Source organism: Vulpes lagopus, chromosome 11, assembly GCF_018345385.1.
Source record: "Vulpes lagopus strain Blue_001 chromosome 11, ASM1834538v1, whole genome shotgun sequence".
Lineage (NCBI taxonomy): Eukaryota > Metazoa > Chordata > Mammalia > Carnivora > Canidae > Vulpes > Vulpes lagopus.
In genome coordinates this window covers 55,861,014-56,003,093 of record NC_054834.1, presented here as the reverse complement: position 1 = coordinate 56,003,093, position 142,080 = coordinate 55,861,014, and the positions used below count along the sequence as shown (strand labels likewise).

At 52.3% G+C, this 142,080-nt stretch overlaps 1 protein-coding gene and 1 long non-coding RNA gene across 7 annotated transcripts; one reads left to right on the top strand and one right to left on the bottom strand.

Annotated features, from left to right (window-relative positions):
* Nucleotides 1–13,278: 13,278 nt before the first annotated feature.
* LOC121501762 lies at nt 13,279–19,781 on the bottom strand. The gene is made up of 4 exons (XR_005990679.1): nt 19,639–19,781; nt 19,365–19,506; nt 15,552–15,652; nt 13,279–13,389 (listed from the first exon to the last, which is right to left on the bottom strand). It is a non-coding gene; the product is annotated as an uncharacterized LOC121501762 (long non-coding RNA).
* A 39,003-nt stretch (nt 19,782–58,784) lies between these two features.
* PRR5L (proline rich 5 like) lies at nt 58,785–129,523 on the top strand. Of its 6 annotated transcripts, none has more exons than XM_041774137.1 (9): nt 58,785–58,971; nt 78,617–78,904; nt 81,146–81,226; nt 95,370–95,418; nt 107,820–107,877; nt 112,341–112,432; nt 115,307–115,447; nt 119,046–119,172; nt 126,774–129,523. In XM_041774137.1, exons 2-9 carry the CDS (start codon nt 78,741–78,743, stop codon nt 127,166–127,168), a joined length of 1,107 nt encoding a protein of 368 aa, XP_041630071.1. In that variant the 5' UTR covers nt 58,785–58,971; nt 78,617–78,740; the 3' UTR covers nt 127,169–129,523. The 6 variants fall into 6 exon arrangements, with proteins under 6 accessions (XP_041630071.1, XP_041630077.1, XP_041630075.1 ...); XM_041774141.1 differs by having other exon boundaries at nt 58,967–59,054; XM_041774138.1 differs by lacking the exon at nt 58,785–58,971 and adding an exon at nt 59,940–60,059.
* The last annotated feature ends 12,557 nt before the right edge of the window (nt 129,524–142,080 follow it).

Here is a 142,080-nt window from a genome sequence, read left to right as displayed (position 1 = left end):
ATCCAGACCTCCACCCTCGAAAGATCTGAGCCTTGGGTTGCTGTGTCTTGGGCAAACTGTGGTTACTCTAGCCGACCATTCCTAGTTACCGCTGCACATGGAAGCCCCAGGTGCCCCAGAGCTTCTCGGAACTGCAGACGCACTCCTCCCTGCCTTCATTAGGTTCCTTACGGTGACCGAGCCTGGCATCTTTGCCCGGATAGTAACTCCTTTCTTTGCACCCTGGTTTACTAGCAGTTAGGTACCCAAAATGACCAGGCATCCGTTCTCGTTTTAGGTTTAGTGTGGCTCTTGTTATGTCTCTGGTAGAAGCAATCTCTTCCCTTTGCACCAGGAGCTAGCAGATCCTGGAGTTGGAGAATGAGAGGTACAGAGTCTCTAAGTGGGTCACTGGGAGCGATGGCAGGAGGAGCCACTCCTACTTAAACTCCTTGGTATCCAAACCCATGTAGCCCAGCTATTGGAGACACAGCACCATAGAGGGACTGAGGGTTAAAAGGATGTACTGCGTCTTAAAGCACCTCACCCCACAAAGTGCCTTCTCCAAGTTGCACCTTACCTGCATTTCTATGACGTCATTCTAATCATACCTTCGGCAAACAGCTCTGGGGGATATGGTATGAAGCGGAACCAGGAGGTCCTGTGGCTATTATAGTGCCTTCTTTGCTATGAAATGAGTTCTTTGGCAAGGCAAGGTTATGCAGATCCCATACAATAAACCAGACATTCTGTGAGCCCTCAGACAGTAGTGCTAGCTGAGTCACCACCGCCAGGAAAGGCAAATCCATACCTGGAATACATGGCCAATTCCAGCCCCCCTGTCCTATCAGGACAGTTCAGGATATCACTTTTTCTCTGGGCTGAAAAGAAATGGAATATTTGGGAAAAGAGACCTGGAAGTCTCTTCTGGCATAGGAAGATCTTCTTACAGTAGGGCTTTTGCTGAGTGTGTTTTGCTTCTTTGCTCTGATAGATTGTAGTGGTGGATAGGGATGGAATCTGGGGATGCCCATCAACCTCCCTCCTCACTGAGACCTAACCAATGGAGATATAGACACAGGGATCCAAGTACCAACTTATTAATAGCAATATATTAGAGATAATCTAAATGTTCATTAATAGGTGGAAGGGTAGGTAAATATGGTGTAACCATAAAATGGAATACTATGCAGCTACAAAAAGGAATGAAGATGCTCTGGGTATTCACACGGAAAGAGCTCTCAGAAGAATGGGAAGGAATAAGGGAGGGTAACATAAACGTGTAGCATCCTAGGTATTTATAAGGTTTGGAGGGCATCACAAGAAAATACTAATAGGTAGAGCTTTGGGATGGGCACGGGGTAGGTAGGAGCCTGGGTGAGAGGGAGACTGTTCGCAGGATACCATTTTATTACCTGTATAGAGCTAGAGACCTAGAAAATGACTGAGGGAGTGGGCGGGGAGACATAGCTGGGATGGGTTGACATGGTCATTGCCGCTTCTCATAAATCAGCTGGCTGTCTCTTGTCATGACTCTGGGAAAGGGAGAAGGAAAGAGTGTAGGTGGGAAAATACGGTAAGGTACCAGTGAGGACCTGAGGATGGGGTGGGTGCTCTGCACCTGCTGACCGTGCCAGTGGTGTGCTCCCCACATGTCGGCGTGCTGGGCATGCCTTACACTGAGTAGGTGCCCAGAAATACAACTGCTGGGACCTGAGCTCACCAGGATTCTGAATAAGCTGTTGGCACAGCTCTTTGTTGCCACCCACATGGGAGGCGGTATAGGGCGATGGTAAAGAGCATGGGATCCAGCATCAAAATAAAACTGTGTTCCTGGCTCTGCCACTAACTAGACGTGCGGGTGTGAGTGTCTAACTTATCCCCTCCTCATGTGTAAAACAGGAAAAATACTAGCACCCGCCTCAGTGTCCTGGAGAGTCGCACACAGAGGGCATGGCCAGCACCGGCCCATTCGAGATGCTCAAGAGCTTTCGGTATTTAAGTCTGCCAGCTTAGTCACTTATTTGTGTGATCTGTAGCCCAGATCCTGACCCTTCGATGAACACAGAACAGAGGTGGCCCTTTCTTGCCCGGGCAGGGCAACCTGCCCCTTCCCGACATCACCGGCTGATGCAGCAGCTGTGCATCCCCTCCAGCCTCCCAGGGCCTGGTGTGGGGCTCTCTGGAGGAGCTTCTGTGCTGGCAGATGTTTCCTCTAGGATTCCAGCGGCAGTGCCAGATGTCGGCATGCCGCCGTGCTCACAGAGCACCCTGTCCATGTCTATTCCCTGCATAATTGCAAAGTAAATGGCTTCATGTTATTGTGGAAATGACTCTAAAAGTTAATGGTTCCTCTAATAGCAGAAACCCTCTCCCTCCTCCCTCCTCCCTCCTCCCTCCTCCCGCCTCCTCCCTCCCAACGGCACTGGATCCTTGGTTCTCAGCCTTTGTTTCTGTCCCCGGGGAAGGAGCGATGGACAGACGGGAAGGCACGGACACGCTGGGTGCGAAGCTTACTTAGAGCTCTGTTGCAGCGACTGGACCTTAGTTGGGGCAAAGGAAAAGTAAAGCAGGTGTTGGCCGTGTTATTGGGGAGCTCCCTCTATTAATTCCGTTATGCTCCTGACTCCGCCTGGTGCAAGGAGCAGTAAGCCACAGCGAAGTCCAAGGCTCGAAGGGTTAAAGGGCGTTTCAGGTCCTAAAACCGTTTTGATACATCAAAGATGGTTTTGTCCTGGCGACTGTGTTCTGGTCGGAGACAAGCTTTGCTGTGTTGTGTTGCCAAACTTTTATATCTCAATTTGAAGCAGCAGGTGGGCCGAGGGCAGACAAGCCTGCCCTGGGGTGCAGTGAGGCAGAGGAGGCTGTGCTCAGGGCCATCCGTGCTTGGGGACCAGGCCTCCGGCTCGGCAGCCCCACCTCTGCGCCCATGTCCTTCCCATAGGACAAAGCCAAACACGGCAACAGAGGGGCCCAGCCGTAGCCCGGGGCCACGGACCTTTCCTACAATGCCTGGAGGACAAATACCAGAGAGCTGGTTAGCTGTACTCTAACACTGGAGGTTAGAGCCGCCATCCTCCCGGGTGCAGGGCGCGCTCCCGGCTGCGAGCGCTGCTCCAGATCATGGGCCCTGAAACGGGTCTGCGGAGTTCAAGTCCCAAAGTCCCAGCTGTCTGCCGACCAGCAGAGTGGTTTTGACCCAGTCACTTAACACCTCTGTGCCTCGATTTCTCTTATGTAAAAGTGGCAAATCATAATAGCGCCTCCTCCATAGGGTCGCGGCGCAGGTAAAGGAGTTAACATAGGCCAAGCAGCTGCTTCATAGTAAGTGATGGAGGAGTTTGGTCTCAAACACCCTGTGATGAGTCCTCCCCCTCCATTTAGAACCTGCCACTAATGAATACTTAATTCAGTTGAAGCATGTGCTTGGCAAGAAGGAACTAAAATAAGGTCCCCGTAAATGACTAATGGATGGACGTCAGCGGGGCCCTTGGACTTGGGCTTTCAGGTCCACGGGAGCGGTCTGTTTTGGCCTTGCAGCAATCCAGACCTTGGCCCCCCACAGACTCACCCTGCGAGAACCTCCTTACACTGGGGTGAGCAAGGCGGGCTTTCCTGACAGCAGTCTGGTGAGGGGTGAGGAGGGGCTGAGCGGAGAGCAGGGATATTGCCTTGCCGTGCAGGCCACACGCGCACACGGGCGCACACACGAGCAGGTGCTCACGCCACTCCAACTCTCACACCTCCCTTAGAGCTTCCCTCTTTTCGGTGGCTTCCTTTGGTGCCACTTCCCCCACGCCAGCCTCCAATGCTGTTCTCCTCCCTCTGCCTCTCCGGAACTCAGAATCCCTCACTCTTTGAAGTAAGCGGGGCCTTCTGGCCCTGTCCCAGCTCCTGCGCACACTTACCCTATCAAACGCACCATGGCCCCACCTCTCCAGCTTGATTCAGTTGATGTATCAAGGTGGTGCATCAAAGCACTTTGCAGACATCCAAGTGCCCAGGCCCGTGTGGAGTCCCTGCTGCGCTCTTATTTACTAACTGTGGCGGTGGGCTAGTTCCTCAGCGTCTCTGAGCCCCCAGGTCAGGCCTAGAGGGGCTGTTGTGAACACAAAGTGAAATCGTGCCTGCGAAACACAGAGCAGTGCCTGGTGGTTCACAGCAGCGTAGTCTATGCTTTTTGAATAAATAATAGCCTCATTTCTCACCAAACATAAATGGGATTTCTCCCAGCAGAAAATGGGCATCCATAACTTTTTATGAGATGTGTATAAGGCACTATGGGACATAAAAGAATGAACATTTAGGTCTATCTAGATGATGCTGGGAACTTTTGTGGGTTACTTAATCACTCTGCACATTAGCGTCCTCCATTGTAAAATGCGGATAATAACAGGACCTATTTATATGGCTGTGGGGAGGATTAACGAGATACTACATGTAAAAACAGAGCCTGGTCCAATTTAAAAGTTTAGAAAACTGTAACTATTATTATTAAAAGCTTATGCCTTGAATTGAACTGGTAGGAGAGGGAAGTGCATTTGCCTCTTTTCCGGGCATGAAATTCAAATCTGCCAAGTTCAGATGCATTTAGGAAATCCCACTGCTATTTAACTGACTGCGTTAGTCAAGACAGAAATTGATTAATTTAAGCCGATAGCTTCGGCTTTAGAATTTTGAAATCGCCACGCAATTCATAAACTTACTAATGGTTCTCTCTTGATATTTCATTTTGGAAATCTTAAATTCTTTTTTGGGCCGTTAGCTTTGTAGTAGTTTCCTTTCATCAGCTACACATTAAGAATTAATCTGGGGTACGAGCTAATAGCTCAGCCCTCCTGACCAGTGTTCCCTTTGATTTTGTGTAAACTGTGAGCAATTGGCCATATTCCACGAGCAACTAGTTATGAAGATGGAATATGCATGAGCAGAGTTTAGCGTTGGGATCAAGTAAGGCTTGCAACAAACTTAATGCGATGTTGTAAAGGATATGCAAAGTCAATATTGTGCTGTGAGGTAATTGGACACAAATGCAGTTCACACAGATGACTGTAGTTACCTTGCTCCCAGACAGGTCCTTCCAGGATTAGCTACCAGAGGAAGAGGGAGGGGGTGTGTGCAGCAGAAAGCAACTTTGGGGCCTCTGAGAATTCTTCCGAACTCAGAGTGTCCAGATGTCTCTCCTTTGGGACGGGGCCTGGATGATTAGGAAGCCTGTTGTTTGGAAACACGGGATGATGAAAGCAACCTCCTCCTGGTCCTTATGGGGATCTGGCTGCAAAGAAAGCCTATTAGGCTAGGCCAGGGGTCAGCAAACTTTTTCTGTAAAGAGCCAGATAATAAATACCGTAGTCCCTGAAGGCCATATGGTGTGTGTGTTGCAATGACTCAACTCTGCCATTATAGGGCAAAAGCAATGATCATCTACTCGGAGACTCATGGATCTGGCTATGTTTTTATAAAACTTTCAAGAAACAGCTGGGGACCCTGGGGGGTTTGGTCAGTTAAGCCTCTGACTCTGGGTTTCGGCTCAGGTCATGATCTCAGGGTCACAAGATCGAGCCCAGCAAGGGGATCTGTGTTCAGCGTGGAGTCTGCTTGTCCCTCTCCCTCTGCTCCTCCTCTGCTCATGCTCTCTCACTCTCTCAAATAAATAAATAAAATCTTTAGAAGGAAGGAAGGAAGGAAAGAAAGAAAGAAGGAAGGAAGGAAGGAAGGAAGGAAGGAAGGAAGGAAGGAAGGAAGGACTGGATTTAACCCATAGGCTGTAGTTCATGGTCTGATCTAGGTTAAGGCTCTCAGTGGGAAACAAGAGAAGAAAATCCAAAGCCTCACTTTCTTGGGGCAGGCTAGCATTTGGGTTGACAGATGAAACAGGGGTATGGGAAGTTGGGGCAGGGGGATACCTGAGAACCCATTTCCTCTTCCCCTCCTTTCTAGGGCTTGCCTACCCTGATGAAGCCAACAGCCTAGAAAGATGGTACAGAATGGATAAGAGTGTGGGGACCGACTGCAATCAGGTTGAAACCCTAGCACTGTCCTCATTTGTCTGTGTGACCTTGGGTGACTTATTTGACCCCTCGGAGCCCACCTGTAAAATCCAGGTGCCAGAACTTGTCTCACGGGGTTATGAGGATTCAATAAACTGGATTTTGTAAAGCGTTTATCACACAATAAGTGGCAGACGTAAAATGTGTCTTTATACTGTGTTTTACGGGCAATTTGAGGAAGCATCAAGAGTAATTTTGCCTTTGGGGGATTTTTCCCTCCACCTTTCATACAGACTTTAGAATACAACTCCCCATGACTTGTGTTCAGAGCTATTTTATTCATTCCATGATATACCCAGGAGGGAAACTGTTGGGTCATAGGTTGTCCATGTTCCACTTTAGTAGCTATCAAACTGCTTAGTTGACACTAAGTAGTTTTCCAAAATGCCTATACCTATTTATATTCCCGAGGGCCTTGTTGTAAGAGCTCCAATTGTTTATCATTCTGGTTTCCGGTGGTTTTTATTGGCGTCTGCCAAGCAAATAACAAGTTTGTGCACTTGTCATATACTTATTAGTCATTTTAATATCCTCTTCCGTGAAGTGCCTGTTTGAGCGCCAAGTTTTCTTATTGATTTGCAGCAGTTCTTTCTATAGTCTGGATCTACAAACGTCAACTGTTTTAGATGTTTTTGGACAAGCAGAAATCTCCGATTTGAATATATAGTGCTCTTTATCAAACTTTGTTTTCCTGTCTTACGTTCAATGACTTAAGTAAATTACCGGGTACGGTTTATTTATTTTTTTTTTAATTTTTTATTTATTTATGATAGTCACAGAGAGAGAGAGAGAGGCAGAGACACAGGCGGAGGGAGAAGCAGGCTCCATGCACCGGGAGCCTGATGTGGGATTCGATCCCGGGTCTCCAGGATCGCGCCCTGGGCCAAAGGCAGGCGCCAAACCGCTGCGCCACCCAGGGATCCCCCGGGTACGGTTTATAGGCTGTTGCTTGTCATGCTTCACACAGCTGATCAACACACACCCGTTAGAACCATTAGATGAGCTAGCTAATTTCTTTTTAGTCTTGAGATTTGATGAATCCATGAAACCCAGCCAGTTGGTATTCACTGGGTTCATTTTCAACGCACCTTGAAAGGGTGGGTATGGATGTGTGGAGCTACTGTCAGCTCTGAATCATTATGTACAAGGAGGATGGGAACCTGCACTAGGGCGGGATTTCAGCGGTGAGGTGAAGTGATATAGTGAAATAGCAGTTTGGGCACCCGTGCAGGGTAGCCAGGGGAATGTCCTGGATATCTGGAAAATTGCAAAGGAATTAAGATGGGGGTGAGTCACGGGATAGATGAGAGAGAAGAGAGATGAAGGGAAAAGACAGAAATTTGGTAGTGAATATCAGAGACTCAAATAGAGCAAAAGAAGGTATTCATGGGAGGTGGTTTTCTTAAATTTTCCTGTTTTTTTTTTTTTTTTTTTTTACTAGGAGGTCCTAAAAGTACAAATCACACAGTATTTCTCTTTCTTTCTTTCTTTCTTTCTTTCTTTCTTTCTTTCTTTCTTTCTTTCTTCTTTCTTTTTTCCTTCTCTCTCTCTCTTTCCTTCCTTCCTTCCTTCCTTCCTTCCTTCCTTCCTTCCTTCCTTCTTTCCTTCCTTCCATCCTTCCTTATACTGGAGGCACTTCGTACCCACCACTTTGTTTTCTTTTCTGATGGGAAATAAAATGGCCTATTAACTGTTAAATAGGTGCTATAAAATAAAAGTTATTGGGGGATTTGTAAGTGGAAGCCAGTACCGTGAAGAATATATATCCCATATCAAGATTATAGAACTAGTCCAGCCTAAATCCTTCCTTTTCTTTTGATGGTTCTGTGTAGATTGTATTGGGAGCCCCAGTCTATCAGAAATAACTTGTTTGCAAGTATGTTACTGAAAACCCAACATGAACAATAAAAGGAAAATGTTAACTCTCATATTGGAAAAGTCTAGAGTGGCTGCTGGGCCTCCAAGTGAGGCTTTATCCAGCAGCTCAAATGACATCACCAAGGACTGGGATTTTCTCCATAACTTCACTCTGTGTTCACTACTGTTGACTTCATCCTTTTTCTTATACTCCCAGTTCTGAGTACCCTCTCACTCCCTCCTCATAAGAGCAAAATAAGTAAGGTCTTATTTTAGTAAGCAAAGAAGTAAGTAAGCGAAGAAGAGCCATGTGACTTAGGAGCCAAAAAGTAAACAAGGTAAAGCTTCCCAAAATAACTGGTGGGATTATGACTCTGATGCTTAATAGCTAGGTTTCTGAGTCTCAGATTCCTTATCTGTCCAGTGTGAAAAGGACTCTACTCCTCTTGTTGGAGGAGTAAATGAGAATATTTTCAGAAGGGCTTTGAACAATGTAAAAAAAACCCCCAAAAACATAAAACAAACCAACACAGCTATGGGGCACCTGTGTGGCTCAGTGGTTGAGCATCTGCCTCTGGCTCAGGTCGTGATCCCAGGGTCCTGGGATCTAATCCCGCATTAGGCTCCCTGCAGGGAGCCTGCTTTTCCCTCTGCCTATGTCTCTCATGAAAAATAAATAAAATCTTAAAAAAACACATGGCTATGAACGTACAGTGTTTCTACTACTAGAAGACCCTAGCAGGAATAAACAAATCCCAAATGCAGCGTTTCCATCTAAAATTGGACTTGTGAAGCTAATATTCGTACAAAGTAAAATTTTGGTCAGACCATCATTAATAATGATCAGGGTCATCATGTTAATTATGATGAAAGCACTAACCACCAACATCTATCAAGGGCTTGCTATGTGTCAGGCTCTGTTTTAAGCATTTTTCATTTATGATTTCATTTAATCGTCAAACAACCTTATGAGTTAAGCACTATTATTTTTTTTAGGAGTACAGCGTTTTATGTTAAGCACTATTATTATCCCCATTTTACAGGTGAGGAAAATAAGCTGCAGAGAGATTAAGCGACTTGCCCAACATTCCTAGCGAGCAATGGTGGAGCTGGGATTCAGACCCATATCCCTGGAATCTGAATTCAGAACCAATCTCTTATCCACAGCTGAGGGTGTTGAAATCTATCACTTAGTGGAGCCAAATTTACCAACACCTTTCTGTGCACTAACATACCTAGTTAATACGAAATGCATGAATAGGCTCATTAGCCTGTGAAAATAAAACCTAAATAGAAGTATTTATTAGTGGGTATTTTTTTCTTGCGGTAACGTGGTTCTTAAGCTTTGACCTGCAGGTGTGTGGACACATCCCGAGGTGGAAGCATGTTATTTGTGGGATTACAGCTTGTAGAGTAGAAAGAGTTAGGAATTAAAAGACTAGAATGAGAGGCACAGCTCAGTTTCCAGCTATAACCCCTTCACATTTCTTACTTTCTCATTTATAATAAAGCAGAGATGATGTCTACTCCAGAGAGTGAGCATGGGGCCAAAATCAGGGAGTGCAGAGGACTGTCCTTTGGAAGCTGTCAAGCATTATATTTAAGGCGTTTATTACTTTTCTTAATAATGCTTCCAGAGACCACTTGGGCTATCCATGAATTGTGTTCCATGGGAACAGCATTTAATATTTATCAGTTTTTCCATGGTATTGTGCCTTTAAATTTCCTTGGAGCCTGGCCCTTGAGGGATGATGGGCAGCCTGTAGAAACACACATCTAGCCCTTCGGGGTCCAACTTTTGCTTAGCACCACTATTGGATTCGCCTGCTGGTATAAAAGTTTTGTTTCCTTAAAACCACATGCTATTTCCCATCTTACCCAGTTTATCAGTTAGTGTTCCATAGTGGAACTTGTGTCGGGTTTCGTTCATTTGTTTTGTTTACCATCAGTTATCTATTTTTTTTTTTAATTCCGGTAAAAGAAGTCCTCATAATGGTTTGGGTAAATTTAACCCAATGCCGTGGCAGGGCTGGTGAATAAGAGCTGACTGTTAAGTATAATAAACTAGTTGTCAAATATGGCCATTCTTAAAAATTAAATTATATAAATGCGCACTTGAACAGCATACAGAGAGCAAAAGGAACAAATGCTCCAAGTTTATCACTTCCTAATGATTTTGCTACATTTTAAAAATTATCTATGCCCTTGGGAACGTTGGTCTATGGTATCTATGGTGGAAATACTACATAACCGTGTACTACTCTGCATCTCTTCCCAACGTTGCATTTAGTGACATGTGATGACTTGAAGTCAGCCATGGTAAGCCAGCAAGGGTAGCAAATCAGGGCATTCCCCCCCCCCCGCCCCCGCCAGATTCCTGGTTTACCCCACTCTCAGCTCCAGGGGATGAATCCTGATTGACTTAAACCAATCACATCTCTCTGACCACAGTGCAAGGCTGATAGAGGCTGTTGAGTGTCTGACCAAAGACTTTGATTAGCCTGTGGAGGGGGTGAAGCTGTTGTCCCCACATGGGCTGTAACCACAAGGGGAGAGTCAGCCCAAGAATCCTGCCCCCCACACGTGAAGGAAAGCAGTTGGAAGTTGAGATGGAAGGCCTGGGTTTTGAATATGTCATTGAGCCCCACACCTGATTTGCTTCTAAGTCAGGGATCTGCAGACTTTTCCTATAAAGGGACGGACAGTAAAGGTTTGGGGCTTTGTTTCTGTCACAGCTATTCGTCTGTCACTGGTATTGCAGCATAAAAGCCACAGACAATAACAAGCCAGTGGGCGTAGCTGTGTCCCAATTAAACTATTACAAAGGCAGGTGGTGGGCAGATTTTGGCCCAAGAATGATAGTTTGCAGATCTCTCATCTAAGGCGCTAAATCCTTTTTTTTTTTTTTTTTTTTTTGCTTTAATGTATTTGGCTTGGGTTTTCTTTTTTTTTCTATAAATTTATTTTTTATTGGTGTTCAATTTGCCAACATATAGAATAACATCCAGTACTCATCCCATCAAGTGCCCATCTCAGTGCCCATCACCCAGTCACCCCCAACCCCCGCCCGCCTCTCCTTCCACCACCCCTAGTTCGTTTCCCAGAGTTAGGGTCTCTCATGTTCTGTCTCCCTTTCTGATATTTCCCACTCATTTTTTCTCCTTTCTCCTTTATTCCCTTTCACTATTTTTTATATTCCGCAAATGAATGAGACCATATAATGATTGTCCTTCTCCGATTGATTTACTTCACTCAGCATCATACCCTCTAGTTCCATCCACGTCGAAGAAAATGGTGGGTATTTGTGGTTTCTAATGGCTGAGGAATATTCCATTGTATACATAGACCACATCTTCTTTATCCATCATCTTTCGATGGACACCGAGGCTCCCTCCACAGTTTGGCTATTGTGGACATTGCTGCTAGAAACATCGGGGTGCAGGTGTCCCGGCGTTTCACTGCATCTGTATCTTTGGGGTAAATCCCCAGCAGTGCAATTGCTGGGTCATAGGGCAGATCTATTGTTAACTCTTTGAGGAACCTGCACACAGTTTTCCAGAGTGGCTGCACCAGGTCACATTCCCACCAACAATGCAAGAGGGTTCCCCTTTCTCCACATGGCTTGGGTTTTCTAATTCTTGTAACTAAAAAAACCTTAACCGATCCAGGTTCTTGGGGTGCAGACACTAGAAACTGACTCTGAACTCCTTAAAGATAGAAGGAATTATTATTTAAAAAAAAAAAAAGCGTAGCCAAAATTCAAATTCCCAGGAGACAGATTCCTGTTGTTCAGTTCAGGTCACAGGATCAGGGGAAGATTTACTCGTCCTTCAAGGCCACATGCAGCAGAGAGGGAGTGTTTCTGTAAATAATCAGAAGAACCAGCACCAGGGCTTGCATTTACTCCATTAAGACAGGTAAAGAGGGGGCGCCTGGGTGGCTCCATCAGTTAAGCATCTGCCTTTGGCACAGGTCAGGATCTCAAGGCCCTGGGATGGACCCTGCATCAGGCTCCCTGCTCAGTGGGGAGTCTGCTTCCCCCTTTCCCTTTGCCCCCCCCCCCCACTGTCTCCCTCTATCTTTCTCAAATAAAAATCTTAAAAAAAAAAAAAGACAGGAAAAGATTCCAAAATCAAGCATATTTAGCAAGCACCCCATACACGAAACTCATCAAAGGCAGTTTTGTGTGCTAGAAAAAGAGCTCTCCTTGACAGAAGACCTGGGTCTAGTTGTACCTGTGCCACTAACATGTGTGTTCCCTTGAGCAAGATATGAAACTTCTCTGGGCCTTAATTCTTCAAGTACAAAAAGAAGGTGATGAAATGAAGATCTTTAAGTCCCCTTTGGTGCTAAGTTTTGGTTTTATTAATTATCTTGCCTGTTGGTCTCTAAGGTTTAATACTCCTTGCCCTGTGGGCCGCCTGTTTGCATGATCACTGGCTGGCAGAGCTCCCTCGTGTTACTGAACTTCTGTGAGTACGAATTTCCTCATCTGTTATTGGTTCCACCTTGGAAGGGGTGTGAGGATTAGAATTATGTATGTCACATGCTTAGAGAAGTAGTGTGTGTGTCCTGGTTCAGAGCAGGGGCTTTGGAGTTAGATTAGCAGGACTCAATCCTCGCTTAGCCTTTTTCTTGCTAAAACATTGAGCAGATTATTATATTTTTTTATAAAAATTTATTTATTTATTCATGAGATACACCAAGGGGGGGGGGGAGGCAGAGACACAGGCAGAAGGAGAAGCAGGCTCCATGCAGGGAGCCTGATGTGGGACTCGATCCCAGGACCCTGGGGTCACGCCCTGGGTGGAAGGCAGGCGCTAAACCACTGAGCCACCCAGGGATACCCCCCTTTTTAAAAAAGATTTTATTTATTTATTCATGAGAGACAGAGTGAGAGAGAGCATTGAGCAGATTATTGAAACCTTTGGAGGCTTTGTTTTGTCATCTGTAAAATGGGGATACTTACAGGACCCTCCTCGTTGGATTGTTGTATAGATTAAGCAGGATACTGCACACGGTGTGCTTAGCATACAGTAGATAACATGGAAAGAGTAATTATTTATTATAGTTGCTTGTAACAATTTTATTTGGTTTTTAGAAATAGGTTCCTGCTAACAAGCTCCTTCTGGTTTGTTTACTGTTCTTATTATGCAATTTTTCAGAAGTAATGGAGTTTCAGTGCTGTTGATTGCTTTTTTTTTTCTTTAAAATTGTAAAGGTAAAACATGCCTACTTTAAAGAAACATATTTGATTTTCTAACCTTTGGGGTAGGATGCTTTCACTTAAAGTAACAAATTTATATAAGAGAGGGCATTTATTGTCCCGTGTCATCATCTATGGCTTAACACAGGACTCAAAAATGTCCTCAAAGATTATCTTCTTCTTCCTGTCTCTACACTCTGCCTTCTTTGGGGATCATGAAATGGTAAAACAATCTCAATTCATGACCATAGATGGGTACCAATAGGTCCAGGGGCTCCTTGCTTCCTCTTCCACATCCTAGAGAAAGAGAAAAGGTCTTTCCAAGTGGCTCTCAGAAGGGCAAGAAAGTTTCTTTCCCATAAGTCTCTAACCAAAGTCCTTTCAAGCCTCATTTTCCCAGAGGAGGTCATGAACTCATTCTGGAAAGAAATTGTGCCCATTGAGGTTGGGCATCACTAATGTGCTTAACCTAGTCCAGACGCACCTGTGGAGCTGCCTGACTGCCCACATGTCACCCCCGGGGACGCAGGAGGGGCATGCAGGGAGGACCTCCACCATGACCGTGACCGAGTGCTAAGAAGAGCGGATCATCCACTGGGTCCACCACCTGTTTTAATCCTCTGTGTGGTTTGTAAGTCCCCGTATTAGTCTGCTAGGGCTGTCATAACAAAATGCCACAGACTGGGTGTGGCTTAAACAATAGGAATGGATTTCTTAGCAGTTCTGGAAGCTAAAAATCTGAGAGCAAGGTGTTGGCAGGGTTGGTTTCTTCTGAGGCCTCCCTCTTTGGCTTGCAGAAGCCTGCCTACTTGCTTTGTCTTCACCTGCTCTTCCCTCTGGGTGTGTTTGGTCCTAATCTCCTCTTCCTATAAGGACACCATTCATACTGGATTGGGGCCCATCCTAAAAACCTCATTTACTTTAATAACCTTTTGAAGGCTCTATCTCCCAATTTAGTCACATGCTGAGGCGATAGGGGTTAGGACCTCAGCACATGAGTGTTGGGGGACACAGTTCAGCCCATAGCAGTTCACAACCTCCTAGACTATTCCTCAGAATAAATTTCTTAATGGTTTGGAACATATCTGCACTTTATAATTGTTCCAAAAACGTTCTTTGCAATGACCTACTACACTGACATTGCCTCTGAAAGTAAGGCAACCATTTTACCCAAGAGATTCTCTCAGCAGTCAGGAAATCTTTGACTTGCCTAAGAGTTTCACCTTAGAAAAGTTTTAAGGCAGGTGTTACCAGTAATTCAAGTACCCATTTTTAAAAAGTATCTCAGTAAAATGCCCACACCAATATACTCGGCATAAATGCTTGGTGAACCTCTCAAAATGAATTGGTAATACATATAACCCTAGGAAATGGAATGATTTGACCTAACGGCTTAGAGTGAACTGTGGTGGCTATTTGTTTCATCTGCCTGGCACACTTTGGGTCATACCCTTTCTTCTGGGTTCTTTGGGGGGAATTCCTTCTCTACTCCAAGTGACCTTTGGGTATTAAGCTGTCAAATCATTGCCACTACCACTACTACTCTGGCCTCATCACAGGCGTAACCACGTGGTTGTATCCTTGGGACATGGTGATGAGTCGAAGGACTGAAAACATGGCCTGGGTCGGGATTTACCTGAATGTTAAGAATTGGAGAGGGAGAACAGCTTTCCTGCTGTGGGTTGAATTGTATGCCCCTCAAAAGGTATGTTGAGGTTGGTCTGGAGATGGAGCCCCACATCGGGTACCATGGTCAGCATGGAGTCTGCTTGTCCCTCTCCCTCTGCTCCTTCTCCCGCTGTCTCTCAAGTAAGTAGACAAAAATCTTTTTTAAAAAAGATATGTTGAAGTCTTAATCCCAGCTACTTGTGAATGAGACTCTATTTGGAAATAGGGGCTTGGCAGATAAAATCAAATTAATATGAAATCCTACTTGGCAAGGGTGGGCCCTAATCCAATGTGACTGGGGTCCTCAAGAAGAGCAGAAATGGCACATGAGGAGAACACCAGGTGAGGATGGGAGCAAAGGCTGGAGAGCTATTGTAGCCAAGTGGCGTCTACAAGCCGAGAAACAGCAAGGATTGCTGGTAGTACCAGAACCTAAGAGAAAGACATGGGACAGATTCTCCTCTGAGCTTTCAGAGAGAGCATGTCCTTGTGGCACCTTGGTTTTAGTCTTCTAACCTCCAGAACTGTGAAAAATGAAACTTCTGTCCTTTGAAGTGATCTAGTTTGCAGCACTTTGTCACAGTGGCCCTAGGAAACCAATGCACCTCTCATTCTCTTGAATAGCAAGCCGAAGCTGAAGAATCTGGGTGGCCACTATCCCCAGCCTCTGGAGAACGAGTTAGACCAAAATAAAGAGATAAACAGAGATGACAGATGGCCCTGGAGGGAGTGAATTTAATCTCTTGGCCTTGTTCCCACAGCCATTCTTTATTGAGCTACATGCGACCTACCTCAGAGCTTCTCAACCAGGGCACCAAGGGCAGCAGGGTTCTAGGTGTCCTGAGAAGCTGGTCTCTTCAGCTTCTTGGGTGGCCAGCTTGGATGAGGTGAGCTGCGACCAGAGTCAATTCAAATTATTTTTACCCCTAGGTGTTCTACACGTATTGTCATTGTCTAGCTATACCTTGGCATGAAAACATTAGGAAGCAATAACCTACTCCTTAGCCTTCCCAGGGACACGAACCAGTAGGTTTTTGCTGACCCAGTTTGCCCTGGATTTCTATCACGGGCACTTAAAACAGTCCCAGGTAGTCCAGCATCATCAGCTATAAATCTGCTTTGCACTTGGAGAATGTCTACCAAAAAATATTTGGGTTAAAATTTAATAAGCTGATAATACCACAGCGTGGCAAAGATACGGAGCACCTGAAGGTCCTTGTACCGTTGCTGGTGGGATGTTAAATGGTACAATGGTAAATGGGAAACTGCTTGGCAGTTATTTCACTGGTTAGCCACTTAAATAACTTAAAAGTTACAAAAAGTTAGCCAGTTATTTCACTCCTAGGTATATACCCAAGAGAAATGACTATATATGCCTAGAAAAAGACTCCAACAACAAAGTCCATAAAAGAATTATTCCTTGGTGGTCAATAACAGCCCCAATGCCCCAGAAACAAGATGATAAATACATAAATTATGGCATATTTATATAATGGAATTTTGTCACGTTAGTAGGAAAGACTGGACCCCTGGAGCACCTAAGAATGTAGATGAGTCACAAAAATTGTGTTGCGTTACAGAAGCCAGACACAAAAGACTACCTACTGCATAATTTCATTTACATGATGTTAAATATGAGCATACTAGCTGGGTGATGGGCATTAAGGAGGCACGTGATGTGGTGAGCACTGGGTGTTTATGCAACAGATGAATCACTGAACTCTACCTCGGAGGGTAATGATAACTAATCGAATTTAAATAAAATAAGTAAAAAAAAAAGAACAGTACAAACTTGTCAATGTTTATAAAAGTTAAAACAATGGTTACTTCGAAGGGAGGGTTAGCGACAGACTAGAAGGGTGCATGAGGGAACCTCATGGGGTGCCAGAAATGTTCTCTATCCTGATCTGGATAATGGTTATATGGGTGTGTACATTTGTGTAAAAAAAAGAAAATCATCAAGTTGAGCACTTGAAATTAGTGTGCTCTACTTCAGCTATGTTATAATTTCAAAACTTCTAAGAAAAATACACTGATTTATGAATCTATAAAACATGGTTATTTAACATTAGAAGTCTCTTTAACATATTCTTTTCTTGATTTACCTGAAAACAAATACATATTTCTTGTTAGAATTTTAGAAAATACAGAGAAGCAGAAAATAAGTCATTCGCATTCCCACTACTTATAAAATATCATTGTTGACTTTTGAGATATATCTTTTCTTTCTAAGTCAAGGAAAAATCTGATTATAGGGGACCATTTGTTTCATTACTTTTTTTTTTTAATCTGTTGTGAACATTTTTTATGTCGGTAAGTATTCTCCAGCAGCACCATTTTTCAAGAAGGCATAATACACCAACACATACCTTTGCCATGAGTTCTTTGGCTCATTTTTAATTTATTATTTTTACTTTTTTAACTTGTTTTTTTTTTTAACTTGTTTTTTTTACTGATGGTCATTATGACTGTTTTCCTTGTTCTGACACTATAACCCCTGCAGGAACAAACATCCTCTTTGTGATCTTTACACATATCTGAGATTATTTCCTTAGGATGCATGCCCATGAGTCCATTGTTGAAGTTTGCAAAAATACTGAGGCTCTAAGAGGTAAACATCTTTAGTACTTTTGATGTGAATTCCAAATTGCTTTCCAAAACATTTGTATTAATTTACACTATCAGCAATGATGTGTGCTGTCTTATTTTACTTTTACTTATTTGAAATCACAAAGATGAAAAATTAGGAGAGTCCTGTAAACCCCCAGCCCCTTTGCCCCATTTCACTAATCATCATTTGGCTATTCTTATTTAATCGCTTATGCTCTTCTCCACCCATCTTAATCCCAACAGACCCTTCTTTATAATCCTTCTGCTTTGGAAGTGACGGTTCCAAAACACAGGAAGCATCACTTCTTACAAGCTGTGTGACCCTGGGCAAGTTACTTAATCTCTCTGAGTCTTAGTTTCCCTTATCTGTAAAGTACAGAAAAACACAGGATTATTATAAGAATGAAATAAAAATGATCCACCCAAAGCTCTTAGTTTAGTTTCTGGCCTCAAACTAAACTAAGGGATTATACTTATTTAAGTTCTTTGATTTCTTGCCACCGTGGAATTGGACTTAAAAGAGGAAATACACGCAGGAATCAATATTAATAATAATAGTTTTATAAGTATTAACAAAAGCAGTAATGATATTACTGACGATCTTCATGAATGCCAACATCAGCATTTTTATACCCTCCTCCCTCCTGTCCAAAACATTCTCCTCTGCACCAAAACAAAGACACAAACGACTCAACCAGCCAAAACCAGAGATTGGCCAGAGTGGAAGCTGGAGCAGTTGCTGGTTCTCCTCCATATGACTTTGACATCTAGAGGACAAAGAGAGAGGTGGGTGGGAATATCCTCTGGCATTAAACGAACCTGGATCTGAGACCCAAGTGATTTTCTTAACCCTCTGCATCTAATCCATACCTAATTTTCCAATCCTAAACCCACTTTCTCCTAATTACCTTGTCAATCATACATTTCTCTTCACCCCCACTCCCTTCCCCTACTTGGATCCACCATTCCCGTTTTATCTAAACCACAGGAGTCTCCTAACTGGTCTTGCCCCTTCCATTCTTGCTTTCTGCATTCCATAGCTGTAGCTTTGGCTGGGAGTAACAGAAAATCCAAAATAACATGGCTTAAACACAACTAAGATGGTAATTTTCGTTCTCATATAAAAATCTAGGTAGCCTACTGCACACCCATTAGAATAACTAAAATTTCAGAGCCTGGCAATATCAAGTAGTGGCAAGGATGTAGAGCAACCAGCCTCCCCATTCACTGCTAATAAGAACGTAAAATGCTATACCCACTTTGAAAAACGGGCTGTTTCTCATATTGTTAAACCGACCTCTACCATAGGATGCAGCCATTCCACTCCTAGGTATTTACCCAGAGAAACGAATCATATGTCTACACAAAGATTTTATATGTAGCTGTTCATAGCAGCTCTGTTTGCAATAGCCCCAAACAGTAAACAACCCAAATGTCTATCAGGTGGTGAATTGATTAAACAACCTATTACATTCATTCGCTAGAATATGACTCAGCAGTAAAGAGGAAGGGATTATTGATACAACACGGATAAATCTCAAAATAATCATGCTGATTATTATGATTCCACTACATATGGTAGTGGATTCCACTACATATGGAATGGTATGATTCCACTACATAAAGTTCTAGAAGATGAAAACTAGTCTATAGTGGCAGAAGGCAGATCAGTGGTTGTCTCCAGCTGGGAGTAGAGGGAGGGGTGAATTACAAAGGGGCATTAAAAAAAATTTTTTTTCCGGCGGGGTGCGGGGGCTGTGCCTGGCTGGCTCGGTAGAGCAGGAGATTCTTGACCTAGGGGTTGTAGGTTCGAGCCCCGTGTTGGGTGTAGAGATTACTTAAAAATATAAAAAAATATATATTTTAGGGATGATAGAAATGCTTTCTATCTTGGTCATTACATGGATGTACACAACTGTCAGAAATACCAAATTATATGCTTCAAATGGATTCAGGGGTAGGAGGGTTGTATAAAAACTGTATATGAGTTCTACCTCAATAAGTTAAAAAGCTGAAGGAGCAGCCTGGGGCTGGTAAGCTCTCCACAATGTCAGGATCCCCGCATCTTTTATCTCGTTTCTCTTCCCTGTGTGGCTTCTTCCTCATAGTCCAGGATGGCAGCATCTGGTCTCCAAGCTGCAGGAGGGAGGAAGGGAAGAGGAGGCCAAAGAGCACATGCATTCGCCTCCTAAAAGGGTCTTAGAAGCCCCTCCCACCTGACGATTCTGCTTACATGCCATTGGCCATAATGCAGTCACATGCACATACCCAGTTGCATTTCCCAGGAGCCCGGAGATGTAGTCTTTCTCTCAAATGGTCACACGGAGGAAGGGGCGACTAGAACTGGAGGGGCCGTTAGCTGACTTAGTTTTTTACACGGTTATTTGTATCTTGTCTTCAAAATGTGCGTGTGATCATAGTATCCTCTCTGCTTAACGCTCTTTCGGTGCCTTTCCCCTGATCTCAGAACAAAGGCCAACCTCCTTGCCCAGCTTCCCCAAACCTGCCACATCCGGTCCCTGACTCCACCTGTACCTTACTCTCTTCAGGGTGAGGAGCTGCAGCCAGTATTTACTGCCTTTAGCCGCTCTCGCACATCAGCAGGGCTTCCCTCCTGTGTCCCTCTGCTCGGAGCACCTGCCCCTCTGCCTTGATAACCAGCCAGTCCTTCAGCTCTGGGTTCATCCCCACTCCTCCGCTTAGGGCAAATTCCTGGTTTGTCTTACACTTACCCTTCCTATATGGTGCTTCTCACGGCTTGTAATTTTATATTTGTGTGACAGTAGGATCACTGTCTTTCTCACACACTAGGCTGTAAGCTCCTTTCTTTCTTTCTTTCTTTCTTTCTTTCTTTCTTTCTTTCTTTCTTCTTTCTTTCTTTCTTTTTTTTTTTGTAAATTTTTCATTGGTGTTCAATTTGCCAACATATAGAATAACACCCAGTGCTCATCCCATCAAGTGCCCCCCTCAGTGCCCGTCACCCAGTCACCCCCAAACCCCGCCCACCTCCCTTTCCACCACCCCTAGTTCGTTTCCCAGAGTTAGGAGTCTCTCATGTTCTGTCTCCCTTTCTGATATTTCGCACTCATTTTTTCTCCTTTCCCCTTTATTCCCTTTCACTATTTTTTATATTTCCCAAATGAATGAGACCATATAATGTTTGTCCTCCGATTGACTTATTTCACTCAGCATAATACCCTCCAGTTCCATCCACGTCGAAGCTCCTTTCTGCTGGCCTCTGTATGCCAGTGTTAAGCCAGTACCTACTGAGGCAGAGGAGCTAAGTACACTTGTACTGAGTGAGCATGTGAATGAATGAATGAAAAATGAATGCACTTTATCCAGGACTGTCGATGGAAGTGAGGTGACTAAGGAGAAGTTTTGTAGTTCCCCTGAGCTCTGCTTATTATTATTATTTTAGGTGTCAGTTTTGAAAGGCTTAATAGTATTTTCTTTGGTCACTTGCTCTGTACCTCCACCCCATTTGGTCATTGTAGGTACCATCTAGGTTTTGAGGTTTTGGGGTGATCTTCCCATAAATATATTTATCCTCTGCTTGGGTGGCAGGGTGTATGTGTATGTTGGGGGAGGGAGGTGATGTGAGATGAATAAAGTTTTTGGAAATAAAAATTACTGAACAGTTCATTACCTGCCATCTCCCTGAGGGTAATTGGAATTATTGAGTGTGGGAACGGGACTGGTGTGCAGAAGGCTTGGGGGAGGGCAGCAACATGCTGTCACATATTTATGTTGTTCACTTAATGGGGGAAGTGAGGCTCTGTTCACCTACTTGAGGGACAAATTATTCTCAAGTACATGGTATTTATTTAGAATGTGGATACGGTATGGTCTGCTTAAGTGGGAGCTTTGACGGGATAATTATAGGATATTAATAGATTCAGAAAAACAGGTTCTTTGTGGTACAACTCATAGTTAGCCAAACTATATAATAAGCAAAGATGAAAATCACTTTTCTTAATAAATATTTTCTTAGTCGACATTTCCTTGCTTTACAAAGTTTTGCCACGGTTAATCCAATTATTGGGTTTTCTTATGATTTAGAAGTGGAAATACTCTGATTTACTCTTGCATACACACCCCAAAACATAGTCAAAGAAATAAAGAGAAGACTTGAGATATAGACAGAGGATGAGGAGGAAGCTGGGGTTTGGGGATGTGGCCATGCGCTTCTCGGTGTGAGCACCGGTCTGGAAACTCCTTCCAATAGGTGCTAACTGACCTATGTTGGGCCCAGCGCATCCCAGGCCTGGCTCATCATGTACCACTGTCACCATTTTTTGCTGTATCTGTGTACCAACAAGGCATTGTTTACTTAATAAGATAGATCCTATTTTCCAAACTTAAATTTACTTAGAAAGGACAACTAAATTCATTGTAAACAAAATGAATAACGTCAGCTTGGGCAGGTCAGGGATTCTTCTGTTTTGCTCTTCACTGTATCCCCTCATTGGCAACCATGGTGCCTGGTAGGTTTTCAAAGAGTGTTTGTTGAATGAAGACATACCATCATCCATAAAACAAACAAGCAAACAAAAACAAGTATTTCTCTAAGATATGTTACCAGTATTTGGCTATTACAAATATTGGCTTCCCGTGTAAAACCCTCATGCATGTTGCTAGTAGTGTACACTATGCCCCACAAAGTGATCTCATTTCATCATTTGCTTACAATCTTACTCACTAGCTTCTTCTCAATGGTCTTGTCCCTCTCTGTATGCCCAGCGCCGTGTGAGGCACGTACCAGGTATAATTAAACACACAGCTGTGAATGAACAAGTGACTTACCTGACTGAATTCTTAGAGCCACCCTAGCACATAAGCTGTTATCCCTACTGTGTTACAGAAGAAGAAAGCGAGGCACAGAGGTGTTCAGGGACTTGCCTGGGGGTACAGAGCTGGTAATTGATGGAGCGAGGGTTTGATGTCAGGTGGTTAAATCAGGAGCCCTTCTTTTTAAATAGAACACTAGATTATTTGATTTTCTCTGGTCCAGCCTGAGCCACCAAGCCTGTTGATTTTAGTTAGGCCAATGAAGAAGGACGTGTACTTCTTATTTTTTTTTAATCCCAGTTCTTAGGATGACTTTCCCTCTAGTTTTTAGCACATATTCATTTGTGATGGTTAATGTTACGCATCAGCTTGACTGGGCCACTGAGGTCCCAGACATTTGGTCAAACACTGTGTGTTTGTGTGTGTCTGTGTGGGTGTTTTTCGGATGAGATTAACATTTGAATTGGTAGACTGAGTAAAGCAGATTGCTCTTCCAAATGTGGGCGGGCCTCGTCCTATTAGTCAAAGGCCTGCATATCCAAAAAGAGCCGAATAAGAGAGAATTCACTGTCTCTACCTGACTGTCATCAAGCTAGGACATTGGTCTCCTCTTTTTTTCTTTTGAAAGAGAGAGAGAGCTCTCATGCATGAGAACACGTGGTGGGGGAGAAGCATAGGGAGAGGGAGAGAGAGAATCTTAAGCAGGCTCCCCACCCAGTGGCAGAGCCTGACCCGGGGCTGGGTCTCACAACCCTGAGGTCATGACATGTGCCGAAATCAAGAGTCGTACATTTAACCGATTGAGCCACGCAGGCTCCCAGTCTTTTTTTATTCTGGACCCACACTGTAACTGTACCATAGGCTCTCCTGGGTCTCTAGCTTGTAGATTATAGATACTGAGATTTCTCAACCTCCATAAGTGCATGAGACAATTCCTATATATACATATGTGTGTGTATGTATGTATATGAATATATAAATATGAATAAATATATGGACAATATAATATATATGTACACATTCATCTTGTTATTTGCCAGTTCATAAACTTTCAATGTTTGCCTTCTATCCCAGGATAAAGTGTGAAGTCTTTAGCTTGTGGGTCAGTTAGAATTAGGTTTGCCTACATGTTAGAATAGACACCAAAAAACAGTGGTTCAGACAGTACAGTTTATTCCTCTCTTCTGTGACCATTATGTCTGAAACTGCTAGAGTCATCAGGGACCTTGGCTCCTTTCTTCCTCTTCCATCCACCTTAGCAATCTGCCTCATGATCTAAGATGACTGCTAAAGCTCCAGCCATTGTGTCCACCTTCCAGAATTTGCGTGTAGGACTTTCCCTTAGGTTTGAACTAAAGCAGAACTTAGTCGCGCGGTTGCATCCAGCTACCAGTGAGGCTACGGAGTAGAGTGCGTTCTGGGCCAATAAATGTAAATGTTCTATTAAAAAAGGAAGGAGGGGAAGATATTCCGTAATCTCTACCTCGGTTTAGCATTGAAAGCCTTTTCAACTCAGTTTTCCAGATTTCCTCCACCTCCCAGCTCTTCTGAACATTCTGTCCCCATCAAATTCCTTTGCTCACAGTGAAACACACCTAGTACTTTGTCACCCTGTCTCTGTTTACTCAGCCCTCTTGGAATGCTTTTTGTTTCAAATCCAAGCCACACCTTTGTCACTGTGAGGCTTGCCCCTTCCTGCTTGAATCTGAGATGATTTCTTTTGAAGCTGAGCTCTTCCAGCAATGAGTATGTATTTAAATTGTTCAAATGCCCACACTCTTCTACTCCAGACTGCTCTTCTTTTGATGACTTGAACAGTGTAAATTTTTCATTGTTAATTTTTTACATGTTTAGGTCTCGTCTGCTGCCCCCATCCCTCATTCTAGATTCCTTGAGAATGGGAGCCCGTTACTCAATGAACTCTCATTGGCCTCCTACCTCACATTCAGTGTTGTGCTCAGCATTGGGGATTTAGGAAAGAATAAAGCATGGGGCCCGTCTTCCAAGTCCTAATATCGCTCATGGAGTCTTATTAAAAACTTAACAAATGTAGGGGCGCCTGGGTGGCTCAGTTGGTTGGGCATCCGACTCTTGATTTCAACTCAGGTCTTGATCTCAGGGTGTTGAGTTCAAGCCCTGTGTTGGGCATGGAGCCTACGTATAAAAACCAAACCAAAACCAAACAAAACTTGCAAATATTGGGGTGCCTGGCCGGCTCAATGAGAAGAGCATGCGTCTCTTAATCTCCAGGTCATGAGTTCAAGCCCCACATTGGTGTGGAGATTACTAAAAAATATATTAAAACATAAACTTTAAAAAATAAAAGCTTGCACGCGTTAAGTACTTCACAAGTTTCCTTTGCGTTGTTGAGCAGTAAGGGCTGACATGTGTTTAAATGAGTATTACTTATGCTCAAAGTAATATTTATTGATTAATTACTACAAGCTAGGCCTTTCACATTCACTTCATTTCTTAATTACAACAGCTATGAGATAGACACTACTCCCCTTCGGAGTCTCAGCTGCCCGCCCGTCCCCCCTCTTCCCTTTCGATGATCAAATCCTACTTTGCACACAATAAAAACATCCCCTTTGTATTTCGGGGTCCCTCTCATAGCTTTGCTCTCACCTATCCTGCCTCGACGGGATGTGGGTGACAGGGGCTGTGGTCTGGAAGCCTCTAGCTGGGTCGGGCCCCCGATTCCCTTCGTTTCATGCAGCCTAGTGGCTAATAATGCTTTCTAAACCTGTTGTCAATATTTATGAATTAGAGGATGTCATGCAAAACTCTGGATTTTTGCCTTCTTTTGAATAACTGGGAGCTTTCTGCAACCGTGGGTCCGTATGCCCACGGGCCCGGGTCGCCAGGTTTGTGGAGCCCGTTCCTTCTAAACGGCCACAGCGTCCTCGTCCCCGTCATCCGGACACCTGCGGCCGCACTCACGTGTCTCAGCAGTCCGCGGCGGATACCGCTGAGCATACAAAGTGTGTGTGTCTACACGGCCCGCGGCGGGTCTGTGCCTCAGTCACCTTGGGAAGAGGAACTGCCCCCACTTTGTAGATGAGGAGGTGAAGGGCCCAGGCTGGGTCTTCAGCCCTCCATGGCTACCGCTCCCTGGAGCACTGGCATTTGTCACCCTGTGCTGAAGGGAGAGGAAGGGAAGAGGAGACCTGTTCCTGTCCTTCGTGCTGCCCAAGGCAGACGCAGCAGAAACCCACACCCAAACCCACAGCTGTACTGTAGGAATAGCGGCCCGTGCCAGAGGCAGCAGGGCCCTGAAGGAGGCCGGGTGAGCACCGAGGGTCCTTGGGGCCGTCTCGGAGCCAGCTGTCCTGGGGGGCTTTCCTTTATCTCCGTTTCTGTCCCTCTTAGAAAAGAGAATTAATTGATTCTATTAAGTCTCCATCCAACTGTCACTTGAAATGTTAGCCTGTAAACCAGAGTAATCCATCTCAGTCCCGTTAGGTCCCCTCGGCAGGTACCTTGGCCCTCCCGCTAGTGTCCCCCCATGGCCCCTGGCCTGCCCGAGCCCCCCTGGGTCTAAGCAGGTGCCTTGGCCCTCCCACCAGTGTCCCCCGTGGCCCCCGGCCTGCCCAAGCCTCCCTGGGCTGGGGAGCAGGTCTGAGCAGGTGCTTGGGCCCTCCTGCTACTGTCCCACATGGCCCCCGGTCTGCCCGAGCCCCCCTGGGCTGGGGAGTGGGTCTGAGCAGGTGCCTAGGCCCTCCTGCTAGTGTCCCCCTGTGGCTCCCGGCCTGCCCGAGGCCCCCTGGGCTGGGGAGGGATTACCTGGGTTAGGTTACCTGCCTGTCAGCCTCTGAAAACGCAGCCCTCTTCGAGTGCTCTAAGGCGGGGGGTTTGGGGGGGGGATGTACGGCCAGTCAGGTGACGGCTGTCCCGAGACCCACCAGGGACGAGCACCTCTGAAGCTGTTCTGCGTGTGGGTGCTGCGGATGCAGAGACAGGTGAGCCCTGTGGCACAGTCAGGGTGCTCATGAGACTCTAGAGCAGGGCCCCTGGAGGGAGAAGAGCGCGGGTTTACCGTGGGCGTGTCGGGGCCACCTGGGCAGGGGGTCACGGGAACAGGGAGCCTTCAGACGGCTCGCGGCTCTGGACAACTGATACGGGCAAGCCCACCTGGAGCCTGTTACTGGCTGTGTCAATGGGGTCATAACAGTCCGGACTTCCTACTTTTCTAGAACGTGGCGAGGATTATATCACCTCCCGAGGTTGGGATGAGCCGAGAGAACCCCTCCCCACGAGGAAAAGCTTGAGGCCGAGTCATTGGGCCTGGGGACTGGGTGGCTTTGCAGCTGAGATGCCAGGGGGCTTTGCAAGGTGAGCCCCGTGCTTAGTGGTTCTGGAGAATCAAGGGCCTCGTAGAGGCTGAGGGTGGGGGAGAGAAAGAGGAGAAAGAAAGAGACGGCTGGAAGAGGAAAGAAATTTGGGTGCAGGGGCGGGAGGAGGCGGCGAGTGGAAGATTGTCTAAGTCCCACCGTGCAACGTGCCCTGTGAGGCGAGCCCGCGTGCCCGTCTCTGGTGGGGAGCCCTGGGGAGGCAAGCTGGGTGGGTGGTGAGGTCTGAGACCCCCTCGTGTGAGGCCGACCACCCCGGAGGTGCCATAAATGTTAGCTCCCGCTCCTATTACTGGGGTTGTTCCTGTGTGGGCCGGGCTCAGCCTATGGACACCAGCCCGGAAATATAACGCTGGAGACCGGGGAGGCGGGTGGACAGGAGGACAAAACTGGCCCACGAGGACGAAGGCCCACACCACTCCTAGAAAAGCCTAGTGTGCGGCAGAGCCAACCCCCCCCCGCCGCCCGCCAGCCTTGGGTGGCTCCAAGACGGCCCCAGTCCTCTACCTCAGTAAGACCTGAGTGCGCTCTGCCCAGATGAGTGGTTTGCAGAATGAGAAGAATGTTCATTAATCCTGTTATCTGAGCTGAGAGCTTTCTGGTTTAATTTCTCTGATAAAACCACCCTGAATGGGGAGCTCTCAGAATGCCAAAGGAGGCCTCTTTATGGGATTCCTGAGGTGCAGTGAGACCTGGAAGGGGTGAGCGTGGGGGTGGGGGACTCACCTCTCTGCCCTGGGAACCTTGGGTTCGGCACTGACTCGTTCAGTCTTCTGACCGGAGACCCTCACTGTACCTCCCCATCAAACACGGCCGCACTTTAGAAAGGAATGTGGAAAAAAAATAATTCATTGGAAGAAAAGAGAAATAAAGAGAGAAAGAGAGAGAGAGGGAGGGAGGGAGGGAGGAAAGAATCCGTAGTTGGGAATCTGTAAGGGAATAGCAGGTATGAAATGCAAAATTCAGAATATAGAGTTACCTTGAATTTTTGCACCGGGCTTGATAATCACTGAAGCTGACGCACGTCAGGGACCGGGAATGTCGCAGGTGCTGTGTCTGTCATTCATCTGCATCGTGTCGGCACGGGCAGCGTGATACTTATGTCTATTATCTAAAGTGACACTTGGGGCAGCTACCGCGCCGATCAGGTGTCCATGCTCCCCACCGTCGGCTAGCATTATGTCGGAAAACTCTAATTCCAGAAGGGGCCTGCTTTAAGTGCTTCAGCTCTCTTTACGTCTGAGATTGGCCCAATTTACGTCGTAAATTGGCCCAAATGGTTGGCCAATTCACTGGCTAAGTGTCAGAAATGGGTTTTCACTGGTGAAATCAGCCACATGTTGATGGGTGTAATGGGGGGTAAGAAGGGGCTCTCGGTGGTCACCAGGGAGTGTTTGTTGCTCAAGCTCTGAGACTGGCTAAAATATTATATTGCTGATACCCCCACCTTCGTGTGAAAAGTATGTAGGAACTCAAGTCTTGACCCCCAAATAGCCCTCCAGCTGAGTATTTTGAGAATTTCTTGGTCCCCAGAGGTTGACTATAAAAGTTCCATGATCCACCTCTGCAATACTGAAGCCACTTTCCCAAATTGGAGTTCCTCATGCCACCTCCTTCCCCCCTTCACCAAACCGATACTTGGCTCCATTACAGTTTCAGATTTCCCAGAAATGAGATCCTGAACGGGTCAGTCAGGAATCTCCTGGTCCACACCAAGGCTCTTCCCCGGAGGCCCCTGCCACCCCAGAAGGAAAGCAACCTCGCAGGAGCCCAGCCACTTCTTTCCCCCTACTGTAATTTCCTTCTTCCCACTTCCCTCTGATAGAGCATTTCATACCTGCTATTCCCTTACAGATTCCCAACTATGGGTTCTTTCCTCCCTCCTCCCTCTCTCTCTTTCTCTCTTTATTTCTCTTTTCTTCTGATGAATTTTTTTTCCACATTCCTTTATACAAGTTTTCATTTCATAGAGCTCCATGGAACCCTTATCTTCCTCCTGGATTAGATGCTGCTTGGTTTGAGGTTTGAGTTGATTTTGCTCAAAATAAATTTAATGTTTTTAGTATGCTTCACTTGACCTTTTAACACATGCAAGGTGGTGGTTGGTCCGCACAGCCAAAAATGACAAGAAGGGACATCAGGACATCCCTGGGTGGCCCAGCAGTTTGGCGCCTGCCTTTGGCTCAGGTCGTGACCCTGGAGACCCCGGGATCCAGTCCCATGTTGGGCTCCCTGCAGGGAGCCTGCTTCTCCCTCTGCCTGTGTCTCTGCCTCTCTCTCTCTCTCTCTCTCTCTCTGTGTGTGTCTCTCATGAATAAATAAATAAAATCTTAAAAAAAAAATAAAAGAAGGGACTGCGACTGAGCACATAGGGCGGGTTGGAGGAACTGCATTATTCCTGCTCCCTTCTAAGGGTTCAGCATACGTGGGTAGTGTAGGGGAGGAAGACGTTTTCTTCTATCTTAATTAGGTTTAGATTCTGAGGACTGTGAATTAAACTGACAAAAGACAGATGAACGGGAATAAAGGTTTATTTTGTATGGGGGTGGGCTCACAGAAAAGAAGTGAAAGCCCCCCAAAGTGGTTAAGCCTGGCAGTTTATATGCCATTTTTTAAAAAGAGTTTTATTTATTTATTCATGAGACACAGAGAGAGGCAGAGACACAGGCAGAGGGAGAAGCAGGCTCCATGTGGGGAGCCTAATGTGGGACTCCATCCCAGGATCCAGGGATCATGACTTGGGCTGAAGGCAGACTCTCAACCCCTGAGCTACCTGGGTGTCCCATTTATATATCATTTTTTTAAAAGGTGATAAACTGTGGGAAAATGATAAAGACAAAGGGAAGAGGGCTTGAGCTTCTAGAGGCAGCAGGTGGTGCAGAGGTGAATATACGGGGGGAACGAAGGGAGGACAGGGATTGTTTGGGAAGTTTTGCGGTGCACCTTCTAGTCTCTCTCACAGCAGGTCTGTGATGAAGGCATATCACCACCTCCACTTACCTTGAGGAAACAGGTCTGTGGGGTTTGAGTCACTCAGCCAGCGACACAGGGTCAGGATATACAAATCAGGGTCATTTGATTCTCAATGTGCTTGATGATTCCCGGTGTACTTCCCGCCATGTGAAAATACGATTTATGATTTTTTCCTTGATTTTGCAAATATCACATGCTCACAGGAAAACTGGGAAACATGGGAGTGTCTAAGACAGCCTAACTGCACTACTTAGGCACAGTGAGTCGAGGTGGTGCAGGGCTCGTGGTTTTGTGTCCTGATTATTTCCCATAAATAATTCTTTGTACCATTAGTGATTATTCACTGGCATCATTTTAAAGGCAAATGTAATAGTCCATCCTGTGACTGTGTCATGTCACCTGTCGTCCGACCTTTAACTTCCTTCTGGTTCTTTCTACCAATGACAAGTTGGCCATCTTTGGAGGTAATAATCTCTTGCTTGCGTTTCTTACTAAGTCTTGGGGGCAGATTCTTGGAAAAGGAATTCCTGGGCCTATGGGCAAAGACGGAGACTGGACATCACGAGGCCTTAAAATAGACCCCAGGGGACTCCTCCTTTGTAAATAAGGAAGGATCAGCATTACTTTCTAAGACTCCGTTTAAAACTCAAGATAAACCTGTGAGCATTTTGACCAAGAATGGACCGACCCACCCAAGTTTATTTGGTGCTACTTTTCTTAACCAGTAGGGGGCAGCACAAACAAATACCAGTGGGGCGCCTCCTTGGCCATTGAATTTGACATTTCTGTAGTTGTGTGGTGTTTTGTTTTGTTTTGTTTTGTTTTGTTTTGTTTTGTTTTTCCAAACTTCCTTTGTTAAAATTAGGAACCACAAAGCCACCAAATTTACAGGCGAGAGCCAGAAAGGAAAATCGAGTTTACTTGGAAGATTTACAGCTTTCAGGAATGTTCCGGAAGACTGATCCAGATGGCAAAGGGCTGGAGGGAAAGGGCTCTCTCCTACCGAGCCTTGCTCCAGAGGCTAGAGGAGCGGGTCAGGGTGAGAGGAGCAGGGGTTGGTCAGTGGGCATTTCGTGCTGGGCAAGAGGTGCTTGAGGGCTGGGAAGCGCGTTTATCTTGCCCAACAGGATGGTGGCCAGAGGAAGAAGGAGGCACGTGACGGCCAGCCTTTGGAACAGCAGGCACAAGGTCAGTGATGCAAGGAAGGAAGAGTTAATGAATCACAGAGAAATTTGCTGCGTCAAATTGATGACAAGGGGTGGGTAGGCCCCAGGGAGGAATGTGGCTGCAGTGTACCTGGGGCACCGGGGTTGTTGAGCTAAGGGTCGTACGCCCCGGACGGCGTCTCCAGGACCCCTGTGCATGCTCTGCGTTTATGCTGAAGTCATACAGAAAAATCCACAGGTTTTCCTGGGGCGAAGAGGTGGGGGTAGATTTATAGCTTTCAGGCGTCTACAACCACGGAAAGATTAGGAACAAGTGATCCAGGTGTATTCCCGCCACCTCTAGCATCAAAGGCACTCTCTCCCCAGAGCCAAACTCCTTCTGCCGGGTTCGAAGGCACAAATACCCCGCCTGGATGGAGTGGGGGGTCGCCCCACCCCAACACCTGGGTTGCGTGGAGGGCTCAGCAGGAGGTGAGTACATCAGGCAACGGGAACCGATGCTCAGAGGAAAGCTCCAGGGCACAGCAGAGAGCTCAGAGAGCATCCAGGTGACTCTATCAGGGCCATCGTTCTGTTTGGAGACATTCTCTCTTTTCTAAAAGCTTAATTCCTCCTCCAGGAGCCTGGTCAGACGTGCCAGCTGCCTACACGTGCTGCTCCAAGAGGCTTACTGGCACAGTAGGAGCTTCATCCTTGAGCCCCATGATCTCTTTATCATATCCAGATTCTTCTGGAGGGTTGAAAAAGCAGATGTTTATTATGGCATTGTCCATAGTGGCAGAAATCTGACCGCAATCTGAGGGGCCCATCAATGGTACGAGGGCCATGATCTATTTTTACCCACGTTTTGCTTCAGACAAATGTGTGGATTATGCACACCAAGCAATTCTCTAGTGCCCTCTGGACACCCACTGGGGGTCCTCCAAGTCAATGGGATGATGACACTAATTACCCAGTTAGCCCAGACCCCACAGGTTAAGGCCCCAATCCCCACAAGTAGTGGGTTCTCAGGTTACTCACACCTCTGCCTGACCTGGCTAAACCTTGGGGGTTCCCATGACACCCTCCTCAGCTTCGATAATTTTCTATAAGGGCTCACAGAGTTCAGGGAAATGCTTTACTTGCTATTGCCGGTTTATCGTAAACCATATTGTAAAGGTTACAAATGAACAGACAGACAGAGAGGTATATGGGGCAAGGGCTGGAGGGATCCTGAATACAGGGGTTTCCATCCCTGTGGACGTTGGGGTGTACCGCCCTCTCAGCGTATGGACACACTTACCGACTCAGTCTCCGAACTCCTCCACGTAGGGTGTTTCATCACACAGGCACGATGCATTAACTCATTGGCCCTTGGTGATCCCATTCCATTTCCAGCCCCCCTCCCCTCCCTGGATGCTGGGAGGTCTATGGGAGCAGAGCGGGGTTGGAAATCCAATCGCATGGTTGGATCCTCAGGCAACCAGCCCCCCATCTTGAAATTATCTAGGGGCCCACCAAAGGTGCCCTCAGTAGCATACACTCAGAAATCGTGATGAATAATAAAAATGCTCCTCCCAGCCCATGACTCAGGAAACTCCAAGGGTTTTAGAAGCTCGGTGCCAGGAAGCAGAGAGGAAGACAAAATACGTATTTCTTATTGTATCACAAGATCACAGATAGTGAAGTTGTAGAATTAACTGTAGTTCATTCGTTTTGTGAAATATGAGCTTTTAAAGCGAATGTTAGATCCATATGCAGTGACCCAAGAGGTGTTCATGGTGTTGTCTTAAGCGAAAGTTTGGAGTGTAAGTACGTGGGGCAGAGATGGGCAAACATTTTCAGTCAAGGGCCAAATGGCAAGCATTTCAGGCTCCGCCCCTGCAGGTGCAAAAGCAGCTAAAGACCCTCTGTAAACAAATAGGCCTGGCTGTGTTTCAATAAAACTTTATTTATAAAAGCAGGCAGTGGGCCACATTAGTCTGCAGGTCATGGTTCTTTGCCCGTAGACTTTTGGAAAAGTTTTGACTTGGTTTAAAGAGGTTTGAGGTGACCACGAGCTCCAGACAAATCAGCAGTGTCTGGAGACCTGGCGCAGTCTGAGACGATGAGAGCGGAGGCGTGAGTGTGTGACACCTGACGGAGGCCGTCTCCATGTGCTTCATACCCTCTGTGCGCACGCAGGGCTCTCTTTTGAGTTTGGGGTTGCTGAGCTGTAAGGCGGGGGGGCGAACTAGCTGATCGCCGAGACAGTGCCAGGGAAGGGGAAGGGCATGGGGGTTCGGGCAGGGGGAGCAGCGTGGCTAGCCCGGGGAAGCGAGAAGCTAGCCCAAGCTCCGGGCGCTGCCGGGACCACCGTGACCCATCGTCTCTTGCCAAGCAGAGGACGGTCCGGCCACCAGGAGTATGGGACGACAGCAGGCTAGACGTCCCTCCTGTGGCCCCCGAACCCGCTGGCCTCCCCAGGACTCGGGACACAGCCACTGCGGGGGTTCGGCGCCTGGGCTTTGGGGTGGACAGACCTGGGCTTGCATGGACCTTGCCGCCTCAGAGCCCAGCCACCTTGAGAAAGTTCCTGAACTTCTCGATGCCTCCACTTTTCCTATGTAAAAGGAAGTTCATAATAATAATAGTAATAGTACCGCCTGTTTCATAGAGTTCCCATGAGAACCAGGTGAGTCTCTACGCTGGATTTTCCAGGGTGCCTGACTCGGCACCTCGGCGCCTGTGACCGCTCGTGGTTTGTCGTCATGGTCATGACTAGTCGGGTTGTTACTGTGACAACCGCCCGATTACGCTTTCAGCTTCCCCCTGAAGCTGTGTGCGACAGGCCTGCCCCCTGACCCTTCCAGCTCTTCAGCCCAGGGTCCTCTTTGACCACGTTGAGCTGGGAATGGCCTGGCTGCATGGCTTTCTCTGGGTCTCCCTTTTCCCAACTATAAGATTTTTGTTGTATCTGTTGTGCCAGGCGAGGCACGGAGGATGCCGGGGTGTGCACCCAGAGAGCACAACGCAGGGTACGGGTGCAAGGTGATGCGACGCTCAAAGCCTGGGGCCTTTCCGCACGCCCAGGGCCTGCTCTTCTGATCGCTTGGGTATCTCCGCCACCGCTGTCCCGGTGCCCTTTTGGGCTGCTGATGCTCAATGTGCTGCCTCGTGTCGCACGTGGGTCGTGTCCCGTGTGTGTGTCACAGCCACAGCTGGAAGCGAGGTCTCAGAGCTGGAATCTGTCCTGGGCCTCGTAAGTGATACCTATTGATAAGAGGGGTTCAGGGGAGTAAGTACGCCCCTTCAGGGACTCAGTGCCCCCCAAGCACCTGAAGAGGCCGACTCCTTCTCTCTCAGGGCTCAGCAGAGGATCAGCACACAGGAGGTGCAAGGTCACCGGGGAGGAAAATCCTTTTGTGCCCCTGTCTGATGAATCGGAGATTTCAAAAATTGTTATTTCCAAAAGCATCTGAGTTACAGCTAAAAGACACGCGCGTGCACGCGCACACACACACACAGACACGCTGAGTTTGCACTTGGCCCCTTCGGGCATCTGTTTTCCAAACAGGCAGAGAGCTCACCTGGAACTGACCCAGGGCGCTGAGGGAGGGGAAGCAGGAGGCCCCAGAAGGGTCCAGGTTTCCTGCGGGGAAATCCAGGAGCTGAGTGTCCCCACTTCCTTCTGGTCAATTGTTCGCGGGAAGGAAGGTGAGGGGCCTTCTGTTCTTTCTCCGGAATCCCGTGATGCCCACTCTCTGAGCAAGCAGGCATAAGGCACACCGCCACCCCGCGGCTCTCTGAACCTTCCCCTCCCTGTGGGCTGCGGGGACGGGGGCGGGGGGGGGGTGCTCCCTTCTTCGTGGCTGCCTTGATGGCAAGGACGGGAAGGTTTAGCTTGTCACTTTTCTAAAGAACTCTTCATCTTCTGACCCCTACCAGGGCTAAGGTCTAGGGCGGTGGTCCAGATGGAACTGGGCTCCCTCTTCCCTCCAATAACTGGAAAAAAAATGATAATACCCTGAGACCTGCCCGTCCCCATAGAGGACTCAGCAAAGGAGGGAGACCAGCACCGTCTCGGACCTCCCGCCCTCTGCATTTCTCCATCCCCCACCCCCAGTTCCCTCCTCACTGATGCTGGGGCGACTTTCAGCTCTCGGGCCACTGAGCCCCTAGGGGCAAGAGGGTATAAGAGGGTATATTTAGTTCTCTCTCACTCTTACGTCCCATATTCCTCTGGGCTAACCGAATCACATCCCAGAGCAAGCAGACTCATGTGCAATACTAGTAAAGTAGTGAAAAGCACAACTCTTCCCGTCCCGGTTGGGCCTCCTACCAGCTGGGTGGCGTTAAGCAAGCTGCTTAACTTCTCTGTGCCTCGGTGTCCTCACTTGTGAAATGGAGATAACGAATAGCACCAATGGGATTGTTGTGGGGGTTACACGATCTGATGCTTGGAAGGAACTCGGAACGGCGCCTGGAAAAGTAGTAAACGCCAGATGATGTTACGGGGTAACTGCCCACGCATCTAGGAGGGCTCTGACCTTGACCTAGTCAGGCTCTGTGTTGCTGGGGCCTGTGCCAGCCCTCACCCTGAGGGGCAACTGCTTTCATCTCCTTCCCCTCGGGGCTCCCTGGGCCCCTCTGATGCGTGTATGGCCCAAGTTGCAAGGGAAAAGAGGATTGTTATTACTTAATCACGGAGAACACTTTTCCGCTCCCTTTATTTCTGCTTCCTCAGTCTGGTCTGAGCCAGAGAACCTTCTGTACCTAAGGGCTCATCACCATGTTCTTCTAAACAAAAGATCAGTCCACTCCTCCCCAGTCTCTCACCACCTGGGACAACAGGGACTATCCCTAAATGTGCACATCATGCAGCAGTGGTAGTTGTTTAATAACACTTTTGCCTTTGGAAGGGGAGGGAAAACTTTTCTTCCAACCTCTTAGGTCCTTACAGGAGGGACTGTGAATTAAGCTGACAAATGACAGTGACAGGAGAAGAGCACACACAATGTTACTCGGTGTTGATATTTTTATGTGGTGTGGGCCGCTTCATAGAAAAAAGATGAAAAATCTCCAGGAAGCGGTTGGATTAGGGGGCTTCGGTGCCATTTTAACGAAGGCTGATGATAAATTGCAAAAATGTAATTAGATGAGGGAAAGGGCTTTGGGCTTCTGGGGGTGGCAAAGGGTGGGAGTGGGATTAGGAAATATATATGGCAATGCAAGATAAGGAATATTTATAGTTGAGGGTTCATCTCAGTGTCATCTCAGGTAATAAGGATGTTCCTTCTCCCTGGCACCAGGAGGGCATCTTTCGGAGGGGAAATTCGTGCTCTGCTTTTAGGCAGAGGGGGTACTAGACTGTGAACGAAGAAGAGGCACTTCTGCCGGCTGTGGAGAAATTTCCATGAAGAAGGATTCTGAAGCATCTGCTGAACCTCCAGAGCAAGGGAGAGCTAGAAGAGGGGAGACAACATGCCTCGGGTCACCTAATAAGGGCCGCTGGGAACCCAGGTCCAGCTCCCGATTTTGAGGATTCCCCCCCCCCCCCCCAGAGAAAGGGAAGTCGATCAGGAGCTCCATCCTGTGGTCTGGGAGGCGACAGTGAGGGCCTGGGTGGAGGAAGGGTGTGTGGGGATGCAGGGGGTGCTGAGGGGGGGCAGAGCCACGAAGGGGCGATTATGAGAGAATCTTACAAGTGAACATGAAGCTTGGCTTGAGATTGCATGTGAATCGGGGGGTAGGTTTACAAAAGAAGCTCGACTTTCAGAATTTGTTAACACTAGAGGATTTTAGAGCCAGAAGAGCTCCTCCGCCCACACCCTGCACGCACAGACGCACGTTATGCAGGTGAAAAGTTGGACCCAACAACGTGCCTCTGGCAGCAAATCACGCAAATTCCAGGGCCAATTGTCAGACCTCTGGACCCTCAAGCCAGATCCCCAATTTTCCCCCAGTTCCTTCCATTCAAATGAGAGGCCAATGCCAACCCCGGCTTTCAGCACTTGGGACTTGGTACACAGTAGGGCTTTATGCATTCCTGGCCCATCCTGGCCACCAGGACACCAGTTTTAGGAAGACAAACCCTTACATCAGGCTTCCCGACCTCAACACTATTGACATTTTTTAAAAAAGATTTTGTTAATTTATTTGAGAGAGAGAGAGCACAAGGCTCTCTCTTGTGGGGGGGAGAGGGAGAGGGAGAGGCAGACTGCCCGCCAAGCAGGGAGCCCAAAGTGGGCGTTGGATCCCAGGGTTCTGGGATCATGACTGGAGCCAAAGGCCGACGCTTGACCACCTGAGCCACCCAGGTGCCCACACTGACATCTTGAGCTTCATATTCCTTGTTGTGGGTGCCTGTCCCGTGGATTGCATGGAGGACCTTGCCATTCGATGCCACTGGCATCCTCCCCCCTTCTCCCCACCCCCCAGTCGTGAGAATTAAAAATGTTTCTAGACGTTTCCAGACGTTTCCGAATGTCTCTGGCAACAAGGGAGTGAGGGTACAAAACCGATCCTGCTTGAGAACCAGTGCCTTCCATCCACGTGCTTAGGTGAGTTCCAGCCCTGCACGGGCCCAAACCCACAGAATGGTAAAAGCTGAAGCCCTTAGATCATTCACTGGGAATGGAATGGTTCATATTTTCCCTAATAATCTTTACAGAGGTGTTTTGTTCATTCATTCCACAAATACGTGTTGCTTATGTACTGTGTGCCGGGAGCTGCGGGAGTCTTTAGAGAGACTGGGGTGCCTGAGGTAGCTTTAAGGAGTTTTTAGGCAAGATCAGCAATGCTGTGAAAATAAACACTCACCTCTAGGACGGAAAGAGTCGCACAGGGAGTGCGAGGAGGGAGAGAAGCCAGGAAAGGCACGGAAAGTCAAGGAGAACATTCTGCTGCACAAACCGACCTAGAAGGGACGCCCAGGTGGCTCAAGGGTTGAGCATTTGCCTTCGGCCCAGGGCGTGATCCTGGGGTCCTGGGATCGAGTCCCACATGGGGAGACAGTCCCACTGTGTCTCTGCCTCTCTCTGTGTCTCTCATGAATGAATAAATAAAATCTAAAAGAAAAAAAAAATCAGCCAAAAACTGAGCCCCTGAGAGCTTGGGCTTTGAAGTCAGATGCACCTGCACCTGAACTTCAGCTTAGTGTGACTTGGGCAAATTATTTTCTTAACCTCAGTTTCCTTATCTGTAAAATGGAGATAATAACAATACTCCGCTCATGGTTGTTTTGAAGATTCAGTAAGATAATGCATGTAAAGCTCTTAGCAAGGAGCTCGGGGCCTGGTAAGCACACAGGATGGTGCTGTAGAAGCTGCTCTAATCATTGTTCAGCTTATGCTGTTTTATAATTAAGAACAAAGTTGCGCTCTATGTAAAAGCACACCACCACCAAGGAGAGGAGTAGGAGGAGAGGAGTAAGTCACTGGGGGCAGTTATTTTAGCTTCAGCCACCTGTTGTCCCTTGTTTCTGGCTTCTGGGTCGTATGTGTGCTTGGTTAGGAGGTGCCCTAGGGATGTTATTACTAAATCCCTCATGTCCCATATGCACACAAGCAGTGAGATGGTTGAATGTGCTACTTAAGAGAGATATCTGCTCATAACAGGAATGTGAGCAAAGGTCACTGTTTTAAAAGTTGGAAGTGAGAAAATGCAAAATTCTGCACGTGCATTTGAAGGAAAGCATTGGAAAAGTGGGGACGATGATACATGTGAGGTGCTTAGAAACCACCTTGACATCGGTAAGCCCTCGGGAAATATCTTCGTGCACCATCAGCACCGTCATCATTATCGTTATACAGAACAAGGAGGGAAATATTATACACGAAAGATTTTTGAGCTTATGTGCGCTGCACTTCCCAGCCAGAGGCAAGGAAAAGCAAAGAGCAGATTGGAGGAAATCCCAACTATATGGCTCCAGCCGAGCATTAGCCTTGGAAGATGTGTGGAAATGTAGGAGCTGCCTGGGGATCAGAGAAGGCAAGGGCTTAGCTGGTGTGAGGTGCAAAGTGCTGCTTGGAGGTGTTTGTGGCAAGCCATGGCTGTCCCGTGAATTTAACGTACATTTGAATTTGTTCTTCATTGAAATAAATCTTGGGGGGATCCCCGGGTGGCTCAGCAGTTGAGCGTCTGCCTTGGGCTCAGGGCGTGATCCCGAGGTCCTGGGATCGAGTCCCACATAGGGCTCCCTGCATGGAGCCTGCTTCTCCCTCTGCCTGCATCTCTACCTCTCTCTCTCTCTCTCTCTCTCTCTCTCTCTGTGTGTGTGTGTGTGTGTGTGTCTCTCATGAGTCAATAGATAAAATCTTTTTTTAAAAAAAGAAATGAATCTTGGGTGATTGGAGTCTGGACCCCATAGGTCTCTGAGATGCTTAGGGAGACCATCTGGGGGAGGAAGCGTCATTCACCTCAATGGACTTTTCAAGTTGATCTATTTTAAGGAAATATGCCCAAGAGAGGGATATATGAGAGCTGCGAAGAGGAACACGAACTTCGAGCATCAACCAGCTCTCCCATTCGGCGGCTATGTGAATGGGTATTGCAAACGTAAACTCTCAGTCACCTTAGATTTATGAATTTTGCATCAACCACTCACTTTTGTTGAGCATGTACTGTGTGCCTTCTGTGTTCTCAGCATATTTCGTGGACTTTCACTGAAACCCTACCAGCTAGGTATGGCTACGTTCCCATTTAATGGATATGGAAGCCGAGGTACAACTTGCATAAGAGATCCGGCCAGTCTTGCAAGCGAGAGGTGAGCCAGGCAGTTGGGCTCCAAAGCCCATGCCTTTAACTACTGGACTTACAAGCGGCCTTTCCACCCCTGACCTATCTTTAAGTCTAAAAGCTTCCATATTATCACGACGATCCTTATTAGGGAAGCACGGTCGTTGACAGCAAGGAAAAAGCCATTTGATTTAGAAGCAAGCACATCAGTGACCCTTGAGCGGGTGGTTTCTGCAAAGCGCTGGGATGGCAGCCAGACCGCAAATACTTGCGGGGTCCAGGGAGGTGAGAAAAGGGAGGCGTCCGTGTCTATACCACTTCCAGGACTTCGGCGGCAAGAGGCAAGAAAGAAATCGAATTACAGCTACCAGGAGCAGCCTGCTGTGGGAAGGCCTGTTTTTTCTTCTCCCCGAGGTGATGAACACACATTATAAAGAAGGAAAGGGTGCTGGTGGAGGGGAAGAGGGAGGAAAGATGTTTCAAATAAACATCTGGAAGGGATGGTGCTTGGGCACAAGAGGAGGGTTTGAAGTCCAGCTGGATTCGGGAGAGATGTTTTGGGCTTTACTTGCTAACGATCCCCTGCTGAATCTGTGGTTTTTGGTTTGTTTGTTCATTTGCTTGTTTTGTTTAAGATTTTATTTATTTATCCATGAGATACACAGAAGAGGCAGAGACACAGGCAGAGGGAGAAGCAGGCTCCATGCGGGGAGCCCAATGCGGGACTCGATCCCGGGACCCAGGGGTCACGCCCTGAGCCGAAGGCAGACGCTCAACCACTGAGCCACCCATGAGCCCCTAAATCAGTGGCTAAGTGTACAGTAATCTGGACTCGCCCTGTCCTGAAAGCTCACATCCTCCTGGTGTGGATGGTCCATCATCTAATCATTCCGAGAAGTGGGTGGATGTCCCAGAGCTGCCGCTACATAGCTGTGTATTCTTGGACAAGTGAGTCATTTTGTCTCTGAGCCTCTATTTCCCCATTTGTAAAGTGGCAGAGTGGAACTACAGATCCCAGGTCCTCGCACCTGCAGCAGGATGAACTTCTAACATGAATAGAAAAATGTCCTGCTGTTTTAGCTTAGAGATTAATTCTCTTATCATGTGATTTCTGTTTGAGCGGGAGAGCAGCCGTGGTCACTTCTCTCGGTGCCGGGAAGAGAAGGAATTGGACCAGGACAGTAAATGGATCTGCGTTATATTTATCAATATGTATAACGTTCATTAAATGGATTAATTTGGGGACACCTAGGTGGCTCAGCGGTTGAGCTACTGAGGTCCTGGTTGACCCACCAGGGGTCCCGGGATTGAGTCCCACATCGGGCTCCCTGCATGGAGCCTGCTTCTCCCTCTGCCTGTGTCTCTGCCTCTCTCTCTCTCTCTCTGTATCTCTCATGGATAAATAAATAAAATCTTAAAAACAAATAAATAAAGTGGATTAATTTGTTACCAGGATTCTAAGGGCATTGTCCTAAATACTCTAGAAAAGTATGTCCTTGGGGCATGTGGGGGGCTCAGTAGGTTGAGCATTGGACTCTCCATGTCAGCTCCGGTCTTGATCTCATGAGTTCAAGCCCTATGTTGGGCTCCCTGCTGGGTGTGGAGCCCACTTAAAAACAACAATGACAACAATGAGTGTCCTTTATTAGCCGTATGCACATGTGAGCCTCAAGAACATCATGCCGCATGGGTAGCTTGTTGCTCGTTGCTGGAGAGCCTTTTCCGTCATTCGCACGCACTAGTCCGCACGTCGGTACTGGAATCGCAGATCTCCCTAGGAGCCTAGCTGTCAGGAAGGAGGACCAGAGGGTGCGTTTGTGTGACCAGCCGTCTGCTGTTAACAGCATTTCATAAGTAGACTTCACCCTAGGCACGACAGCTAGAACTCAGTAGCTGCACAGAGTACCTACTACGTGTCAGGTGCCAAACAGGAAAGTGAGGACTGAAACATTATCAGTTTTGCCGATCAAAGCCTGTAACCACAATAAAAGCACAAAACAGGAAACCAAGACAAGTATCTGTCTAGGGTGCAGCCATTCGGAACACAAAGGGTGCAGTGCATCAGCTAGAGGGGCGTGTGGGCGTCTGTGTGCACGCGCATGTGGTCAGTTGGAATAAGAGGCTGGCCAGGGTGGAAGGTTCTGCAGCAGGCACCCGGGGGAGCACCTGCACAATGACGCCTGTCTCTCATTACGCTATTGCTCAAGGACATGCATACCCAGTGCTCCAGCAGCTTAGACAACACACATACCCTCCCACCTCTATAGCCCCTCTGGGTACACGGTGGCTCTAAACCAGCCCTTTGACTTGAGGTGCAGGTGGTATCTATGGTCGCAGTTCTCAAAGTGTGGTCTGGGGACCTTCGGAGCTGCTCTCAGAACCTGTGCCGTCATGACAGGCCCCAGGCTCAGAAGGGCCCCACGCTCGGCGTAACGCTCTGCTCTGGCTGCCTTGAGTTTCCTGACAGCTTTCGGACAAGGGGCCCCACATTTTCGGTTGCACTGCAAATTGCACTGCAAATTTCCGTCTTAGTTGCCCAAAACCCTTAGATGTTCGAGAACCCTCTCAGGGGGTTCATGGGCGCAAAACGATTCTGATCCTAATACATCGATGACACCGTGCAATGTGTCACCGTGCAACTTGCCTTTTCTTTTCCCATTCTCACTTGAGAACACAGCAGAGTTTTCCAGCAGCTTCGCAACCTGGTTATCACCAAGGACCAGAGGCAGGAGGAGGTATGAGAACGCGATGATTTTCTCTCACACCGGGCGCTAAGGAGATTGGCAGAAATGAGAGACGATGCTCCTCTTCTCACTGCATATGGTTTGCTCTTGGATAATAGAGTCAGTTTTCATAAAAATGTTATTCGTGTTAACAAGCAATGGGTAAGTCCCCGTCCGAGCCTGAAGGAGAAGCAGGCGCCCCGGTGTCCAGGGCCGGGAGAAGGTGACTGTCCCAGCTCAGGACGACAGCGGGTTCACCCTTTCTCTGCCTTTTGTTCTATTCGCACCCTTCACGGGATGGGGCGAGGCCCACCCACACTGGTGAGGAGGATCCCCACTACCGGGTGCACCAACTCAGATGCTGATCTCTTCCAGAACACGCTCATGGACACACCCAGAGACGTGTTACCAGCGGTCTGGGCACCCCTTAGCCCAGCCGGCTTGACACGCAGAATTAACCATCACATCTGTTCATTTGCGTAGGTTGATCTACATCCAGTAAAAAAAAAAAAATGAGGCCGAGACGCCTTCCATCCCTCACCCTCCACCTTCAGCAGAAGTTCCCAAAGTGTCATCCGACACACATCACTTGCTTTGCTTTGTTTTTCTCCTTCGTGCACGTCGCAGGCGGGTGGATTCCGTGTCACCTCTCGCCGTCGGAGTGTCCCAACGTGGAATGGCTGCAGGTTCAGGAGGCGGGGAACATCTCTTCCCTCGAAGGGTCCAGGCGGGGAAGCCAGCTGCTGACCTCTGGAGGGGCTGCGGCCCCGTTCTTGGGGGTGCTGGGGAGGGTCCGGCACGAGGCCGAGAGCTGGGTGCAGGGACGCCTGAGGTCCCTTGCACTCCGGAACGTCAGTTGAGAGGCTCCTTTGCCACCAAGTCCAAACTCACAGGTTGGGGTGATAGTGAATGGGTCCGTATCTCAAAAAGAAAGAGAGGGAGAGAGGGAGAGAGGGAGAGAGGGAGAGAGAGGGAGAGAGAGGACATGCCCTTAGCATCAAAGCAGCAGCGCCGTCACTGGAGGCTCCAGTCTTGCTTACGAGGCAGGGTACCAGCTGGAGCCCGAGGAGGACTTTCTCCCAGGGCGTGTGCGCCAAGGAGAACGATGGGGCGTGGGGTGCGGGCGGAGAGGGAATGGGAATCGTGTGTTCCCATTTAGGACTCTGACTCACTGAGATCGACCTTTTTCCTAAGTTGCTGAGGTCCCCCTTCCCTTTTGTGGGGACTCTTTCCTTCGCTTTTAGTGTCAACGTCCCAACAGGCCCCCCCGCCCACTTGTCTTTAGAAAATCCATCTTCTAAACAAATGCTGAGGTGCCTGGCTGTTCACAGGGGAACGCATTACCCTCGGAGAGAAACAAGGAGACTCTGCAAACTACTTTTCCCCGGAGGGACCCGTCTCCTAAGCACACACCACAGGGCTGTGCGGGGCTGGGCAAGCTGCGCGGACATCTGGGCCAGGGAACCTCCTCCTGGTATTTCGCAGGCTAAGCCTGTTGTTTCGAAGGGGTGGTCGGTGATGCCCGTCCCCCCTTCTTCCCTGCCTCTGTCGTTCCTTCTGTATTCCCACTTTCCTGTGACATCTCAGGAGTTGCCTAGGTCCGGGGATTTGGACCTAAATAGGTGGTGGCCGTGGTGGCCGCGCATCCAGTGACCTGCTGCAGCAAGGCCAGGCGCAGCTGCTGGGAAGCGGGGAAGGGGCCTGGGATGCCGGGGAAGGCTGAGCCCTCGCCCTGGCTGGTGGAGGGGACGCGGGGGCTTCTCTGGGGGAGCCGAGGCAGCCAGGCGCTTGGGCCCAGGGGTCAAGCCAGGTGCCTGGGCTCACAGCGCCGAGACCCGGTGCGTCTGTGGCCTGCACCCTGACCTGCACGTGGTGCTGCCTCTTCCCAGGTGGTCAGCAGCCCAGGGTGACCCGGCCCAGGTCAGGTGGGGGAGGCCGCGTCCAGGCTTCACAGAGCACCCCTTAGTCAGAGGGGTGAGCCGGGAAGGTGGGCAGCCGTTTGCAGCCCAGAGAAAAGGAGGGCCCACCGCCCGGAGTGCTGTTGACTCTCTAGTGTACCCCCCCACGCTCCGTGCTCGGGGAGCGCCCGTCCTGTACCTGGATGGCTCGGTGTCCGGGGCACTGAGGGTGGCTCTGTCCCTTGCCCTGAGGCTGTGCGTGCAGCTCCTTCCTTCCTCTGAAGACCTTCCGCCCCTGCCAACAAATACCCTGACTCATCTTTTCTTTCCTCCTGTCCTGCTTCCTCCATCCCGGGCTCCCGGGGGGCGTCAGCAGGCCCAGGGCAGATGTCCTGCTGCGGGGAGCATGGGTCCCACTGCTAGACCAGCCAGATTGGCAGGACTTGGTCTGTCCGGGTCCCTTTACCTGCCCGACTCGGCTGACAGCCTAGTCTTCCAGGACAAGTGGCCCAGGAGGATGCCCCAACCCACCCCCGGAATGCGAAGAAACAATCAGCTATTAATTTCCAAGGAACAGGAACCCCTTCAGCCAGGAAATCTAAATTGAACAGGGATTAAGTCATGCAAGCTCCGGGCCCCGTTTAACTTCCAGCACGATTCTGTGTTCCCGTGTGCGCCCGTTGTCCCCCTGGTTAGCAGGAGGGTGTTTCGTTGTAACGGGGTGCTCTCCCGCTCCCAGCGGCTGGCACACTGGTGGGTAAGCCTGGGGATGAGGGAGCCTGAAGGTCTGGCTTTGGACCTCATCTCTGTCACCTGCTGTGTGGGCAAGTGTCCTGGCACTACGGCTCCGTGTCCTCATCAACCAAGTGGGAATAATAATAATACCAGCCTCGTGCAGCCGTTTCATGGTAGTATGAGAATTAAATGAGTTGGTACTCGTGAGGTGCCCAGAACTACCTTTCAGGGTGAAAGTCATGACATAAATGTATTTAATCATCTGGCTTCAGGCAGTGCTTGCCAAGGTCTTTTCTTTCCTTCGGAATATCTGTGATTGGACAGAGGGAACAGAAAAGAGGCTAAGAGCTAGGATTTGAAGGTTAAACTGGTTCAATTCAGGTCATCATTCCACCATTTAATTATGGGTTGTCACCTTGTCTCTCTGCTCTTCAGTTTCCTCATCTGTAAAGTGGGTATTATAATCGCACCAATTTCTTGGGATGGTCATGGGGGACAGGTTGTATCAAGACCTTCGTGTAGTGGGATGCCTGGGGGACTCGGTGGTCAAGCATCTGCTTCTGCAGAGCTCAGGGCATCATCCTGGGGTCCTGGGATCGAGTCCCACGTCAGGCTCCCTGCATGGAGCCTGCTTTTCCCTCTGCCTGTGTCTCTGCCTCTCTCTCTCTTGGTGTCTCTCATGAATAAATAAATATTAAAAAAAAAAAAAAAGAGAGAGAAGATCTTCATGTAGTGCCTGGCACCTAGTCAGTGCTCAACACATTTGAGATGCTGTTATCAGGCAGTCCAAAAGAAGTGCCCTATAAATGCACTGATTTCCATTGCCCAAGCTACAGTGATGCCAAAGCTAACATCCTGGCAAGTGTGGCCAGAGCATCAAGCCTGGCTCCTTGCGGCTGGTGGTGTGTTAACAAAAGTGTGGCAGCTTGGCGAGGCGTAGAAGAGCTCAGCCACTCTGCGTTGGAGCCCTGGCTCTCCTGCTTGCAAGACGTGTGACTCTGGGTAAGTTAACATCTACAAACCTCAAGTTGTTTCCTTCCTCCCTCCCTCCCTTCCGTTAATAAATATTTATTGAGTGTCTCCTCAGCAGAGGCACAGTGCTAGGTTCTGGGTGTTCCCCAGATGGACGGGTCAGCAGTGCATCAGCGGTGCATCAGCCTGGAGGGAGGAAACGAGTGCCTGGTTGCTGAGTGCCTCGCTGGGGGCCCAGCGTGTCTGCAGCAAATGCGGCCGGCCGCTCGTGCTAATTTACCATCAGATGTTTTTAGTTCCCATCTATCTCTGGTCTCATCATCCTTTTTCACGAAGAAGGTGACTGCTTCATGTTCTTTTCTCCGGCCCCGAGGAGGTGCTTAGGCAGGTCAGGGGAATGATCGTTCAAGGTTACTTGTTTTGTTCCTGCGGTGGAAAGTTGAAGCAGGGATATATATATATATATTTTTTTTTCCACCTGTAAGTTTAGGATACTATCACTAGATTAGTCATCCAAGAAATTAAAAGTCAGAAAGCAGAGTCTACTGAGGAGACTCAATTAAGATCTCACCTTGATCTTATTTAATCCCAGGGCCTCTTCAATGCAAAGTTGACTGGCATGCAGTTGTGTCTGGGACAGCAGCTCCCACTCACGTTCTTTGGAACACCATATCCTCAAACTGTTGATAGTATTCCATGAAAAGAAACTAAATTGTTGAGCTCTTTTCCTACAGACCACCTCCAGGTTCTTGATATACTGATGCATATTATGCTATTATACGTAGTACTTCCCAAAATCACTTGGCTAGGCAACCTTTCTCCAGTGACCGTAGCTTTGTCTCATGGTATCGCCCTTCTTTGGAGAACAGTCCAAGAGAGGCCCATCTGCAAGATCTAGGCTAGGCTTCATTGATGGGAGCCATGCCGAAATACCCAAACTCTAGTGAATGCATATCGTGCCGACGAGGAGAAATAGAGGAGACGGTGAGTAATGGGCTGGTCTCTGCTCCCATCAGGCCAGAACTGTCCCACCTGATGCTAGAGAATGAACAGAGAGTTCTTTGTGAAGTGCAACCATCCACTTGCTGGCTTGGCTCCCTTTGACTGAAGGAGACATTCAAGCATGGCTGGGTGCCATTGTCCTAGGGGCCAGGGCATCTTTGCTCTCTGTAACTGCTGAATCCTCCTTATTTCCCACATCCAGCACAATACCTTCCTGCAGTTGGTGGTTTGGATGAGAATATTTATCTTCCCCAAATAGCTACGCAACTTCCTCTCCCTCCGTTGGGAGGTCAAGTTGACTAAGGGGAGGGAAGTGCTTACAATGGGAAATAAAACCTTGGGGCTTTTTGTTTTGTTTTGTTTTGTTTTACTTCTGACAAGTGTGTGAGCTTGAGAAAGAACTAAACCATCCATGTGAGTCTGGATTTCTTCATCTGTAAAATGGGAGTAATCATAGCATCCATATCATCGCGTTGTCTGAGGAGTGAGATACTGGGTTCAAAGTGCCTGGCACCGTGTCAGCACATTCTACATCTGCCGTTAATATTGATGTCAGTTGTAATTGTTGTTATTATTGATTCCACATTTGTGGAGAGAGAGAGACAGAGAAGGAGAAGAAGGAGAAGGAGAAGGAGAAGAAGAAGAAGAAGAGGAAGAAGAAGAAGAAGAAGAAGAAGAAGAAGAAGAAGAAGAAGAAGAAGAAGAAGAAGAAGGAGGAGGAGGAGGAGGAGGAGGAGGAGGAGGAGGAGGAGGAGAAGAAAAGAAGGGGGAGGAGGAGGAGAGAAGGAGGAGGAGGGGGAAGGGGAAGAGGAAGAGGAAGAAGGTGAAAGGGGAAAGCATGTACAATGCTTTGGGTATAATGGAGATCCATCTTACAAAGGGAGATTTACATCTTACAAAGGGAGATTTAGATTAAAATGGAAAATGAGTAAATTTCCTACCAGTGCCAACTCTTTTACCTAAAGAAAGCATTTATCAATGTGATTCTAGGCAGAGTTCTAGAATCCAACATTACTGACTGTAGAATAACTGTTCTGCATTAGGCTCTGGAGAATCTAGTTCACGTGAGTCAATCCCAAAAAGCTTACTTTGCACAGGATGTGCCCTGTGGGTCTATCATGGCACACAGGACACTAAGCTCATGGATTGGGTTGTGTGAGGGATTCTAACTCTGAGGAACATGGCCTAGATTGCCCCATGGGATTTTTCATCAGGCCATAGCCTAGATGAACTACCCTGACCAGGACTCTTTCTTCCCGTCCCTTCTCTTCCCTCTACTGCTCTCCCCTCCCCCTCAGACAGGGATGAATACACATAAACACGTTCTTGCTCATTCCATCTGCCTGTATGTGTGCAACACAGGCTACTGTCTTATAGGGTTATATTCATGTGATTATGCTCCTTATTTTTATTTTATCTGTTCTTGACATGGGGAGGGTGTGAGAGTCATGTTTTAAGATCACCATTTTATTTCCAGGTTCTTGGACTACTAGTTGAAGTCTCCCTCACATTCAGTAGCATTTCTTAAAATACAATGGTATGTTTGTGCTGTGATATATAATAGACATTTGAATGTAAAGAAAGGCTAAAACGGATGTGAGCCAAATTGGGAATTGAAGACAATCCTAGGCTTTACCATAAAGAAATTGGGATTCTTTATCTAGGGAAACAAACATTATGGGCGAGAAACACACGATGTTTGCATGTGCTGCTTCATTACTCTTCTATTGCCACTACACATATTGTCCGACAGTGTGACAAGCACCATATACCTTTTCCGCATAATACTCCCAAATCTCATTTAGACCTTGTAAAATCCCTGAAAAACAATTTGCATCTGCAACTGGGATTCCAACAGGTTAAGGAACTGGCCCCAAATAGTACCAAAGTGTAGGCTTCTTCCCCACAAGGAAATACTTCTTACTGCAAGGTTTGGCTTATTATAGTAGGATGACTGTCCTGGTCAAGATGTGTTGCAAAGGACAGCCTCACCTGTACCCTGTACTCCACTATCTCAGATGAAAGGGCCTGGGCCTCTCAGGGAAACAAGGACAGGCTGGGTTTCACAAGAGCTGGGGCCAGGAAGAGTCTTCTCACCACCCCTCCCTCACCCCTCCATCACCCCCCCCACCATCTGCGTGTGCATATGCACATGCATGGGAAACTCTTCTGTTGTGAGGTCCTCATGATCTGAGGACTCATGCGTTCATTCTTTCGACAGTATGTATTGATTTCCTTTTGTGGAGATCATGGACAGCCTCCACAGTGGTTTCCTCAGAATGGAGAGGATGAAAGCCCCATTGGAGAGGGCCAAAGAAAGAAAAAGAGAAGGAATAGTAGGGACAATGAATATGGAAAACTCTTTCAAGGTGTTTTGCTATACATAAACCAAGATGGTGGGAGTGGAAAAACGTCCCACACACCCCCTAAAAAGATAAGGAGTATGGGGAATGGGGCCTGGTGCACAACGGAGGGCTCAGCCTCAGATTCAGCACTGGCAGCTCTTCTCCACCAGCAGGAGGGAAGCAAAGCATGGCAGCAGAGTCTGGCGGGGAGGGGTGGGGTAGGTACAGCATATGTGCCTTAGTCAGCTCCTGCTGCTGTAACAAACACCGTAGGCTGGGCACCCAAACAACAGAGGGCATTCCTCACCTCACAGGCATGGGAGCTGGCAAGTCCAAGATCAAGGTATTTGGTTCCTGGTGAGGATCCTTTCCACAGCTTACAGATGCCCCCTTCTTGCTGTGTGCTCACTTGACTTTTCTTTGGTAGAGAGACACAGAGAGATTAACGATCTTGTAGCTCTTTCTCTTTTTATAAGGGCACTAATCCCACCATAAGTGCCCTATCCTCATGACCCTATCTAACCCTAAGCACCTCCAAATACCATTACACTGGGAATGAGGGGTTCCACATACAAATGCCCACATACAAGCATTCAGTCCCTAGCATTATGGAAATTATGTTCCCATGTTCTCGTTCAAAAAAGGGAAAAAGGTTCTCAGCTGAGAGTGAGGATGCATGAGAAAACCTGGGAGTCTTGGAGACAGCGGGACGGTGACTAGATTAGAGACATCTAGTGCTGGCTGCTGAGTGATGTTACAACCCAGGAGGGTGGCGAGCATGAATTTGAAGTGAAATCAGGCAGTGTGCTTGTGTGTGTCTCTCCAGGCACACGGTTTAAACCGATGCAAGGCACCGATAAGGAAGAGAGTTAGACTGAACAACCTTGACCTAACAAAGCAAATACAGTGAAGTGAGAAAGGGCAAGGGAGTGTAGGGTGCGTGTGAGGGAGTTAATACCATAACGGAACCTAATCTGAGTGAGGAGGGAGGCCGTGAACGATAATAGATTTCAGGGAGTTGCCGAATTATAGGAGTCAGGGTTCTGGTGGGATGAACTGGAAAGATGAACTAGGAGAGTGTGGCAATAGGAAATGACAAAGTCGAGGCTGATCATGAGGAAGAGTGACCACAGTAGAGTGGCGAACAAGATCAGAGGTCAAGGGACTGGGTAGCTAGGACACTGCAAGGATTTTGTCTCTGAATACTGAAATTATCAGGATTTAGCTACTACAGGAGCAGTAGCTGAGGCAGTGAGCATGAACCAGGACTCAAAGCTTCAAGGAAAGAGAGGAACAATCTGGGGGGCTGCAATGACCACAACGAGAAGGGAATTGAGTAGACTAATCTGATGGTTCGATGGGGATTTTTAGGGAGCGAATGTGGTCTTGAAAGTGGCACAACGAGCAAGGACAACAAGCACCATCCTTCACAGTCCAGTAATGGAAGGAGTGTTGGAGAGAACCCACCACCATTAGAGAGGATTTTGGGGAGAACAAAGGCTCAGAACAGTGATTCTCAAAGTATAGTTTAGGAAGCCCAGGGAGTCTCTGAGCCCCTGTCAGCGATCCACAGATCAACAACTATTTTCATAGCAAGCCTACGATATTATTTGCCTTTTCACTCACAAGTGCACGGTGGAATTTTCCAGAGGCTACGTGATGTGTGATAACACCACAGACTGAATGCAGAAGTGGATAGCAGAGTCCAGCTGTCTTCTATTAATCTGAAAGTTAAAGAAATTTGCAGAAATGTAAAAATGACACCGTTCTTCCCATGACTTTAAAAAAATATTTTTCATAAAATATTTGATGATTTTATTAATTATTTTCAAGCGAGTAAGCTAACCTTCTTGCTTAATTTCAAATCCAGTACGTATTGGTAGGTAGAACCACATGAACCAAGGTCCTTTGGGGTCCCCAATGATTTCTAGGAGTGTCGACTGTGAGTTGTGGAGCACACAACAGAAGGTTCTGGGGGATGCGGAAGGACTGGGAGACAGGTCAGATATGGGAATGGAAACAGCCAAGTGGTGACGACAGTCTGGAGGACTAAGGGAAACCTTGAGCTTCTTGCGTTGATGGGCAGAGACAAAGTTGAAGGCCACAAAGAGTTCTGAGTACCTGAGTCCTGCATCCCTGAAGGCAGAGGGTCATGATGAGTCTGTGGGTGCTGCCAGGAAGCCAGGAGCACGCCGAGCCAGCTCTTGCTGGGACAGACATGGCGCCAGGAGACCAGCCATCTTATCTAGTATTTGAATCCTTAAAGGGTAGTCTGACTGGTACTCCTCACCTGCTCTTCTGGCAAGTGCCCCCTCTGAAGACCAGGCCTCTGTCACAAGTTAGAGGATGATCCACTGCCCCATCCTGCAAGATCTGGAAAAGAGGGTACAGTTTGAGGACGCATCCCCCAATGCCTGCTCCAATGACTAAGGAAAATGAAAGAACTTTTTTTGGAATACCTTCGCGTATTTATTTGGAAAGTTTCCTGTTCCGTCTTGCCTGGAGGTGCAGAGCTGGATCGAGCATGTGCTGATCTCATTGTGACACAAAATATTGGGGTACGTGATTGGCTATGAACATCTTCCATTGCCTCTGGATGCGAAAGGCCTTCCGAGAGACGAATTGGGCAGTACGACGTCAGCATCTTTGGAGGTGGCAGTGGTGAGTGGGTTGATGTCTATATAGCAGATTCCTATGTCAGCAGAGGAAAAGTCTGGAGATGGATCCGTACCAGTGGTCGGTAGGTGGAGGAGGCAGCCCAAAGAACCTTTAGCTCAAGTCTGCCATTTTGCACAATGGCAGAAGACGCCATGCGCACTATAATTCAAGCGACCAATGCCCCTTGCAGTTGTGTAATGCAGAAGTCCTGACATGGGAACCTTCCCTGTGCGTGTCAAAATCTTAGTTTGGCAGCGTTCGCCCTAACATCTCAGTCTCATCGTGTAAGTGCATGGCATTTACAAATGTTTAAATCTTCCAGCCAGATCAACACCACTTCATAATTACAAGACAGTAAAAGAGCTTGCAAATATAAACATTTGGGAAAAAATAAAAATGTTTAAAGCGCATTTTAATGTGCCACATTTGGAGAACACTCGCGCTCGGAAGAGCATTAACTTCTCCTACCCCAACCCACCAAGTAGGGACATAAATCAATTTCCCTCTCCATTGGATAATTCTCATCAGCCTTCAAAACATGCCTTACTCATTGTCACCCATTTAAAAGTAATCAGACCATCAGGTCAACAGACTTTCTCTTGACTCTGCACCCCCCTCCAGTAGAGCCCCATTTCTCTGCTCCCCTTCATGGCGAAACTCTTGTAAGAGTTGTTAATATTCCCTGTCTCCTTCTCTCCAACTCTTTCTCTCTCTCTCTTTTTTTAAGATTTTATTTATTCATTCATGAGAGACACACACACACCGAGACAGAGACAGAGAGAGAGAGAGGCAGAGACACAGGCAGAGGGAGAAGCAGGCTCCATGCAGGGAGCCCGATGCGGGACTTGATCCCGGGGACTCCAGGATCATGCTCTAAGGCTGAAGGCAGCGCCAAACCACTGAGCCACCCAGGGATCCTACACCTACACCTCTTCAACTCCTTCTCTTGCCGGCCACTCTGACGGGATTTCCTCCCACATCCTTCCATTGAAAGGACCCTCATCAAGGTCACCAATGGGGCTTGGTCAAAGAAAAGTGACTTCTCTGTTCTCCTTTCACTTTTTGACAGCGTTGGACCTACTTGCCCGAGCCTTCCTTCCTGGTACCTCTTCTTCTTTAGGCCTCCACGTCACATTCCCTTGGACTTCCCCATCTCATTAGCAACTCATTGCTTTTCATTCCTCTGCTGGTAGCTCTTCTTTTATTAGACTCCTCTGTTTTTCCTGGCTTCTCCTCTCTGTCCATACTCACTCATTAAAGCGTCACACATGGTCCTTTGACTTTTTTTTTTTAAGATTTTATTTATTTATTCATGAGAGAACACACACACACACACACACACACACACAGAGGGAGACAGAGAGAGAGAGAGAGAAAGAGGCAGAGACACAGGCAGAGGGAGAAGCAGGCTCCATGCAGGGAGCCCAATGCGGGACTCGATCCCCGGACTCCAGGATCAGGCCCTGGGCTGAAGGCAGGAGTTAAACCGCTGGGCCACCAGGGCTGCCTCCTTTGATTTTTAATACCATTTCTAAACACTGAGGGGTCTCAAATTTATCCCTCAAATGTACCCATTCCTCAATGCCATCTCATCTATTCAAGTGTCTATTTGACATCTCCGCCTGGCTCTCACCCAGGTATTTCAAACTTCACGGAGCGACCGCAGAACAATGGATTCTCCTCCTAACTGTACTCTCCATTTTGTCTTTCCCATCTCAGCAAATGGCACCACCATCCACTCCATTGCTTGGACAAAACAGAAAACTGAAGCCTCACCCATGATGCCTATCCTTCCTCATGCGGCTAAGCCATCAGAAAGTTTCATCATCTCCAATTCCATATTTGACAAATATAATTGCTCTACACCTAATCCAAGCATTATCATCTCTTCTTTGGTCTCCTAAGGCCACCTCTTCAAAAGGACTGCTCTCACTCTTGCCCTTTTTCTAGGTCACCTGCCACCCGACAGCCAGAGGGATGTTTCTAATGCAGAACTTGGATCATGGTACTTCCGCTCTAAAACCCTCTGATGACCTCCCACTGTGTGACCAAATGCTTACCCTGACTTCCTATGTGATCTCACCCCAATCTATTTCTTGAACCTCCTCTTGTGCCCCTCTCCACATGTTTTCTATTCTTCCACCATAATGGTTTTCCTCTCATCCCTCTCCCTTACCAAGCTTCTTCTTCACTCAAGGTCCCTGTATTTGGTCATGTCTTTCATTTGGAATATCCTTCTGTTCCAAAGGATTCTTCTTCTTTTTTTTCCCAATGGATTCTTTTCATCATTTAAATCCCATTTAAATCTCAGTGCCAAGGCTACCCTGGCTGAGACCATCCCGGATTACCCTGAATCAAGCATTTCTCTTCCCTGCGGTTGCTCCAACACCCTGTATCCTTCTCATGGCAAAGGCCAGTATTGAAATTATCTCCATTGTGTGTTCATTTGCATGTTTATTGTTTGATTGCTGCCCTTTGCTGGTAGAGACTTTGTCTTGTTCACCGGCATCCCTAGTACTTGATAACAGTAGGTGGCCAGTCAACTAGTGGACTGACTTGGAATTGTGGGGAGGAATAGTTGAAATCTGGACTGTCCGGGGTAAATTCGTGTAGGATTGCTAAATTCTTTTTCACTTTTAAGATTTTCTCATTCAACTCATTCTCAAATTACAAACTCAAAAAAACTACCAGCCTCTTTTGAGTAGAAGCTAGATCCTTCCCCCTACCGAAAGACAAAAAAAAAAAAAAAAAAAAAGTGACTAACAACCAACACACCAGAAATACTCCATTTTTCCTAAGGAAAGGATGGTGAGGACAAAAACAAATTTTTGTTTGTATCATCCAAAATTCTTCAAAGAAAAAACTTCAGGTTCTTCAGTTTTTGCACTCAGTGCAAGTGGAAGTTTTAAAAGGAGGACAGAAGGAAGGCAAGCTTTTCTCCCATTTGTGTGTGAAGTCTTCCTGCTGTACCAAAGGTCACTGATTTTATATCCTGGTGTTAGATCAGATGCTGAGCTTATTTCTCAAATGGTCCTGTTTTTATGGATGGCGTGGTGCTGTGGATGTATACTGAGTGCTTACGCAAGTTCTGTATCTAGATTGGTATTTATCATGAGTAACTACATTAACTTATTTTATGGCCAGAGCTCTGAGAACCTGAAAAACTGTATGTTCTAATGCTACACAAGCCTGGGCAACCTACCAACCTGTGCTCCTCACAAACTCTGTGCCAGGCATTATTAGCAAAGGATCTTGGATTTTCAGGACCTCTATTTTTCCATCTGTAAAAAAGAGAAAAACGTATGAAAGGCGATGATGCTTTTCTTCATCGGAATGCCTTTAAGACATTGTTTGAGACATTGAAGTATTATGGCAGGAGGTCCAAACTAGAACGCTCAACTTAGCACATATTTATTTTACACCCATTGTGTGCTACAGATCCTTGAGGCATTAAATGCTCTGATTTTGTTAATTCCAGTGATTTTAATTATTATTTAGAGGCAGACACGGTTAATCCTATGGTGTAGCACAAGAGGGCTGAATTGGAATCGGGGAACCCTGCCTTAGCTTTCTTTTACCTTGTGTATAACTCTGGACAAGTCACATCGCCCTTTCTGAACTTGGTCTGGTTAGACTTTTGGGGACAGAAACGAATTATGAAGATGGGGTGGACAAGCATTGTTATGAGAACAAAGGAAAAGAAGAAAAATACACCTCCGGATGAGGAGAAACTGGATGGTGGATTTGATCCCAAGGAAGCCCATGGGGGGCCTCTGCTTCTCCCTGTCTCGATGCCACTTGCCTATGGCACATCTAATACCCATTTAGCTGGTTCACAGATGATGCAGCTTCTAGAATCTAGGGTTTAGGTAAAGTCATGCCCTCTCAGCTACTGGTCTGGATACTAGCTCTGTGTGTGTGTGTGTGTGTGTGTGTGTATGTGTGTGTGTGTGCATGTGCATTCATTTGTGCATCTCTGTGTGTTCGCATTCCTGAAATGGAATCTGATTGGCTCAGTGTACCTTTTCTGGGCCAGAGTTTGTCACACAAGTTTGTCACAGAGTTTGGCTGCATTCAGGTTAGGTACCTCCCTTGACCTTAAAGGAGCTGCCTAAGGCCTGCCTTTTCAGCAGAGACCTTAATTCGGCCAACTTCCATTCCAGAGGCTGTGGCCACGGCAAGCTGTGCGATGTCTTCCAAAGACCTAGAATTTACATCTCCACAAATGAATTATTCTATTTAAATAGAATAATCTGTATTGGTTTCTCCTAGCAAGATTCTGTTTCCTCAGAAAAGGCAATGTTCCATTGGTGTTTAGATAGAATTTTGGTTAAAAGGTGGGTGCTGACAAGTATAAGACATTGATAGTAATAGTTATTAGACAGAAGCTCTGATTTACACCAAATGTTGGCCACTTCTCATTTTAAGAAAATTCAGGTTACACAATTTGCAACTCTTAGGTTTAGAAGAGACTAACCTCTTTAAACCTCCCTTCCGGTCTTTGAATACTCTTTTCCGGCTTCCCCGCCAAGCTGGCATCACCTATATTGTGGGTACTTCTCGTCACTAGGGAGTACACTTCTTCCAGAGGGAGCCTCTTTCATCCTTGGGTAAGCCTACCGATTACTTTCTTTCTTACTGCACAGTGTCTAACCCATCTTATCAACACAGCATCAATTTGCTGAGTGAATCCATTCATATGATATTTACTGGGTACACACTTCATGCCAGGCACTGTCCAAGGATCTTGAATGATACCAGTGTGCAGAACAAATTTGTGTTCCTTTTTTTTTTTTTTAAGATTTTATTTATTTATTCATGAGAGACACACAAAGAGAGAGAGGCAGAGACATAGGCAGAGGGAGAAGCAGGCTCCATGAAGCTTCTCCCAGGCTGCCCAAAGCCCGTGTTCCTATAGAGCTGATGTTATGGCCTCGGAGTAAGAGGTGGTGGGAGAGAGATAGTTTCTTTCTTTTTTTCTCTCTCTCTTTTTAAAATTTTTTAAAATTTTAAATTTATTGGAGTTCAATTTGCGAACATATAGCATAACACCCAGTGAGATACAGTTTCTTAAAAAATATAAATAAATTCTGTCACATGTTATAAGGTGATAGACACAACGGACAAAAGAAAAAGTAGAGTCCAGTGAGGGGGATTGGGAAGGAGGAGTGAGCTATAACATGAAACAGAATAAGGTAGGCCTCCTTGAACAAAGCCTTTTGAAGGAGATGAGGGAGTTAGCGGGGCAGAATGAGTGTGCCCAACGACCGTCTTCCTGTGGCCCGGTAGAAATAGCTCTCCTTGCACTTTCCTGACCTGCGAGATAATGATGATAATAATAATAATGGCTTAATTTCTGTTGAAATCCTGCAGAGACTCTGAGCGCTTTCTCCATATGAATTCATCACATCCTCATAGCAACCCCGAGATCACTACTACTTCTATCCCCATTTTCATAGGAGTAAATTGAGGCATAGCACAGCTAAGGAACTTGGCTAGTATCCGGCAGCTAGCAACAGGAGGAGGTGGGATACAAACTTTGACCTTCTGGGGCCAGGCGTTCGCTCTTAAGACCTCAGCACAGCTGCCTTGAGGCAGCTGAAGTCCCAGCCCCTCACGCTTTCCTCTCCCAGGCGCGTGCTGGAGCGGGGGCTCTGTCCTGTGTGTGTGATGTCTGGGGTGAGAGTCAAAGTCTCTTCATCACCCTGGGGTTTGTACTGAGACTCCTTTAGTATCATTGGACAAGTGGGGCTCACGGGGCCCCAAGGAACTCCCTTGGGCACACCCTGACCGGCAAGCCTTCCTTACTTAGGTTTTGTTAAGGTCACAGTGATCAGAATAAACACTTATTTTTTTTCTTCTCAGTTTTGACATAAAAAGACATATTCTTTTTTTTTTTTTTTTCAGCAAATGTCACTGTGGTTTCAGAGCCTAAGTGTGATGTTTGAGCGGGCAGCATTTTAAAAGTATTTCCTGCTCAACCATAGGGTGAAATTATACAAGCCAGGGAGTCCTGAAAGCAGCTGCCTCAAATTCTTACCACCTGCACAAAAAAGAAAGAAAGAAAGAAAGAAAGAAAGAAAGAAAGAAAGAAAGAAAGAAAGAAAGAAAGAAAGAGAAAAAATAATTATTACATTTTTTTAGTTTTGAGATTGACTGGTTTTCTGTTGTTTCAACTCTGGGGGACCCTCCAATTCACTAAAACTTCAGCGGGAAAGAGAATTTAGAAGCTTTAAAAGGGTTTTGCAAACCTAAGGGAGACTTCACTGGAATTATATTTTCATTAATGGACTTAAATGAACTGTTCCTGGAATCTGCCTGGGGACTGTTCCTTGAAGCAACAGTGAAAGTTCCAGGCTCTCTGGCACTGTCCTGAGCCTGAGGAACAATCCCTGGGGGGACTTCGGGGTAGGGCGGCCCAGTAGGTGGTGCGGGGCAGGTCCCTGGCTGGAGGGTTCCTGGGGGAACCTCCTCTCCTGGGAGTGCTCGCTCTCTCTGTCTCCCTTTCTCTCTCCGTCTCTGGACCTGTTGCATCCTCCCAGGCTTTTCAAGTTAAGAGCTGGATTTCCTGAAATTGTTGATCTGGATGAAAAGTGCTGGCACCCCCTCCCCCCTCCCCCCTCCCCAGCGGAGTGAGAGGTGCTGCAGGGGAGGAGGAGGGGGAGGGGTGAGGTGGGGTGGGGGCCGAGGGAGGGAAATGAATGCTCTGAGTACAGGATAGGAAAAGTGGGAGGAGGAGGGATAGGAGGAGGAAGAGGGGAGGAGGAGGAGGAGGAGGGAGAGGGGGAGGAGGAAGAGGGAGAGGGGGAGGGAGAGGAGAAGGGAGAGGAGGAAGAGAGGAGGAGGAGAGGAGGAGGGAGAGAAGGGAGAGGAGGAGGAGGAGAGGAGGAGGAGAGGAGGAGAGGAGGACGGAGAGGAGGAGGGAGAGGAGGAGGAGGAGGAGGAGGGGAGGAGGAGAGGAGGGAGAGGAGGAGGAGAGGAGGAGGGAGAGGAGGAGGAGGGAGAGGAGGAGGAGAGGAGGAGGGAAGGAGGAGGGAGAGGAGGAGGAGGGAAGGAGGGGGAGAAGGAGAGGAGGAGGGGGAGGAGGGGGTGGAGGGGGAGGAGGGGGAGGAGGGAAACGTGTCAGCGGCGGGCTGGGGAGCCGGGCGGCCGGCGCTGGTGGACGGGAGTCCGGGAGTCCGGGAGTCCGGGAGTCCGGCGGGAGCCGGCGGAGGCGGGCGGGCGCGGCGGGCGGGGCCGAGCGGGGCCGCGCGCGGCGGGAGAGGAGCCCCGGTCCCTCGTCGCTGCGGGTGAGAGAACTTCCCCGGGAAGCCCGGAAACTTCCCCGGCGCGCGGCGTCCCGGGCGGGGGAGGCCGGTCCCGGAGAGCTCGGGTGACTCAGCGCCGGGACCCCGGGCGGTGCAAGGGGAAGCCCCGGGGGGGGGGGCGAGTCTCGGTGCAGCGGGCTCGGATGGGGCCGGATGGGGCCGGCGGGCGGGGACCCTCATCCCGGACGGGCCGGCGACCTCCGGGGCGGGGGGGGGGGCGGGGGCCGGGGATGCCGCCGGCCGCGGGACCGCGGGACCCGGGCTGTGCCCGCAGGTCGAAAAAGAAAGTTTTCCGGCTGCCTCCCGGGCTCTCCGCGGCGGCGGGGGGGGGGGGGGGGGGCACTGCAGGGGACCTGGGGCGCGCGACCTCCCTGCCGCCCGCGTTGCCTGCCCCGGGCTCCCCGGGCTCCCCGGGCTCCCCCGGCTCCACGGAGCGCGGCGGCCCGGGGCGCAGCCCGACACCCCCGCCCCGGCGAGGCCCTCGCCCCTGCGCGCCCACCGTGCGCACGCGGGGAGGGGCCTGTGCGCGCAGGGGGCGCCCTGGAGCCCCGCTCCCGTCCCGCGGCCGCGACCCGGGTTGCGGGCGCCCTGCCCCTGCCCCTGCCCCTGCCCCTGCCCCTGCCCCCCGCCCGCGTTCCCGAGGCCGAGCCTGCAGACTGTGCTGGCAGGACCCGGCCCGCGGGAGGTCGCCCCCGCGCCCGCCCCCGCCCCCGCCCCGGGTCACACGCCGCCGCCTCGTCCCCCGGGGCCCGGAGCCGCGAGGTGTCGGTCCGCAGGAAGGCGGGGAGGTCCCGAGAGCGGCCCGAGGCCCCGGGCGGCCCCCCGCGTCGGGCCGCGCGCCCTGGAGCCGGTGCGCGCAGGCCGGGCACGCTCCGAGGCCCCCGCGGGGTGCGCGCCGCCCCGGGCACCGGGCGCTGGTGGAGCAGGCCCCGCGCCCCCAGCACCGGCCTCGGGGGGCGCCCTCCGGGGACCCTGACAGTGGCCCGCGCCGCACGGCTGCCCCGCTGGGCGCCGAGCTCGGTAAATCGCCGTCGGGGGAAGGCGCCGCTCTGCACGCCGCGGGGCCGCAGGTGGGTCCGGAGGGGGAGGCGGAGCTGGCAGATGCTCAGGTGGCCTCCCTGGAAGCCTGGGGGCCTGGCGGGGTCCCCGGGAGGACGGCGGGCGGTGCAGCGGGCGCCCTCCCTGCGGAGCGTGGCTGCGGCCGAGCTGCTCCCCCCACCGAGGGGGCTGGTGAGAGCGCGTTCCCTCGGCAACCACCAGGTGAAGGCAACGATGCTTCATCAGTGCACACAGGTTGTCTTTGGTTTTTCGAGCCCTGACCACAGTCCTTTCGGTATTTAATGGATGCTTCAAACAGCCAGAGCCAGAAATAGTGGAAAGAAAGAAAGAGAGAGAGAGAGACAGAGAGAAAGAAAGAAGAAAGAGAAAGAAAGAAAGGAGGGAGAGAGGGAAGGAAAGAAAGGAAGAGAGAAAGAAAAGAAAGAAAAAGAAAGAAAGAAGAAAAATAAAAAGAGAGAAAGAGAAAGAAAGAAAAGGAAGGAAGGAAAGGAAGAGAGAGAGGGAGAAAGAAAGAAAAAAAAAGAAAAAGAAAGAAAACAGAGAGAGAAAGAAAGAAAAAGAAGGGAGGGAAGGAAGGAAGTAAAGAAAGAAAGGAAGAGAGAAAGAAAACAGAGAAAGAGAAAGAAAAAGAAAGAAAGAAAGAGAAAGGAGGAAGGGAAGGAAAGAGAGACAAAGAAAGAAAAAGAAAAAGAAAGAAAACAGAGAAAGGAAAGAAAGAAAACAGAAAGAGAAAGAAAGAAAAAGAGAAAGAGAAAATGAGAGAGAAAGAAAGAAAAGGAAGGAAAGGAAGACAGAGAGGGAGAAAGAAAGAAAAAAAGAAAAACAGAGAGAAAGAGAAAGAAGGGAGGGAAGGAAGGAAAAAAGAAAGGAAGAGAAAGAAGACAGAGAGAGAGAAAAAAGAAAGAAAGAAAAAGAAAGAAAGAAAGAGAAAGAAAGAAGAAAGAAAGAAAGAAAGAAAGAAAGAAAGAAAGAAAGAAAGAAAGAAAAAAAGATGCTTAGAAATGAGCTAGTCCATCCGCCTTAATTCTCCAGGCTTTAGAAAAACTCCCTTGTTTCTTAAGGAGGAGACCTCCTTTCTTTCAGATGCAGAGGCTCATGGATGTATATCTCGGTGCACGAGACTTCAATAACGATTGGTATTTGAACGTTATAAAAATGTTTCCTTTATTTAAAAAAGGAGGAAGGGGTGGGGGCCAGCACCTCGTGAGTTATTATTATGTCTTCAGCTTTGCCTTCCGAGACATTGGTGATACCATCTGCACCAAAACAGTGATGAGGAAGGAGGGTACCGTTAGGTCCCCAGCCCTACAGGGGTGAGCCCACTGAGAGTGTGTCTGAAGCCACACACGCGCAGGGCTGGAGCTGAGGATGGGGTCTGGGCCTGTCACTCCGGGCCTCCAGTGGCGGCCAGTACTGGACACCTTCCCTTTAGTTTGTTGTTTCTCGGTGGTTGATTAGATCATCTTCTCGTTGAGTAACTTGGTGGCTTCTTCTTTCTTATTTTTTCTCTAAGTCACATAGTACCACAGAATGACTCAATTACTGAAGGGGGGAAAAAAAGCCCTAATCTTGTATTTAGAAAGCTGTTACACGGGCACCTGAAAATACCCTGCTGGTTGTCCAGCCCTAGATGTCGTCATCTTCAAGTTTGCTCATCGACAGTGTATGTGCAGCATTTCGACCTTTTATCCATAGAGAATTGAACTATTAGGACTTTGTGGATGTCTTAATGATTTCTCGATCCTCATTGCTTCCTATGGTCGTTCCTTTTGTAGGGCCCTTGTACGCAGTCAGGTATACTGAAATCTTTCTTGAATTGCAGCCTTTTTTTCCTTTCAATCACTTTCGCAGAGCTAGACCACTACAGAGTTGATTTGAGACATAGGGTGGGAGCGTCTCGGAGAGATCCCTGCTATTTAATGTTTCTCATTAAAAGTTGGTTCTCGGGCACCTGGGTGGCTCAGATAGTAGGGCATCTGCCTTCATCTCAGGTCATGGTCTCCGGGTCCTGGGATCAAGCCCCACATCAGGCTCCCTGCTTCTCAGGGAGTCTGCTTCTCCCTCTCCCTCTGCCTCTGCTCATGTGCGCGCGCTCTCTCTCTCTCTCTCAAATGAACCAAAAAAAAAAAAAAAAAGTTTGTGCCCTAGAACTGCCTCTCTTTATGCAAATGTTGAAAGTACAGCTTATAGACCATATCATTTGTTAACAAGTCACTGTGAATTAGTATCTCAGTCGCCGAAGATAGAGAGTACAATTATTTCGCGGATTTGGGGCCAGGTTAGGAATTTGGGAACAGAGAGCGTGATAGCCTGGTCAGCAGAAGGCAGTGTTTTACAAAGGGAGATTCTGCTTTGGAGCCAGGAAGGAGGTCGGGAGTGTAAAATGATGCAAAGCAATGATGAGACATCAGAGGTGACCTTGAGTTGATGAACATTTTTATCAGGGCCTGGGGATCCGGGGTTTACTTGGAAACTTGTGCAGTGAAAACATCCAGGCCGGCTTATTTCTTGGGCGACTGCTATGAGCCAGGTACAGCCATGGTGATGTCACTCGAGCCTCTCGGCAGCCTGAGCGGGTAAATATTCTTTTCCCTATTTTAAGATGTGCACACAGAGGCTCAGAGAGGTTGATTCCTCTCCTGACGTAACAGCCATTAACTTAAGCCCCTTGTTCTTTCTAGTACGTTTTGACATCTGTTGAAGGCCTTCCGTGAAGAATCCAGAGTGCCAAGTACTCAGGGAAGTCCTGGTGGTTTACATGGAAGCTTCTGGATTGGAAGTGGATACCCGAGCAGTGCAGGAGCTCTAAAAAGGAGGGGATAGGAGGTGGAAGAAGGAGGAGGGAGGCCCTGCGGACACTTTGAATAGAGCGAATTACTAGCCTCGGTCTGGCAGGGGCTGGCTCTCACTCCCACCTGAAGCCGGCCCTGGTCATTGGCTTGCCTCACAGGGTACCGAGAGGGGGCAAGTGGGGCAGGACCCCCACCTGCCTCGGCTGTGCGTGATGACGCCCGGTTGGAATCCCCAGTTTATAGGCGGTTTAAATTAGGGAGCTCCTGAGACCTGTTTCCATTTTAATTGGACTTGGCCTTTTGTAGTAATAGTCACCCAATCTCTGTCTTTAAATATTCTTTTCTTATGCTTTGCCAGTTTATGGCCTTTGTAGATCAATCCTTGGATTTCATTTAGAGGAGAGAGAGGGAGGGGGGGGAAAACCCAGCAAAGGTTAGTGATTACCTAAATTGGATTAAGTTCTGTCTAGCAGCGTTTAAAGAAATGTTGCTTGCTCTCTAATTACCATCAACCAGGAATTTAAACGGTCTATTAAATTTAAGCTGACGTTTGTTTTTTTTTTTCTTTTTTCTTTTTTTTTTTTTTTTATCCAGGGTAGTTCTAGTTCTCACATATTCTAGGATTTTGGAGGCTTTTTTTTTTTTTTTTTAATTCTTTAAATGTCTACAGAGTGCTCTCTTCCTCCCCACCTTTTAAAAATATTACATTTCTGTAGCAGGATAATAAATGATGTTGTTATATACTGGCTTCGTTGAAAAACAGAAGCTCCCAGCCAGGTTCATCAGGCTCTGTTAGCCTTGGGAAAGCAAGCCGGTGAACTGGGTTCTTTGTGGGAACGAAATTTAGGGACTCGTACGTGAAGCTTTTTGGATGGAGTGTGGCTTGCCCCTTTCTTTATCTGTATAGCAAAAGGATAGGCCTGTAATGAAAATCAGCTACCTTTACTCTGTGCTTGAGCTCTGGGTGAAAAATCCGAGTGTTCTTCATCAAAGTGGGTGGTGTGTGTGCTTTTTTGGGGGCTGGGACTGGGGTAAAGCAAATGAGGCATCAAGGGTATAACCATAAAGCGCATGACCCTGAGACATGGTGCCTCCCTTGCCTTGTCCTCTTCATGCTGATGGATGACCTGTGTCCACAGGTCACAGGTTTCAGGGTTTCAGAGAGTTATAGGACTCACCAAAAAAATCCCTCCTTTTTTTTTTTTTGTCCACGGCCCACGGCAACCGGTCGTACACGTTTGTACAATTTATTTTGCATATGATCCTATGCTACCTAAAAGCACGTATTAGCCCTCTAGGCTTTCATTCTCTTTCCCTTGCCTCAATTTTGGGGTATAAATATACGATTTTTTCTAATGCATTCATCAGCGTTCTGGTTTTGCTTTGGCTGCTTGCCAAATGGTGCCTGGAGCAGCCCCCCGTTTCTCGCTTACCTCCTCTAGCGTGATTGGTTCTTTTTTTCTGTTTTTTTTTTTTTTGACACGGGCTGAGTTCTGTGTTTTGTTGAAGGCATCTGTGATGGCAGTTAGGGTTGTTTGGTTTTTAGCAAATGCTAGGATGAGGGAGCACCTTGGGCTCCCTCGTTCAGGAACTAGAATATATGTCACCTTAAGGTGAGCCTGGAAGGATACCCGAAAGAAGCATTTGTTTCTGTCTGCTTCCCAAGGACTGGGGGTGGGACTCCAGCAAGGGCTGGGATGTGTGTGTGTGTGTGTGTGTGTGTGTGTTGCTCTGATCTCAGCTGCCTCAGACCCTGTCACAACTTGCTCGTGCCCTCAGCTGCAGGAATCCTCGGTGGAAACCCATTAATGCTCGCTGTCGAACTCCACATACGCCTTTGGAACTGGTTCACTGTCATTCCCCAGGTGTCTCTGGGGGAGACCACGTCAACTGCCGCCATCACTTTGGGGGAGTTCTGCGACAGCGTGCCAGCTGCTGGAGTCCCCCGCTGTGGAGCCCTGTGGCCCCTTTCACTGTGAAGTATCCCCAGGTCAAATTAGTGGGTAAACGAGGTAATCCTTGGTGGTGCCCTGAGAAGATTTTTTAAAATTCTTGACCAAGAGGACAGTCAGCTTCCTGGGACGCCCGGGTGGCTCTGCGGTTGAGCCTTTGGCCCAGGGCGTGATCCTGGGGTCCTGGGATCGAGTCCCCCATCAGGCTCCCTGCATGGAGCCTGCTTCCCCCTCTGCCTGTGTCTCTGCCTCTTTCTGTGTCTCTCAGGAATAAATAAATAAAATCTTAAAAAAAAATAGGACAGTCAGTGACTCTCAAGACACCCTGAAAGGTATTAGTATCAACCTTGCAGAGAGGGGAAGCTGCTGAAAGAGTCCATGCGTCGGTCCTAACTGGCATCTTGGAGACCACGCAGGTCAAGGAACTGAGATCTGGGACCTGATCTTGACTCCACCAGGGGCAAGCTCAGTTGCCCTGGGGCCTGTTCCCCTAACTACAAAAGAATGGGATTGGCCCACCGCTGCTTAAAATATAAAAATTAGGCGACTTGTTAACTCAAGTTTCCAGCTTTTTTTAAAAAAACAAACAAACAAAAACCAAAACCCGAGATGACTGGATTCTCTAACACCGTGCTGTTAGAATCGAATTTACCACTCCTGGCTTCAGGCCTTCCTGTCTTTGTGTTCAGGGTAGTAGGTGCACACGAAATCTTTGTGGAAATGTGATTTTTTTTTCATCCTGTCCTGTCCATCACAGATGGGAAAGGCTACTGGAGCTTCTGAAGCGTTTACCTCTGAGAGCTTGTTTCCTTCCCGACGGTTCCTTTCTAGGCTCCAGCATCTTTAGAGTCACTGGCAAGAAAATGAGGAGCCTGTGTTTTTCACTGGACCCCTTACTAGCTCTGCCTTGTAACTGCAAAAGGTGGTCTACGCTTCCGTCCCCGCGCCCATCTCCATTTACAGCTGTCAACTTGCGTTCAGAACATTACTTCCGAGCGTTTGTGGCGTGACCCTGGCCTGTGGAAGCAGGTAGTTGATGCTCCTGTACCCTCTCTGCTTCCTCTTCTCAGATCCCGGCACCCGCTGGACCTCCTAATGTTTGGCTGTTGAATGAACTTGAGGTGACCCCACGACCTCCGTGAAGTGATAAGATCCCGAGAGCCCCTTCAATTTTATGAGTCTCTATTCAACGCTCTTTATACTTGGCTACGTGACACGGAGGGAAGTTTCCTTTCCCTTGATCTCATTTTTCTCATGAAAAAGCATCACCTCCTGTTCCTGCCATGGGAGGGTGAAGCTTATTATTTTTATTATTATTTTTACTAGATAGCATAAGTTAATCTAGAGCACATTTCCAACCACGCTGAAAACTCCTATTGTCTGTGAGACGGTAGCTGTGGGGCGCTGTGTCCCCCACCAGGCTAAAACCGAGGTGGGACATGTCAGAAGTGGAACTGCTCACGTAATGGTCAGTCTCAGCTACCGCTGCTGTCTAGACGTTACGGTTTATCATCTGGAGGCCCTGCCCCACCACTTTGGATGCCACTTAGGGGGCCGCACCCTCGCAATTTGCTCTCCAAGAAACTCGATCCTTCTAGCGGGGCTCATAGATGAGTAAATAAGATATGTGGTGACTCCCCACAGTTTTGCTTGACTTACACCAAAGGAGGGGATTTTTTTTTTCTGGTGATTATATGGTGGTTTGCAGGCCAGGCCAGGTTTGCAGGCCGATGGAGATGATCTGATGGAGTAATTACTGCTCGCTGGATCGGGATGGTCAGGGCCTTGAGTCCCGTGGGCATTGAGGAGAGAGTGCTAAGCAGAGGCGAGCACTTGAGCTCACCTCCTGTTTGCACTAATATATACTGTTGCCGAAAATCACATTCTCAAGACTCTTCTATCTGCGTTGGTTTCTAGCAGAGCTTTGAGAACGTTGTCTCATTCTTCCTGTGGAGCCTCTTCCATCGTCCAGATGTGACCCTTTGCATTTTCTTGTTTGTGGGAGCGTCTGTCCCCGGGCTGGCTTTTGTCCCCTAAGAGTTTCAAAGTTGGGTCCTTAATTAAAACAAGAGCTCTGCTCTGCTGCAGGGACCGGGGCCTGGATGCTCCACTCACCTGCACACAGACCCCGGAATCCTGGCCCAGCGAGGCCAAGATCCACCTGCCCATGGACAGTACTACTTGGGCAGATCCCAGTTCAGTCATCCTGGGAGATAATTTTTTCTGGCTCCTCAGAAAAGAGGAGGCCACCCAGCTGGGTGGCCTGGAGGGCCAGGTGTGATGTTTACCTCGTGCATGCCCAGCAGTGTGCTCGAGGCAGGATATGGCAGGTGGTGAGGCGGGCCAGGTCTTGGCCTTTGGTGAGCTTACATGCCATCAGGGCTAGTCAGTGAGCAAGTGAGCAAACATGATGACCTCACGAGCTGGTGGGGCCATGAGAAAACGGGGCCTCCTTCCAGTGAGAGACAGTGTGTGCTTGCTGCCCGGGCCCTGCAAGAAGCTGTTGATGATGTGCATGAAGGGAGGCCAGGGCGGTGGTCACCTCTCACCTCTGCTTAAAACAAAGCAGTTAGGAGCTCAGGCCCTGGAATGAGGTAGGATCTGACTCTTTGTCCCTCTTACTAACCTTCTGCCTTTGGACAGGTTAATCCCCGTGCTTTGGTTTCTTTATGTGCAACCTGGGAGGCGTAAAACCTGCCTTGTTAGGTTCGAGCAGAGATGAACTGAGATGCTATCTGCAAATAGAGGCTTGCCACCATCCTGACGAAAGCTAGCGTACACTTTTCAGTGCCAAGTAGAATAAGATAGTCATGGTAGGTGACTTGCAAAGCGGTCTCAGCACGCTTGAATACCCACTTCTGACTCAGTTTCCGTCTGGTGGGCTGGGATGGGGCATGTGGGGTTCAGATCGAGTTTCCCGGGTTGGATCAGTGTGGTCCTATTTCCTGTGTGTTTCTCCTAGTGGTCCCCTGCACGCTGCTGGCTTGGCCCATGTGAGGAGTGTGTATGAGTGTGTCTGTAATACGTAGGGATGCTGGCGGTTCTAAAGCGGGATCAGTGATGGGGTAGGAGTGAGATGAGACAGCTGATTAGTTAAGAGGCTGGTCAACTAGATGATGTGGTAGGTGGGCCCTGAAACACCTACTAGGCTGGTTGTGGGTTTGTGTGGCGTCGGGGGGGCGGGGGGGGGCGGTCATCTGCTGCTCTCAGAGGACAGCTCTATAGGGCGGTCAGGGTAGGGGCTGAACAGACAGCTGGCGACACTGAGGTTCTCCTGGCCACCAGCTAGACTGGACTCTTCACCAACTCATCAGCCTGCAGACCTCAGGAAGGGAAGTGACTTGCCCAAGCCCTCACTGCCCAAGTGACACCTGATTTAGGCCCCAGAGAAAGGTGTGAGAAGGCTGGTGGTCCTGGCAGTGATGCAATACAGTGAAGGTCCCAAACCTGTATGTTAGGTGCCTAGGGTGCTAGTCAGCTTGGTGACCTCGTTGCCGACACTAATAAATCACGAGATTTCACATTTTTAAAAAAATCTGGATTTATGACATCTCTTGGGAGATTCAGATCTGGTGAAGCTGAACTGTGTCCTGAGGTGGCAAAACCAGATTGGATTGAGTGGTGACCGCCTCCTTTAGCCCGGGCGGGTCCAGCCCGCCCTCTGTGACATTCCACAAAGTATGGCAAGTATGTGATGCATCTGGAAAAAAGGAAAGAAGTCAATCTTCCTTTTGTTTGTTTTTGTTTTTGTTTTTCTGACCTGTGTGTCCCTGTACGAGGCAGCTCCTCTTGCAGAAGAAGTGCTGAAGAAATAAATCTGTGTCGAATGAATGAATGAATGAACGACCTCTAGTTGATAGATCACTTATTTGGGATCAGAAGCCAAGTTCAAATCCTTACTTCTTCTAAGGCGCTGAGTGATTTGGAACAAATCAGTAACCTTTATGTTTTGTCCTTTTGTGGGGGTTGGGGAGGCATCGCTGTTGTTCGAGTAAGTCGTATGTTTTCAACGTTTCTCAATCCAGAGGTGCAAACAGGTTTACAGAGAGAAGTCTTGCCTTCCATGTCTCTGTCACTCAGCTCTTTTCCTTGAGGGCAACAGGTGTTCTCAATTTCTGGTTTGTCCTTCCGGAGATGCTTTATGCAGTGCGACAAAATAGGTAAATGGTCTTTTTCATCTATTTCACTTAGATGGTAGCAGAATGCACGCGTGATTTCTGTGTTTAGCACACTTGGATGGGAGGGCGTGCCAGTCAGGACACAAAGAGTTTTCCCGTCCTTTCTTAGAGCCGCGTAGGACTCCAGCCTGTGGGACACCCAAGTTTTACATAGCCAGTCCTCTGTTGCCGGGCATCTAGGTTATTTCCAATCTGTTGCTGTTGTAAAGAAGGCGGTAGTCAAACTCCAGGTTTTGTAAGTCACTTGACATGCCTAAAACTTCTGGAAGTCGAATTGCTAGGTCAGAGAGTGCAGCCTTTGTCCCTGTGGCAAATCTCAGATGTCCATGCCTTGCCGCTGGCCCCAAAGTGCCCTCCTTCCAGCAACGTGCGAGAGCGCCTGTTGCCCTAAACCTTAGTCCTGGGTCATCTCTTGGAACCTGCAAGGGTTTTGTGAAGAACACAGTGTGTTATGAAAGTATGAACACTCGCTATAATTGGGGCGATGGGGGGTGCTTGGATGGGCCCGAGCTATGATCTAGGTTATCTGGTGGAGATGCATACCCCAGCCATTTGAAGATGAGGACACTCTGAGTCATTTACTCAGGTCACCCAACTAATCCACCATAGAGGCCGGATTCAATCCTAGGTTTGTCAGATTTCAATACCAGTAGGTAAAGCCTTTAATTTTGGGTGCTGGTGTTCTCAGCTGACACGTTACCTGTGGTTCCTATGTCTCCTGGAAGTAGTGCCTCTCATGTGGCCGGGTCACTTGCTCATTCCTTAAGTGTGTGCAAAATTCCTGCACTGTGCTATGCACCTGGGAACAGCATAGATATAGTCTCTGCCTTCACGGACCTCACAAAAATAGTAAGAACTGATTCTGTAGTCCTTTATTGGGTGACAAGACAACAGAGGGGGTGGGGGTGAGGAGGGTGGTCTGTGGGGTCATGTGACCTAATCGGGTGTGAGGGGAAAGAGTTCTCTGAGCAAGTGAAAGACAGGTGATAAAGGGTCTTATGGGTCAGGGTGAAATCAGAGAGGGACACAAACCATAAGAAAGTCTTGATCATATGAAACACATTGAGGGGTGCTGGGGGGGAGGGGGGACGGTGTAACTGGGTGATGGGCATTAAGGAGGGCACGTGATGGGATGAACACTGCGTGTTATAGAAGACTGATGAGTCACTGACCTCTACCTCCGAAACTAATAATACACTATATGTTAATTGAATTTAAATAAATTCTTAAAAGATTTTTAAAACACTTATTCATGAGAGACACAGAAAAAGGCAGAAACATAGCCAGAGGGAGAAGCAGACTCCCTGTAGGGAGGGGAACCTGATGTGGGACTCGATCCCAGGACCCCGGGATCATGACCTGAGCCACCCAGGTGCCCTTAAATATTTTTTTTCAAAAGTGTCTGTGGGTTTGAGCCTGGAGAAGTGGACAGTATTTCACACCGAGGGCATAGTATGTGTGAAGGTCCTGGGGCAGGAAAGAACAGGTGGTGTTGGAGGACATGAGGGAAGGCCAACGAGCCGGAGTGGAGAGTGGCAGGAGGTGACAGGATGACGACGGAGTTTGGGGATTTATTCTTGAGAGCTGCGGGGAGCCTTCGAAGGCATCGAAGCAGCAAAGGGAGGTGGCACCCAGGCCCCTGAGTGGTGGGGTTCTTGGCATAAGCTGTATGACCTTAGACAAGGCAAACATTGGGTACATCCATTTCCTTCTCTGTAGGGTGGGGCTGGCAACGCACACAGAGACTCAGAATATTTTGAGTGTCACACACGGTAGGCAGTAGGCCGTTCATTTAGACTCTGTGCCCGTGAGCGCACTTGTCACATGCACGTGTCCCCAGGATGTGAGGCACTCTGATGCTTTCTGTCCTAATCTATGAAAGGCTTTGGCCAACACCCCCATCATTCATTGTGGAAATACTGGAGGAATAGGTGACGTGTGTGCCTCACGGCTGGCGCTCACCCATGGCCCCATCGCTCCCCTGCCGGGTGTTCCCATAAGGAGGATTCTGGGTGGCCAGAGAGCAGGTTGGTCAGGTTCCGTGACAGTATCCACATCCAGACGGTGCTTAAGGACGCTGGCCCTTCACCTCTGCGGCCAGGTCCCAGGGCCGGGGCTGTGGGCAGGGCCTCCCAACTGCAGGGGCTCCGGGGTGGGGTGGGGTGGGGGGCATGTGAATTGGGCTGTCTCCGCGGTTCCCTGGGAGCTGGCTTCTCCATGTGTTCACATCCGATTGTGAGCTGAGTTTTCTTTGACGTGTTTGTTACTTACCTTCAGGATGGCTTTTTCCTGGAAGCCTCAGAGTCATTATAAGCCACTCACTTCTTTATTTTAAGTTGTGTCACGCTCCTACTTCCCTTTTCAGGGCCTTAGTGGAATTTATTTGCATTTCCTACCAAGTGCACTACCCTCTTTTGCCCGCAGGCCTGTGTGCCCTGCTCCCCAGGCCCTGGCCCTGGCCCTGGCCACTGGGGGGAGAAAGCCAGACGCTGCATTTTTTTTTTCCTCCAAGAAACATCTCTTAGATCCTATACGTGGAGGTTTTCAAAGAAACCCCTGTGCAGTGAGCCTGGGGGAGCAAGGCCAGCGATGACACCGATGACCCTCTGGCCACCACGGCCCTTCCTATAGCCAGGACCCTAGATTTCCACATAACTGAACGTAAGCACCCCAAACTTGACCATTTATTTTTTCCTAAAAAATATTTTATTTATGTATTTGAGAGACTGATCAGGAGAGAGATAAGGAGAGCAAGAGAGAGAGCAAGCGCATGAGCGGGGAGGAGGGGGACGGGCAGAGGGAGTGGGAGAAGCAGACTCCCCGCTGAGCAGGGAGCCCGATGTGGGACCCGAGCCTAGGACCCCGGGATTAGGACCTGAGCCGAAGGCAGATGCTCAACCAGCACTTAACCGATGGAGCCACCGAGGCACTCCGAAAGTTAACCGTTTGGATCATTTTATTTTAGTTTTTTAGATTTTGAGAGCGAGCGAGCACACAAGCAGGGGGAGAGGCAGAGACAGGGAGAAGCAGGCTCCCGATGCGGGGCTCGATCCCAGGACCCCGAGGTCATGACCTGAGCTCAAGGCAGACGCTCAGCCCATGAGCCCCCCAGGCGCCCCCATTTAGATCATTCTAGAAGTACCTTTTGCTCCGTGTTACCCGCATGGGCCCTTCCCAGGAGAATAGGCACAGAGCACTGGTTTCTCAAACCGAGAGCCTTTAGGCAAAGAGCGTTTTGTGATGGTGGTGGTGGCGGTGGTTGTGGCTGAACTGTGCCCCCCCCCCCCCACCATCTGTTCAGAACCTAGCTCCCAGCACCTTCCAATGTGACTGTATTTGGACGCAGGGCCTTTGAAGAGGTGCTGAGGCAGGAGGGGCCTGTCAGCTGGGCCTAATGCAGTCGGCGGGCACCCGGACGGAAGTGCGCACGCGGAGGGAAGGGAGCGAGCCAACCGGGAGCCAAGGGCCAGCCCTGCCAACACCCTGATCTTGAGCGTCGAGCTTCCAGGACTGAGGCAAGTCGTTTCTGTTGCTCATGTCCTGCAGCGTATGGGCTCCGGTGAGCACAGCCCAGCGGGCTAATGCAGCTGCAGCAGTGGGGACAATAAAGAGGAGCCACAGGGAGCGTTTATCAAGCACCTCCTGGGTATACGGGGATGACTTTAAGCCTCTGTCGAGTCCCCTCACGCGGATCCTGTCACCCGCCAGGTCACGGGCGAGTGATGGCACTGGGGCCAGCTCTGGCCCCTTTGCCCGGGCCCTTCGCTGCACCTGGGTCTAGCCCAGGTCCTGGAGCCCTGCCAGGCTCTCATCACCCCAACTCTCCAGAGTCACTCTTCCCATCCCTCTTTGCACAGATGTCCAGACTGGGGTTCAGAGAGGCCCCCGGCCACATGGGTGAGTGTGTTCATTCCGGGTGGCTGCAATGAGAAAGCACCCCAAGCTTGGTGGCTGCACGCATCCGTAGTTGCGGAGGTGCAGAGCCGAGAAGCGGGGTGTCACAGGGCCGGATACCTCCTCTAGAGGCGCTGCGGGAGGACCCCCTTCTCCTCCTTCCAGCGGCGGCTGGTGGATGCTGTGTCTTCTGCATTCGTGTCATAAGGATGCATGTGACGGTATTTATGGCCCACCTGGAAAATCCAGGATGAGCTCCTCTCTCAAGATCCTTAGCGGAGTCACAGCATTGGCCATCTAACAGGATATCGACAGGCTCTGGGGACTAGAAGGGGATTGTATCTTTGGGTCACCAGTTTTTCTGTCACTGTCGGTGACTAGCAGAACGAGCCCTGATGCCAGGGCTTTGCCTGATTCCAGAGCCACCTGTGGGCCACTCATCCTTTGGAGCTTCGGGCGTGAGACCCCCCCCCCCCCCCCGCCGACTCCCCTGCTGGGGCGCTATTTCTGCTGTAGTGGCAGTGGGTGTTAGAGGCACAGGGTCCCTGAGACTGGCCCATGTGCACATCCTTTGCAGCAATGAACAACTGGAAACTACCCGAATACCCATCCACTGGGGACGGGTTACATCAAGTACGGTATCCCCTAAATGGAATAAAGGGGCCGGTAAAAATAATGAAGTAGATCACTCTAGGGTGATACGGGAAGATAGCCGCAATGTGTTAATAGGAAAGAACAGATTAACATTTTCATTCAAATATTGTGCAGACACGTGTGTGTTGTTAAAAATCTCATTAAAATAAAATTCACTGGGGGCACCTGTGTGGCGCAGCGGTTTAGCGCCACCTTCGGCCCAGGGTGTGACCCTGGGGTCCTAGGATGGAGTCCCACATCGGACTCCCTGCAGGGAGCCTGCTTCTCCCTCTGCCTGTGTCTCTGCCTCTCTCTCTGTGTCTCTCATGAATAAATAAAGTCTTTAAAAATTAAATTAAATTAAATTAAATTAAATTAAATTAAATTAAATTAAATTAAATTAAATTAAATTAAATTCACTTTCTCAGCTGCCTTAGCCATGCTGTAAGTGCTCGCTAGCCACATGGCTAGTGGCTACCACATTGGATAGCACAGATCTAGAACATTTCCATCCTCTCAGAAAGTTCTGGGCAGATTGCTTCTTGGCACTAAATGGCCAGAGTGAGGCCTTTTTCACTTTGTTACAGATTTATGTGCATGTTGACCTTTTTTTTTTTTTTATCATAAATAAGTAGGTGTGCTGTTATCATAAAAATGGGAACACAGGGGGAGGGGCTTCCAAGGTAACGTCCTCTTTCTTAAGCAGGTAGAAGTTTATCATAATTTAAGATGTGTTTATGTGCGTGTAAAACCGCCTTTACATATGTTGCATAATGAAAATGTTTAAAGATCGGGGATTAAAAATGAAGAATTTCCTGGCAGGCCAGGCTCGAGGTTGGAAGATTTTCAGCTGGATCCGGTTCCCTGCCCCAAACACCTCCCAGCTGTGGCCAAATCACATAGCCTCAGTTTCCTCATCTGACGAGATCCCTACCCGACCTGCCTTACAGGTTTAGGGTAAGATTTACAAGTGTGGTGATGTCTGGAAAGGCTCTGAACCCGAGGAAGGTCCACATGGAGGTGAAGGTTCAGTAAATAACTATGTGGCCCGAGGCCCGAGGCCCGAGGGGGAAGGTACTCTGAGAGCACAGTGGTGGCGTGGAGGTCTAGAATCTTCGCCAGCCGAGTGTTATCCAGATGTCGCCAGAAGCCAGTGCAAGGGTTGCTATAGTCCCACTGCTGCCACTGCTTGGAGATTTAGACATACCAAGTTATTTTGCACTTAAGTAGCATTTGCTCTTTGCTGCGACCTGTCCTTTCTAAATGCTTTCAGGTATGTGCTCATTTTATCCTCGTTGCAACGCTGAGGCTGTCCCCGTGGGCATGCTCACCTCCTGCAGAAGGATGTCAAGGCTCAGAGAGGTCAAGCAGCTGACACAGGGTCACACAGCCAGTAAGGAACCAGGTCCACGCTTCCTCCTTTCATCCCTTCTGCACGCTGCTCCTCTTGCCCCCGTCAGTCAGGTGTGGCCTCAGGGTTCCTTATATCCGTTCATCTCTCTCAGGGGCGTGAGGCTTAAAGCTGGCGAGGAAGTCTCACGACTAGGTGTTCCCGGCTGGCTTGGTAGCTGCTGGCTCCTGGCTGAGGCTGGCTGCAGGATTAGGTCAGCCTGGGCACCAGCCAGCAATTTGCAACCTGGCTTCATCTGCACCTTGGGCTGTGAGCTGGGGCTTGGGGGGTACAGATGAGTAAGCGCTGGTGCCCCCGTTTAAGGGGTTTACAGGATGGCCAGGGTGGGCCCGTGGCACTTTCCAGAAGGAGGGTCAGGGATGCTGAGTCCTAGCTGGTGCCGGCTGTCTTCCCTCAGAGACGCTGGACGAGTTGCTCTGCTCCTCCGGGCTCATCTGTGGATGGGGCTCTGTCTGTCCTGTTGCCGTCCCATGTGTGGGCAGGACGCCGGGGCCGAGCACCCGGACAGCCCAGCCAGCTCACCTCTCTGCTGCCTGGAGTGGGAGGTGGCTCCCGTCACCTAAGTCTCGGGTCCTCGGGAAAGGAGTTGACATCCTGTGATCACACACACGTATGGCACTTAGCAGGCCCCCGTGGGGAAGGGCAGCGAAATGGATCCTCTTCCCGCTGTGTGACCCTTAGGGGGCAGGTGAAGTCCCAAAGCCAGCCCGTGGGAGGGCTCCGCAGGGCCGCCTGGCTGGCCTTCTTCTTTGCCTCCTCCGATGATTTGCAAAGACCCTCCCCCCATTCCGGGGGCCCTCGTGCAGTCGTGGCTACTCTGAGGCAGAGCAAGCCTCTATGGGTCTGCCGGACGCGTCAATAGGTTTTAGTCCCCGCTGGTTCATCCTAAAGGCAGGTGTGGGGGGCAGGGGGCTCTACGGGCACACAAGTCGGCTGTCCTTTAAGAATGTAAGAGACAGTCACCGGCCTTCCATCGCAGCCCAGGTCATCGTCCGTGTGCCCGCGGTCTGCATGGCCCAAGCCCCGTCTGTCTCCAGGCCCTCGTCCTCTGCCGACAGGAGCTGCGTGTTTAATTGGGGGTGGCCCTGTGCCCCCTCCTGCAGACACGACAGCTGGGGTGCAGAACGTGCTCCCCTCCCAACCTGAAGGTTGACATGTGTGGCCAGAGTCCCCCCTTACCTTTGGCGTTGGTGGCTGGGGATGGGCAGTATTAGCTGGGGGGACAGGTGGCCATGAGAACTGGTGTGGGCTAAACCCTAAACCCTTGAGAGAACAACGTGACTGTGCCTTGGTGCTGTTTCCTTTTGACCTTCGCTTGGCCCAGCTCCCAAACTCACTTTAACGTGGACTCTAGGTTCCCTGGAGAATCAATCTGAGACTGGGGGTGCCTGGGTGGCTGAGGGGTGGAGCATCTGCCTTCGGCTCAGGTTGTGATCTCAGGGTCCTGGGGTCTGCTTATGTCTCTGCCCCTCTCCGTGTCTCTCATGAAAAAAATTTTTTAAAAAATCGGAGACTGAAATGAAGGAGCAGAGGTGCTGGGGAAGGCGAGTTTTCGGCCTGCTGTTCTGCTGGGCACGTCACACGACCTCCATGGTCCTCCACGGTCGGCACTTGCTGGTAGCTGTGGACTCGTGTGCCCCAGGTCACACAGCTGGGGACGGGCCTGGCTAAGACTCCAATGTGGGTTCACCCAAAGCCATGGCCGTTAACCACAAAGTTAACCATGAAGTCCTGGCAGCTGCTCAGGGGACAGTATCCTTGAACCCAGCTCTGCAGGGTAAGTTAGATTTAGATAAGCAGGGAGGAAAAAGAAGGAAATCCTGGGCAAGGGAAGCAGCAAATACAGTCAGAAGCTGGGGTGAGGGAAGAAGCGCGGCATGGAACCATGCCTACGGTGTAGGCTCCACAGGGCAGCGACCACGTTGTCCAGAGCCACCACTGTGTCCCCAATACCTAAGCGAGTGACCAGTGCATGGTGTGTGGGCTATCAGTATTTATTGCTCGAACATAGACCTACCCTATGATCCAGAAATTGCACTACTGGATGTTTACCCTCCCCCCCCAAAAAAATACAAAAAAACCCCACTAATTCAAAAGGATACATGCACGTTTATTGCGATGTTATTTGCACTAGCCGAACTACGGAAGCGGCCCAAGTGTCCATCGACCGATGGATGGATAAAGAAGACGTGATATATTAAGACAAGGGAATATTACTCATCCATCAAAAAGAGTGAAATCTTGCCCTCTGCAATGATGTGGATGGAGCTAGAGAGCATTAGGCTGAGTGAAATCAGCCAGAGAGAGACAAATGCCACCTGATTTCACTCACGTGTGGAATGTAAGAAACAAAACGAATGAGCAAAGGAAAAATAAAAGAGAGAGGGGGGCAAACCAAGAAATGGACTCTTACGTATGGAGAACACCCTGACAGAGACCAGGGGAGACGTGGGAGGAGGGATGGGGAGACAGGTGCTGGGGGTTAAGGAGAGCCCCCGTCACGATGAGCACCGGGTGAGCCCTGGAAGGGTTGTATCACTTTATTGTACACCCGAAGCTCCTATAAGGCCGTGTGTCAACTATACGGGCATTAGCATTTATAAAACACAAAAATAAAGTCAGGAAAAAGAGGATTTATTGTGCGTATGAACCCACAGACCGTTGTCTTTCTCGGTAGACCTTGCGCCTCTCGAGGGCAGGGATTGTGTCTTAGAAATCTGTGGACGCTCCACAGCTCCCAGCGGTTGATAAATCGTGAACGTTCGGTAAATGTGTTCTGGTGGAATGAGTGAACGGACGGCAGCTGAGGGCTGGGGAGACGTGCCTGAGTGAACAGGCATTGATGCTTTGGGAAACACCGAGTAAGACACATGGGCTGGCGCGCTGAGGGCATAACGTGGAAGGCCTGTAGTGCCGGGAGAAGGAGCTCTTGTGTTCTTTTTGGGGCATTAAAAAAAAAAAAAGCTGGTTCTTAATGCCCAGTGTTGCAGGGTCTAGAGAAACCAGGCAGGGCCCAGATTTTGACTGATGTTTATAGGAACTGGTGCTTATAGGACACGATCTTAGAGATCACTTCTCTGTAGGATGCGCTTCGCTCTTCGCTGCCTTCCCACTTAGGGGTAAGCACAGTGTCCCCACAGAAAGGAGACCTGTAAAAACGTGCAAATGGGAGCTTGTAGGGTATGAGTTATGGCAGGGTCCTGGCGTTGCTTTTCTTTTTTAAGATGTTATTTGAGAGAGAGAGCATGTGCACGTGTGCATGATGGGGGCAGAGGCGGAAGGAGAAGCAAACTCCCCCCACTGAGCGGGGAGCCTGCTCCGGGCTGACCCCAGGACCCTGGGATCGTGACCTAAGCCGAAGGCAGGTGCTTACCCGCCTGAGCCACCCAGGTGCCCGGGAGTTGTCTTTAAGATCGTATGTCCGGAAAAGCCCAGCCAACCTCCTGTAAGAAATGATCTGCTCGGGCAGCCCCTGTGGCTTAGCGGTTTAGCGCTGCCTTTGGCCCGGGGTGTGATCCTGGAGACCCGGGATCGAGTCCCACATCGGGCTCCCTGCATGGAGCCTGCTTCTCCCTCTGCCTGTGTCTCTGCCTCTCTCTCTGTCTCCGTGTCTCTCATGAATAAATAAATAATATCTTTAAAAAAAAAAGAAATGATCTGCTCAACCCTAAAGTTTTCAACAAAAGCTGCTCTCTCTCTCTTTTTCAGGTATTGGCTACATTTTTGGTTTTAAGAAAGCCGGAGGGCCAGGACGCAGCCCTGGGAGCAGCCCTTCCCGTGGGCACTTGGAACCTTCTGGTCCAGAGGAGAAGCCGCCCCCTCACCCGGACCTATGACCCGCGGCTTCGCCCCCGGTCCGCCCACTGAGTTCCACGAGATGGGCTCCTTCCGCAGGCCTAGGCCGCGCTTCATGAGCTCCCCGGTCCTCAGCGATCTGCCCCGGTTCCAGGCAGCGCGGCAGGCTCTGCAGCTGAGCTCCAACTCGGCCTGGAACAGGTGAGGGCGCGGGGCCGAGCAGGGCTGGGCCTGGCCTAGCATCTGCCCCTCCTGAGGGCTGTGTGGCAGCAGGTCGTGGCTGCGCGGCGGGCGGGTGACCGGGCGGCACATGTTCCCTGCAGAGCGGGTCCGCGGGCCTCCCTGGGGTAGACAGGAGGTGGGCACTGGGGGCCGCGGGGTACGGGTCAGTGGGGCCGGAGTTTACAGTTACTGTCATGCTCCGTAGACTACTCGTGTACCCAGGGTTGGGGGGTGCATATAAGTAACCCTAAGTCCCCCGTGACCTCTTTGGGAAGATAAGACATGTATCTGTGAAAAGCCAAGCGGGTGATACGAACTGGGGACTCTCAGTACCTGTGAGCCGCAGGCGGGAGGGAAAGGGGACCCCGTGCTTTTATACGGGGCCTGGCCAGTGTTTTGTACCCCGAACGTTGAGCAGGGGCTGCATCACACTGTGTCTTGCACCCCTGTGGGCTGCTGTTTTCCACATCTAGCAGTTACTCTTTTGGTGGAGTAAATACATCAGTATTCTAAAGCATTTCTGGATTCTTTGTACTTTGGGTCATTTTGGATTTTCTGATGAATGCATCCCCTTAAAATGGGGATGAAGAGGGGGCTTGGACATGCTTTGCTGTGAATGGATCTTTCTTTCTTTCTTTCTTTCTTTCTTTCTTTCTTTCTTTCTTTCTTTCTTTCTTTCTTCTTTCTTTCTTTCTTTCTTTCTTTCTTTCTTTCTTTCTTTCTTTCTTTCTTTCTTTCTTTCTTTCTTTCTTTCTTTCTTTCTTTCTTTCCTCTTTTTAAAGACCTGGGTTCCTTGACAAAGACAGGATTGTAATCTGCTCCTTGCTGAAATATTGGGCTGGGGTCCCAGAGCGTGTAGAGTCCAGACTTAACTGTGGCCCCTCCAGGGACCAACCCCCTGCAGCCCAGCCTGTACACCTCACAGGACGGGGAATAGAAGGGGCGAGAGGGGCGGGCCTCCCAAAGAAGGCATAAGGTGGACAACAGACGCGTGAAAAAGTGCTCCCCGTCACTCGGCATCAGGAAAACCCAGATCAAAACCGCACAGAGATACCACCTCACACCATGAGAATGGGTAAAATTAACAAGACAGGAAATGACAGATACTGGCGAGGATGTGGAGAAAGGGGAGCCCTCCTGCACCGCGGGTGGGAATGCGAGCTGGTGCAGCCACTCGGGAAACAGTGTGGAGCGTCCTCAAGGAGTTGAAAATAGAGCTACCCTACGACCCAGCAATTGCACTGCTGGGGATTTACCCCAAAGATACTGATGTAGTGATCTGAGGGGGCACCTGCACCCTAATGCGTGTAGCAGCAAAGTCCTCAAAAGCCAAACTGTGGAAAGAACCCAGATGTCCGTCGACAGATGAAGGGATAAAGAGGATGTGGTTTATATATTTATAATGGAATATGACTCAGCCATCAGAAAGATGAAGTCTTGCCATTTGCAACGATGTGGACGGAACTAGGGGATATGATGCTAAGCGAAATCAGTCAGAGAAAGACAATTACATGATTCCACTCATATGTGGAATTTAAGAAACAAAACAGAGGAGCATAGGGGAAGAGAGGAAAAAATAAAACAAGAGGCAATCAGAGAGGGAGACAAACCCTAAGAGGCTCTTAATCACAGGAGACCAGCAGGGTTGCTGGAGGGGAGGGTGGAAGGGGTAACTGAGTGATGGGCATCTAGGAGGGCACGTGGGGGTATGAGCCCTGGGTGTTCTAGAACACTGATGAGTCACCTCTCCCCCTGAAACCAGTTGTACACTATATGTTAGTTAATTGAATTTAAATAAAATTTGGAAAAATGAAAAGGGAGGCTAGCCTCAGTGAAACGCTTCCAAGGTAATAGCTATTGGTATTCGCTGCCCCGTGCAGACAGGGACCCCCCGAGTGGGGGAACCCCAGGCATGGGCCCAGTGTCCTGCGGGCGGGTCCCACCTCCGGCCTCTGGTTAGTGCCGCTTCCAGCGGGGCGGCCACCGGGGCCGTGAGGAAGACCGGCTGGCCTCTGGCAACGCTGGGGGAGCGGGGCTGCTCTGGGTGCTCTTGCCTCGGTCTTCCCTTCTGTCCAAGGACCCTGGGAAGGAGATGCTGGATTCCGGGGGTGGACACGGGGGCTCCCGGGCTCTTGCCCCCGCCTGCAGCCCTGAGCTCTCGTGGACGTTGCCCCAGGCAGGCACATCCCCTAACCAGGCTCGTTTCTGTTTCCTCCGTAGCGTCCAGACCGCCGTGATCAACGTCTTCAAAGGGGGTGGCCTGCAAAGCAACGAGCTCTACGCGCTGAACGAAAACATCAGGTACGTGGACGGCGCGGCCAGGGGCCATCTTCCCCCCGTGGGCCTGATCTGGGTAGTGAGGCCACCCCCCTACCCCCCTGCCCCCGGGAGTCTTAGCTTAAGGTCTTTGTCTGCTTGGCTCTTGCTGCTTCTGCCAACTTGGCCTGGCTCCTATGGCTACTGAGTTCTGACACCCTTATCTGTGTAGACTTCTGACCCACGGAGGGGTCATCATGCATTTATTCTTGCATAGAGTGCCTGTAGCAGGGGGGCCCCGGGAGGGCAGAGGGATGACGTACGGCAGGTGTCACACGTTCTGTACATGTGCATCGTGCCCCACGTAACCATCGGGGGCCGTGGGAGGTAAGACGGCCCTAGTGACCGTGACCTTGGCGCGTTTACTGACTTAAGTGACTTACCAACGACTCTGTGCCTCAGTTTCTCTTTATGTGAAACAGGGATGGTGAAACGTGCTTCCTCCCAGAGGGATTCTTGTGAAGGTGTAAGTTGAGTTGTCGTACAAATGACCCGTCGGGACAGGGTGCGCGCACGCGAGGTACTGGTGGCTCTCGTTACTGTCCGTGCTGCTGCCGCCATCACTGTTAAGCATTGGCGCTACAACCCCATAAGACGTGGCCCTCGAGGGGTTTGTTGGCTCCCAGAATCTTCCCAGCAGTGTCGGCTTTTCAAGAATGTATTCGCTCCTTCAGCAAATCTGTGAGAGCCTCGTCGTTGCCTAGGCACCAGAGGGGCAGCGCTGAGCCAAGACAGAGGTAGGCCCTGGTGCCCTGGGATTTAGTCAGTCAGGGAGATCGTCATTCGTCAACTAATCATACTCGGACATGTAAAAGTGCCGCCGTGACAGCTGCTATGACACACCCGCTGTGATGGTGACACGTCCGTGTGACTCGATTTGGCCAAGGCTGGGGTGGGGGTGGTGGGATATCCTGCTCGTGCTCTCTTCTGGAGGATCAGTGGGAATGAACCAGGTGAAACTGCAGGTGCAAAGGTCCTGTAGTAGCAATGAGCAAGAAACCGAGGAGAGGCCCACGTGCGTTGACTATCAGGGTGGGGGCGGGTAGTATGATCTGGCTTGTGTCTTGGTGAAATGAGGGCAGAGAGGCCGGCAGGGCCGCCCAGAGCACCAGAATCTTCTGGGGACGGGAGTTTGTGCATCAGGCCTTTTGATGCCCTCCTGTGCTTCCCTGTGAAGTGCGGAGCGTCCAGGCTAGAGACCCAACCCTGGAGTGGGTGGGACCATGAACAAGGCCATTATTTGGGGCCTGTTTACAGTTCTTGGCGCCCCGTGTGAAAGATCAGTGAGGCGTCTTAAGAGCTCTGCTCTCGTTAAGACCTTCAGGGCTCAGGAGGAAACTGAGGTGTGTTTGGATTCCTACCCAGCAGCTCAGATGTCACGTAATGGTTATACAAACGTGGGAGGGGACAATAGAGCTCGTCTAGCCCAGGGCCTCCTTTTACAGAGACGGAAACTGAGGCCCTGCGCAGTCGAGTGACAGGGGCAAAGCTGGGTCAGCCAACCCCTGGGTTGCAAGAGCTCAACTTAAGATCCTGGCCTCTCAGGGAGGGTTCTTCGGCCCACTGTGGACGTATAAATAAATAACCCGGTGACTCAGGGACGTACTCATTGTTCCTCACTTTGGGAGGCTAATCCTGAAATTGTACTTAACATCTTTGTCGGCGGGCAGCTGGGGGCCCCTGCCGATTCCTTCGGCCGCGTAGCCCAGGGGGTCGCGAACTCAGGACCTTCGGGGGCCCAGCGGGTCTTCTGAGTGGGTGAGGCTGGCCTGGGGGCGCAGGGATGGGCGCGCACCCCCGGCTGAATGGGGACTGCCCTGGCGGGACAAGGACCCAGGGCCCGTGGCATGTCCACTTGTTTCTCGACCGGAAATGAAGGCTTTTATGTGAGATTTCCTGGCTTTTAAATGTTGATAAATAATTCGAATTCCTCCCCCCCCCCCCCAAACATTAGCACAGGTCAAACCAAACACATCTGTGGGGCTGAACGTGGCCGACAGGCTGCCTGTTGACAAGAGGAGCCACGGCGAGCGCCAGGGCGTCACTGATGCGGGCTGTCGTAGTGCCAAGGCCGCCTGGATGGAGGCTCCTGGGAACGCCCTAAGCACCCCTCGCACACATCGGCCCACTGGACCCGCCTCACAGCCCTGCGAGGCAGCTGGTGTCCTCGTAGTTTACCCATAAAATGGAGGATAAGAAAAATAAAATGACTCTCGTCCAAGGTCACCGAGCTATAGAAAAGGGCAGAGTCGGGACTCGAATCGCAGTCACCCAGCTATAGTAAAGGGTAGGGTCGGCACTCGAACCGCGGTCACCCAGCTACAGAAAAAGGTAGAGGCAGGACTCGAACCCCGGTCACCCAGCTACAGAAAAGGGTAGAGGTGGGACTCGAACTGCAGTCACCCAGCTATAGAAAAGGGTAGGGTCGGGACTCGAACCCCCGGCTGACTCAGACACCAGTATTCATTTGCCCAGGCTGCCATAACCAGCCCCGCAGACTGGGTGACCTACACCGTAGACGTTTCTTTCTCATGGTTCTGGTTGCTGGGAAGTCTGAGGTCAAGGGGCCAGCAGATTCGGCTCCTGGGAGAGCCCAGTTCCTGGCGGCCCGCTCGCCGAGCCTCACAGGGCCCCCCCTTTCTGTTTACAGGCTCTCCCATTTCTTCTGACGAGGTGGCTAAGCCCATCCTGAGGGCCCTGCCCTCATGACCCCATCGAGGCCTGATGACCTCCCGAAGGCCCCGTCTCCAACGCCAGTGTGCTAGGAGCAGGGGAGGGGGGAACATAGGAGAGTGGCAGGGACACGGGTCGTCCCCAGCGACACCTGCGCTCCCCGTACTGTATCGTAGGGTTAGAGGTCTTAGGCCAGAAGAAAGGTTGGTCGGATGGTCTTGGTCTTTGTCTTCTTCTCACGACGCCTCCGGGACCCCTGCTTCATCACGTGCTGTGCTTCCTAACGCCCGTCTGAGAAGCACGACGCCCCCTCCCCAATTCCCCCTTCCAGTGTTGGGTCTGGGCTTGGGGGAGCAGTTTGCTGGCCGGTCCTTCCTGTAGTTTCGAGGCACGTTCAGGCTGGTGGGAAACCCGTGTGGTCGGGGTTTGACACGGACCGCCCACATGTGACTGGAGCCCAGGAGAAGTCAAAGCAGAGGTCCAGGTCTCCATGGTCTGGGCCTTCTCTGGGCGAGTGGCGAGAAGTGGAGATGGGTTTTCATGTCATGGACACTCAGAGCCTGATTGAGAAGGTAGGACTCTGGCTGGGCGGAGATGCATGACCCGGTCCCAAGCGGAGTACCGTGAGCCGGCCCGCACCTGCACCCACATCCGCCGGTGCCTAAGTGGCAAGCAGCACAACTGTCCCTTATTTCTGCAACCGGAATGCCTAGATGGGCCTGCCACTCTCTGGCTAACCTTCACGTGGACGCTTGGGTTTTGATTTTCCTTTTCTTCTCTCTTTTGGAAGCAGGCCTGTAAACAGGGTTGAGGCATGCCCAGTGCGGGGAGAGGGGCGCAGGGGAAGGGGGGCAGGGGCACAGGACATAGGAATGTAGGGCAGAGAACGTGGAAGGAGACAGGACTGGTGATTGCCAAGCCCACTTGGCGATCAGTCCTGACAGGTCTTTGTGCCAGGAGGATCTGTGCCAGGTCCAGTAGAAATTTTTTTTTTTTTTTGACTCATTAAGATAGTAGCATCCAGGGCACCCGGGTGGCTCAGTGGGTTAAGCATCTGCCTTCGGCTCAGGTCATGACCCCAGCATCCTGGGATCAAAGCCCTGGGTTGGGCTCCCTGCTTGGTGGGAGAGTCTGCTTCTCCCTCTGCACCTCCCTGCTCGTGCTCGCTCTCTCTCTCAAACAAATAAATAAATATTATTTTTTAATAGAAAGTAGTGTCCAGATTCAGAGGCTGGGACTCAAGATTGGCTGCGTGACCTTGGGCAAGGCACTTTTTCTCGGTCTCTGCTTTTCTAAAACGGGGGTGATCACAGCCTCTGCCTCACGGTGGTCGGGAGCACTGAGATAATGCTAAACACGCCGTGAGCGCGGATCCAGTGCGTAGTAGATGTTGAGCATCGTCATTCTTACGCTTGTGAAATGTGGGCGACAATGAAGCGATAACACGACGGGCGAGCGCCGGGCAGTGTGGTGACTCACCGCGCGGACTGTCCCGTGTAAAGATTCCTCCAGCGGTTGAGATGCGGTGAGCTCACCCCAAACGAGAGACGGTCCAGGACGGGGCTCCTCCGAGAAGGTTCCGGACTTGGAAGTTTGGGTGAGGAGCCAGCTGTTTCTCCTTTCCGCAGAGAAAAGAACGAGAGGAAATGACTCGGTTCTCCGTTCCACTCAAGCCAAACGGTAATAAACTTTGATGGATTGCCCACGTCCAGAATCGGAGCGTAGGGCGGTTTGTGTGGGTCGCCGCGGCCAGCCTTGGCCTTCTTGCCGACGGCGTGCCCGGGAAGTGTGAACTCATTTAAATATTATCGATGCAAAAAAGGTTGACCGGGAAGATGAAGGTTTCGTGTGACTAGGTGTCAGAATGCGGTCATCACAAGCCATTTGGTGACTTTGGCCATCGAAAATGAGCTCCGGCGTAAATTTTAGCAGGTAGGCCGCGGGGTAGTGGTGAGGAGGACCTTTGGGCGAATTCTAAAACACGTTATTAGTAGATCAAGGGGAGGATGTGGAGGCCTTTTTTTAAGAACGAATTCATCAGGAATGTCACACTTCCACGAAGCAGCACATTTCCCCCCCGAATAAGTCCAGGCACACGGTCAGTCGGCGTGAGGACCGCAAGTCAGAACTGCCTCTGACAGCAGGGCTCGCGCATTGTCATATCCCCAACGGCAAGAATATGACCCTTGAGGAGAGTGAGAGCCTTCTAGTGGGACCCGCACTCGTCACGGTCCACGACGCGGCCCACCCGAAAATCCCCCCTGTCCTGGCTAGTCCAGGGTGCCCTCTGGGTTTGCATCCCCTGTGGGGCCCCACCGTGGCTTTGAATGCGCCGACGCAGCTGCAGTTCGGCAGCAGGGGGGACGTGCGTGGGTTTGAGGTTTGAGTTGCGTGAGCTCTCCCGGGAACCAGAGTAGCCAGGCCTGACACCAGAGCACGTTCTTCTGGAACATTCCTTTCAGCCAACCAGGCTGGTGATTGCGTGTGACTACGAAGGGTTAGAGGAGTCTGCGAGACTCATGATTTACATTGATTGGTGCTTCTAAGAGCCCATGCACGTGCTTTCTGGCACTTCTTGGTTAGTTTGCAGGGTGGCGGGTGTGGAGGGAGCGGCCACTGGTTCCTGTGTTCATGCGGTCGGTGGATGCTCTTGGATGCTGGGCCAGATCCTGGGCTGGGTTTGGGGGAAGCCGTTGAGGTAGGTGGTTCTAGCTCTTGGGGAGCTGCCTGCAGAGAGAGAGAGCGGGGGTTGCAGGGGGCCCTGCGGGGTGTGATAGCACCAGGTCGGAGGGGGGTGCTAGCAGAGCGCAGGGCGCCAGGGGGGTGCCCAGGATGGGCCCATAATTGTCTAGGGGCAGGTGATACCTCAGCTGAAATTTGAAGGGTGAGCAGGAAAGGGTCGGGGGGGAAGGGCAACTGAGGCCGTAAGCTCCCTGCCACTCCTGTCTCCAGGCCCTCCTGTCCCTGCTCCTCCCCAGGAGGACTTTTTTTTTTTCCTCTCTCTGCAGAAATGAATGCTCAGAGGCGAGGTTTCCGGAAACCAGAGATGAGTTATCTGCAGCTGGCCCGGGGCAGGAAACTCACATTTTCCTTCTCTCTCCAACCACGCTGCTTCTGTTCTTGTCGGGAGGGAGGCGGCGGGGAGGAAACCCCAGAGATTTTCAAGGAAAGAGGAGGTTCCAAGAAACCGTGCTTGATCTTTGACGGCTCCGAGTTGAAACGCCCTCCCTCTGAGTCATGTGGCTGCCCGAGCCCCCACCCCGTCCCAAAAGGGAAAATGCACCTCCGGTCTTCCCATCCCTGGGAGGGCGTCTGTTGACAGCAGGGAGCCGGGACGACTCCCCCCGAGTCGTAGAGCGGGTCAGTAGCCAGGCTGGGATTTGAACCTGAGCCTCCCATGTTCTTAAACACGTAGCAGGTAGGCGGCCAGGGTCACACAGAGCCCACATTGTCCAGGTCCAGGCCCAATAGCCCGGGGCCTCGATTGGCTTCCCGATGCTGGCTGGTGAGCAGGGCCTGGGCTCCTGAGGCCCCTGCTGTGGGAGGGCTCAGGGCGAGGTCTCTCTTGGACCCAGGGCTCTGCCCACGTCCCCACAGGTCCTGGTGTCCCCCCTGGTGGACACGCATGCATGGCTTTGGGGGCGGGAAGAGTAGGGAGAGGGAAGTGGCAACTCGGAAACTTCTGGGGCTGGCCCGTGTGGTGGTGGCTGGCCTGCACAGTGTTTAGAAATGTGGATATCTCCCGTAAAACTCCAGGCCTCTCTGGAAAGTTCACATTGGGCAACACAGGATGTGCAGTCAGGCCCGGAACAGGGGGTGCCAAGGCTCAGCTGCTGGTTTCAGGGGAGCGTGCTACGGCCTCCGCTGTCCAGGCCGGCCTGCCGCCCTCACCCACCTCACCTACCTGCCCCCGTGAGGTCCGCTCGTCTTGAGTGACGGCCTACGTGTCCGGCCCTGGCCAAGGCTTAAGCATGAGCCTCCTCATCTGCGAGATGGGGTGGATTCCTCCCACCCACGGAGGTGGCGGAGGACTAGCGGGGCTGCGGGCCAGCTGCCTGGCGTCGTGCGTGCGACGGGACGAGGAGGTCGGCGCTCCCGGCTGGCTCCCAGTAGAGCACGTGGCCCTTGATCTCGGGGGTTGTAAGTTCAAGCCCCATGTTGGGTGCAGAGATTACATAAAAATAAAATCTTAGGGCAGCCCGGGTAGCTCAGTGGTTGAGTGTCTGCCTTCAGCCCAGGGCCTGATCCTGGAGACCCTGGATCGAGTCCCACGTCAGGCTCCCTGCAGGGAGCCTGCTTCTCCCTCTGCCTGTGTCTCTGCCTCTCTCTCTGTCTCTCATAAATAAATAAATAAAAATTTTAAAAAAATTTTAAAAAATTGAATCTTAAAAAAAAAGGTCAATGGAAGCTCTTTCTGGGTTTCCTCCATCTTTTTTTTTTTTTACTGTCCCCACCGTCACCCACTGGGGTACAGGAAAGCAAGAGGTGTGGGGATCCTAGCATTCTCCCTGGGTCATGGACACCACCCTGATGCGGCCCAACAAAAGAGATCCCAGGAGGGATGGGGCACGTCCATGCACGTGCTTCAAGAGGCCACCTCCTTAAACTATGTCCTGTTGCAGGAACGAGGGAGGTGACCTTTGAAGGATTTAGTGATCAGGGTGGAGGGGGACTGACCAGCTTACAGTATCAGGAATGGGGCCTGGATTGTGAGGAGGGCGGGTTGGGTCCGGCCAAGGTGCCAGGTTGGAGGGCCTGAGTGCCCGGGGCAGCCCCTGGTAGCCCGATGACAACCAGGCAATATTTAACGACTCCTCTGACTGTTGGCAAAACATGAGCCCGTGACACCCGTCCCCAAACTGCCTCAAATCCCCTGGGATTTTGCTGCTTTGGGTCTTTCCCCTTGTGCCAGGGAGACCGTGGCTTGTCCCCGAGGTGGTCTCTGTCCCTCTTCTAGGCCGCCCCTGTGCCCTCTGCCCCCCACCCCACCCCCGGCGGCCCCCATGCCTCCCCATTGGGTGGGATCCAGCTCTGGCAGGGCCTTGTTTACTTTCAAGGCTGCAGAAGTGGGAAGTTGAGTTGACAAGACAGTGAGGGGCGAGATGGCGGGTCTGTGTAATAACAGGAAATCTTGTCATCTGGGGTGGTGTCTCGCCCAGTCAGCCTGGGGAGGGGGGCGGGGGAGTAGGGGTGACATAACACAGACCAGTGAGTGGTTCCCCATTTTTCCCCCATGGTGGCCTTTCTGGCTGAACCTTGTGCCCGTTTCCCTTTTGGGTTGTTGGGTCCACATGTGCGTTCCCTTGCCATGACGCCTGGGCCCCCACTTCCCTCATCCAGATCCCTGGCTGCTGCTGGTGGTGGTGCTGGTGCTGGTGGTGCTGGTGATGGTGCTGGTGGTCCTGGTGCTGGTGCTGGTGGTGGTAGTGGTGCTGGTGCTGGTGGTGCTGGTGCTGGTGCTGGTGGTGCTGCTGCTGGTGGTGGTGGTGCTGCTGCTGGTGGTGGTGGTGTTGCTGGTGCTGGTGGTGGTGGTGTTGCTGGTGCTGGTGGTGGTGGTGGTGCTGCTGCTGGTGCTGGTCGTGCTGGTGCTGGTGCTGGTGGTGCTGGTGGTGCTGCTGCTGGTGGTGGTGGTGGTGCTGCTGCTGGTGGTGCTGGTGGTGCTGCTGCTGGTGCTGGTCGTGCTGGTGCTGGTGCTGGTGGTGCTGGTGGTGCTGCTGGTGGTGGTGGTGGTGGTGCTGCTGCTGGTGGTGGTGGTGGTGCTGCTGCTGGTGGTGCTGGTGGTGCTGGTGCTGGTGGTGCTGGTGGTGCTGGTCCTGGTGCTGGTGCTGATGCTGGTGCTGGTGTTTATGGTCGTGGTCAGCAGCAGGGTTCTATCTGCAGATGACACCTGGCGAGGGGGCCCAGTATGTGAAGCAGGAGAAGCCGGAACCTCAGCCAAGCCACCTGTCCCCCCAAGTCTGACCCCCCCATCCTTCCTCTTTACCCTTCCACCGTTGAGGTCTGGCCCCCTTCCTGAGTCTCACCAGGGTTTGGGAATAGGCTGGTCTGGCTGCCCTTTTAAGAAGATGCTGGGAAGCCGTGGACTCAAGGGCTTGGGAGTGTGGGTTGGGGGTCTGCAGCCCTGGGTAGCGCGCACCTGCCCAACCTTGTGGGGGCCAGGGCTGCTCTGAGAGCCAACCGTCGAGGATGAACTCCCTTAGCTAGTGTAGTAAGTGCGCAGGGCAGTATCCTCGCTACCGGGGAGCTCCGGCCAGGGAACAGGTGTAAGGAACTCACCTGAGTCATCACAGACAACGGGCTTCAGCCCCCCACCCGCCCCCAGGCCCTCAAGCTCCGTGAGGTGCCACCCGCCCCCCCCCACCGGTCCTGTGCTTACCACTCCCCCTCCCCTCCGTGGTGACCTCTGGGGGTCGGCCTCCAGGTGTACAACAGGCAGAGACATTACTACCATCTGAGGGCTTAAAGGAGGAAACACATGTTGGGTATGTCACAGACGACAGTGCCTGGTGCCTAGTAAGTGCTTAATAAACTTCCAACCGGGGCGGGATCATCCAGCTCCACCCTAGGAGCAATGTATTCCTTATTTTATTTTTATTTATTTGTTCCAATAAATAATTGCATTCCTGTTTTCAGGGGAAAACACCCTAGGGGGAGGTGGAAAAAGTCGAAGGGGAGCTGCCCAATTCTTAGCGCCCGGGCCTTGGCCAGGACAGGTGTCCCAGGGATCGGCGATGAGAGTTTTCATCTCTTTTGCATCTAGGGAACCACACACCACAGGCTGGTGAATTCTGAGGTCATTCCTCCTGCTTCGCTCCTCTTTCTCGTGCTTTGCAAACTAAACTTACAAAGTCCGTGAGGAAGGTTACAGGGTGAGCTGTCCCAGTGTGAGTTTGGGCCTACACACCTCTAACGCCGTGATACTTTATTCTCTGTTCTTTTTTGGAGGAGACGGTGCCCTGTGCCTCACGAGACCCTGGCCAGGTGGGAAGAAATCACTGCCCAGGCTCTGCTCATCCCTCCTCCTAGCAGCCAGCACCGTGTCTGACACATAGCAGGTGTTCAGGAAATGCCTGTGACTCAGCGAACGGGCTCGTGGATCTCTATCCTCTCTGTGTTGCTCTGGAGGGGAGCTACTGCCGAGTTCCCCCTGGAGATGGTGTTTCAAGACAGAGACGTGGAAAATCCCTCTTTCTCTCAGTTCAGCTAAGATCATGGTTTTCAGAAGTACCCTTTCCTTGTCAACCAAGTGCAAGGCGAGTAAACACCAAGTATAGAAACAGGTTGGAGATTTTGCGGTATGACTCAGCGGCAGTCTGCGCCCCGATGGCTGGGCCAGCTCTGACCTCCTCCCCACTTTCCTCTCTGAGTTGAGTTCTCAGGCTGCCAGGCTGAGGTGCATTGGGGTTGGCCAGTTCTTGGGCCTTGATAGGATTCTTCGTGACCTAGGGCCACCCGCTTTCTGACATTGCTACCTCGCTGGGAGCGCGACCCCGGAATTCCTTCTTGGCTGCAAACCATCTAAACCCTGGTGGTGGATCTTGTTAATTAAATTTTAAAAAAAAATTTAAAGATTTTTAATATTTTATTTTTACTTATTTTATTTTATATTTTTAATATTTTAAAATATGTGTCTGCTGTGTTCAGAAATTTTGACCCCATGAGGTATGTACCGTGAAGAATTGAGTATATGTCAGGAACATATATATGGAAAAGCAGCCGGGGATACTCCACAATTTATAGGAGACCCACACAGCGGGGCTCTGTGTATCCTCCTAACTTGAAGGACTAAAGTCTGCTAAAATGTTTCGTTGCCCTACTTAACTTCCAGCAAGGATTTCAGCTTTCTCCAGCTCCTTACTTGGGGGGGATGGTGAGGAGGAGCCAAAACCCGGCGTGTTTGTATATACTTTTTAGGATGCACACATGCGCCGTGTGTTTCAACTATTTCGGTTCACAGGGCCTGTGGGAAACCAAATCACGCAGCCGTTGCAGAACAGTAAATTAAAAGAGCAGATGTGACACCTGAGTGAATTGGTACTCTGTAAATAAAAATATAAAAAAAAATTTTTTTTTAATTTAAAAAAAATTAAAATACATATTCTTATTTTTCTCTTATCTTTTCACAGGGTAGCATATGATACACACTGTTCGGCATCTTGCTTGTTTTTTTTTTAACTTAATATAACCTAGATCTTTACATATCATTAGAGTCCTCCCCCCCCTCTTTTTTTAAACCATTGTATAGAATTCCATTGTACAAATGGACCATTAATTTTTGGTGAGCACTTTACTGGTGCACATTTGTGTTGATTCCCATATTTTGCTGTAGCAAAAACTCTGTGTGTATACGTGTGTGTGGTGACCTTGTGTAACACATCGCATGCTCAGAAGGAGGACAGGTTTTGTCGGGGACAGAGCAGCTTACTGAATGCCCCCCCCCCGCCCCACCCCAGAGCAACAGGATGTTGACCTAAGTGACCCGATGGGGTCTGTTCCGTTCAGCTGAGTCTACATAACCATACCTCGCGGGCAGGGCCTTGACCTCAGGATGGAAGGAAAGGATAAACGTCTGGTTCTCTTCTCATACCTGGTCATAAATCATCCTTTATGTGTCAAGTACAGAAAGCAGATCGTTGTGCAGATTCCTGCGTCTGGCTCCTGCTCCGTGAAGAACTGAGGATCCCCCTCTGTGTGGTGCAAGCATCTCCCCGAGTCCTCTGCTCACAACCACCACCCCCCCCCCCCACTGCATCACCATTGCTCCTGGTACGGCTGCTTCCAGCTTCCATCCTTTTCTGCTGCGCCCTGGCCTTGGTGCTTGTGTCAAGTCAGCTCTTTAGCCTCTGCTCCTCCCTCAAGCTTGGTCTTCCTGTGACGCCCCACAGAATCCTGGCCGTGGCCGTGGCCGTGGCTTGCTGGTACCCAGTGGTGCTGTACCTTCTTCCTGTAGGCCGCAGCCCCCCGGCCTCCCCGGATGGGTGGGGGGCACATACTTCTTGGATCCCCCTGTTGGGGAGCCTCGTGACACTCCCGGAGTGCCGCCGTGAGGAGTCCCCAGGCAGTCACCACCCGTCTGACCCTGTCCAGCCTCAGTCAATGATGCGCACGTAGAGGCGCACTTAGAAGGGCACATAGAGCCCTCCTCCGCTGGGCTGCAGACAGTTTTCCGTAGCAGCTGACCTTGAAGGACTACCTTGCCACTGGCCTCTTTCTCCTTCCGTTTTATGAAGCATCTTCATGAGCACAGTGTTGCCCAGCGTGGATGCCTCAGGTCACCTCTGGAAAGAGCCCATCGCTTGGCGTCAGGGCCGGCTGGGTCCCTCAGCATGGTGAGCGCCCAAGAAGTGCTTGGGTAACTCTGTTTGTAGTAGCTCATTATTATCAGGACTTGTCTTTGCCCCCTTGGGGGAAGCTTGGCTTCTTCGCCTAGGGTTTTGGGGCTTCCCAGTGGCCGTGAAGACCATGCTGGCAGGTGCTTCTCCCTCCAGCAGTCAGAAGCGGCCTCCCTGACTCTTCCTGTTCGAAAGCCTCCATCTGGGGCTGCCCACTAGGTTTCTGTTTTCTGTCTAAGAGATGCTTCTGGCCTCCAAGGCTCCTGCCCGCGGCCTGCTGACTGATGCAGGCTCCCGGGCCCCTCGCCAGACCCGCCCACACCTGGCCGAGCTGCTGGGTTGTGTTCATGGGGTGGCCTTCCAGGAGCCTGCCGTGCCGTTGGACCTGAAAATGCACTGTCCACCACAGGCACGTTTTCTGTTGTGGGAAAAGGAAGGTCTTTTCCGAGGTCAACATGTGTTTGCAGCTTTCTGGGGGTCTTTCTGACACAAGGATTTAGATCATGGATGGTCTTTCTTCTTCCTTTGCACTCCTATTGCACCTATGATCTGCACATAATAATACCTCAGCGTAACTTCCCATTTCTCCCACAGCGACATGTGGGAACACGTTCTTGGGGTGTGTGCGTGGGGGGGGGGGTGTCAGAAGCCTGAGCGTTTGTTCCTTAATGACCATGATGGGTGGGATGGGTCAATGAAATCATTTGAAGTTGTGAAGAGTGTACCCCCCTCCCTTAGGGAACTCACCGGATTTGGGGAGCCAGTTATTCTTGTTTCTAGCTTCCTCACCCTCGTTTGGATTAAAGAAAGAGCAGTAGGGCAGTCCCATGACTTGTCACAGGGAGAAGGGGGTCTGGTGCCAATACCTCTATCTTTAAAAGTCTTTGTAGCTCTGAAGGCTCTGAAAGTGTCTTGCGGGTGTCTTTATTAACATGCTATCGACCCACCCTGCCAAGGCCTCATCTGTTTCTTTGCTTCTGTGTGTGTGGTGCCAGCACAATGTCTGGCACAAAAAGGACAGCTCGATGATAAACGTTTGTTGCTGGATAAATAAAATCTGTTTTCTCGGGTGCAGTCCCCTTTGAAGGACTTCCTTGGGGCTGGGTGGTAAGACCACCCAAGCCATGGCACCAGGTCCCAAGTCCTTGGGACCACCCAAGCCATGGCACCAGGTCCCAAGTCCTTGGGACCACCCAAGCCATGGCACCAGGTTGAATATCCCAACGGATTTGGAGGAGAGACAGGGTGGGAGCGTGGGAAGAGATGTTGAAAGTACAGACGGCCTGGGTTTGAGTCTTAACTCTGCCACTGGCTTGTTCCATTTCTGAGCCTCCATTTGTTTCTTTATCTGCACACGAGGGATGGTAATTGCCCTCCCCTCGCACATCCTTTACAATCTTTGATCGAAGAATGTGTGAAAAAAACAGGTGTTTAAAATCATAAAGTCTACAAATACGGAGGATTACAAAATTATGTTCTTTGTCTTCTTTGCTCTTCTTCTTCTTCTTCTTCTTCTTCTTCTTCTTCTTCTTCTTCTTCTTCCTTCTTCCTTCTTCCTTCTTCTTCCTTCTTCTTCCTTCTTCTTCTTCTTCCTTCTTCTTCCTTCTTCTTCCTTCTTCTTTCTTCTTCCTTCTTCTTCCTTCTTCACCTTCGGCTTCACCTTCTCCTTCTTCTTCTTCTCATGAAGCCTGGCTTGCCTCTACAACTCTATTAGAATCTCCTATGGCTGGGTCATGATCTCAGAGTTGTGAGATCAAACCCCACATCGGGCTCGGTGCTGGGCGTGGAACCTGCTTAAGATTCTCTCTCCCTCTCCCTCTGTCCCTTCCCCTGCTTGCTTGCATTTTTTTTTTCTCTCTCTCTCTCTCTCTCTCTCAAAAACAACAACAACAACAACAAAAAATCTCCTGTGCCTGCCTGGATCCCCCTGTAGGATTTCCACTGGCCGAATTCCCTAATAGCTTTTGTGCAGAGGTATTGCTAGAGCCTAGCACACGCCCTTCTTAGACCTGGCCTTGGTGCCTCGGCCATTGGTGAGCACGCCATTGTCGTTCTGTGTCTGTGACCTGGACGCTGGGACCTGTACCATCAAGGGCTGCTTGACGGTGTTTCTCTCTCCCCAGGAGGCTGCTGAAGAGTGAACTTGGATCATTCATTACAGACTATTTCCAGGTAAGCTGCGTGGGTCTGAGCACCTGTCATCACAGTGTATGTGGATACGTATACCTAAAGGGATGGCCAATACTGTACACCTGGGCGTTCCTTCGACATCCAGAAGCATGGATACTGAGTCCCTGATATGTGCAGGGCCATTGTGGTCCCTCCTTTTATAGGGATTACGGTCTTGGGCAGCAGTTCTCAGGCTTCCTTTATGCTCTTAAAAATGACCACTTATTTGGGTCATCTCTGTCTTCACCATATGAGAAATAACTTAAACCTGAGAAATTTAAAATATTTAGTTCATTTACATAGTAAACCTAGGACACATTAGCCTAAACATGCTAATGTTTTTGTGTGAAAAATAACTTTTTTGGAATAAAAAAAAGAAAATAGAAGAGCGGCATTGTTTTCTCTTTGCAAATCTCTGCACTGTCTGGCCCCAGAGAAGATCTCCGGATCCTCAGATCCCTTCCCCGTTCAGGCTGTTATGATATTGCACATCATGTAGCCTCTGGGAAATTGCACGGGGCACTCATGGAAGATGCAAGGAGAGAAGGGCAAAGCCTCTCTCACGGGACCCCACACGTCCCTCCCTCCCCCGTGGATGGCATCTGCTTCACTGTAACTGTGCATACCCATCAGCCACGGTATTTCTTGTTGCTAAGCCTCCTGGCCTGTTTTGTTAAAGATGATGGGATCAGGGGATCTGAGGTCCCTCCTGCCCAAACACTGTTGTTACAGGGCTGCTGAATTCAAGTTCTGGGCTCCCCGGGAGGATGGTCACTCATCCACGGACACAGGTGGTTTCCCCGACTGTAACCACAGGCACGTGGTGGGGGGACGGCACACAGGCCATGGGGATGTGTTATTTGACCGAGTAGGGGAGTGGGTGACACTTCAGTGACGTCAGAGTTCCCCTCTTTTTGCTTACTAGCTGAGTGGCCCCGGGCAGGATGCCTCGTTGTCCCCATCTGTAAAAGGGGAACAAAAATATGACCTACCTTCGAGGTCATTGTATGACTTCTGTGAAGTCACACGTGTAAAGCACTGAGCACATAGTGTGTGGGGAGGGAGGTGGGGGGATGGTGGGGGGATGGAGTGGGGAGTGGTCAAGCCATGGTCCCTAAAGCCAGGCTGCCCGGGTTCAGTGCCCAGTTTGGCCACTTACTAGCTGTGTGCCCTCGAGCAAGCTGCCTTCCCTCTCTGTGTTTCAATTTTCTGTTCTATAAAAACAGGGCTGATAGGACCTTATCTTGATAAGGTTGCCGTGAGGACTAAATAGGTGATTATTTGTTGAGTGTTCAGAACGGTGAGGAGCGCGGAGGAAGACAGAGTAATGCGGCCATTAAATTTGTATGTGTGCCTATTTGTCATTGTAAAGTGTCACCCATCCCTTTTAATGGGAAAGTAATATAAAAACATAAAACATCTTGGTTTTTTGGTTGCCGATGTTACTACATCTCCAAGGGGAACATTCTTTTAAGACAGCTTAAAGAGTTTTTAGGTTTTAAAAACAACACAGTCATTCTTCTTTTTCTTACTAAGATTCAGGAAGCTTAAACTTTTATGTACACTTTTTTTTTTTTTAAGATTTTATTTATTTATTCATGAAAGTCACAGACAGGCAGAGACACAGGCAGAGGGAGAAGCAGGCTCCATGCAGGGAGCTTGATGCGGAACTCGATCCCAGGACCCCGGGGTCACGACCTGGGCCAAGGGCAGGCGCTCAACCGCTGAGCCACCCAGGTGCCTCTTATGTGCACTTTTAAAGAATGACAGCTGTCAGTCCTCTAACACACGTGTGTGTGTGTCAGTCCTGTAACACACATGCACAGACCAGAAGGTGGCCACTATAAATCTGGATGGAGCAAGCTCCAACAGGAACTTGGAATTCAGTTGGCTCAGACGTCTCAGCTGCTTGGAAGAAACCCTTTATCTGGGGAAAGACGAACGTAAAGATTAAGAAAGAGGTAATTAGTGACAAATGTGAATCATCTCAGCTGCCCCTGACTCAAAGATCTCTCTTGTCCTCAGCTTCTTCTCTTGCTGTCTGTAGTGACTGACTTTTAAATCCAACTCCAGAGATGTGGTTTTTCAATCAGTCCTGGAGAAACCTGCCAGGCTGGCCGCCTTCCTTGTTGACATTTAAAATAGACAGTTTGGTGTGGTTTCAATCGGGTTTTAAATGTCAGTTGTCTTTTGGCACGGGGTGGGGGGCGCTTACCCCTAGGATGGGTGGGGAAGGGCGCTGGGGTGGGGACTTGTTTATCTGGGAAGCCCTGAGGTTTTTGGGGGCGGTTAATGCTGCTTACAAAGCATGCCAAACACTTAACTAATAACCACACGTCATTTTTCTATCAAGAGCTTAACCAGAGAAAACTGCCTGGTGAATAGCGAGTCTCTTTCTGGGGGTGCGGGGTGGGCACTGGTTTTCACAGTTTTGAATCTGGGTTTTTCCTTAGTGTAAGGTGCTAGACTGGAGAGAAAGCTACCCTGGACGCTGTCTATTTAAATGCAGGCTTTAAGTCTCATGTAGGTGGGGAGCCCTTTTACAAATTAAAAAAAAAAAAAAAGCTGTTTGGTCACCCAGTCCCTGGAAAGTACCTGGCATATGGTAGATGCTCAGTAAAGTTTCTTGGGAGAGAGGGAGGGGCTGGCTACCACAGATACATGGGCTGACTTTAGGTGGTACAGGCCGTCCGTTAAACAACACCAGCCTTCGCGGCTGGAAAGTACTTCCCTTCCTTTCCCTTTAGTGCTTCTGATTGTGCCAGGAAGAGCCTTGGTTTGCACCACTTTTACACTTCTGTGGGACTTGGGTATCTTCCTTGTTTCAGGAAGACAGGGCAGGCCTCAAACTTAGTGTCTTCAGCTAGGGACACTACTTAGGATTTCGTAATTTTTTTTTTTTTTTTTGCATTGAGTTAGTGGTTGAGTTACATTTTTTTTTTTTTTTACATTTTTTTTTTTTTAAGAGACTCTATCTATTCATGAGAGACACAGAGAGGGAGTCAGAGACAGAGGCAGAGGGAGAAGCAGGCTCCCTGCAGGGAGCCTGATGCAGGATCCCTGGGATCACGCCCTGAGCCAAAGGCAGAGGTTCAACAGCTGAGCCACCCAGGTGCCCCAAGCTACATGCTATTTATGGCAAATGATGTTGCTCTAGTTTCATTTTTAAACATATTTATATTTTAAAAGGTGGATTGATTTAAGGAAAATAATATGCAAAGAATAATAGTTTAGGTGTCCCTGGTTGTGGCCAAATGGTAAAGGTGGTTCAAGAGAGACTCGGGTTTGGAAAGCCCCCTGCTAGGTACCCCTTGAAAATGGGCTGGTTCCAAAGCCATGCAAAGTAGAACTCTCCATGAGGGAGGATGGAGGGGAGGAGGGGAACCCAGGAGGGAGGCTTATGGAGGCCAGCCTTCATGGTCACCTGGCAAGGTATTTTCAAGAAGCAAAGTCTGAAGGGGCTCGAGGAGGGACATTCCTCCAGCAAGGAGGAGGGAGGAAGGTCCAGGGACAAATAAGAAATAGAAGCCCGGGGGTGGACAGGTAAGACCCCAAAGCCATGGATGTGGCTGTTGGGGAAGATGATGAATGGACCCTTTGGCCATGGGGCTCCTCTAGGTGGAGGATCAGGTGGCCACCTGCTGGCTGCCTGCTCTCACCAGCAGGCTCCCGTCTCCCGGGACCCAGACCCCAACCCTATTTTGTTGCAAAGCCTTCCCTGTGACTCCGCTTTTGAAAGTGAACGTTCTCATCCTGTAGCTTTAAAGAACGAGTCATGAAAGAGTATCTTCAGGGAAGAATAATGAAAATGACCCGAGGTGAAGGCAGAGGGGAAGCAGGTGGAAAAACCGTGCTTATCTTGTGTCTGCACACACGGAAGACGGGCCGTTTGAGCTGCAGAAATGCAGAGAGGTTTCCAGGAGACACCGGCCCCCAAAATCCGACATTTCCAATATTCAATTTTCTTTTTCTCTCTGTTTTGAATTGCACCTGGGAAGGAGACCTGGGGTCTCCCAGGGGAGCCCTGTTTCATAGAGACAGCTCTGTGGGATAATTGGTTCCTTATAACTTTGGAAATTGATGATACAAAATGCTCTGCATTTTTCGATCACCTAATTAGTGGTTAACCACCTTGGTGGTGTAGGGTGTGGGCATGCGAGGAGCTGCAGCCAGCATTTTCTGTGCTCCAGTATCTGCTGGCTGTGTTGTGTCTCTCGTGAACTTTCCCCCAAGTCCAGAAAGTTAAATTCCCTTGTGAAGCTAGACTTCGGCTTGATACAGAAACTCAGACTATAGTCAATGGCTCGGAACGAGAAAGAACCGAGGGAAAGGGGAAATTCAGTCACCCTGATGCCAAAAGGGCAAGCGGGGACCTCCGCCTCCTGCCCAGATTGGCGAGAGTCCCAGGAGGCCAGTTTCTTCTTAGCTCATCAGTATCAGGGAAAATTCATTGAGGGCTTGTGACACATGACAGAGCCATGGGGGCATCGTGGCCACTGTGGAGTTTGAGATTAAAGACAGAGCAGGGATGTTGATGCGTCTGTGCGGGTACCACGCAGCGTCGTGTTACCTGAAAACCAGAGTGGGTGGTAAAGGCTTCCAAACGGGCCCAGAAGGAATGAATATATTTTGTAGGGGCAAAGATGGGACTTGTTAGAATCCACAGATGGTTGGGTGGAGAGATGATAAAGAGCGGGGAAATTACTTTGTGTGACTTTTTCTCCCCCCTAAACCCAAATGGAATAGAGGAGGGAGGTCTCAGCTCCTCTTTGGTCAACCTGGGAAGTCTGCTACAATAAACGGGATTCCCCAAGTGGGAAAAGATGGTTAGGTGCACAGAAGGTGGCAAGGATGGGGCGTTGAACAAGTGGGGCGAGCGCCAGCACAAAGACAAGGAAGAGGGAAGCAGATGAGACTTTTAGGCAGGAAGATCATTAGAGGTCGCATTTCGGATTTGGCCAGTACTTGGAAGAAAGGCCTTGTGGAGTTTGTAAGTATTGGGGTGGCCCGGCCAGCTGTGGTGCCTCTCAGCAGCTTTGCCAGGCTCCGTCGCCTGGGCAGCTACCTGAATTCTTTGCCGTTATTAGAATATTTTTATTGTACTTTTCTCACATCTTATGAAGACAGATGGAAAAGACGGGTCTTGTGAAAATGAAAAGTGTAGGTCTTAATATCATCGAGATCAAGATGAAAATCAGCGGGCATGCTGACATGGCAGGTGTTTAGGGTCTTGGACTTAGGTTGTGGCACATTCGGCTGTGGGAAAAGGAACCCGTAGGTACCCAAGGCTGGAAGTATGTTGCCCCAAGATGAGGCGTAGTTAGGGATTTTGTGATCCTTCCAGCTCTGTGGGTGCAGAACTCCTCCTTGTATCACATAAGTGCCCTGTTCCGCACGGATACGCGTTTTCAGGGGCCCATCGTGTATGAAGTTGGGTGATGTCCCATAGAGCGGGCAGGGCCAGGTTCAGGGCTCCAGTGGAGGAGGGACAGAGGCCGGGGTAGGTGCTGGGAACACACGCGAGGTTCAGATGCAGGGAAGTGTGCAGCGGTTCAGGGGCCTGAGGAATAAAGAACGGAGTTGGAAGGGCCGAGAAATATTTGTTAGGCGTGGAAAACAGCTTTCTCTGAGGCTGCTGAAGAGTTGTCGGGAGGACAGACACAGGAATAGTCCCGACAGCTGGCATTTTCAAGCATTTCTGCACCAGGCATTGCTGTCTAAGCTGGTGGTTCTCAAAGTGTGGTCCCCGGACCAGCATCTTCACCGCCACCTGCCAGCCTGCCAGACTCACAGGATCTGGGGGCCAGCGGTCCGTGATCCCGATGCCTACACAAGTCTGACAAACGCCCCGAGCATCCTCCCCGTGCCAAGTCTCTTACCCCTCCTGACAGCCAATGAGGAAGATTCTGTTACTGCTGTTTCACAGATCCTGCCGCTGAAGCCCGGAGAAGGGAGCTTTATCCAAGATCGCACATCTAGTGCAAGGAAGAGCGCGTATCAAAGCCAGGGCCATCTGGCCACAGAAGAAAAATCTCCTGGATTATACTTTAAACGTTAAAACGCCCTTAAGGCAACCTCTGAAAAACCCTAAGGAAGAAAAACGTCTGTGTTTTCAAATTTTATTTTACTTTATTTTCTGGAGTGCAGTGACACGGACATGGACTATTTTCTGGCTTCCTTGTAAAAAAGTAACTTAAAAAAAAAAGATTTTATTTATTTATTCCTGAGAGACACAGAGAGAGAGGCAGAGACACAGGCAGAGGGAGAAGCAGGCTCCCTGCAGGGAGCCCGATGTGGGACTGGATCCCAGGACCCCGGGATCACGCCCTGAGCTGAAGGCAGACGCTCAGCCGCTGAGCCACCCAGGTGCCCCGGGTCGTGTTTATAAGCCTCTTTGTTGCTTATCTAGGAAGGTATCCAGGTTCACAGGAAATGCAGACGTCCTTAGAGACGATGACTGTACTTTCAAAGTCACAGAGGGGGAAAAAGGAGGTGGCCCGCCGTTTCCCTCACTGGCTGGGCGCCAAGGCCGGGAACCCCTATAGGCCTTGGATCGCTGGAAAGGTGCCCGGGGTAGAACTGTTGGCTGGCGCAGGCTCTCTCAGTAGGCACGGTGCTGGGCTTCTAGACGCCTCCGGGTGGGAAGGGATGTCTTGTTTGGGGATGGGGTCCCCTGGGGAGCCAGGTGGAGTTCTCCTGCTGGCCCGGGAGCAGGTAGCCGAGCCTGGGATGCCAGAAGCAGGAATGAGCCAGCTGGCTGCGGGCCTTGTGGTAGGGCTCAGTGATGTCACCAGAGACGCCCAGTATGTGGGAGCCTGGAGCGGATCTCCTCTACTTTCCCCCGCAGGCAGGGACGCAAGCAACCCCCCAGCTGCCAGGGCCGGAGCACTCGATGGCCGAGAGCACCACCCCTCCTGCCGAGAGCATCTGGACCCCGATCCCTGCCAAAGCGCTCCCTGGGGGGTAGCTGCAGGCACGTCACTCCACCTCTCTGAGCCTGGCGTTCTGAGCCCCGAGCCCGTTGTAATCATGGTACCTGCCTCAGAAGGCCGTTGTGGCTTCAAGGGGAGATGTCCCGTTTGCAGAGTGCTGGGTGCAGAGGGAGCAGTCGGCATAGGGTACTGCGTATCTTTGTATCTTGTACTGTCATTGTTAGAATAAACCAGGGGCATGTACTGGGGGAAAGACCTGGGTTTGGATTCAGACCAACCCAGGTGCCGGTTCTGGTCTCACTTGTGCTAGTTTGCTTCTCTGAGCCTCGATTTTTTCATCTGTGAAACAGGCATAGTTATAATGAGCTAGTGCATGAGAGGGTGTAGTGTGGTGCCTGACAAGAGTAAAAATCAGTAAGTAACTCTCCTGTCCTCCCATCACCATCATCATCATCATTGTTGTCATCATCATCATCATTGTCGTTGCCATCATCATCATAATCGTCATCGTCATCATCATTGTCATCATCATCATTATCGTCATTGTCGTCATCATCATCACCATCGTCATCATCATCGTCATCATCGTCATCGTCATCATTGTCGTCATCATTATCATCATCATCATCGTCATCATGGTCATCATCATCATCATTGTCATCATCGTCATCATCATCATTGTCATCATCCTCATCCTCATCATTGTCGTTGTCATCATCATCATCCATCATCATCGTCATCACCATCATCATCATCATCCTTGTCATCACCATCATCGTTGTCATCGTCATCATCGTCATTGTCCTTGTCATCACCATCATCGTCATCATCATCATCATCATCACTGCCAAAGCAGTGGAAGCGACTGGTGGCCGGCAGCCTTAGCCTTTACCGAATCCCTGCTGTGTGCAAAGTTCTTCCCTCTGGGAAGATGGGCTTAGTGTCCTTCTCCCCACCCCCAGGCCTGAGGGGTTCCCTGTTTTCCTGAGTCCCCCGGTGGGGTTGGAGAGGTGCCTGCCTGATGGACGCACGCTGGAGACAAGCCCACCTCTCCTCTGCCCTCCCCCACTGCTTCCTGCCTGTCCTCCGTGATCACTGAGGTAGGATGAGCCGAGTCGGTCCCTGCCTATTCAAGATTGGGTGGTTTTAGTGCCTTTCCCTAGACATCCTTGTTTCTTGCATTTTTTTCCTAGCTGAACCTCACTTTTCTGTTGGCAGCCTACCTTTGGATGTCTTAGAAAAAAAACAGACGTGCCGGCTTGTTTTTCATGCCCAGGCTCCTGTGCCACTTCATCGACAGGCTGTGTGTTCCACGTCTAAGTTCAGTTACAGGTGGTGGCGAGGCACCCAGTAACAACGGGCCTCCTTCCAAGTCCCAGATCCTTTCCTAGGTGGCCGCTATTGAATGTGAGCTTTTTTTTTTTTTTTGCCTTGAAGCCTTAGGACTGGGGAGGTGGTGGGGTTGCTGCCACAGGACAGAGAGTGGGACCGGAGTAAAGTGGGGTTCCTTGCGGCCCTGACACCACACGGCTTTATCACCTCTGCCCGCCGCGAGCAGGGCCCCGGCACCTTCTGGAATCAGGCATTCATCAAGGGCTGGGAATGCTGTGAGGTGGGTTCCTGGGGGAGCAGGTGCTCGGAAGACAGACCGGGCATGATGGATGCCCCGTTCAAGACTGGTTCCCCGCCCCCAGCTCCCCCACCTCCATTTTTTTTTTAAGATCTCTGCAGCCTTAAGCCCCACAGATGTCTAGTTGGTATATCCCTGAGTGAAATGACCAGCAGACAGGGTGGATTTCATAATGTACAGGGCTCAGTGCGGACAAAAAAAATGTGGCCATGGGCAGGGTGGGGAAACCAGGCTCCCCTTTCTTTGGGCTTGCTGCTGCAGCCCGTGGTGGACAGGTGGCTCCCCCAAGAGATTGTACCCTTCACACCCTCAGCACACAGACCAGGGGTGGCCAAGAGGCCCACTCTGAGCCACCAGCACTTGAGCCACAGCCCCGTCAGCCCTGGTGGGATGCTGCAGGGTATGCACCCAGCCCTCCCCTCCCTGCAGCTGGGCCTGGGCCCCCACCCACGGGACCCTTTCTGCCATCTGAAGACTAGGAGGATGGTGGGAGGTGGGCAGGGCGAGGGAGACCCTGCAGTGGGGCCAGCCAGCACGGGGGTGGGGAGCAGGTGTGGAAAACCCCTTCTGGGGAGGTAGTAGGAGGCTGGGCCACAAGGGAGCTGAGGCCCCCAGCCCTGGCACCTCCTCCATTGCCCCATCCAGTTTTAGTTGCAAAGCACAAGTTCAAAGATAAAAATATTGAGAATTGAAGCAGAGCATTAAGGCCAAGCGGGAAACCCTTCAGACTGTGAGGCCTGTAGCCACACAGGACCCCGACCTCCCGAGGGTCCTGCTGGACAGCAGATTCCCGGGAGAGAAGACCGTTGGCTCAGTCGGAGGCCTGGGTCAGGGGTGGGGTGGGAGCCAGGCCGGCAGCTAAGTCATCGATGCAGGCTGTGGTTGGGGGGGGTTTGAGCTTGCACAGTGGGGCACAGGTCCATTAAGTGGATGACAGGTGCTTCTCGGGGCGGGGGGTGGGGGTGCTGGGCGCTTGGCTGGCCCCAAAGATAGCCTTCCTCTGGGTGCACTTGTCAAATAAAATTCAGAAACCAGTTCTTCGACTGTAAAATAAGAGTAAAATCTACAAATGCCTAGGGATAGAAAAATTTGCAAGATGCTTTAGAAAGGTGCTTTAGGTTCCTGGAAGAGGAGTCCACCCAGATACCATCGACACGGTGCTTGACCAGTGGATTTTGACCATAGGGCTGGGGAGATTGGCGGGAGGACTAGATGCCCCTTAAATCCCCCCCTAAGCCCTAGCTTTTGTTGCTCTTGTTTTGGTCTATGTTACAGAATTGCCGTGCTGTGTATCATGAGAATTTAAAAAAGAATTTCTTTTCCATTTCTCCATAATACGCAAGTCATTTCTTTTCCTTGTAAAGGAAAAAAAAAAAAAGTGGGTTGTTTTTTTTTTTTTCCCCAAGCGTCTCCTTAAAGGGGGAAGATCTAGGAGAGAGAAGGAAGGAGAACCTGGGCCATCTTTTAAAGTTTATCCCTTAAGATACAGACCAAGCGATTTTTACCAAATGAAGAAACGTCAACGAATTTAGGTGTCCCGCATCCCCTTCTCCCCTCTACTACATATCCTGTCTCTTAATCTTGATTTCTTAAAAGTTCAAAATGCTCTTTAGCACCCAGACAGTACCTATACTCAGCAAATGCTCATTAGCATCTGCTGTGTTTGGGGCACTTTCTCAGAGGCACGGGCACCAACGTAAGAAATGATCCTCACCCCTAAGGACCTACGGCACAGGTTATTCATTTCTTTGGTTAACTCATCCTGTAACCTGGACGAGGCTTTTGTAAGTCGCTGTCACGGAGCCTCCCGTTCTCCTCCACCCCCACACCGTGGAACCGCAGAGATGGAACAGGCACCCAGGCTACCTTAAGAGGGAGGCTTGACCCCATCCGCCCATGCATCGTGGGAATGTGAGCTTTCGGAGGGCTGGGAAGCCGTTTTGGAAGAAGCCTGGGACATCCACATGGGCATTAGAGGTGGCGACAGAGAGTCATGGCATTGGGAGCCTCCACACGGAGCGCCCAGGGGTGCCCTGAGCAGCTCCCTGCCTGGGTGAGAGGGCCCCATGCAGGGACTTGAGACCCCAGGTGCTCAGAGACATGCAGGTGGAGTCATTGCCATCTGGAAGCGCCTCGGTAACCCTTTCCTATCACAAAGCCTGGCTTCCGATGGTCTGCGTTGGGTGCCGTGGTGCTTTCTTGCTGTTGGACCCAGAAGCTCCTGGGATTCGTTGTCTCAGCTGGAAGGTAGAGAACACAGTTGAGGTTTCCCCTTGATTGCCTGTTCCTTCCATAGTTCTTTGTGAAGCAATTGATTTTTTTTCTTTTGTCCTTCAGCAGACTTGGTGTTCTCTAAGACGTCACTCTAACTTGGGTTTGGGGTTCCATCTTGAAACAAAACAGTGGCCAACTGCTTTTTGAAGTTAGGTCATGTCTTGTGAATTTTAATAGGACCCGTGAACTTTGGTTTATATGTGTGAGTCCCAGAAATACGATAGTCCCTCTGATAAAATATTTTAGGTGACTTGATGTAGGCCCATTTGTTACAGACCCTCTCTACCTCCTACTCTATTTGTGAAGATAGATGGAAAGAGCAGCTATGATCATCATTGCCTATTACCGGGGAGCACCAAGGACACCAAAAACTGTGTGTGTGTGTGTGTGTGTGTGTGTGTGTGTGTGTGTGTGTGTGTATTTATAATGACTGATTCTTACACGAACTTTATGATGTTGCTGGTATGGTACCATTTTACAGATAAGGAACTCAAGAATCAGGGAGAGTAAGGCCAAGATCACACAGCTAGAATGTGGCCGAGCAGGGACTTGAACCCGTCTGATATCCCAGTTTTTTTGCCTCTCTGCTATGCATGCTCTTGTCCTCATTGCAACAGGGTTTTAGGGATTTATAAAGGAGAATAGTAAGAAATGCACTGGGTGTTTTGTAGGATACGTATCACCGTGGGCCTCTTACCCCATAAGCAAACACCTTTGACGGTCTGATAACATGAGGTGAGCTGGAGAGGCAGCAGCGCATCCTTGCTCTCGGGGCTTCTGTGACCTGTGGAGGGGCTGCACCACTTATGGGACCAGCTCTGGCCCTTCAAGGGGAGGGAGGGGTCTGGGTGGGAAAACTCGCTGGAAGGCAGTGAAGTAGAGTGGAGAGAGCAGGGCTCCTGGCGCCAGGAGGATGTGCCCCTTGTCCTGAGGCAGTGTCTTCCCTGACCATCTGTAACCAGACTATTGGGAAGGTTGGAATTAGGTGAAATGGAGGAGATAAACTCTCTGACATATGCAGCACACTCCGCAGTTGTTCGGTGCAATTGCAAAAGGGCTTGACCTCCTATGCCCTTTCCACAGCTTCCCATGCACATGCTCACTGATGGACACATACCCCCGGCTGCATAGAGTTTTGCACATAGTCTCTTTCATGTTAGTTTGAGAAACCCTAAATCTATCTTTTAATAAAAGTATTCTCTCTGCGTAATTTCCCGTTACCTCAGCGGTCCCTTTCCTGGGTTTAGATTAAGGGCTTGAAGGACTTGGGGTGTCAGCTAGAGAGAGGCCGGCCGGAGGAGTCAGCCAGGCATGGGGCATGGTGCCTCCTTCCTGCATGGAGGGATGGGGCTGCGGTGGGCTTTGGTTCTTGTCCCCCTCTTTGCCATGGGATGTCTCACCGACTTCTCCCTCTGTCCTTCTTCTGAGAGGACAAAAGGCTCCCCAAGCCTGGAGGCATGACTAGCCCCCAAGTGCCCAGAACCCCGTGCCCTCACCCACTAGATGGGGAAGAGGTCTTGTCGGTCTCGAGTAGCCCAACCCTTGTCTTCTTTGTTCTCTCTTGACAGAATCAGCTTCTTGCAAAAGGCCTGTTGTTTGTGGAGGAGAAGATTAAGCTGTGCGAAGGCAAGTACAAGGCCCCCCTCGGACAGCAGGCCCTGGGGCTTGGCCTTGGACGTTTGGACAGCGGGAAACCTTCTCCCCAAAAGTGGGGGACTCATGGGTGGGTGCTCCCCTGCCTGTGTCTCCACCAGCTGGGTGGCCGCCCTCAGCTTGGAGTTGGCCACTCGCGGCAGCACAAGTTGGATCTGCACTTTGAGAAGTCGGGGGGATTTGGGGGGGTCTTCTCAGAGACCTCATTGAGGGCTCTCGCAGGAGGTGTGCTGTGGAGGGATGAATGCCGTGCTCTGCTCTCTGGTCTGCTCTGGGCTGTTTGCAATTGCCTTTTTTTTTCTTTTCTTTTCTTTTTTTTTTTTTTGCATCTTTCTTGAGGTCCTATATGACAGGAGGCCCCTGCCCACTTGGGGGACATTATCCTAAGCAGGTACCTGCTGATTGGACAGGCAGAGGGAGATTTCCTGGGCTTCAAAGGTTATAGAGCCCGTGGGATAGGATAAAAAGGTGCTGAATGTGGACGGGCGAGGGGATGAGGGCAAGGATCGGCCAACCCTGTGACTGCCAAGCTGCCACCAAGGTGGTGGATCCCGATCTTAGCTGACCACCTGTTTCTTGAGCAAGTTTCTAGTTTCTTTGAGCCTTGTTTTTTTGTTTTGTTTTGTTTTGTTTTGTTTTTTAAGCATTTTTAAAATGATCAAATGGGGCCAGGGAGATAAGGAGCGTAATCGGCATAGCACCATTATCTGGTCCACAGACTGGTTCCCTCTTTTTTTTTTTTTTAATCCTACTCTAGCCTGGAGACTTCTATCTGTAGGGCAGGTTTATTACTAGATGCAGGCATTGCAGGCAGGACAGCATGGGGTTTCTTTTTGTTTTTTTGGGTTTTTTGCCCCCATTCCCTGGGAAAGAGACTCTTATCTGGTGTAGCATCTCCTAGAAAGACGAAATAGGAGACAAATGAGAACTGATGCTGGAAGGGTCCATTGCCTAGCACACGGCAAGTGCTCAGCAGACCTTTGGAAGGATAGAGGCTAGGAATTAGCCTCTGTATATTTGAGAGCTGACTGAGCCTGTAGCCTTGTTTTCCTTCAATACAACTGTATTCAGATTTTTCCAGCCTAAATGCTCACTAGCCCAAGGCCTGGTTTATTTTTATTTTTATTTTTTTTGAGAGAGAGTGAGCATGCACATGCGCACTTGTGGGGGCAGAGGGAGGGGGAGAGAGAGAATCCTAAGCAGACTCCACACCCATCGTGGAGCCCGACGCAGGGCTTGACCTCACGGCCCTGAAATCATGACCTGAGCTGAAATCAAGAGTTCGACGCTCAACCAACTGAGCCGCCCAGGTGCCCCGCAAGGCCTTAGCTTTCAGCGCCTGGCTTTGACCAGAAGTAGGTGCCCCTTCCGCGTTTTGGGGTCAGGCAGGTCCACAAGCACGGAGGTCGACTGCCTCACTGGGGCGGGGGCAGGGGGGAGAGGAGCATAGTCTGTGGCCACGTTATTTGCCCGTGAGTTGTCTGGGTCGGGGGGGGCGGTTAGGATGTGCTCCTGGAAATGTGGAAAACCAGCTTCACGATGGAGATACTGAGCAAAACGGGAGATTGAAGTGCTTTCAAGGGGAAGCTCAGTGCCTCTCTTTCAAGTGACAGTCGACGTAAACATGTTTTGAGTGAAAGCTCAGGAGTGGAGAGCTGAGCCGCGTGGCGTAGGCAAAGGTTGTCCAGGGTCCTGTGCGTCTGCCCCAAAGCAGGCTGGCGAGGCACCGGCCCCGTGTTCTTCTGGGTCCGCTCCCGTCCTGGGGCCTGAGCGGCACCTCTGCACACCCATGGGGCACGGGGCCTGTGCGGGAGCCTCTGAGGCCCCTCCTGACCTCGGTCAGGACGTCTCCACTTCTGTAGGGACGTACTACATCTCCAAGCAAGATTGTACTGGGCCAAACGGATTCTCTTGCCGTAAAATGCAGGTGGGACACAGCTGATGGGCTCCACCCCATCGCTGACCAGACCTTGCTTTATGGAGCTGATGGTTTGCGTACGTGTGCCCGCCTGACGGGGAGGCCGCAGGAAGAGCCCGGGCAGCTCTGACACGCGTGTCACCCTCTTGTGGGCAGGACCTGGCCTGTTACTTCCACTCATAACCCCCAGAGCTTTAGTGACTGTGACCGGAGGGGGTTTCTTCCTTCCCCTTCTATATACGTGCGGCGATCTGAGCTCCCATGCACGTTTACAGGACAGGTTTCTGTGGTGGGGTCATCTAGAACCTTCCATCTGGCCGCCCTTCATCTTCGCCGGGAGCTGAGTCCTTACGGGCTGTTTCTGAAGCTGACGTCCCCTCCCTGTGACGCTGTCGTCCCTGGGGCTAGCCTGTTTCGTTAGCCGGTGCCCATCTGATGTTCTTGTCTGAACGCTTTCCAAAACTTGCATTACCCTCGTGCAGTTTGAAGCCGGCAGTTGGGCCCAGGTTCCCGGGTGGGGGGGGGGGCGGTGCCTTCCTGCCGCCGGGCTGGGGGTGCCCTTGTGTGCCAGCCAGCGTTGCAGTACGGAGGCGCCCACGCGGAGCCACAGGGTTCTCGCCCCCTCCTTCCATGTCGGGGAGGCCTCTGCTTGCCTTCCTCCTGGAAGGCCTAGGACGCAGGCCATCAACCAGTGGAGAAGCTGGAAGGGCCCTTCCTCCCGGGGCTTGGTCACCTTGGTTTGGGGATACCGGGATGAGCCGACGTCCCACACGTTCCTTCTGACCTCCCTGACTCTTCCCTGCAGCAGACTAGCGTAGCCTACGTCGAAAAAGGTTTGTTTGTTCAGACCCTGACTGACTGTCAATGGTGCACCACGGGCTTTGCTGGGTGCTGGGGGCGTGGTGGTGACCGCAGCCATCGTAGGATCCCGGGCCCTCGTGGGGCTCACAACCAGCGCTGGCGGCAGACATTAATCAAATCATCAAATACAAAACCGTAACCGCAACAGCTGCCAAGAATACAGTCTGGGGGAGGGGGTTGGCTGTAGAAGCTGTGCTGGAGCTAAGAGGAGGAGGACAGGTGGATGTCGGGCAAGCAGAGCGAGGGGAGGAACAGTCTAGGCCAAGGGAGCAGCACATGCAAAGGCCCCGTCGTGCAGAGGAGCACGGTGAGCCTGAAGGGCTGAGACAAAATCCACAGGTAAGGGACTCCAAGCAAGTGTGACCCGCTCCCTGTGAGGGAAATGAGTGGGCGCTGGGGGTGTGCGTGGCCCTCTGACCTTTCAGAGTCCGCACGTCCTCAGCCCTGGGTGCGGCTTGTCCTGCCCTCACTCTGATCTCTCTCTCCAACCACTGCTATTTTTTTTTTTTAAGATTTTATTTATTTATTCATAAGAGACACACAGAGAGAGAGACGCAGAGACACAGGCAGAGGGAGAAGCAGGCCCCATGCAGGGAGCCTGACGTGGGACTAGATCCCGCGTCCCCAGGATCAGGCCCTGGGCCAAAGGCGTTGCTAAACCGCTGAGCCACCCGGGCTGCCCCAGCCACTGCTTTTATTGTCCATTAAATTAATAGGCAGAGGACGCTAAGCGACCCTTCCCAAGATCCGTTCGGCGGGCCTGGCAGTGTTTGGCCAAGTGCCTCTCGCTGTCTCACGCTGGCTGACCCAGTTTCTCCGCCTCAGCCACGCACGACGGTGCTCAGGCAGCTCTGCCATCTAGGTCATTAAGCAGCAGCTGTGTTCGGGTCCCTCTCTGCCGCTGCCCGCCTTCCTGCAGGTGCCGAGTCCCTGGCACAGCCTTCGGGTGGCGTTGGCTGACCTGTGTACCCGCAGCCTGGGACGGGCGCCTGACCACGGTCGGCCTTCTGGGCCCCGGGGGTGACAGGAGGCACAGCGCCGGGACATGGGTCCTATGTTCCCCACCCCCCACCCCACCCTCCGCCTCTGGCTATTGCAAACCAGTGGGTGCAAGTGACAGTTTCTAGGCTCTCCTTCCCCAACCCCCTGCTCCTGTACTGACAGCTCAAATCCAGGGTAAAAACAAAAAAGAAACAAAAAAACAACAGTGTCGCCCTGATTAGAAAATCAAAACAGAAAATAACTGTGCCTACGATCCTCCCAGATTAAACTGGTCAGGAGCGCGGGTTCTGGAATCCCGGCCCTGCCCTCTAGATGCCTGGCTTCGCTGAGCCTGTGAAATGAGGTCATGATGTTGGCTCATGAAACGTCCTGTAGATAAGTACTTGCGCCCGGGGAGGTCGCAACCGCTCCCACTTGTCATGGGATGTCCAGACCTCCCTTTCTGGATTGCGGGGGGAGAGAAGGCGCCTTTGCCTGTTTTCGGTCCCACGTCAGCGTGTAGTAACGCCCCGTAGAGCGAATGCAGGCGATGAGCCTCCCTCGCGTCCCCGTCCCCGTGCTGCATGTGACACGGGACTGCCCCTAACCTCTCCCGCCAAGTAATGACAAATTCTTTTCTCTCTTTCTCCCCTCCCGTCTTCTCGCCCTCGTGTAGGTGAAAGTCGCATTGAGGTTCTGGCGGAAGTGTGGGACCACTTCTTCACTGAGACCCTCCCCACCCTGCAGGCCATATTTTACCCAGTTCAGGTCAGTCTCACTGAGGAATGACCTCGCGCCGGCCTCGGCTCCCCGTTGCCTGCCGGGGCCTCCTGGGGGCCCGGGGAGAGGCAGGCCGGTGGGCGCCAGGGCTCTGTGGATGGCTCTCTGGTTTATGTTTAGCATCGGGCCTCAAGCAGGGCGAGAGTGGCCTGCACAACCAGCAATTTGCAGGCTCCCGTTGCCCTCCGGGTTCAGAGTGTGTCTGTGTATTCTTGGAGTGGTTTGCTTCTCCCAGCTTTCCAGAAAGTAGAGAAGATGGGGCAGGGAGGTTTTTTTTTTTTTTTCTTTCCTGCATCTTTCCTCTTTTCCTTCCCCCTCCCTCCCTTTTTTGGAAGCCCAAATGTAAAGCAAGGCTCCTTTGGTCCCAAATTGTGGGAAGTGGGTCATGGCCCCTCGCCGTCTGTAAGGGGTTCCTCGGAGCCCAGAAGCCACGTGGTGGAGCGGAAAGAGCGCCGGGCTCCATCAGGAGGTGGGCTCGGGCGAGCGAGCTCAGCGCTCTGTGGATAGCTCCGTTCCGTCTGCAGAATGTGCAGTTTCAAGTGAAAAAAATAAAAAATGAGCAGCCTCCCTTTAGTGTCCGCCTTCTGTGACCTGAGCTCATTCTCACACGAGTTCATTTCCTTCCACCCTCCTGCAGAGGCTAATAGCAGGGCCGGTCGCCGCCAGGCCGGGGTGGACACCCCCGAAGGCAGGTTGGCCCACAGATACTCGTCTCCGAGATGCACATTCATAGGTGTCTCATGTCCACACCTCCCACCCCCGGGGTGAAGGTGCGAGTGGATCAGCTTTGTTGGAGCGCGGGTGTGGGGCCCTTAGCAATGGCGTGTGCCAGACACGAGGGCCCACATGCTTTGTTCGCTCTGAGCGGTGTTTTGTGGCAGCTTGGAATTCTTTTAAATCTATACCAACATCTAGAAGCTCAGAGCTTCTGCCTACAGAGTCCATTTCCCATTTCTGGCCTGCCCCCTAACCGCCCCAGTAGAAGCTCTGGCCTGCGGCCCGCCGCTCTCATCCTCCCATCCTCAGCTCCTTTCCGTGCCCCCGTGAGCTGGTCTGCAGCATTCATGCGGACGGTTCAGCTCCTGTACCTGCAAATGTCTCCCCTCCCTGTAACGGCCACTCGTAGGCCAGCGCCGGGGCCCAAGAAGAGGCAGACATGGGAGGTCAGGTTGCCAGATTTAGCAAATTAAATTATAGGATGCCGCATTAAATTGGAATTTGAGGTGAATGATGAATAACGCAGTATCTGGAACATACTTCTGCCAAAAAATTATTCACATTCAATGGTTTATTTGGCATCCCTAGCAGAGGGGTCTCTCTTAAGTCTCTCTCTTAGGAAGCTGTGGGCCGGGAATTCCAAGGGGCGGGGTGTCCCGGTGGGTCTGGAACAGGAGTGTGGCATCTGCATGGGCATGGCCCAGGAGGGCCCTCGTGGGCACGTGTCCGGGCGGGAGCTCGAGGATGTCACCCGTCCTGCTTCTCTTGAAGGCTCATAAGCTCTGGTGATGGTTGATCCTGCCCCTGCCCGCCGTCCTCCTCACACACATGTGGTTTCCTGGGTGCCGCTGCTGATGCAGGCCCGGAGTTAGGGCCTCTCACTACCGGTGGTAACACGCTGGGGCATCTGCCCATCCAGCTCTGTGCTTCTTAGAGGCCCCCTGTGTGCAGGTGTCCGCGTGAGACCTGCTACCTCCTGGCCACGTGCGTGTCGGAGTACCTACAGTGTTCACGTGTGCGGGGAGCTTGCCTTCCTCGTCCTACCTTAAAAAGCGAAAGGGGGGACCCGGGACGTGAAGAGAGGGCCCCTCTGCCCACGAGGTCAGAGGTCAGTGCCCAGTGCTGGCATGTGGGCCCCGACATAGAAACGGGGTAAAGGGCCAGGTGGGCGGGGAAGAGGGTTGATGCGGGCCTGGAAGGCACTGGCAACGGGTGGCGGTGGTCGTCGTGTGCAATTCTGGGGACTGGGGAGGGGGCAGGCGGGGAGGGGGAGATGCGGGATGGCAAAACTGCTCCTGCCTGTGTTTCTGTGAAACCCTGAGGACGTGTGGGAAACGCAGAGCTCGCCTGAGCCTTGGCATCCCATTTGGCAGGTGCCTTCACCCCAAGGGCGGCCCGTTTCCGGTGTGGGCTGAGCGTATACGTGCACAGGAGGGTCAGGGAAGGGGATCCCCCCTTTCTCCGTCTGCTGTGGGAAACTTTGGGGGAGTTCTGAAATCGAACGGTTGAGGTTGGAGATCCAGCTCGACCCGGGGGAGGGTGCCGTAACTCTGGGCTTGGGGTGCGTGTCGGTGGAGCGGGTCTCGGGACACCACCTGTCTCGAGGGGTGGGGGTTAGGTGCGTGACTTCCATCTGAGGTCGCCGGGTCACGCCTCGCATGGGCAGCTCTTGGGATTCTTGGTTCTTTTCGTCCTCTGCCCACACCCTACGGGGTTGGACCCGTGCCTGTGTTTTCCTCCTCTGCCCGGCATGCAGTAGGTGCTCACGTATTGAACAGACAGAGGAAGGAGCAGCCTTGAAATTGTGTGTGGGGTGATCATTTCTCTGTTTCCCCCCATCTTCCACTGTCTTCCTCCTTCCCGCCCCCCCCAACCCCCATGTCAGCCTCCATTTAAGTGTCATCTTGAGTCGCTTGGGCAGATGGAGTCCCACCTTCTCTCAAATGAAGCTTTCACTGGGAAGGACGGGGCCCCATCTTCGACTCTGGCAGCACCACCCCCCTGGCCCCCACCCCAAGTTCTGCGGACACCTTGTCCTGTCCCATCCTGGCCTCCTGTACCCACTGCTTGTCCTGGGCCCCGCGTGGTTGGCGGCGCTCCCAGCAGGCTCTCACCTCCTAGCCCTGCCCCCTGTCTTCTCTCCAGGGCCAGGAACTGACCATCCGCCAGATATCCCTGCTGGGCTTCCGCGACCTGGTCCTGCTGAAGGTGAAGCTGGGTGACTCGCTGCTGCTGGCCCAGTCCCAGCCGCCCTCGTCCATCGTCCAGATGTTGCTCATCCTGCAGGTGGGTGAAGGCACCACCGGAGCCGTGGCCTCCGGGCCAGGGGAGGGAGAGACCCCGCAGGGTGGTGGGGGTGGGGCACAACCTGGGCACCTTAGCCGCGCTCGTAGGTAGTCGTTCAGTGTGGCCATTCGTGTTCCTTAGCTGGCATGTTGGTTTGCTGTACGTCCGCTGGGCACCCGTGAGGCCCCTGGGCCTGTGTTCCATGCCAGGATCCCAACGGTGGGCTCGGCGGGCCAATGTAGCAGGGGCTTGTCCTGGGAGCCAACACCCTGCCTCCTCGCCCGCCAGCCACGAGCCACAGGTGACAAGAGCTCACTGCAGCTTAGCTCAAGGCAACCAGGGACTCACCGGAAGGTTCCCCGGGGCAGGTGGGCATCCCCAGACACGACAGCCAGAAGCGAGACTGTGTCAGGCCCCCAGGCTGCCAGCCTGCTGCCACTTACTGGTCCTCTTTGTCTCTCTCGGACACCACCCCTCCTGGCCTGCCGGTGTCGCTTGGACCTGGTGTCTCCCTCCCTCCCTCCCTCCCTCCCTCTGCAGACCTCATTCATTGCTTTGGTCTGCACTTGACCGAACGTGACATCGCACGCACAGCTCACGTGTTTCCACCAGGAGGTGACCCAGGTGGTCGCCTCCTAATCCCCGTTCGGAACCAACAGCACGGACACGAGCTAACGCTAAGGTGCCCGGCTGTGTGCTGGGTGCAGGCGGGGCCAGGACTTGGTGTGCTGTTTCCTGAATCAGATCATCCAAATGACGGCTTGACGGGGTAGATAGTGTTGTCAACCCCACTTTCCGGATGCGAAAATGGAAACCCGGGAAGTGTGTGTGTTTGTCCAAGGCCCCTCAGCAAGGGGTGGTAGGATTCGGAGCCGTGTACACTCGGGGGGAGGAATTGGCTGGGTCTGGCTCCGGCTGCAGACTCTCCTTTGCCAGTCAGCCATGCCCTTGGGTCCGGTACCATAAACGTGGCCTCGGTGAGCCCAGTCCATGGATGGGGGTGCACAGTTCCCAAGAAACAGAGGTGTGGCCCAGGGACACCCCCAAAGGTGGCTGCTGAGCCTCTACCTCTGTAACGAGTTCAGATGCCGCAGCATCAGGGCTGAGCTGTTCCCCAGGGCGGCGGGTTTCGTCCCGGGTCAGGCTGGCGGTGACCCTGCCGCCCTCCTGGGGCCTCGGTGTCGCCCTCCCCCAGCTGCTGTTCTCCTGGGGTCCTCTAAGCTGGCCCGCCCTTCTGGGCGTTGTCCCCCTTTCCTGAGGCCAGAGAGGAGCAAGCGTTACCCTACAGGATGGGGGTGCACTGAAATGGCTGGAAAGTCAGCTCGGGGTGGTGGTGGGGGGTGGGGGCGGGGGTTTCTGGTGGGAAGGAGAAGGAGGGGGTTCGGAAAGCATGTGTGTGGCTGGTGCCTGAGAAGCACAGAGTAGAGCTTGCATCCCGAGGAAGGAGTCTAGCAGATGACCCCGCTGGGGTTCAGATGGGAAGACTGCAGAAGGACGTGGGGCGTCCCCCCCATTTCCACGTACGATATTGTAGGGATGACAGGTGGTTCCTTTGTTGCTGCTGCTGTTTGGTTTTGTTCTTTTGGAGGGAGAACGGGGGTGAGGGCCCCCATGTGCTGAGAGGAGACCACGACGGCCTGTCTCTCTGCGAATGGAGCCCCCCGCCCCTGCGCTCCCACATTGGGCAGCCCGGCAGCCTATCAGGAGGCTGCCACCAGCTCCCCGAAGCCCCTGGGGTCAGCCTGCAGCCCAGGAGATGCCTCCTCCGGCCAGCCCGGCCCACGGCCCCTGTTGCTCTCCGTGGGGTCCCCGGGATCGTAGGAGAACCGCCAAACCTGGACTCTGGCCTCCGCTCCTCCCCAGCCCCCCAGAGCCCCCGGAGGCCCCGGCCACGCTGGCCACACAAGGCTTTGTCCCCGTGTCCCCTCTGCTGAGAAGCAGCAGGTCAAGGCCGGCCCTGTGGGTCCCACCCCGTGGGATGGGTGGCCACGTGCAAGGGGCTCGAGTTACCTGCTCTGGGTTGTACGCTGCTGCCCCCAGGCTGAGCCGGAGCCAGAGATCTTGACCATTGTAGAATCTGGCTCCTCCCAGCAGGTGCGGGCAGGCCCTGAGATCATTCTGGAATGATGCCTCTGGAGGGGGTCCCTGTGCCATCACCCAGGGTCCCGTGCTTGGTTCATTCTCTCCCATCGCTGTTTGAAATGCTTAATCATTTTTGAACAAGGGACCCCACCCACGTTTTCATTTTGCCCTGGGCCTTGCAAACACGTGGCCGGTAACCCCCTCCACCGACCCCCGTCCCCTTGCAGTGCCAGGCAGCTGTCACGGCGGCGCCATGTCTGAGGCCCACTGCGGTTGGTCCTGCATCTCCTCCGCTCTGACCCCATCCCGGCCCCGACCCTGCATCCTCTTCCCCCGAAGAAGTCCCCTTCCCAGGGCTCCTTCGCGTTGCCTTAGGCCAAGCCCCCTCCTTCCCAGCGCCCCCAGCCCTCCTGTCCCCGCAGGACGGAGCCCGCATGGGGCAAGTCGCAGCCTGTGCGCCCGGGAGCCTGCACCTCACGCAGCCATCCCCACCCCGTGGGATGGGCCCTTCCCGCTTCACCACCCCCCACCTCCCCCATCGTCTTTTCCTTCAGTCCCGGAAAAACACTAGCACGGTGGGGAGTGTTAACTTTTTAAGTGAAGGTGATGGGACCCCTATTCCCATTTGAGAATTTGGTGGGGGCATCGATGGTGTTGGGCTGAGCACAGCCCCGCAGAGGCTTTTCCCTGTGCTCCCCTGCAGCTCCTCTGCACAGAGCAAGGCTTCGCGCCCTTTCCGGGGAGAAACTGGGTGTCATAGGAGCCCGCTGGGCTTCTGGAGAGCCTTGGGCGCCTCTGGTCTCCTTTTTGGTTTTGGCCGTTGTCATTTGCATCAGTGGGTGTCTGCTCAGACTTAGCCCCGAGCACGCCTGTTGTGCCGGGCCTTTGAGCTGACTCTTCATCTCGGTGCTAAGTGGGTGTCTAGCTCCTCAGGGACCCTCCCTTTCTCCCACGCTTCTGGATCTTTCCCATTTTCTGCCCCCTTTTCTCTTCTAGCCTCCTTAACAAGTGGCGGGAAGGTGAGCTCAGGGCCCAGACAGCCTGCCTGCCTCCCAGGCCTGGGGCTTTGCCACTTGCCCAGCTGAGCTTTGCCGGGCAGGTTCCTTGAGCTCTCTGGGTCTTCATGCTCTCATCTGTAGAAGGCGGATGCTGAGGGCCCCCCGACTCCTTGGGTTGTTGAGAGGCCTCTGTGCTCTGGTGCACGTGACACGCTTGTACAAAGCGCCTGCCTGCCAAGTATGCAGCAGCCATTATTAGGACAGTGGCTGGGACCAGCCCTGGAGCTGGTGTGGGGACGGTCCCACCTGCCCCACGTCAGTGGGGCCCAATGGGAGAAGCCGGCCACTGTGACCCGTGGCAAGAGACCGGGGCCTCGGGCCTCACATTCCTGCATTGTGGCCACGAGGATGCTGCTTGCTTGGCACGTGGTACCAGGGCGGGCAGGGTGTGCTGCCTCGGTACCAGCTGGCCCGGGCAGCTCTCGACTGACTTCTGTCTCTTGGGTGTTTGTTTGCAGAGCGTTCACGAGCCCACAGGCCCAAGCGAGGGTTATCTGCAGCTGGAGGAACTGGTGAAGCAAGTGGTGTCACCTTTCCTGGGCATCAGCGAGGACCGCGGTGTCTCGGGTCCCACATACACGTCGGGTAAGGGGCCTCGGTGATCATGCTGCCCGCCGTGCTCTCCCGAGCCTGCTTGGGGTAGCCAGCGCTCGGCTTCTGACGGGGGCCCGCACCAGCCTGTGCGTGTTGATCACCCACGTTTCCCGCCGGCCTGTGTGCCAGTTGCCTCCTTGCCTGATGATCCTCCTCCAGGGGCAGATACTGCGCCTCTGTGGTATCGCTTGTCTCGTCCGCATCTGAGATCTCTGGCTTTGATCTTTTCCTGTGGGCCTGCGATGTAAGTGCTCCCCATACATGAGACCGGAAACCGTGCCTTCTGCACGCCCCATGCGCGCTCGAGTGGAAAACCCACCCGTGATGGATTTTCCCTGGAAGGGAGCTTGAAATGTGAAGCCGACTTGTTTTGCGCGCAGCCCGATGAAATGGAGCTGCTGAGCCCCGCGGGACCTCCTCCTCGTCGGAGGTCCTGCAGAGCTCAGCATCCCGGCGGCGGCGGTGAGGCCTTTATATAAAGGCGCTTGGCACCCTGGAGAATCTAGAGGTGATCTGATCTGTCCCTTGTCTCAGTGCGGCCACAGACCAGATGCAGAAATAGCCAGAGAACAGACTTATCATAAGAGGTATCAGTCACTCTTTAAAGCCCCCAAAATGCAGGAACTGGGATGCCTGGGGGGCTCAGTGCTTGAGCGTCTGCCTTTGGCTCAGGGCGTGACCCCGGGGTCCCGGGATTGAGGTTCCACCAGGAACCTGCTTCTCCCTCTGCCTGTGTCTCTGCCTCTCTCAGGAATAAATAAAATCCTTAAAAAAAAAGAAAAAGAAAAAAATGTAGGAATTTCCCAATTTCCAGCAACTTTGACTGTGGTTGGCACATAGTAGGCACTCAAAAAGCTACCTACTAGATGGTTGGCCGGTGGTCGTACCCCAAGGCAGGGGTGACCGGCACCTGTACAGAAGTGCAGAGGCAGAAAGGGGGTCCCTGGGATTGGACTCTATTGCCTGCCCCCCCTTGCTTTAATGGCCTTGTAGCTCAGCTTCAAAGACGAGGCCAGGGGAACAGCCTCCAGCGAGGTCCCTGCCCCTCGTGGGCGCCACTCCTGCAGGAGCAGCAGGTGGGCCCGCTTAGCCGCAGCCGCTCCACGTCTGGGCTGCCTTCCCTCCCTCCGGCCCCTGCTCACGCCCTCATCCCAGCTGGGGGTGGCATGAGCCAGAGTAACAACGCCAGCTGAAGGAGCACCGTCCCCTGCCTCCGCGGCCGTTGGGGGGCGGGGGGCACATTGCCGTGCCCTCCCTGGAGCCCACCCCTGGGCTCCGGCTCAGCCCACCCGCTCACGGCTCGCCAGGCTTGTGGCGGGAGGCCCCAGGTGGACGTCAGGGCACAGGCAGGTGCACGGGGCCACGGCAGGGACTTGGCGGTCGGCCAGGCCGAGGGCCAGGGAGGGGTAGATTTGGAAGTCTGTTGCGGGGGGGGGGGGGGTACTTGCTCTGAGAGGAGCCACCTATGGCTTTCTAGTTAAAATCAGAGAGGTGCATACCTTTGCCAAATCACAAAGCCAAGGAAGGTGTGTGAGGTTTTCTTAGACACCAAGGACAGTCCTTGCATCTGGGCTGCAGTCTCAGGAGGCGTAGGGGAAAAGAAAAGAACTTTTTTTTTATTTTTTTAAAGATTTTATTTATTTGAGAGAGAGAGAGAGAGAGCACAGAGGGAGAGGGAAAGGGGAAGCAGGCTTGCCGCTGAGCAGGGAACCCGACGGGGGCTCGATCCCAGGACCCTGGGATCACAACCTGAGGGCAGATGCTCCACCACTGAGCCACCCGGGTGCCCTGATTGTTTTATTATTATTTAGCAGATGGGTACGGAGACCCTCCCCCAGGAACCCTGTGAGGTGAGGGGCAGCAGCTACACCCATGCCCACAGCCGCCCCATCCCTGCCCTGTGGTGCCCACGGTCCCGTGAGAAAGTCATAAACAACAGGTCACAAACAATTCCTTGTTAGGGGACAAGCGCTCTGAGCTGGGGACGTACGTCAGCCACAGGGCCTGGCCTGGGAAATCAGGGGAGGCTCCCCAGGGGAGGTGATACCTGAGGAGGGCCCTGTAGGGTGAATTTGAGTTTGTCTGCCTTCCCTGTTCACTCGGCTACCCCAAGCGAAGGGGGGGGCCCGTGGGGTCGGGGGAGCACTGAATAGGAGGTCGGAGCATCGGAGGAACCGAAGGACCTTCCGAGTCCCCAGGTGGCTGGTGGCAAGGGAGGGCTCGGGCCACAGGCGACGTCTTGGGCACAACGCCGGGCAGGCTGAGTACCACAGAGTGGGCCCCGCTGTCCTGTCCTGCAGGTGAGGCAAATGAGGATTGAGGTCACTCGGCTGTCGGAGCTGGGACTTCAGAGCCTCAGGCTGTCTGTCCTGCACCCCCAGCCTGCCCCCCCTGGCCGCTCCTAGAAGGTGACTGTGGCTTTACTGCTGGTCCTTCCCCTCATTCCTTAGCCCAGCAGGGGCCCGGGCCAGACGTCGCACCCCCAGCCCCTTCCCGTTGTGAACACGCCTGTGCCAGAGCAAGTGAGGGCTCTCTGGGCCTCAGTCTTTGCCTCCGTGACATGGAGACTGTAACCTCCGCCCTGCCTGCAGGAGGTCTGGAGGAAGAGTGAAAGCTTTTTTTTTTTTTTTAAAAAAAAGGCATTTTCAGAGGCCAGGCCTACACCCCACCTTTCTAGTTAGCAGTTTCCAAGCTGCTGCCCTGGCTGCCCGCGGGGCCCCCGGAGCCAAGGCTCAGGACACCCAGCTCACTGTTTGTCCCGCACGCAGGCCCTGGCCGCCCACAGTCTTCCTGCACCGCGGCTCCAGGCACTGACTCCTGCTGGTGACAAGTGGGCGCTGAGGGCTGGGCGAGGCGCCCACACGGCACGGGATGCGCAGAGGCCAGGGTGCCTGCTGCGGCCAGCCTGTGGGCTTCTCTGGGGCTTTGAAAGGAGCTGCTGTCGCTGGCCCCGGCGTGGGGGCTGAGTGCCGGAGCTCAGTGGGGCGCCCACGAGCCCCGAGGAGTAGAGGCCCCGGGCCCCACCCCATGTGAAAGGCAGGAGGAGGAGGACGTGGGTGCTGGCCAAGGCCGCAGGACGTGGCTCCTCCCTCGGCTCAAAGGGCCCCACTGCAAGGACAGGACCCATTCCAGCCCCCAGGGGGTGCTCACTGCTTGGTCTCTCTCGCTCTCTCTCTCTCTCGTTTTTAAGATTTTATTTATTTATTCATGAGAGACAGAGAGAGAGGCAGAGACACAGGCAGAGGGAGAAGCAGGCTCCGTGTGAGGAGCCCGATGTGGGACTCGATCCCAGGACCCCGAGGTCATGCCCTGGGCCCAGGGCAGATGCTCAGCCCCTGAGCCTCCCAGGGGCCCCAGGGTCAGTGTCTGGGAGGGAGCCCTCCTCCTGTGAGCGGCAGGGCCTGGCCTTCCCTGCCCGGGGAGGACGGCAGGCAGCAGCAGCGTGGGCAGCTGTCTCCGCGCCAGGCCCAGCGTGTGGCCCAACCCACTGGGGACACAGCTGACGGGCTTGTCTGAGGCCGACTCTGGAGCCTGGTGGGAGCTTGTCGAGGAAGCGCCGTCTGCCCAGGGGACTCGGCACAGCCCGGCGGTCCCTGTGGTCTCTGCTGCGGCCACACCCAGGCTTGGGAACCAAAACATTCCACCCGGAAGGCAGAAGAAGGAGTCCTGGGCCTGTCCCGTGAGTCATCAGCAGGCATCGGCCATCGGGAGGCAGGCGCGGCCCGCGGGGCCTTGGGACCACAAGGGCCGGGCTTCGGCGGTGCGGCCTGAGCGAGAGGGCTGAGCATGGAGGGGGCGGAGGCGCCCCGTGTTCGGGCCCCAGCCAGAGGGTGCCCTGGCCTCTGGGGAGTTCCAGATGAGAAACTGTGGGTGCCGCACCCCCCGGGGCCCCAGACCACATCCTGGGCCTTGCCGGTCTGCATCGTCAAGCCCGAGTACTTGCCGTCTCCCCCTTAGACCGTCCGCTGGTTGAGGGCGGGGAGCGCCTGGCATCCGAGGCCCCAGCGTAGGTCTCTGCTGAGTGACTGAGTGTCCGGGTCCCGTCTGTCTGTCACCCTGGAGCCGGTGCGTCCGAAATGACTCCTCTTCATGACTTCTCGGCCTCCAGGCTCCCCAGGGAGCTCCTGTCTTGACCTCTGCCCTGACCTTAAATTTTTTCGTTTTTTTTTTTTTTGGTTCCACCCGAGGTAGCATGCAGTGTTGTGTTAGCTTCAGGGGTGCACTCCAGTGATTCGGTGACCCCATGCTGGAGGACCTTGTTCTAACAGTGACTTGTGTGCAGGCCTCCCAGGGGCCTCGGGTCCCAAGTCCCTCACCGACTGGCTGCCAAGTCATGTAGCATCTTGACTTCAGGTCCCTTTCCTGCAAAATGGCCAGGCGACGAACGTGTCAATGAAGCACCTCCCTTGTTGATCCGGGGCGAGCGCTCGTGAGCACTCAGTTAAGGACGGCCCCCGAGACCCCGGCCCCCCAGGCACGTACGTGTGCGAGCTGGGCTCAGGCCCCCGTGGCAGGCGCTGTGTCTGGTCCCCGTTTCTCCCTCTCAGCAGCGAGCGCCGTGTTTCACACGTTGCAGGTCAGAGGGTCAGTGGAAGGGGAGGGGGCAGGTGTCCTGGGGCCTCCACTTGCTGGCGGCCGCCCCTCACTGTGGCTCCAGCTCTCAGCAGCCGCTGCAGGGGGCCTCTCGTCTTTGCTGCCTGTCACACCCCCAAGGACCGCGGGCTTCTGGGCCAAGGGCGCCCAGGCCCCCATCTGGAATGGCCTGCCTAGCTCATTCGACCCGGGTGGGGCCCCGGGAAATCAGAGGCGCCGTGTGTGCTCCCCCCCCCCCCCCCCCCGGCTTGCTTCTAACAGTGAGCCGGGGACCACCGAGCTCTTCCAAGGGTGTTGTTTGAAGGATGGCTCTTTAATGGGATCCCTGCTTCTCCGGGCCCTTCTGGTGCTTCTGTCTCAGTTACCGACTCCTGTGGTCCTAAGGGTAACACACGGATATTGTAAAACCGCGGGGGGACGCATAGGGATGTCAAGGGCATGAGCACCGTGCTTCGGGAGAACTCGGCTGACGCATGGCGTGGGGTCTTCCTCCGTGGTTGCTCCTTGCCCTCCTGTCTCCTGTTCATTCCTCCCCAAAGAGAAGGGCTGCCCACCTAGCTCCAGCCCGTGTGTGCCGAGCCCCCTGGGGCTGCATTTGCTGTTCCAGGTGTCAGAGGGCAGCAGCCGGGCTGTGGGGCCGTGGGGCTGTGGGGCTGCCGTGGGGCCATGGGGCTGCTGTGGGGCTGTGGGGCTGCCGTGGGGCCGTGGGGCTGCCGTGGGTCCATGGGGCTGCTGTGGGGCCATGGGGCTGCTGTGGGGCTGTGGGGCTGTTGTGGGGCTGTGGGGCTGCTGTGGGGCCGTGGGGCCAGTCTGGGCGCTGCGTTCAGGGGCTTCAGGCGTGGCGCCGGGCCTCGGCCTTCCTCCTCTGAACGACGGGGATGGTGAGGGGACCCTGGTGTTTCAGACGCAGCTGGGGGCTCAGCAGTGAGGAAGTGGGTGGGAACACCCAGGAAAACTCCACGTATTTTTCTTTGGGGTTGAGACATGATTATCGTTACCCACCAGATGGCTCCCTTGGGGCCCACGGCCCCCCACTTGGTGACTCAGCCCTAAGGCTAAGGGTTTCAGCCTCCCGTCCTAGTGCGTGTGCACGTGTGAGGACGCACATGGGTGTCAGTGACAGGAGCCGCGAGCACCTTGTGGACGCACACGGCAGGTCTCTCTGCGACGCCCGGGGCTCTGGAAGTGGGAACGGCGCGTGGGCCCTGCGATCCGCGGGAAGAGCCGAGTAAACCAACGCGGAGTGGGCGCGTGTCCCCAGGGACGGTCCCGGAGCAGCACTGTCTGCTTCCCCGTGGTCACTGCTGTGGTCCCGTCGGTGTGCAGGGCCCCCTCCCCACCTCGCTCCCCATGGCGGCGTGCCGCAGCACCTGCTCACACGCAGTGTGTCCCTTGGGGGGTCTTCCCATGTCTCAGGGACACGGGAGCCATGGGAGCGGCTGGAAGGCTGGGAGAGCCTGCACTGATAGGAAGACAGAGGCTGAAGGAGCCCCCTGGTTCCTCAGCCCTCCACCCTGGCCTGCCCCGCAGGGGCCCTTCCTCCAGCCCCTGATCTGGGCGCAGGGCCTGTGAGGGAGCCGAGGGGGGCTGCCTCTAGAGGGGCGTGGGCCCTCACCTCCCTGAGACGGAGGGAATGTAGGCTTGGCGTGGTCCTGGCTTTCCTCGCCCCCCGCCCCTCAGGCCCCAACCCAGCACAGCCCCCTGGAACATGGCCCCTGCCTGCCCCAGGCCCCCACGGCTTGTCTGACCACAGGTGGTTCCGTGTGGCTTCAAGGGCCCTCCTGTGACCAAGGGCCATCCCGCTGGCGCGTATGCGTCTCCCCTGTTTCACGTCTACCATGTTCCCACCTTGCTGTGTCTGTGGCCTGACGGTGCACCTGGTTCAGCACGTGGCTCAGCACCTGGCTCAGCACCTGACTCCCGCTGCTCCCACAGCTCAGAGTGCTGTCCCTTCCCCTCCCAGGAGTAATGGGGCTCAGTGTACCTCATCCCTGACACGTGGATGTGCCTTCTCCTGCCCCTGCACCCTGTGCACTTGCCTGTCTTTCCCTGGAGACGCTCACCTGTCCTAGTAAGGTGTGCTTCGTGTGGCCACTTAGGCAGAGCCGGGTCCGCTCGCCTAACCCCCAGCCGTACTGCATCCTCGCTGTGTGCACGCAGGTAGATTATTAGCCACTCTCCCCACCCACCCCCCGACACTCCCATTTCCTCAAGTAGGAGCTAAGAACATACGGTGAGTTAAGCTCAGTTTTTAGGAGGAGGCAAAAGACGAGTGCATGTCGAGCCTTAGCGTACGTTCTGGAATGCGGGGAGAGCTCAAGCAGCGGCTCTGCAAGGACTCGTGTCCGGCCCTCCTCTTGGTGTCTGCCTCCGCGGGGCCCCCTGCAGCCTGGCCTGCTCCTTGATGGTGCCAGCAGCTGCCGGGAGTCGAGTGTGCCTCAAACAGAACGCAGGCCTCAGCCCTGGACCTGGTGGGGGGAGCGTGGCGGGCCCGGTCAGGGTGATTTGGGGGGACGCCCCCCTGCCCTCGCTTCCACAGCTGAGGTCCCCTCGGTTAAGCTGGACATAGGCTCCCAGGGAGAAGCTCACCCGCTGAGCTCCACCTCACCCGCGGTTGCCAGGGGGTCCAGGTCTGGCTGCACGGAGCCAGAGGGCTTCTTTGGGGTTTTTTTTAAGATCTTATTTACTTATTCATGGGAGACATGGAGAGAGAGGCAGAGACACAGGCAGAGGGAGAAGCAGGCTCCATGCAGGGAGCCCGACGTGGGACTTGATCCCGGGACCCCAGGGTCGTGGCCTGGGCGGAAGGCAGCTGCTCAGCTGCTGAGCCCCCCAGGCATCCCCGAGGCTTCTTTCCGAGCTGCTCAGCCAGTGCCCAGGCCCTGGAGGAGACTGGTTGAAAGGGAATTTAAGGCAAATGCAGTGAAGCTCGGGCGCAGCTGGGAAAGGGGAGATGCCCTCCCTCCCAGTGACAGGCTGTGTGGGTTTTTCTCTTGCAGCCCGACGCCACTCGAGGGTGCGGCCCAAGGTTGCCGTCCTGAGCTACGCCTCCCCGACTGCGGCCACCAGCCGGCCGCTCCCCGAGACGGCGCTGACGCCGCTGACGGAGCAGGAAGGCGAGGCCTACCTGGAGAAGTGTGGCAGCGTCCGGCGGCACACGGTGGCCAACGCCCCCTCGGACATCCAGCTGCTGGCCATGGCCACCAGGATGCACCCGGGCCTGGGTGAGGAGCCCGGCGGCGATGACAAGTGCCTGCTCCTGCCGCCCAGCTTCTCCCCGCCCCACCGACAGTGCTCCAGTGAGCCCAACATCACCGACAGCCCTGACCAGCTGGAGCAGGTGACCGGGGACAGCCAGGAGGACACTGAGCTTAACTGTGCTTCCCTGAGCTGAGTGCCCACCTCCGGGCTCCCTGCGGTGGCCTGGCCACCCGTGTGAACACGGCTCCCGTCCCCGGGGCTCCTGAAGGGCCCCTCCCGGGGGTGCCGCTGCCTCTGCCTGCCTGGGGATCTGCCGTGCACAGGCTGGGCCCCGGTGGCCTGGGGGGACCCTGCTCGTGGACCTCTCCATTTTCCTGACTGTGACCACGTCTTTGCAGCCACGCAGGCCCAGACCCAGCTGCCTGCTGCTCACTCTCTGCTTGCCCGACTCCAGAGCCTCCTCTCTGGGCTCTCCCCGCAGAGGCGTCCGATGCTGCTCCCGTCCCCTGGCATGACGACAGCAGGGATGTGCTGGTGCCTGGAGTCCCCCTTTAGGTCCCCGTGGTGCAGGCTCCCAGTGAAAAGCGGGGCCTCGGCTTCTCAGGCCCCTGTCCTGCGCCGAGGGAAAGCAGGCGGCAGCCCCTGCCTAGCACGACTCTGAGAGGGCACCTTCCTTGTTGTAGTCTCAGAACTACTGGGAAGAGTGGTCCCTCTGGTGGGTGAGGGTCATCCTCACCTGTATCTGGATCCTACATGCTGCCCCTAGCCTTTGGCCCCGGAGGGCCACACGGCTGGAGAAACCCCCTCTCGGAGGTAGCCTGAGCGCTCCCCTCTCCGGCCTCCTCCCAAGCTCGGGCAACAAACCCCCCCGGTGGAGTAGCTGGTGCCTTCATTGCTCTCTCTTTTCAGAAACTGGTTGTTTTCCTGTCGTGGGTGTGGGACCAGCTGATGCCAACCAGTTAGTCTGTTCCTGGATTTGACTTGAATTTTTAAAATGTGCATTGTTTCAAAAAAAATTTGTTTGCAAATATTTGCACATAGGATCTTGCACTGCTCATTTCCAGGGGGGAGGTGTGTCTTCTTCAAAGTTGAACCTGAACAACCCCCACCCCTCCCCACCCAGGAGAGGAGCCTGCAAGTGGTTCGGGGTGCAGGGATGCTGGGGTGGGTGGGGCTCATCAGCCGCAGAGCGCTGGACGCAGCTGGGCTGGAATCCAGATTGGCCTCCCCTTGTGAGCATCGTGGCCTGTAGCACGGAAGTAGGAAGCCTCAGTTTGCCTCAAGAGTAGAGGGGCCTAGCAAGTGGAACATCTTAGGGCAAGATGGGGGTGATGTGGGCAGGCCCTTTTTTTTGGAGAAATGTTCATTGCCTGTGATTACAGAAGTGCCCAGAAGTTCCTGGAGTTTCTCACATCCGAGCTCTCAAAATGCTGTCCAGGGCAGTGGGCTTTGGTGCTGCGCTGCGTCCTTGACACTGCCCTCTCTGGGTCCCGGCTTCTTATCCACCTGGAACCCCTGTTCTCTTTCTGTTTGCCTGTTGGCCCCGCTGACAGCAGCTCCAGAAAAAAAAAAAAGCTTTCCTGAATGCTTCTGGTACCTTCTGGGGGTCCCACCCCGCTGGTCTTTGGAAACTGTTAATGACATGCCGGAGACGTGAGGCCATGTGGCTTCCAATATGGCAGGAGGGGGCCAGGAGGGGACAGGGACACTGAGCTGCCAGCAGGGGAAGAGGCCTTCGAGGTCTATCTAAGCCTTGACGGCACATCCCTTCTGGGTGAAGATCTGGAATGTGACCGGGTTGTGCTCTGGAGGGCTCGTAATTCGGAAAGTTTGTTGAAAGAGTTGTCTCGTTTTTCTTCTCCGGAGAGCGTGGGGAAGAGAGATGTCCAAAGGAGACCCTCTGAGAAGGTCCAACAAAAATGATCCCTGTGCGGGTGTTGGACAAAGTCCACGGACTGACCGACGTGACGATCCGTTTGCCCGATGGTGTCTGTCCTCACCGGTGACACTTAGCCCTTGGGACTAGTGTCTGGGGGTCTGGGCCAAGGCGTTAGCCATGCTTGGGTTGCCTTTCTCAGTACACAACGTTCACGACGACAGATGTGCTTTTAAATGCCTTGTCCCTACGCTGGCCGGCCCCGAGCAGGACAGCGGCCGTCGGTTAAACGTGTGAGCGCTCAGGCCGAGTGCAGGAGCGCCAGCCCCGGCCCGTGTCCTCACCTGCTGATGGTCGTTAGCCACTTTACAGCTTCACCTGGACGCCCGTCCTGATGGTGCACAGCGGGCATCTCAGACCCTGCTCGGAAAATTCTGTGGGATGTTTAGGGGCTGGTGAGCCGTCGGGGCCGCTTGTGAGGGCGATGGCTTTGGCGTCTGCGACCACCTCTTCTCCGACCTTTATGGGATGCAGCGGGGATCTCCTGGCGGCTGCGTTTTAATGCCAGGAAGCGATCTCGGCTCCGAGCTCTGAGTGAGCTCACAGCCCAAAGGCCTTCCCATGTTGCCTGTTTCCAAAATAGATTCAATAAACAGCGTGTTGTGCGCGTCATCCCGTCCCCATGCTGTGCGGCGGCCGTCCCCTGGCTCTTCGGCGTCCTGCCCTCATGCTCTCTGGGCCGCCTCTTCCTGCCTCCGTGTCTCTCTTCCTGTTGCCTCTGCTCCAGGATCGGGCGGTCTTACCTCAGCCAGTGTCCCCTGGGATCTGCTTGCCACCCTCAGCTGGAAGGGCCAGACATTTCCTGGACTGGCAGCCCGCCTGCCGCGCTTGGCGACCTCCGAGCAAGTCTGGGACGGCCAGGCCTCGTCTACCAGCGGCGCGGGCTGCCCCGGGCTTGACCCAGGCGCCCCGCCGCGGCTGCGCGCGGGCTCTCTCTCTCTCTCTCTCTTTTTTTTTATTTATTCATGAGAGAGAGGGAGAGAGGGGCAGAGACAGAGGCAGGCAGAGGGAGAAGCAGGCCCCACGCAGGGAGCCCGCCGTGGGGCTCGACCCCGGGACCCCGGGATCGCGCCCTGGGCTGTGGGCGGCGCTGCACCGCTGGCGCCGGCTCCCGGGCTCCCTCCATGCGCGAAGCCTGTGCTGCCTGCGGTCTTGCCGGGAGGCCGCAGCAGGGTCGGCCTGAGCTGCCGGCGGCGGCGCGGCGGGCGCCCTGACCCAGCGGACCGGCCCCCGGGACGCAGAGCGGGCGCCACGTCTGCGCTGAGGCTCCAGAGGCTGCGAGGCGCCAAGGGCCGCGGCTGGGGCCTTCCCGTCGCTCGTGGGCCCGCTCGGCCCCCTCCGGGCGCGGGCGTGGGCGCGGGCGTGGGCGCGGGCGTGGGCGCGGGCGTGGGCGCGGGCGTGGGCGGAGCTGCCGCGGCGCTGTGGGGGACGCGGTGCCCGGAGACACCGCTGGGGGCGCGGTCGGGCCAACACCCAACACCCGGGGAGTCAAGCCGCAAGACGCGGGGCTGCGGTGCGTGCGGTGCGGTGCGTGCGCTGCGGGGACTCAGTCGCCGCCGCCCCGGGGGCACGCCCCGGCCCGGCCGCCCCACATTTGCTCTCGCCGTTCTGGAGGCCCAGGTCTGACGCGGGCCCCGCGGGGCTGCGCTGGGGTGTCGGGCCGCGCCAGACCCCGGCCCCCCGCACCCTCACCCGCACCCTCACCCGCACCCTCACCCTCACCCGCCCGGGCGCCCTCGGCCCGCAGGACGGCAGCCAGCGCGGGGTGTGCAGCGGCCCCGCCGCCAGGAGGCTGCAGGTGGCCTGCGGGTGCGGGTCCCCGCGCCCCCCGCCCGGACCCCCGCCCGCCGCGTCCCCTGCTCCATCCTCCTCCGCCTTCCAATCGCTCTCGGTGGTCAGGCCCCCGCCCGGCCTCCTGCCCCCGGGCACCCCGGCCTTGGCCTTGTCCCCACATTCCATCTCCCCCAGGGGCGGCCCCGCAGACATTCCTAAAACGGACTTCAAAGGTCTCCCAGGCTTGGGGACAATCCACACCCCGGACCGTGACCCCAGGGCCCTTTCCAGGCCGTGCAGCCCCGTGCCTCCCCGTGCACACGCGGCAGACTCCGGACGGTTCCTGCCCGGAGCCGCCCCCACCCCCCACCTCCCTGCTGCCCGTCTCCCTGGGGGCCCTGCCCACCAGGGAGCTGGAGGTCGCCGGGCGAGGAGCTAATGGGGTGGTGGTGGCGCGCCTGATGGCCCCTCCCCCTCCTTCCCTCCACGTATTTGTACAAAGACCCGCACCCCCCTTCCTTGCTCCGCAGGCAGAGGCCTTCCCCACGCCGCTCTCTAACCACGTTGCAGGCAAGGCGGCGGGGCCCAGCGACCTGGGAACACCGGTGGGGGCCGGGCCCCGCCGCGCCCCGCGGCCCCGTCCCTTCCCGCAGCTGCCAGCGGCAGCCAGTCCCCGTAGGCCACGACCCCTGCCACAGGCCGCTGCTGCCTTCCTGGCCTGTCCCCCATAGGTGGTGACAGATGTCTTCAGGGGCGGAACCTGTGCCTGTTGTGGCCCGGGGCCATCTCGTGGAGGAAGTTCTCCTGCGGGGCTGTTCCCGGCCCGAACCCAGAGGACAGGCCCCGTGGAGGGGAGCTGCAGCCGCGGCCCTGGTGTGCCCTGGTGTGCCCTGGTGTGCCCTGGTGTGCCCTGGTGTGCCCCGCGCCGCACAGGCCCTCGCAGCCGCCGTGCAAGCAGGTGCTCGCCCCTGGTGCAGAAGGCTTGGGACCTTTTAACCCACGTGCGGGCATCATCCTTCCTCTATTCCACAAGGTGTCCTGGCTTGGAGGAGGATGAGGAGCAGGACAACGAAACCAGGGACATATCCTCCTCAGCCGGCCCCACACGAAGCTGGTTTCAGGGTTTCCAGAGAATGGAGAAACAGCGCTGCCTCTCTTTGCTCTTCTCCAGCCACTTTTTTTTTTTTTTTTTTTAGATTTTATTTATTTATTCATGAGAAACACAGAGAGGGAGGCAGAGACACAGGCAGAGGGAGAAGCAGTCTCCATGCAGGGAGCCCGAAGTGGGACTCGATTCCGGGATCCCGGGATCCCGGGATCACACCCTGAGCCAGAGGCAGGTGTTCATTGCTGAGCCACCCAGGCGGCCCTCCAGCCACTTCTAAAAAACAAACAAACAAACAAAACAAAAAAACAAAAAACAACCTCATGGGGGAGGGAGTGGTGGTGGTGGTGGTGGGCATTCTGCTGTCCCTGAATAGCCGATTTCCTACGCAGAAAAGATTTCAGTGGGTCTTTTTCTTTAAAAATTGATAAGTTTAAATTTGGGTTTAAAAATAGTATTTTAATGAGTTTAATAATCAGCAGTCATTTAATGAATAATTCAGTTAATAACAGTCTTTAGAATCAATATTCAATTTAAGATACAAATTTAAAAGCCTTTCTTAGGCTTTTTAAGGTCAACTCACACATTTTATTATTCTATTTATAAGTCTAGCAGATTTCTAGCATTAATGTTGGAGGAGCTTTTGAATAATGCTTGGTCCTATTTACAAGCTTAGCTCAGCACTTCAAACACTTTTAAATACATTTATAAATTTAATATTTCTTTTCTAAGTACTTCAGTTTTTCTGACAGCGTATAAAATCTTCCCCGAGCGTAACTTCTTCGTGAAGCTAATAAATTAAACTTGTAAATAAGGGAGACTTTACATGTCTTTACACTCTACTTCAGCTTGGAGGACACCATAAGAAAAATCACAAGCCTTAATTAATTACTCAATTATACATCTTAAAATGGAATTATAAAACTGTCACCAAACAGGGCCTTATTCTCCTAAATGTCACGTGTCTAAAATACCAACTACATGCATAGATTCCTCCCGAATAGAGAAGTCTCAGTGCCCTAGTTGGTTCTTTTTAAATCTTCCCACACTTGCGTCTAAGTCTTCCTGGCGTGTTGGTTGGTAAGCCGCTGTCTCTCAGCTTCGAGCCTTTTCGGTAGTTTGAGATGCTGGGGCTGGAGGTAGGCCTGCGCCCTCGGGTCTGCTTTGCGGGCTGCGTCCCTGCTGGGCTCTGGCTGCGGGGGGGGGGGGGGGGGTCCTGTGTCCTTGCCTTGGTCCACACCTGGGGCAGGACAGGTGGGTCCAGGGGCAGCGGCGGGGACGTGTTTGCAGCTTTTCCTCATTCGCACGCAGCCTCGGGCCCTCCTCCAGCCCTGTCGGCCGCGCCACCCCCAGCTCGGCCTTTCGTGATCCATCTCCCAAGGGTGGTACTTGCTTCCTGCACTGGGCACCTGGGGGACTCCTCTGCGTCACCTCTTGGCCATCGGACTCGTCTGGTACCCGATTAACGGTTCTGTATGTTAAACTCCCTGTTGGACGGGAGGTGTGGCTTTTGCCTCCTGACAGGACCCTGGCTGATAAACCACAGACCCTCTCGGTTCACCCAGGGTACTCAGAAATTTCCTGTGGGGATGCGCCCCAGAGCCGGGACATGCACGGCGATCCTCCTCACCCTGACCTTAGGGCATCAGAACATCTTTTCAAGTAACTGTGGTGACTGTTCCTCACATCCTTGAATTTACTGGAGAAGCACCTTGGACTCTTGTCAGAATCCCCAGAGACGCTGGGTGCTGTTTAGGATTGCTTACTCCGTAACTTCATAACCGAAGAGAAGCGAGCTTGCAGGCAGCCGTCTTACCCAATTGCCTAGATCTCCGGTTTCCCTTCAGAACTATGCCCCCCTAGCCGAGTCACACGTCACATTGGTTCTTATTTTCCATGGTCCTTTGGCCTAAGTCTGGACCTCTGAGAAGAATCCCAACCACTGTAAATATAGGCTTCTAAATTCTAGCATGTTCTCAGGGCCACATAACTTTGAACAAACGCCTAAACTTCAGCCTGATATCAATTAAGTATCTCAGCTATGTCTAGGGGCCAACTTTAAAAAAAATATATTTTATTTATTTTTGAAAGAGAGAGAGAGAAAAAAAGCATGAGCCGGTGGACGGTGGGGGAGGAGCAGAGGGAGAGGGACAAGCAGACTCCACACTAAGTACGGAGACTGACTCGGGGCTCGATCCCATTACCCTGAGATCATGACTTGAGCCGAAACCAAGAGCTGGACGCTTAACCAACTGAGCCAGCCAGGTGCCCCTGGGGGCCAACTTCAAAGGTCACTCCTCTCCCCCGTTGAGTGATGTAGGATCAGGTGAGCTGCCTGTTGATGGGAACTTTTGGGGCCCACCCACTTTAAGGCAGTTTTGAGAAGGGCTCCAAAAATGGAAGTAGTGTAACCCTTCTGCTTCGGGCCAGAGGGGAATGGCTTGTATCAGATTAATCTTCCTGCCAAAATAATGATAAAAGTTGGACACAACATATAGGGCAACTGTTTGAAGGAACTGAAGAGCACCCGGTGCAGGTCTGGATGGCTGTAATCCCTGAGAGAGGCAAGATGTACAGTCGTCCTGATTTTCCCCAAAGGCCTTTGCCTAAATCACCGGTGGGGTGGGGTGGAGTGGAGTGGGGCAGGGTAGGAGGAGTGGGTGGTGGCAGAAAGCTGCGGTCCCACTGGGCTGAGGTCAGAGGTGAAGGCTGCCAGAGGAGCTGGAACTCAAAGGGAGAGTGATGGAAAGAACCGAATGAGAAGTCTGCGTACGTTATTTCCCCCGAGTCGCTGGCTGACTCCTCGGCTGAGAACCGCAGGGAACGGCTGGGGGGCTCAGGAGCTGAAAAGATTTCAGCTGCTGCATAATGCCAAGGAGCCAGAGTCTGAGGCTCTCGGGAGGTCAGGGGTGGGGTGGGGGGGAAGCGTTGGCACGCCTCCTGGGCTTTTGGTTGAGACCCCAGAAAGGCCAAGCCAGCAGCAAGATGCAGACTCAAGCACAACGTTAGCAGTACTTACATTAAACGTAAATGGGCTAAACACTCCAGTGAAAAAGACAAAAACGGTCACATCAGATTAAGAAATAACACTATGCTGTTTACAAGAGATACAACTTTAAATATTGGGACACAGATTGAAAATTAAAAAGGTGGGGGCGCCTGGGTGGCTCAGTCCGTTAAGCATCTGCCTTCAGCTTAGGTCGTGATCCCGGGGTCCCAGGATGGAGCTGCACATCTACTGGGCTCCCTGCTCCACAGGGAGTCTACGCCTCCCTCTACCCCTCACCCTGCTTGTGCTCTCTCACACACTCTTTCTCTCTCATATGAATAAAATCTTAAAAAAAAAAAAAAAAGGTAAAAAGGTGGAAAAACATATCATGTGTAAACACCAGCAAAAGAAATTTGCTGTTGCTCATTTAGAGCCATGCATATTTCATAAGGATAAAAGGTCTATTCAAAAGGAAGATAGAGGGGACCCCTGGGGGGCTCAGCAGTTTGGTGCCTGCCTTTGGCCCAGGATGTGATCCTGGAGTCCCGGGATCGAGTCCCCCATCAGGCTCCCTGCATGGAGCCTGCTTCTCCCTCTGCCTGTGTCTCTGCCTCTCTGTGTCTCTCATGAATAAATAAATAAAATCTTAAAAAAAAAAGGGAAGATAGAAATTACAATACATAAATTATCACTTACTGGTCATCAGCTATATGCCAAGCACCACCCCGAGTATTTCATTCATTGTGCTGTGTGGTCATCTGAGCGCTTTTGTGCAGTAAACGGTGTCATCCCCCTTTAGACAGGGAAATTGAAGCTCAGAGAAAAATCGAACAATTTGCCTAAGGTCACACAACTAAGAAAATGATAGGGAGGACTGAAAGCTGGTTCTGTCTGACGTCTTGCCAATGAGCTTTAATCACAGCTTTGGGGCCTGCGGTGTGTGCGTTGGTGAAGCGGTTGGAGAGGGCCCCTGAGGGCACGGAGGAGGACGTTCTGGGGCCGCCGCTGGGGCTCTGGACTGGAGACCTTCCAGAGCTAAGAGCCTGAGATCCTGTGTCTGCGTCTCTCGTACTCACTCGTGGAAATGCTCTGCTCTTCCCGCGGAGGTGCAGAGACCCCCGGTTAGTGGACCGCCGCGGCCCGGTTCTTTTGAGTTTCTCCGTCTAAACGCTCAGGACTGTGGTCGAGCTCAGGGGCCACGAAACCACTCCCGATCGGGATCGGGTCGCTGCGGCCAAGGCGCGCCGCCTCGCCGGCTCCGGCTCCGGCTCCGGACGTGGCTCGGTTAAGTCCTTCCTTCGGAAATGAAGCGAGGGCCAGCAGTGTTCAGGGGGCTCACTGCTGCAGACCGTGGGGGGGCGGAGCCCAGCCCCGGAGGATCCTTCCCAGGCGCCCCCCAGCCCCGGCCTCGCCTAGAACGCCTGGAGGCCGGGGCTCCTGCAGAGGGGCCGGGGGAGCCCCCAGAGGGAGCGGGGCGGCCGGGCTCGGGAGCAGGCTGCAGGCGGGGCGGGAGGCTGGGCCCACCGTGGGGCAGCCCCTGACCTGGGCGGTCTGGGCCGGAGCCCTCGCGGCCCTTGAGCTACCCGGGCGCCCTCTCTCGCCTCTTGTCGCCAACCGCCGCTCTCACCCCCCGGGCAGCAACAGGACTGCGGAGGAAGCCTGCGGAGGAGGCGAGCGGCCCTGGGCCCTGCGGGGCGGGGCGGGGCGGGGCGGGGTGGTGCGGGGCGGGGCGGGGCGGAGCGGATGGGCGGTGCGGGGCGGTGCGGAGCGGATGGGCGGTGCGGGGCGGTGCGGAGCGGATGGGCGGTGCGGGGCGGAGCGGGGTGGTGCGGGGCGGAGCGGGGCGGTGCGGAGCGGATGGGCGGTGCGGGGCGGTGCGGGGCGGAGCGGGGCGGTGCGGGGCGGAGCGGAGCGGATGGCGGTGCGGGGCGGCGGGGCGGAGCGGGGCGGAGCGGGGCGGGCGGGGCGGAGCGGGGCGGGGCGGGGCGGAGCGGGATGGGGCGGGGCGGAGCGGGGCGGGGCGGGGCGGAGCGGGGCGGGGCGGGGCGGAGCGGGATGGGGCGGGGCGGAGCGGGGCGGAGCGGATGGGCGGTGCGGGGCGGTGCGGGGCGGTGCGGTGCGGGGCGGAGCGGGGCGGAGCGGATGGGCGGAGCGGATGGGCGGTGCGGTGCGGTGCGGTGCGGTGCGGGGCGGAGCGGGATGGGCGGGGCGGGGCGGGGCGGGGCGGCACAGCCAGGTGGCCCGGCGAGTCCCTCCCAGGACAGCCCTGCAGCGTGACCAGGGCACCGCCCGCAGCACTCCCCAGCCCGAGGGCCAGGGCCGGGCGCCAGCGTCTTTGCCGTCTCCGCGTCCGCCCGCTCAGACCCTGGAGCGACCGAGGGGAGACGCGGGGATCAGACCCGCGGAGGGGCGGAGGCACGAGAGGCGCGCGGCCGCCCACGGCTGGGGCTGGGGCCCCGGAGCTGGCGAGGGCGGCGTCCCACGGCGAAGCGCAGCCGCTCAGGGCCTTGAGCCGCTCCCCCTCCTGGAGGACGCACGGCCCAGTCCCGGGAGGCCGGAGCTCGCTGGCCGCGCCTCGGGCTGCCTCCGCCGGGCCCTCGTCCACCGTCCACCGCAGGGCAACGCCCGCCGAGCGCCCGGGGCGGCGCCAGAGCGGCCGGGAGGCGGCCTGAGGGCCTGGAGCGCGGGAGGTCGGGAGGTCGCCGGGAGGTCGCCGGGAGGTCGCGCCTCCTCCTCTGCCGCCCACCCGCACCAGGTGCTCAGGCCTCCGCGTCCGTGTCCCCCCCGCGAGACCAGCGCCGCGACCCTTCGCAAGGGCCTTGACGCTCTTCTCCGGAGACGCAGCTAATTGTGCCGCCCTGCAGGCTGGAGGAGGGGACAAGAGCTACACACACACACCCCCACACACATCCACACACACGTACACACACACACGCACACACATACATCCACACACACGTACACACACACACACACACCCACGCACACACATACATCCACACACACATCCACACACACACACACACACCCCACACACACCCACCCAACACCCACACACAACACCACACAAACACACACACACACCACACCACACAACCACACACACAACCACCACACACAACACCAACACACACCACACACCACACACACCCGAACCCACACCACACAACAACACCAAACACCCACCACACACCACACACACACCACAACAACACAACCACCCCCCACCATCACCACCACACACACACACACACACACCCCACACACACATCCACAACCACACACACACCACCACCAACACACACACACACACCACACACACCTCCAACCAACACACAATCACCACAACACACACACCAACACACCCACACCAACACACCACACACACAACCAACCACCCACACCCAACACACCCACACACCAACCACACCACACCACACACACAACACCACCACCACACACACCCCCCCACATCACCACACAACAACACACCACCACACCACAACAACCCCACACCCAAACCCACACACAACCAACACAACCCACACACCCCACACCAACACACCACAACAACACCACAACACACACACACCACCACAAACACACACCCCCACACCACACACCACACACACACACACCCACACCACCAACCACACACCACACAACCACACCACACACCACACACACCAACACAAACACCCCCAACTCCACCACACAACCACCACCACAACACACCCTACCCCCACACAACACACACAACCACCACCACACCACACACACCACACCACAAACCAACACACCACCACACCACTCACACAAACACACCCAACCACACCCAACACACCCACACCACCCCACACACAACCACACCACACCCACAACCACACAACACCACCACACCCACAACACCACCCCACACCACACCACACACCACACACACACCACACCACCACACACCACCACACCAACACACACCACACACACCCACACCCACACACACCACACAACACCCACACACACAACACAACACACCCCACAACACACACCCACACCAACACCACACCACAACCACACCACACACCCACCACAACACCCACACCCACACACACCACAACCACAACCCACACCAACACCACACCACCACACCACAAACACAACCACACCACACAACACACACACACCACCCCACACACAACCACACACACCCACAACACCACACACACCCACACACCCACACCACACCACCACACCACACCAAACACCACCCACCACACCACCCACACACACACCACACCACACACCCACCCAACAACACACACACCCCCACACCACAACCACCACAACCACACACACCACACCACCAACCCACCACAAAACACAACCACACACACCCCAACACACACTCCACCCACACCACAACCAACACACCACCACACCTCACACCACCCACACACCACAACACACACTCACACACCCCAACACAACACCACACCACCAACACCACACACCACCCACACCACACCACCAACACACCCCACAAACACCCACAAACCACCAACACCACACCAAACACCACACACACACCCACACACCCCACCACCACACACACCCCACACACACACACCACCACACACAACACCACACCACACACACCACAACCAACACCACCCCCCACCCACCAACCACAACACACATCACACAACAACACACCACACACACACCCCAACCACCACCACCACACAACCCACACACCAACCCACACCACACACCACCACACACAACAACCACACCACACACCAACCACACACCACCCCCAACACCCAACACCCAACCCCCACACAACCACACACACCCACACAACCCCACCACCCACACACACAACACACCACACACACAACCACCACAAACCACCCACATCACACCACAACACAACCACACAACCCACCACCCACACCACAACCACCACACACCAACCCACACACCACACAACCCACCACACAACCACCACAACAACCTCCCACCACACACACACAACACACACAACACACACCCACCCCACACCCACACCAACCACAACACCACACCACACCACACAACCACCCACCAAACCCACACACCACAACCACACACCACAATCACCACACACACACCCAACACCAACCCACACACACAAACACCACAACACACACACCCCAACACACCAACATACACACAACACACACACACACCACCCACACACACCACCACCACCCAACACACCACACACCAACACCACACACACACACACCACAACCACCACCACACAAACCAACACCCCCCAACACCCACACAACAACCACACCAACCCACCAATCAACACAACACAACACCACACCACACCACAACACACACCCACACAACACCCACACACCACACACACCACCCCACACACACCCCCACACCACCACCATACACATCCACACACACATATACACCCATACTTACACACACCCATATACCCATATACACATCCACACACACATATACACATCCACACACATCCACACACATCCACACAGCCATCCACACACACACATACACCCATACATACATACATACACACACACACACACACACATACAGCCATCCACACACCCATACTTACATCCACACACACATACACACATACTTACACACATACACATACACACATCCATACACACATACACACATCCATACTTACACATATTACACACATATCCATACATACACACATACCCACATCCATACACACATACATGTACATACACACATCCATACACATACTTACACACATCCATACTTACATATCCTTACACACATACACATACCCACACCCATACACACATACACACACATCCATACATACACACATACACACATCCATACATACACAACACCGCAATCCATACACACACTTACACACACATCCATACACACACACTTACACACACATACACACACATACACACACATATACATACATACAGCAGAGAATAGGTTTAAGCTGTCTCTGCGTTCGGTCAAAGCATGACTGATCTTGACCGCACTATGTGTCATAACCAAAAACTAGAAACAACTGAAACTAGCTATTGACGACCGGGTAGACAAGGCTATACCCACACGATGAAGTTCTATCTGGCAATAAAAAAGGAACAAATTAAAAAAAAAAAAAAAAAGAACAAATTACGGACACATGCTACATCCTGGGCAGACTTCAACAGTGTTGTGCTAAATGAAAGAAGCCAGACACACAACACCACAAAGTCCGTATGTACACGTGAAATGTCCAGGAAAACCAAATTTATATAGAGAGAAGGTCCGTTAGTGGTGGCCGCGGGGGCGGGGGCGGGAAGGCCGATCCACCGCAGGTGAGCCTCAGGGATCTCCCTGCAGGGATGAGCATTACCTAAACTGCATCCCCCTGCAGGGATGAGCATTACCTAAAACCGACTGATGAGAAAAAGAATAAATAAATAAACAAACAAATAAATAAAACTGACTGATGATGATGTTCCATCACTTAGTAAAGTGACTAAAAGTAACTTGAATTGTACCTCCGAAATTGCCATTTTTTCTTTTTTTGTTGTGGCAAAATACATATTAAATTTGCCATTCTAATCATTTTTAGGTGTACCGTTGGGTGGTGGCATTAAGTACATTCCCATTGTTGTGCAACCCTCACCACCATCCATCCATCTCTGGAATGTTCTCGTCTTTCTAAACCAAAACTCCCCTCCCCTGCTCCCCAAGACCCTGCAGCCACCACTTTATTTTCCGCCTCTTTGAATGGGACTCTTCTAGATCCTCAGGTAGGTGGAATCATACAGGATCCGTCCTTTTGTGACTGACTCATTTCGCCTAAAACAATGTCCTCAGGGCTCATCTATGTGGCCGCATCTCAAAATTTCATTCCTTTTTAAGGCTGAATTACAGTCCTCTGTACGGATAGCCTGCATTTTGTTTACCCAGTCATCCAGCGAAGCACATTTGTGTTGTTTCCACCTTTTGCCTGGTGTGAATAATACTGCTATGAATATTGGTGCATAAATATCTTGAAATGGGTGGATTTTATGATATGTAAAGCACATCCCAATAAAGTTATTTTAAAACAAAACTTCTTTTTCCAGCACTCAGAGAGCCGATACATGGTAGATGCTGTTATCATCATAACTTAAAGAATGGTAAATTCAATCGGTAAAGTAAGTTTTAAGAAAATAATTTTTTAAAAAGGAAAAATCCCAAAAAAAGTACGAAGAAAAGAGAGACCTGTAAGCTCAGTTA

Excerpts from the sequence above, each read along its gene's own strand:
- PRR5L (XM_041774137.1), top strand. The coding sequence starts at position 78,741 with ATGACCCGCGGCTTCGCCCCCGGTCCGCCCACTGAGTTCCACGAGATG. Across the intron at positions 78,905-81,145 it reads TCCAACTCGGCCTGGAACAG|CGTCCAGACCGCCGTGATCA; the intron begins GTGAGGGCGCGG and ends TTTCCTCCGTAG. Across the intron at positions 107,878-112,340 it reads GAAGATTAAGCTGTGCGAAG|GTGAAAGTCGCATTGAGGTT; the intron begins GCAAGTACAAGG and ends GCCCTCGTGTAG.